Source organism: Megascapheus bottae, chromosome 1, assembly GCF_031878675.1.
Source record: "Megascapheus bottae isolate mThoBot1 chromosome 1, mThoBot2.hap1, whole genome shotgun sequence".
NCBI lineage: Eukaryota > Metazoa > Chordata > Mammalia > Rodentia > Geomyidae > Megascapheus > Megascapheus bottae.
In genome coordinates, this window is record NC_143509.1 from 72,373,443 (window position 1) to 72,517,621 (window position 144,179).

The 144,179-nt window shown below is 36.8% G+C and overlaps 1 pseudogene; it reads right to left on the reverse strand.

The window, feature by feature from the left end:
- Positions 1-143,124: 143,124 nt before the first annotated feature.
- Positions 143,125-144,179, reverse strand: part of LOC150069418 (vasculin pseudogene) — a 1,095-nt pseudogene continuing 40 nt past the window's right edge.

Genomic DNA, 144,179 nt, shown 5'->3' on the forward strand with positions numbered 1-144,179 from the left:
GAAGTAGAAGCCTAGGCTGCTCCCAGCACCACAGCAGCCGAATGCCAACCTCAACTCTGTGATATTGGGGAATTATTTTCTTCTAGCCACAGTGCCCTAATCTGGACTCTACTAAGTCAGTTAATACTCAAAATATTACCATATTCTCTTCACACCAATCAATAAGAGTTGTGCACAGTATAGTATCTCTAAAAATTAACACGTGTTAACTCATCAATATCACATGGTCTTTTCAGCTGAAATGCTGAGAAGTAAGATGCAACTCTGTTATTTGTTTCCAGATGTAGCAAACTAGTCTGCTTAGAAGACTCCTGTTCATTAACTCATTTGAGTTTTTTCCATTGGTAGCATCCCATGCAATTTAATTTTCAGTGAAATATGGATCTCTAATTGTCACTTAAACGTCTTCAACAAAATTACAGTGAGAGGATTATGAGACAGATTTCATACACAGAAGCCTACTGCATCAAGGTAATGCAATTAGAGGTAGAAGACATTTCCAGTGATGCAGAATAAATCATAAGACTCTTCAAGGCAGTGAAGCATATAGCATGGCTGATTCATGCATTGTGAAGGGATATCACCGGACTCCAGCGTCTGCTTGACAAATGCTTCCACTAGGTTTTCAAGAGAGGCTATTAAACTTCCAGCAACCTGTACACCAATTAAAGAAAGAAGACAACTATGAATGGACAAGTAGAAAAGGCAAACAAAACATCTACAAATGTCTAAATCTAAGCAACACATCAGCATGTATTATTAAAAAATACACATCAAGGTAAGTCTTAAAATTCCATTATGCTAAAGAATAACAGAAGAATCCATCATCAGACTCTGCCAAAGAAAGCTGGGCTTCAATTCTGATCTCAATTTCAAAAGAGATGAAAACATTTTTATTACACTGATCAATCTAAGCTATTTTCAGTTTGTTCATAAAACAAACATTTGTGTGCTATACCCATTTTCAGTGTTTCCTAAAGTGAGTTTGTGTCTTATATATAGGTTCAATCACCAACATGAGAAAGGGAGGTTGAGTACACAAAAGGAGGGAAGCAGGGAGGAAAAGAAGGAAGGAGAGAAGAGAGAGAAGAGTAAAAAATGGAAAAAGGAGGGAAGAAGAGAGAGGGAGAGAGGGAGGGAACAAAAAAAGGAAGGGAGGGAAGGAAGGATAGGAAAGAAAGAAGGAAGGAAGGAAGAATAGGAAGGATAGGAAAGGAGGGAAGGAGGAAGGAAGGATAGGAAAGGAGGGAAGGAGGAAGGAAGGATAAGAAAGGAGGGAGGGAGGAAAGGAGGGAAGGAAAGAGGAAGGAGGGAAGAGGAGGATGATAGGAAAGAGTGGGACGGAGTGGGCATAGATATATAAAGAGACATGTATCTATATGTACAGTGGAATATTACCTATGAGAACATCTATTCATGGCCTCTTCCTGATTCTAGACATTTGTGTTCCTTGTCTGGTAGTCTGTTTCTATATTCAGATCTTGCAATTACATATTCTGATCTCCGCTTCCATCAGTATACCTTTGCTGATTCTTCTGCCTAGCCTCTTTCTTCCCCTTTGAAAGGCTTGTGTGATTACATTGGGCCAACTGGAATATTCTGAGACAACCTTTCCTTTGCACAATCCTTAACATAATCATACCTGCAAAATATGTTTGTTAAGCACCACAGGCACAAACTGCAGATATGAGGAAATGAACATCTTTACAGATCTGTTATTCTGCTTACCTCAGGAGGAGTTTTGCCCACATCTTAAGCATCTTAAATCAATCTTAGACAGTGGCATGTCAAGAAAAGTTGTCATCTATTCCCTGAGACTCTCCATCCTCTCTCCCATTGGCGTAGCTATCATTTTCAATTCTCCAACTTAAATTTACATTCAGTGCCTAATGTCACAGCTCAGGATTTTGTACTTCTGTGCTTTGAATCTATCACAACTTTCCTTCATTTCAGTTATCCTTATTGAGAGGAATCCTTTGAAAAGGAGGATCCATCCTGGACGAAAAAAAAATCTTTCCTCAAATCAAAATTCATCCAGTTGGGTATATATTATTCCATCATCCCTTTTAATTTACCCTTGTAAAATTTAGAAATCCATGAATGCGTCAGAGAATCAATTCATTTTTTAATAAGGTAGCTCTGTAGTGAAGTACAAGGAGGAGCCTACCAAACTAATCAATAACTCAGAGTCTAGAGTAGTCACATGCTGAGCACGGTGGGACATGGTTCTGAGTAATTTTACAGGTGCAATTATTTTACGTGCAGGCTAAGGGTAACCCTTGTCAGTTAACAAATTCAGTGATCAATGGACAACTTTTTTTCATTTTTTTTCAGAAATAAAGGAAGGAAATGAAAATCTATATCAATGAAACTTTTAGTTTCCAATTTAAACATGAAGGCCAGGAAATGTAAGTATCTCAAGGGAACATTAACTGCTTCATATTTCATGGGTTTCATTTTCAGGTATAACACTTAACTGTGTAATTAGCAATAAAAATATTTTTATCTGTGTACTCTGTGCATTTGATGTTATTATGTGATCCTGGATTTTCGCATTTCCTGACTTCTGTGTTTAAATGTGTACTCTGAATGTTATATTATTGTTGTGTCTTACATTAGTTATTGATGGCTCGTGAATGAAATAGATGCCCTAGACTGCCTTTCCTACCTCAAACTTCCGTAGATAATTTCAGCAGACACACATTTTATGAACCAATATTACAGAAGCTCTATAAAAATCCTTAATGGAAAACAACACAATTCTTACTGAAATGTATGGGAGCTCTAAAAGGTTTTTCACTTTGTAACAATTACGTTGAAACTCTTTGAAAGGTTGTTACTTGTTTTGCTTCTTTATGTCATTACATCAATTTTACCTTGTACTGAAAACCTATTTCAAAAATTAAAACTTCATAGCAATTTCCAACTTATCAAAGATTTAAATGTATCCTTATCAAGCCTACAACCTGTTGTTTGTGCTAAAGAGCATCAAGACCTCAGGTATAGGACAGAATGAGTTACTACTTAAAAGTCATACTAATTGTCAAAGACTTTCTTGGTATTTATGATTTGCTATTGTTGAATTTCACTGCCAAATGGCAAAGTGATCATAGTTTAAGAGCCAACACATTTGTAATTGAAATTGTTACAAACCCAAATGTCTAGCTTTCAAAAGATAGGAGTGTTATCAAACATGGAACAAATCCACCAAATGGATGCAGTATCTGAGCATTTACCAGTCTCATCACAACTAAGGGATGATTCCTGCCACACTTGCTCCTCTAAAAGCCACAGCCCCCTCCACCTCCCCATCCACTGGGAAAGAGTAACCAGGATTCAAGATCCCAAACTCCTATCTAAAGCCAAAGCTTTCTTATTATTTATTCTGATGAATAATATCAATAAAACTTTTGATAGTAGCAATTATTGGATATGAAATTAGAGATAAGACAAACATAAGAGGAATATGTGCATCCTGGAAGGATAAGCTCGAGAGATGGATGTTTTCAAATAATCCTCTGATTCTACTGACCTAGCAAGCCCAAGAACAAAACATGACACGCTTCTGCACTGGTAGTTAACTTTGGGATGACAGCTTAAAATATTTTAATTTTACTTATTCATAGCACAATCTAACATCAATTCAGTTACCAAAGGGGGAAAGTACTAAATATTTTGGTGTTACATATTCACACTCTCTAGTTCTTTTTCAGTCTTAGAAACCTTTTAGTTTTCATAGATAATCATAATATACTGAATGTATATATAAACAGAGATAGAGACGTAACTGCAGAAAGAAAATTCTCCATAAATTCATGTTCTTTCATCCTCAGATAAGAAGTTATGCTGGGCACGGTGGCTCATGCCTGTAATCCTAGCTACTCAGGAGGCTGAGATCTGAGGATTAAAGTTCAAAGCCAGCCTGGGCACAAAAGAACCTGAGACTCTTATCTTTAATTAAATGGGAAAGTGGGGCTTGGCTCAAAGATGGGGTGGTAGCCTTGAGCTGAAGAGCTCAGGGACAGCTCCCAGGCCAAGTTCAAGCCACATGACCCACAAAAAAAGTTATAATGGTACCAGATATGTGTACAAAGAGGCAAAAGTTAATAGTCATACTCTCAAATCATACAGATGCTCCCTCCAGAATTAAATCCTGCAACTATTTATACTCCACAGACATAAAACACTCCAAATACATTTTCTTGAACTGTGACCTATTATAGCTTTAAAATAGGGAAATCAATGTGATCAAATTTGCAGATGACAGTACTCAATAAAAGTGTGTATTTGATTTTGACATTGAAATTGATTATAGAAGGACAGCTACCATTGAGAACCTTGGGAGAATTCTTTTTATTTATTACACATTTTCTTTACTCAAAAAAACAATTGAATTGTTAACAAGTCAGCAGGACAAATTGAATGATGCCCTAAAAAAGAAAGGCACTCTTAGCAACTTGTACTGCATACTCTGCTGCTTTTTGAACAAGTTATAGACTCTGGGAATTATGTAGTTTGTTTTTTCTGCGTTGTGATATGGAGATGTCAATCATTGGCAAATGGCTTTCAAAGTCCTATGTTCCTCTTAAGCAGCTCGGAGAAACAGATTGCTGGTCATGTTTAAAATGCCTGATGGTGAATCTCTGTTACTTCTGAAACCCCATTTCTTCCTCCCTGTGCATTATCACCTTTTGGTGATCTTCTCTCTCCTCTCTTTCTAGGTGATAGTGGCAGTGTCATACTCACTGTTTGAAGGTGAAGCAGTGGACCTGGAGACCAGTTATTGAACAGGTCATAATTCTGTGACCTTAATGATTGAGTCAGAGATGGGCATCTGACCCAGTAGGGGTCAGTGGCTTTCTCTACAGTCATTGAGTGGGAGTCTTGAAAAAGATGTAGCGCTTGTATCTGATGCCAGAAGCAGAGTGGTTACAGGTGATTCCCATCTTGCCAGAGAAGAGGACTCAGGTTCCCCTGAACTGAGACCCAAAGATTGCTCTTATTCCAGCCTAGGCAACATTGTGTCTGTTTGTGGTGGTTCTGGGCTCAGAGCATCCTGCTCACTATGTAAGTCTTCCTCCACTTAAGCTACACCCACAACCTTAGTTGATTTTTGGTATATGGATTTGTATTTTTTGCTAGCCTTGGACCATAATCATACTATGACCAAGATCAGCTTTCCCGATAGCTGAGATTACTAGAACATGCTAGCTTGAGTCTGTTATCTATCTATCCATCCATCCGTCCATCCATCCACCTGTCTATCACCTGTCTACTATTTTATCTACACACACACACACACACACACACACACACACACACACACACACACACACACACACAAACACAAGGGGAGAGAAAGAGGGTGAACAGTACTGAAATACATTGCATCTGTGAATGAAGATGGCAAAGTCAAACTCGCTGAAAGCCGTGGATTAGCTTTAAATCCTTGTGTGACTCAGTTTCTGTATCTATTTGCTGGTGTCTGTTGCCCATGTAGCAATTCTGAGGGCTAAAAGACATGTGAAGTGAAATGTCTTGTGCACAGGGCCCTTGGGAGAATTCTTCAGAGTATTCACTGTGCCTGAGCTTTTCTTCCAGTCCAGTACAGAATTGGTGGCACTAATTCATACCAAGTACCTATGAGAAGAGCAGCACACAGCAGGAATCAGAAAACATTGGTTGTAAAGTTTACCTGTTAACCCTATCTGTAAAGAGTCTGGCAGTAATACTTCCATTTTTTACAGGTCGCAAATAGTCATTTACATTTGCTTGCTTGGTATTTTTTGGACCCTTTATTTTCTATAACTCATTAGAAAAGCAAAATGTATTATATGTAAGAGTCCTGGAAGGCATCTCTCATGGCTGCATTAATTCATAGTTTGCTCATCCACGTCCACATCCCAGAAGAATGGAAGATGCTACCAACTTTAATTCTCACATAGCTAAGTCTGTTTCCCTAATACCATTAACCTCCGCAGCCTGACAAACATTCAAGACTCAAAGAGCAATCGTAAATTTTGCTCACAAATTCACAGGTGTATCACACAACATAGTAAACCAGACAACTTCATGTAGGGCTAAAAGAGCAGCTTCCAAATTGGCTGGATCACAAGACTGGTGATTGCCCTGGCAGTGGATTCCTTTCTGATGGTTCCATCATGAATTTCCTTAGGTATCTTGAGAGCTAGTCCTGAACATGGCTGTATTCTAAGAGTAGACAAAACAGAAATAGAGCCACATTTTTGCAGCTCATTCTCAGAAGCCAGACTGCATTTCTGTTGTAATCTCAGCCATCTTTGGATGCAAGGCAAGAGAATGCAGATACCCCATATTAGAGAAGCAGCATAAATGCAGGAAACATTTTAGTGGGACTGTTGGAGATAGAATCTGTTACACAAGAAAAAAATATTTCAAATGGAACATCTGGCCCTTGGCACCTGTAAATCGATTGTTTTCCCTGCACTTGGAGTGAGGAAGGTTTGCACAAGGCCAAGCAGATAAAAGAAACTTCCATAGTCTATCCTTAGAGAATTCTCTAGATTATTTCAACTTTCTGTTGGTCTAGTGTGTGTGTGTGTGTGTGTGTGTGTGCGCGCGCGCACGCACGCTCCTGCAGGATTTAAGTTTGGGAGCTAGACTCATCTTCTGGAACAACCAAAAAAAAAATACAAAACTTCAGCTCTTTAGATATATAGAATGAATTAAGGAAGGCAAGATACACCAGCTACCAAAAGAAAACTCATGATGAATATTTTGAAATGGTTTCCAATGATAACTAAAAATGTACTTAGTCTGTAACTTTAAAAGGACCTGGAATTTTGGGGGGACTTTTTTGCCTTTAGAGTCTAGTCTACCTCTGGGCTCACATATATCTTCTTTGAGGGGCTTTCTAACTTTAGCAGCTTAAACCCAACTTTTAATGGCATTAATTTGCAACATTCCAATCATCTCTTGCCTTTGGGGATATCACTCCAGACACAAGGCTAGAAATGGCCAGTTAAACTGTGCGGGTCAAGGCAGAGGCCGGCTGTGGTGGCCATCTCAGTGATCCGCACAACTTTTCCAGTGTGTAAAGATCTATATCCATCAAGAAATCCCACAGCAGCCAAGCGCACACTTCAAGTGTGCTGAGATCTCACTGCTTGGCTCTTCTGTTATTCAAGGAGGAGCTACACAGGCTAACAGAGGTCAACATGCCATATGAAATTTTTGAGGATAATACAAGCCTGAAAACTTACCCTTGGCTCAAAAGCCTTGGGGAATGGGGTCTTATTCCCCATCAGACTGGTACAGAATGGGTGAAAATTGTGATGACATGCTGTTTTCACATATTCCTTGATAATATGATAGTAATGTTTTTTATAAATATTTGACGGAACTAATAGGTAGACATCAACTGGGCAGGGGTGCAATAAAGCTGGGAAAGTGCTCCAGTGCTGCTTAGAGTAAAATGCTCTCTCTCATTCATTTGCTCACTCACTCCTCTTCTCTCTTCCTTTTTTGCTTTCTTCTTCCTCTCTCGTCTCTCCACTCCCTCCTCTGTTTCTTTTCCACTCATGTACACACACAAGCACACATTTTCTCTCTATTCATACACACACACACACACACACACACACACACACACACACACCACATTTGGGAACAATGGCAGTTTGAACTCAAAGCCTGGCACTTGAGGTACATGCTATAGCCCTGAATATTTTAGTTTACTTTACAGCAGAGTTTCATGCTTTGGCTGAAGTCATCCTTGATCATCACCATCCTCCTTCTGCCTCCCAAGTAGCTAGGATCACAATCATGAATCATCATGCCCAGTTGGATTTTTGAAATAAGATTTCACTAAACAAAAATTTTAAGTAATGTACCCACTGCCTGATGAATGTAACTGTAACCCTTCTATATGTTACCCCAATAATAAGAAAAAATTTAAACTTAATCTAGCTAGTCTGACCTCAGCCTCTCAAGTAGCTGAGATTAAAAGAAAATGCCAACACGCCAGTCCCCTATGATCTTTTACTTGCTGAGACCTAAGATTGCCTTTCTGTATAAGGCATATACTTTTAATGTAAATTGTATGTTTTTTTGGAGTACTTTGAGGAATACTGATGTACTTCCTGAGACCTAATTTCCCTGCCTCCATCAAATCTGACATTTCTCTTAACTCTGAAATCTGATAATCTTGCCAAAACCATGAGGACAACATGAAAAATTAAGTATTTTTGGCCTAGCTTGCAAAGTATACCTCCAGAGCCTTCACTCCTGCATACTTTTCAATATCAGGCTATCACTACATATACAAAGCAAATAACTCTCAGTAATTGCTCCTTCAATCAGCATCAGAAACTCATGACACCCAGAAACTTATCTGAGAACATAATCATTAAATCCACTGCAATATTTAATGGCTTGGCAAGAAAAATGGTATTCAACATGACCATCTAAGAATATGCTATTCATCTGAATGTTGGGTTATACATTATAACTCAAACTCATCTTTGTATGAAGTTATAGGACCAGAAAGCTATATAAATGGACCACATTAACCTAGCACCATACAGAATCACTTTCTCTGAGTTATGTCTCAATATTCAGCCTTAAATTTATGTTCTAGGGTTGAAGTAAGAGAGAAATGTGAAGCATGCTACCCTGGTACTATAAAATCTAGGTATGAATATTGTCTTTTAGATTTTAGAGCCTCCTATGTTACAGCTTTTTGGTTTCCATAGAAAGACAATTTCTTTTAGTGAAGTTGTTTGTGCATGGAAAGAACATGGCTTAACCTAAAACTTATACTTATTTCAGGTAACTTGAAGCAGCAAGTAATAAACAGCAAGTCATAAGACCTGAAGATCCTACAAAGAGATATATTTTGCTTTTTACCTCTCTTTGGGCATACTAGGGGCTGAACTCACAGCCTTGAGCTTAGTAAGTAGGCAAACTACTGCTTCATCCATGCCCCAGTCCCTTGTATCTTTGTTATTTTTTAAGAGTCTCACCTATGGCCAGCCTAGCCTGTAACTGCCTGTGTATAGGGTGATAAGAGTTATCAGGAGAGAGAGAGAGACAGAGACAGACAGAGAGAGACAGAGACAGAGAGAGAAAGCACAATTTTCTGGACCTTGGAAAAATGTCTGTTCATTTTTAATGTTTGTGATGGCTGTAACAATCATTTACAAACCTACTCTTGATCTAAAATGGAATCATCAAAAGCCTCGCTATGTACAGAACTCCTGCTGTACTTATATTGTTTTACTTTTTCATCTCTTTGTTTTTCTCTTTGATTTTCATTGCTATATAGTAGTTGTTTCTATCAAAGAGTTACAATATAATATTTCAATGCATATATTATAATGGCCAGGGACCTGAACAGGAAAATTATCATGTCTTCAAACATGTATGTTTATTTATGTTGGAAATTTTCAAGCTTCTCTAATTCTTTCTTTTTTTCAGTCATGGGGCTTGAATTCAGGGGCTGGGTGTTATCCCTGAGCTCTTTTGCTAGGGTTGCTGTCTTACTATTTTGAGAAACAACTCTACTTGTGGTTTTCTGGTGTTTAATTGGAGATAAGTCTCAGCCTTTCCTTCCCAGGCCGGCTTTAAACCTCAGTCCTCAGATCTCAGCTTCCTGAGTAGCTAGGAGTACAGGTAAGCCACCTGGATTATAATTCTTTTTAAAATAAATAAACTATTATAACTACAGTCACTCTACGGGGCCACAGATCCCTAGAATTTATTTCCCTCCCTAATTGTATGCTTGCACCAATTATGCAATTTTCTTTTATAACCTTTGGGTGGGGGCTTCTTATCTCTCACAACTGTTGTATACTGCCTCTTTTTCATACATAAATTGCACAGAATAATGGATTTTATAATATTTTAGTATTTCCATGTAAGATATTTGGACTATTTTCATCTACTATGCTCCACTTCTGAAATCAGCTTTTCAAGCATATTATCCACCTTTACAAATGAGGTTTCTCTTACTTTGGTATTTTATTTCAAGCAGGGATAAGTAGCAAGGAAAAAGAGACAGAGCAAAGCTACCACATAGAACAGAGATACTGCTGTCACACAGAAAAGTGTTATTCTCAGGGAAAGATATATAATTTATGTAGGAAAAGAAAATTTTAAAATGGTAGAGAGAACATCATCAGATGCAACAGATTGATGGTGATGATGATGATGATGATGATGATGATGATGATGACAGAGATAGCTAGATAGATAAACAGATAATAGGTACATAATAGGTACATACATATACACGGATACATAATAGACAGATAGATAGATAGACAGATAAAATAGAGAAATCAGAGAAAAGAGCCTGTCAAAGGCAAAAATACTTCTGTGAATTAAAGAAATTGATAGCTGAGGCTGGGTAAAGTGGCTCACACCTGTAATCCTAGCTATTTGGGAGGCTGAGACCTGAAGATTGCAGTTCAAAGATAGTCTGGGCAATACAAAGCTAAAAGACTCTTAATCTCCAATTAATTACTAGGAAATAGGAAATTAAGCTGTGGCTTAAGATAGGGTGAGAGCCTTGAGCTGAAGAGCTCAGGAACAGAGCCCAGACCAGAGTTCAAGCCCCATGACCCCTCCCCCTCAAAAAAGAGAAATTGAGAGCTGAAATAAAAAGTGAATAAAACCTTAAAGATCTAAATTAAATCACAACCAAAAAAGGAGCAAAAGTTATGTATAGAGTGTATAGATGGATCATCTCAAGGGCCCAGCTCTAACACGCTACAGCTGAGATCATCAAATGGTATCCACAAAGATCAGAAGGAAAACTGATATGAAATTTGTCAGAACTGACAAGACACTTGATTTTAAAGTGAGATGAAAGCAAGCCAGAAAGATTGCTGCAAGAATGGCCCCATTCTGAGAACAAAGGAGACATTCTTAGGAGAGGATCACAAGGACTCAATAGCTATGTGCACACAATGATATAAACACGATGCCTATCAAAACAAACTTCAAGAAATGGAAGAGGTTTTCTTATGCTGTTGGCAGTTCTTTCCACCACCCCCCCCCCACACACACATTTGGGTTTATTCCCTTCTGTCATGTTGGGTTTTTTTTTTTAATTTCTGCATTCTTGAATATAAGGTTATTTTATTTGGACAGGGAAACAGGAAAGTACACAAAGGATAAACAAAACCATTAGTGAAATCCACTAGACATTATGTTGAAAATAAATTTTAGACATATAAGGGGAAGGAAGTTGAGAGAGGAAAAACTGAGAATAAGGAGGATGACACTGTTGAAAAGGAAATGTACTCATTACTTGACTCATGTAACTGTAACTCCTCTTTACATCAATTTTACAATAAAAAATTTTAATTTTTCATTCTTTTTATTTATTAATTATCTTTAAGTTATTATACAAAAGGGTTCCAATTCCATATATCTGTCCATGAATGCAATGAATTTCAGAAGTCCGGGATGTAGATATTATTTCTATCAATTTTGCAGAAAAAAAACAGAACAGAAATTTAATTAATTTACTCAACGTCACACAAGAAATAGGATGAACACTTACATTAATTCAGACTCCCACAATATCATAATTCTTCTTCATAAATAATGGTAGCTTCTGTATTTAAATGTAATTGGTATGACATTTTCACTGTAGTAATATCATGATCTTGGGCTCCAAAAATATTGAAAGGCATAAAACTTTGTTCTAAACTTCTATGAATCCTTTAAAAAAAATTTAAAGAGAGGAGGGATGGCACTGAGACAATAGGGACTCAACCTAGCTCTCTCCCACATAAAGGGAATCCCAGAAATCAACTATCTTAAGAAACCCACAACTACAAATTCAAGAAGCAACAGAGAAGTACTCAAACCAGAAAAGAAATCCAGATAAAGCTTATATCCAACGTTCTCAAAGAATCCAAAATGCAAGGAACCCTCCCCCACTCCTCACCACTGGCTCCAAGCCACGAAAACTGGGAAGTCCTGAACTCCAGCTATGCCAACAATCAGTGGAATCCAGACTCAGGAACCCACACAGACTAGGCACAGACAGCATAGAAGGTGGCGGAGATCAGAGGGGAGGTGAACCACCATGAAGCAGCTACCATCAAACCCCAATGAGTAAGGAGAGTAGTCCAGCGGGTTCCCCCAATCCCATGGGGAAGGATAGCTGGTGGTGACCTACAGAACTTAACCCAGACACCTCCACCCCACCCAAGAAAGACTGGCAAGTTCAGGGGGCAAGGAATGTGTGTGAATCTGCGAACCAGCATCTGACTGATCAAACCTAAGTGGGGCACCTACCAGCTGGAGCCTCCAGCAAGACAACACCAAGGAGCCCCCACAGAATCACAAAAAGAGTCTCAGCCAAAGCAGCTGAAACACAGCAGGGAACTGAAGGGCAGACCAGCAGGGGCCAACCTCGCCCTCTGAGAGCCAGAAAGGCTCAGCTTCACCCTGGAGCCCATATCCTCCTCAGCTGGGCCCTGCCCCTGGGAATAGGATGAAATCCAATCTCCCAGAAACTCCCAAACCCCAGGCCCTCAACTGGGCCCTGCTCCTGAGACCAAAGTGTGTAACTCCATCCTATAGCCTACTGTGGGGCCACTAGTTGGGCTGAGAGCTAACTGTGCAGCAACACACAGCATCTGGGAATGGGATGAACACCTACAAAAGCTTCAAACTCTGACCTAGTCAGCTGCAGAAATAATTTGGCTGAGAACCACACGTATGCAGAGATTCCCAGAACCACCAGTGCCAAACCAAGTAAAGACAGCCAGCTCTGACCACAGAGTGAACCTACAACAATACCTCAATAGCTCAGAAACCACAACAACAAATTACAACAAATAAGAATAGCCTATAGTGAAATGCAAATCAAACCAACTTTGAGACTCCACCTCACTCCAGCTAGAATGGCCATGATCAAAACACCTAATAACAACAGATGCTGGAGGGGATGTGGCCAGGAGGAATCACTACCATACTGTTGGTGGGAGTGTAAACTTGTTCAACCACTATGGAAAGCAGTATGGAGGTTTCCCAAAGGACTAAACATAGAGCTCCCCTATGACTCAGCAATTCCACCACTTGGCATTTACCCAATGGTCCAGAAACAAGGACACACTAAAGCCACTATCACAATGATGTTCACTGCAGCCCTATTTACCATAACAAAGATATGGAACCAACCCAGATGCCCCTCAGTTGATGAGTGGATTAACAAGATGTGGTATTTACATACAATGGAATTCTACGCTTCCATCAGAAAGAGTGGATTAACAAGATGTGGTATTTACATACAATGGAATTCTACGCTTCCATCAGAAAGAACGACATCGCTCTATTTGTAAGAAAATGGAAAGATTTGGAAAAAATTTTATTAAATGAAGTAAGCCAGACCCAAAGGAACAAAGGCTCAATGGTTTCCCTCACTTGTAATAATTAGTGCAAACCTAGGACTCTCCTAGCAGAAGATTACAATAGCTCAAAACCTAGATACATACGGCCATATGGGATGAGGCCAAATTAATGGCTCTCCAGGATATGGAAGCAAGAGCTTAATTATGAGTGACTGTTGTTCTTAATGTACTGTGTTTTTTTATTTTCTCTTGTGTTGCCCTTTGGTTGATCTCATATTGTTACAGTATCTGACTTTTGTTACCTGGTATATTATATATATATATATATTATATATATGTTATTTGTTCATTTGAAATAGGAGGAGGGAAAAAGATGAGGGGAGAGGGTGGGGGGGAAATGGGGACAAAACCATGAGAAGGGGTATCAATGTGTGAGAAGGAATGCACCTTCTATCTGGCAAATATAACTGTAACCCCTCTATACATCAAAATAAAAAATAAATAAATTTAAAAAAATAATCAAAGTCTAACACAAAGCCCAAAAGGAAACAAGAGTGAAGGAATGAGAGAGATGTCACCATCCCAAGAAACGTCACCTGAAGAGACACGAAACATGGAGATGATTGTGGACATGACTAAAGAGATTAAAGCAGAATTCCAAAAACAGTTCCAGGAACATAAGCAGGAAATTACCAAGGAGCTCCTCAAAAGAGAAATTGAAGAAAAGATTAATACTCTCTCAGCAGACATGATCAGCTCAGTGTTCACAATGTAAACAAAAATGGAAGCATTAAGCAACAGATTGATTGAGATGGAGAATAGGACATCAGGAATGGAGGATAAAATGCAAGACCTGGAACAGAGAATCATCAGTCTGAAGAAAGCAGTTAGAATTCATCAGAGAACTCCAGGACCTGGCAGACGCAGCCAAGAAATCTAATCTTTGGATAATATGGATCAATGAAGGGACAGAGTTCATTAATAAAGGAATGCAACCCTTATTCACCAAAATCATAGCAGAGAATTTCCCCAACCTAAAAAGGGAAAATACTCACATTATTGAAGGCTTCAGAACTCCAAGCAGGCAAGATCCTAGAAGGAACTCATCTAGAAACATCATAGTAGAAACACTAGACCTGAATACCAAGGAATTGATCTTAAATGGTGCAAAAACAAAGAAAGAGCTATACTACAATGGGAAAAGAGAGAGAGAAAGAAACTCAGAAGTAAAAAAATAAATCATGACAAAGGATACAAACCACTTCTCCATAATTTCCCTAAATGTGAACAGGCTGAACAATCCAATCAAAAGACACTGAGCAGCAGACTGGATTAAGAAACAAGACCCATCCCTATGTTGCCTCCAAGAGACCCACCTCATTGCCGAAGACAGAAACAAACTCCAGGGGAAAGGATGGAAAAGAATTTTCCACTCCAAGGCACCAGACAAAAAAGCAAGAGTAGCAATCTTAATCTCTGACAAAATTAACTTCTCAGTAAAATCAGTACATAAAGATATAGACGGCCACTGCATATTAGTAAAGGGTACAATCCATACCCACAATATTACAGTTATAAACATTTACTCCCCAAACACCAGAGCACCCAAATTTGTCAAAAAAAAAAAAAACCTCTTAGAATTACAGAACAAGTTAGATTCAAACACAATCATAGTGGAAGACTTCAATATACCACTCTCACCAAATGACAGTTCAACTCAACAAAAGAAAAGCAAAGACACCATCGACTTAAATGACACCACAGCCTAGCTGGGCTTAACAGATATAAACAGAGTATTCCATCCAATGGTGAAACTATACATTTTTATCAGCAGCACATGAACATACTCCAAAATAGATCATATAATAGTTCATATAGAAAACTTAAGCAGATACAAGAGGACTGCTATAATCCCATGCATTCTATCTGATCACAGTTGAGTCAGATTAGTTCTGAAGAACATAGTAAAAATTAAAAAAACACTCAAACACTTGGAAGCTGAACAACACACTTCTGAATAACTCCTGGGTGACAGATCAGATCAAAGAAGAAATTCAAAACTTTCTTGAATGTAATGACAATCAAATCAAGAGACATCACAAAGGCACTTATGGGACACAGCAAAGGCTGTTCTAAGGGGCAAATTTATCACACTAAGAGCCCATATTAAAAAGACAGAAGAAAAGCATGTAAATAACCTAAAGAACAAATTAAACACCTGGAGAAGCAATAAAAAGTTAATTCTAAAACAACTAGAAGGACAGAAATAACAAAAATAAAATCAGAAATAGCAGAGATTGAAATAAGATTCACTATACACAAAATTAATAAATTAAAAAGTTGATTCTTTGAAAGAGTCAACAAAATTGACAGACCCCTGGCAAGATTAATCCAAAAAACGGAGAGAGGAGACTCAAATAAACAAGATTAGAGACACCATGGGAACAATCATGACCAATATCCAAGAAATTCAGTCCATTATGAATAAGTACTACCAGGGCCTATATTCAAAGACACAAGAAAATCTAGTAGAAATGGATGATTTCTTCAATAAATATAGGCTACCCACACAGAACAATGATGAGGTAAACAAATTGAGCAAGCCAATTTCATACAATTAAATAGTGGAAGCAATCAGGAAAATGCCAACCAAAAAGAACCCAGGTCCAGACAGTTTCACTAGGGAATTCTACAAGACGTTTAAAGATGAAGTAACACCTATACTCTTGAAACTCTTCCAAGAAATAGAAGCGGAAGGAGCAATACCAAACTCCTTTTATGAAGTTAATATTACACTCATCTCCAAACCAGGGAAGACCCAACCAAAAAAGAAAACTACAGACCTATCTCTTTAATGAACACAGACGCAAAACTCCTCAATAAAATAATAGCCAACAAGTGCCTCAAAAGGCTAAACATAGAACTCCCCTATGACCCAGCAATTCCACTACTTGGCATTTACCCAACCATCCAGAATCTAGGGCATACTAAATCCACTACCACAACAATGTTCATTGCAGCATTATTCACCATAGAAAAAATATGGAACCAACCTAGATGTCCCTAGTTGATGAGTGGATCAACAAATTGTGGTATTTGTACACAATGGAATTCTATGCTGCTGTCAGAAAGAATGACATCGCCCCATTTGTTAGGAAATGGAAAGACTTAGAAAAAATCATATTAAGTGAAGTAAGCCAGACTCAAAGGAACTTAGGCTCAATGGTTTTCCCCATTTGTCATAATCAGTAGAAACCTTGGGCTCTACTAGCAGAGATCTGCAATAGAGCAAAATCTTGATACATAAGGCCATATAATGTGAAGCTAATTGAAAGGACCTCCAGGATATTGAAACAAAAGCGATATAACGAATGATTGTTGTCCTTAATATACTATGTTATCCCTCATCTCCTTTGCTGTCCCTTGGGTATCTCATATTGTTACAGTATCTCACTTTGTTATCTGATATATTGAATTTATTTGTATTTGGTTATCTGAAACTTGATAGGGAAGTGGGGAAAACCAATACGGGAAGTGGGTGGTGGGTGGGGGGAGGGTAATGGGTACCAAGACATGTGAAAGGGTATCAATGTATGTGAATTAATGCACCTTCTATCTGGCAAATATCATGTAACCCTTTTATTAATTACAATAAAAATATATAAAAAATAATAGCCAACAGAATCCAGAAATAAATTTTAAAAATTATACACTGTGATCAAGTAGGCTTCATCCCACAGATGCAAGGCTGGTTTAACATTTGCAAATCAATTAATGTAATACATCACATCATATCAATAGAGCTAAGGATAAGAATTATATGACAATTTCTCTGGATGCGGAGAAGGCATTTGACAAAATACAACATCCATTCATGTTGAAAGCAGTAGAAAACATAGGAATAAGAGGTACATTCCTTAAAATAATCAAAGCCATATATGCCAAACTTACAGCCAGTATTATACTAAATAGAGAAAGCCTGGAACCATTTACCTTAAAATCAGGAACTAGAAAGGGATGCCCATTCTCTCCACTTCTCTTCAATATAGTGCCGGAACCCTTAGCCAGGGCAACAATGCAGGAGAAGGACATCAAAGTTATCCACATAGGGAAAGAAGAAATTAAACTATCCCTATTCACAGATGACATGATCCTCTACCTGAGTGACCCAATAAGCTCCACTCCCAAATTCCTAGAATTAATAAACCACCTTAGCAAAGTGGCAGGATACAAAATTAACTTGCAAAAGTCAGTAGCCTTCTTATACACAAACAATACACAAACAGAAGGCAAAATCAAGAAAATGATCCCATTCGCAATAGCCCACAAAAGAATAAAATAAATAGAAATTAACTAACAGTCAAAGATGTGAAGGAATTATTTAATGAAAACTATAAAAGCCTAATGAAAGAAATTAAAGAGGACAACAGGAAATGGAAAGACATCCCATGCTCATGGATAAGGAGAACCAATAGAGTGAAAATGGCTATACTACCAAAATTGATATACAAATTCAATGCAATCCCCATCAAAAATCCCAAAGACATTCTTTACTGAAATAGAAGATACAATCCAAAGCTTCATATGGAACAAGAAAAGACCTAGAATAGCCAAAACAATTCTAGGCAAAAAGAGCAATGCAGGTGGTATTACAATACCAGACTTCAAACTCTACCATAGAGCCATAATAACAAAAACAGCATGGTATTGGCTCAAAAATAGACCACAAGATCAATGGAGCAGAATAGAAGATCCAGAAATAGAACCACAAACCTATAGTCAACTTGTATTTGACAAAGGAGCCAAAGATATACAGTGGAACAAACACAGTCTATTCAATTATTGATGCTGGCAAAACTGGGCAGCCACATGCAGAAAATTAAAAATTGACCCTAGCCTTTTGCCATGCACAACTCAAAGTGGATCAAAGACCTCAATGTCAGACCAAAACCGTGAAACTGCTAGATGATAGAGTTGGAGAGACACTGGAACTCATAGGCACAGGCAAAAGATTCCTGAACAGAATCCCAGGGTCACAACAGATTGGAGAGAGACTCAATAAATGGGACTACCTAAAAATAAAAATTTCTGCACAGATAAAAGTATATCCACTGAGGTACAGAGATAGCCAACCAACTGGGAAAAGATATTTACCAATAATACATCAGACAAATACTTAATATCCAGTATTTACAGGGAACTCAAGAAACTAATCCCCCCCCAAACCCAACAAACCATTCCCTAAATGGGCTTGGGAATTAAAGAGAGACTTATCAAAGGAAAAGATTAAAATGGCAGAAAAGCATATGAGAAAATGTTCATCATCCATGGTCATAAAGGAAATGCAAATGAAAACAACCCTATGATACCACCTTACCCCAACAAGAATGGCCAAGATCTTGAACTCAGACAATGACAGATGCTGGTGGGATTGTGGAGAAAAAGGAACCCTAATGCACTGCTGGTTGGATTGTAAGCTAATTCAGCTACTCTGGAATGCAGTGTGGAGGTTTCTTAAAGAACTGAAAATTGACCTTCCCTACGATCCCATCATACCACTCCTGGGCATCTGTCCTGAATACCATAACCCAAGATATGATAAGGACACCTGCTCAGCTATGTCCATCTCTGCACAATAGCCAGGCAATGGAAACAATCCAGATGCCCTACTGCAGATGAATGGATACAGAAAATGTGATATATAGATATATATATATATGGAATTCTACATAGCCAACAGACAAGATAAAATCAAGGCATTTGCAGGGAAGTGGATGAATCTAGAGTGAATCATGTTGAGTGAGACAAGACCAAAGGAACAAAAGGCACAAGATATCCTTAATATGTGGCTATTAGATCCAAACAATACAAGAGTTAGGACTCAAAAGTTGCATACCCAATGCTATAGACATGGTACTGGAAATATAAATACAACTACATAGACATAAAAACTTATGACTCTATAGACATAATGTTTTATTACATATATTAATATGCATATATGACATACAAACCCTCAGCCTAAGTTTAATTGTGTTCTAAAATCTAAGTGCCAGTGATTATATATAGAGATTCCCTTCTTGAATACTTTTGAATACTTGTTTGTTAAATATGTCATTTGAAATATGATGTAAAAATCAATGTTAATAAATTCTTTAAAAATTTTTAAAGAGGGGCTGGGAGTTCGGCCTATTGGTTAAAGTGCTTGCCTAGCATGCATGAAGACCCGCATTCGATTCCTCGGTACCACATACATAGAAAAAAGCCGGAAGTGGTGCTGAGGTTCAAGTGGTAGAGCTCTAGCCTTGAGAAAGTCCAAGAGCAGTGCTCAGGCCCTGAGCTCAAGCCCAGGACTGACAAAAAAAAATTAAAGAAAAGAATGATGCTAACTTGAGTAAAATCATATTAAGTGAAGTAAGCCAGACCCAAGGGAACATAGGCTCCATGGTTTCCCTCATTTATAATAATTAGTACACATCTAGGATTCTCCTACCAGAGGATCACAATAGCTCAAAAGCTCTGCACATGTGGTTATACAGGATGATACTAAGTGAAATGAACTCCAGAATAGAGACACAAGAGGTTTATCTTTGAGATTGTTGTTCTTAAAGTACTATGTGAAGTTACTGACTTTCTCTTTTTTCCCTTTATGGTTTATCTCATGTTACTGTAGGGGGCTGGGAGTTTTGTCTAGTGGTAGAGTGCTTGTTTATCATGCACAAAGACCCAGGTTGGATTTCTTCTTACCACATACAGAGACAAAAGCTGGAAGAGGTACTGTGGCTCAAGTGGTTGAGCTCTAGTCTTGAGAAAGCCCAAGGACAGTGTGCAGACTCTGAGTTCATACACCAGGACTGGCAAAAAAAATGTTGTTACTGTAGCTGACTTTGTTATCTGGTATATTGTAGATACGTTTTTATTTGAAATTTTGAAGGGAAGAGGAAAAACAAGATGATTGGGGGGAGGGAAAGGGGAAGAAAATATGAGAAGGGGCATCAGTATTTGAGAAGTAATGTACCCATTACCTGACCAATGTAATTGTAGCCCTGGGAAGTGGATGAATGGATAACAGCTGCAAGAGATCACCCAGAGCAACACAGAATGTGAAAGCCATCCCCATTTATTGTCTCATGTATTTAGAGCTGGGGGACTGGGTTGGAGGTAACTTCACACATTTGCCTCCAATTTGGGGAATATGAGAAATGTTATCAAGATCATTCCTATAATGCTGTGAATATACCCAAAAAGGACAAAAAATGGAATATTTATCTCTCATTCTGTAGTGCCAAATCCAAATGGAATAATTAAATTCTGTGAGGGGGTAATTAAAACAAGTTGGATATGTAAAATTTAACTGTTAATAGGTAAATCAGTAATGTATGAGTGAGCAAACCTGAATCTTCAACTAATGAAATTTCTCCAGATTTCCAATGATTATGGTATCTTCCTAGGGATAGAAAAAGAAGACTCATTTGTATAGCTCCAATTATCCATCACATTACTAGAAAGCTCCTGTAAGGTAGATATTAGAGCAACTTGCTAACTGTGATAATGACACAATCAAAGCAAATGCTATTAAACAGAATGAAATGGTATAAGCTATTGTAATTAGAGAAGCACAATGTAAATTATCCATAAAACTTTTTAAATGGTAAAACTATTCTTAGAGGATTTACAGCTCCATTCACTTTCTCCCCTGACACCACTGGTAAATTCATCTAGTCATTTTATTTATTAAAACATTGCATTGAAGGAGCTGTTCCATCATCACATGGTATTAAAGCTAGTCCTGAGTAGAGCTCAACAGGAGTGTTTAATGCTGCTTCTGAATGTCCCTGCAGTTAGACAATCATGAAAATGAAATGACTCCAGCACCTGATTAAAGAGATTTTTATAATTAAATGGGTTTTACTTAAAATAGTAAAACTGACAGACAAAAGAATGTGTTCTTCTGCCGTGCTCAGTATTAGTAAGTCCCTTTTTTTTACCCTGGGTTTTATCATTTAGCTACATTGTGGGGAAGGGATTGTTTGTTTTTAGGGTGTTTTTTTTTTTCTTTTTAAAAACTACTTGTTTTTCCTGTCTCTAGAGCAGTTGTATATTTTTAAGGCACTCTATAAAACTCAATTAATCATTTCTATTGACTCCTCTGAAATGTGGGTAGAGATTATCATTTCATTTGCACATGAAGAAGAGAATGACTGAGTTAAGTAAATTGATCAAGGTCCAGTCATAAAAATCACAAGTACATGGATAAATTCTAGGATAATATCAAAAGAAATAATAAAATTCTGTGGAATAAAGTTACTTTATTATTCTTTGAATGAAAACGGTGAGCATGATATTCCAAACTCAAAACGTAGATGATCAAAAGGTATGAAACTATAAGGAATTAGAGTACTAATAACTAAATCAATCTCTGGCAAATACACAGGCCTTTATATATGGCCATGGTTTTGCTCAAGAGCTAAATATTGGCATGAACAACCTCTGTATCTGTAACATCTTTCCAATGTTCAACTTACAGAACACATTGTACCTAACTTAACTCCATGAGTGCGGCCAGCTTTGTCAACATACAATTGGAGATTGATTTTTTAATTATTCATGTTTCCAGGACTCATTAATTATGTTGCATAGGATAGGACAAAGAAAATGAGTTCTATATTTTTATTTCTTGATGATCTCCCATAAGGAAAACACTAGTTGATTCATCTCCCAGTCAGCCCCAATTCCTCTGTTAACAATTACAGCTGACAGAAAGTTGTATGAGCTATCAGTAAGGAGTACTTAACTACTCTAATCTGGATACTTTTATAACATATTAAAAAACAAGCACATGAGTAGAAAAGACAAGAAAAAAGAATAGAGGTCATTTTAAAAAGCAACTGAAGAGTTTTTAGAGCATTTGTTAAACTTTCATTCATGTCTCAAATATTCATTCTTTTGAAGTAGGGCTTACTAGTTGGATGAGAGATTGTTTTTAACCTCCTTTTGTTTTTTGAATGAAGAATAGACAACAGGATATAATGAAGGCAAATTTTAACCTGCTTCTTTGCCCTTTCTCACTAGTCTTATCAGATGCCCTATGGATGCTCTCAGTGTGACCTTGAAGAAGTCACTTAATTTCTGAGTTCCCTGTGTAAAAACAGGAAATGGTGACACCTACAAGTGTCTCATCCTTCCTCAAAGTGGAGGAAGTGCTGGCACCTATGTTAAAGGGTTGTTGTGAAGATTAAGTGAGTTAATCAATATAAAACACAATGGAGAACTCTGTGGAGCATAAAATAGGAGGTAATGTTACCAATCTACTCTTTTACAGAATTATCATTTTTATGACTATTTCTTTTATTTGTATCCTTAAGTGGTTAAATTAAGAATCACAAGATCTAGGAACATCCATGTTGTAAAGTCATAATAAGCAAAGAGAAAGTTCATTTGTGGCCCTGGATTTTGTCCCCAAAAGTACAAATAAAGAAAAAAGAGATATAATTATAAATGCAAATAATTATAATACAAAATTGAATTTGTGTGTATTAGTAGGTATAAAATTGTGCATTTAATATATTTCCAATATTATTAAAAATGTATATATATATACCCAGAAGAAAATAAGGGCATACAGAAAAACACTGGCAGTCAGTTTATAGGATTACAGCTGCTTTTTTCTTTTTCTTTCTTTATACTTATTTGTGCTTTCTTGAAGAAGCGTGTTATTTTAAATAAGGAAAATTTTTTCAGTTTTCATAGAGCAAGCTAAGAGAGTACACACACACACACACACACACACACACACACACACACATTTATAAAATGATGACCCTTAGTTCAGGATATGGGTTGTGTCTTACCCACCAAGTCTATTCTGGATAACTGTCTCATATAACAGCCAGGATCATTTGCCCAGGGGAGTGAAAAGGGCACTCAGATGTGAAAAGCATCTCAGCCATTAGGAAAGAAAGAAGTAGGGCCCAATCTTGGTGCAAGGGTTCCTGATCCAGATGAAGATGACAGAGAGGTGCTCAGCACTGAAAGGCTTTGTTCCAAGGATCCACTGATGTTCCTCTCAGTCCTCAGGCTCTTCTGCTAGTCCTACAATAAACTTACTAAAAGAAAGAGTAAATTTCCCGTGCTGTCTCTCTTGAGCTACCTGAGGAACTTGAAAGTGTCTGCACTATCAGAATCAGGAATTCCCTCTCAGATATGGGTGCAAGAGAGCCAGTACATGGATCAGTGTTAGACAGGGGGCTATGACAGATACCACAAGCTAATCAAGAGCATTAGTTCTCCAGAGCCATAACATACACAATATCTCTACCCACTTGAAAAACAAAATCAAGACATTTGGGTGGAGATTCTGAGCATTTCTGACTTTGTGAAGGTTTAGTCACAGAAATATCAATTAGTTGTTTTGACATCTGGTATATTGCTATGTTGGGTCTTGAGATCCAGCATGGCAATATGTTTTCTTCGAAAGGGGCCCCCATTCATGTACACTGGGGAAGAGGTTGGGATAACTTGAGCATTCCAGCATGGCCCTTAGCTCAATCAGATTGATGTGGGGTCTAGTTTTATCACAAACCCCCAAATGCATTGCTATTTGTCCAAGAATGTTCCTGGATTCAAGCCAACCTCGGTAGGATGGACACATTAGACCTAATCTGCTATTGACACGTGGAAAATGGATGGATGTGGTGCCCTGATGGTCAAAAAAGCAGGCATAGGAAAATTACCAACAGTAAACAGCTTTCCCTGACCCTGAAGGCCTATGCAAAATGAATCATTCCAGACATGGTGATTAATGTTTAATATTTGTCTACTTCACCCTCCAATTGAGTTAACCTACATCTAGTTATTTGTAAGACTGAGTTCTTATAACCTTCTCAAAGGCTGGTGTACTATTTATGAATGTGGTTAGCTGTTGTGCTTTCTGCATCTCTTTAATGGCCTTGATAAAGGTGAAGGTATTCAATGTTATTGCGTTTCTCCATTTAATGGACTTTAGCTGGACTCCCCTGGGTTGAGCTGGGCTGTACACTGACACAGTCTGAATCTTTGTATCCTTTGCTTTATTTTTTTCCAGTTCTTGGCAAAAGCTTTCTAGCAGTTGTTTATTAGCATGATGTCTCAGGGGAACCGTATTATGGTTGAGCTCCCTCTGTAGTGAAAAATTTAGGGTATTAATACAGTTGGGGATTCATACGTTTAGGATTATTAATACTACTTGGCTAGTCCAACTAGTGTCTGTGTAGCTTCCTACATTGTTGTTTCACTTACCTGATTTTGGTACTGAGTCATAAATCTTGCCTTTTGAGTATTTAACCAGGATTAAATCCCATTTGCATATTTCTCACATGAAATGGTGATGTCCAGATGGTAAATGTCCTAAATGTTAATGAGTTGTCTGTAAGCTTTGCTCCGTGGCTGTGTTTGATGTGTTTGCAGTTCACATGATGTAAAAAATACTAATAATATGAGAGTCAGGCAAAGTTCCAGGTCCCATCCCTTTTACAGAATCACCTGATCAGATTTTTAATCTGTCTTAAGTTCTTTATTTGAAAAATATTTGAACTAATTCTTTGCCTCATAAACAGTTACAAGAATTAAAACAGGTTTACAGAGTTATAGAATCAAAATACAAGGCAAACATTTGCATACTAGCCACCACTAAGTATTTCTAATTTTGAAATTCTGTATATTGGTTAAGTGGCAATATATATACAACAAACAAGTTTTGTAATTATAGACATTTTGTTGAATTAGTAAAACTCTGCAGCTTGAACTTAGTATATATATTATATTGCTATAGTATATATAATATACATAAATATTATAGTATATATATTATTTTATTGCCTAACAATTGCTTGACTAAAATGGACAAAACAAAGAGGTAATGCATCTTCTTGCATGTGTTCTCAGAAGCATTAGGTTTCAGTGATGAGGTTTTATAGGTTTTCTTGTTTTTTGATGTCTCTAATTTTAAAGTTTATATAATTCAATAAATCTTAATATTATATAATGTATACAAAAATATGCCACAATTAAAATTATATAATTATATTTAGAATAATACAATTATAATAACAGGCTAATTAGAACATATTGCAAACTTTTGTCAACCTAATAAATGCCTCCCAGGTAATTTTTATGAAGGCATTTTTCAAAATTATGAGAAGTAATGTTTCTTATAATGAAGCAGTCAGTGAGTTGATAGCTCAGTTCCCTCCACCACATAATCTCAGACCTTCCTGAATGACTGTTCTGCTGACAGCTGTGTCCTTCCAGAAAGGTGAATTTCTCTCCTCCAAATCTCTGTGGCTGAGAATCACAAATCATGTGCACTTGAACTTGAAAATGATGACATGGTAACTACACAGAGTGAGATGATGCTCAGGAAGACAGACAGTTGTCCTATTTCAAATGACTGCGTTCTATTAAGTTAAAAGTTCTTTCCAGGAAGACTACAAGCTTTTGTTCACCCAGGTGTGAAATGTCTCTGACTTTGGCAGAGATCATTCCCTCATACTCATACACCAGGCACTGTCAGAGGTGGGAGGCTCTGGGAAAGCAAGGTTGCCTACAATAAGAAGAGAAGGGCGACAAAGTAATGACTTAATGATTCAGTGTGCTAACCAAAACATGTTTTCATTGGCATATTATTGCTGCTTTGTCACTATAAGACATTCAAATCATAACTGGTGGTATTGGGGTACAGTCTTTCAGGAGTCTCAGCAAACAAAGAGTCATGGCAGAAGGATCATGGAGGAATGTGATTTCATGTGTAGTCTGGGAATCAAGAAGCACTGAATTTGGAAGGACTATGATATGTGCACAGTTAAGTGGAAAATAGTGATGGAAAAATATAGAGGATTGAACTACTATAAACCCAAATTAATTACAGCAAGAGTTGTACTAGGAGCTACTGGACATTTAGAGGTTACCTCTACCTCCATAGAAAGCACATTCCAGATCACATGATTTTAGGGATGATTAGTGCAGAGGATCAGTCCTGGGGACTGAGGTACATAGAATCCAGGTTGGAATAAGGAAATCAAGCACAACAGAACTATTCTTTAAGTTGAAGAAACTTGGAACAATGTGTTACAATTTGGTAATCAAAGAAAGAACTGCTGACTTCAGATGACTATGATAGGAAGGACTCTTTGATGACTCCCTTAGTCAGAACAGAAAGGAGAATGACTCATTACAAATACCCAGCCAACAGAAATGTGTGGATTGGTTGGTGCTCCTTATATATCCTGCTTATCTGACTTTCCATTATCACATACGTTTTTTTTCAAGGAACTAGAAAAATGGCCTACCAAGAAAGAACACAGGTATATGGAAACTGAAGAATCTGAGTCACAATAGAACATTAGACATGAAAATCACCAAGACCAGGCCAACAACAAGACCAAAGAGGCAAACAGAGGTAGCAGGATTGAGACAAGTCAACGTGGCTGGAGTGATTAATTCAATGTGACTACATGGAGACATTATAAGCAAATTCAGTGATGAATATGCTGTGTTACCTGGTATAAACTGGGGAAATAAAACCGAAAGAAAGCAGAATCCCTGGAAAAGAAAGAGAACTTCAGTGATTCTCATGTGGTGTTGGAGTTGGGGGAATGATGGCAATGGAGTTGGGCATTAGGGCCTCTTAGAGTTGCGAGGCATGTATAGAACCACTTGAGTCACACTCTCATCCCTTTTTGTTTTAGTTATTTGTCAGATAGCATTTCACAGTGTTTGCCGAAAACTGGTTTTAGATCATGATCACATATCTAAGCCTCCTGCATACTGAAATCACTAGCACATACACAGCTTATTTGTTTAGATGGATATTGCTACTTTTTCCCTGGACTGGCTTCCTCTACAGTCATGTGCTCGATCCCTTGCCTCATTAGTACCAGAGATTATAGTCATGCAACACCATTCCTGGCCCTCAGCGGTTCTTTACATCAGTTGGAATACACATGTTTTTCACATGGCATTAAATTGTCCTTAGACATTGGCTAGTGATATAGCATATGTTATGGTCCCCCTTCCCTTATAGGGAACTGGGCTGTTATCTTCCCAGACTCCAATTCTGGGTATTTCCAGAGTCTGGTAAGTTATAACACTGGGAGGGTAGAGGTGGGAGATAAAACTTAGAAAGCAAAGCAAAATGTGGATGAATTAGTCACATGTAGCATTTTGTCTTCTACAACTTTTGATGATACATTAAACCTCTTTGTGGAAGTAAGCTGTGTATTAATGATTGAATGTCAATATTAATGATCTGAGCAACAATCATACCTTAGGGTAGAGTCTAACAGATTGCCATAAGATCAAAGCAGACACCACGGAAACATGTTGGAAGGAAGAGAGCTTTGTTGCTTTTCACTGAAGTGCTTATCTTATTTGCCACTTATAATTAAAGCATTAAGAAAGGGCAGTTTTTTTTCATAAGCAATAATACCATGTTAATCATCACTTGGGGAGATGAGACAACATCTAAAATCCAATGTGAGCTGAAATGTGCTTCTTTTTCCAATGGCTTCTTTATTTTTATCCCCATTGATACTTATTTTGAATATTGTATAATTGTGCTGAAAAATACACACAAAATGACTATTATTTATCATGTTAACTATGTTTCCAAAATTATTTCAAGCCCATGTGCTTATGGAGATCACCTCCTAAATTACCCATCGCTTTCTAATTTATATATTACCAAACATATTTTATAATAAGACATTTATACAACTTTTTGCCAGTCCTGGGGATTGAACTCAGGGTCTGGTCACTGTGCTGGGACTATCTCAAGGCTAGCACTCCACCAAGTGAGACACAGCACCACTTCTGTGTATGTGGCACTGAGGAATCAAACCCAGTGCTCATGACTACGAGGCAAGCACTCTACCACTAGTCCACATTACCTGCCCTATCTAATTATTTTTTTAAAAAGACTCAAGAAAGTTTAGAAAAAGAAGACATTAATTATGATAAAATATGAAAAGAAGTGAAAACATTAATTTTATATTAACAAACTATTAAATTTCTCACTAAAATTCTTTAATTTAAAGCAGAAAAACATGACTTAGGAAGATCAAAATATGTAATGATATGATTTGGAAATGAACAAAAGCTAATACCATGCAATTTTTTGAAGAACTTACCAGAAATTTTTAAGTCAATACTAAGATCAGTATCTCCAAAGGAATGAATCACAGTAAAAACAAATGCAATAGAAAAAGTAAAAACTTAATCAGCATACAAGGCTAAGACAACAAATTAATGAGCAGAAATTAAAGGAATAAGTAAGGGAAGAGCCCTATTAAACACAAGAAAAAATTCTGTGTGAAGGCAAATACATCTACTTTGTATCTTTGCCCTGGGCAAGATGACAAAGACGAGGGCAATATATCAATTAATAGTCAACTAATTTGGAAATAATTGGATTTTTAGATGTAAATAAGTAGTTATTTCTGTCAATATATTTATTATTCATTGCCACCTTACCATAGACAAATGTAAATGCTTCTCTCATATGAAAGTATTGTATATATTTTTTCATATATTATATTGTAATTAATAAAATCAATATCGTGAAAATGACAATCTTGCCAAGGGCTATCTACAAATTCAATGCAATACCCATCAATATCCCAATGCCATTCTTTAAAGAAAAACAAGAGGCAATCCAAAATTTCATATGGAATAATAAAAGACCCCGTATAGCAAAAACACTTCTTAGCAGAAAGAACAGTACAGGAGGAATTTCAGTACCAAACTTTAGACTCTATTACAGAGCTATAATTATCAAAACAGCTTGGTACTGGCACAAGAACAGGCCTGAAGACCAATGGAATAGAACTGAAGACCCAGATATTAAACCACAGACCTATGGCCACCTAATCTTTGACAAGGGAGCCAAAAACATAGAATGGAAGAAAGATAGTCTCTTCAACAAGTGGTGCTGGCAGAACTGGTTAAGCACCTGCAGAAAACTAAAGTTGGATCCTTCTTTGTCACCCTTCACTAGAATTAACTCCAAATGAATCAAAGACCTGGAGGTAAAAGCTGACACACTGAAAACTTTACAAGAAGGAATAGGAGATACACTAGGCCTCCTTGGCACAGATTGAAACTTTCTTAATAAGGACCAAGAATCACAACAAATCAGAGAAAGGCTGGATAAGTGGGACTGCATTAAACTGCAGAGCTTTTGTATGGCAAAGGACATAGCTAGTAAACTAAGTAGGAAGCCTACAGAGTGGGAGAAAATCTTCACCAACCATACAACGGACAAAGGCCTCATATCTAAAATATATCAACAGCTCAAAAAATTGAATCACTCCAAAACTAATCTCCAAAGTAACAACCATCCCATTAAAAGATGGGCCGAAGACTTAAAGAGAGTCTTCTCTGAAGAAGAAACAAAAATGGCCTATAGACACATGAAGAAATGCTCAACATCTCTGGTCACAAAAGAAATGCAAATCAAAACAACTCTAAGATTCCACCTCACTCCAGTTAGAATGGCCAGGATCAAGAAAACTAATAACAACAGATGCAGGAGGGATCACTACTACACTGTTGGTGGGAGTGCAAACTCGTTCAACCACTATGGAAAGCAGTATGGCAGTTCCTCAAAAGACTAAACATAGAGCTCCCCTATGACCCAGCAATTCCACTACTTGGCATTTACCCCCAATTATCCAGAAACAAGGACATACTAAATCCACCAGCACAACAATGTTCATTGCAGCACTATTTACCATAGCAAAGATATGGAACCAACCCAGATGTCCCTCAGTTGATGAGTGGATCAACAAGATGTGGTATTTTTACACAATGGAATTCTATGCTGCTGTCAGAATGACATTGTCCCATTTGTTAGGAAATGGAAAGACTTAGAAAAATCATATTAAGTGAAGTAAGCCAGACTCAAAGGAACTTAGGCTCAATGGTTTCCCTCATTTGTCATAATCAGTAGAAACCTTGGGCTCTCCTAGCAGAGATTTGCAATAGAGCAAAACATTGATACAAAAGGCCATATAGTAGGACACTAAATGAAAGGATCTCTAGGATATAGAAACATAAGCCATATAATGAATGATTTTTGTTCTTAAGGTAGTATGTTATCTCTCATCTCTTTTGCTGTCCCTTGGTTATCTCATATTGTTATAGTATCTCACTTAGTTACCTGATATATCGGATATATTTGTATTTGGTTATTTGAAATTGGATAGGGTACAGGGGGAAAAAAGATGAGGAGTGGGAGTGGGGGGGAGGGTATCAGTATATGGGAATTAATGCACCATCTATCTGGCAAATATCATATAACCCTTCTATTAATTACAATAAATATATATATACATAAAAATAGAAGGATTACATTATATTCACCAGATAGAAGGTGAATTACTTCACAAACATTGATACCCTTTCTCATGTTTTGGTCCCCACTTTCCTCCCCCCATCCCCTCCCCTCATATTGTTTTCCCCCCTTCCCTGTCTGATTTCAAATAACCAAATACACATATATATAATATATCAGACAACCTGGTGAAATACTGTAACAATATGAGTTATCCAAGGGACAGCAAAAGAGATGAGAGATAACCTAGTACATTAAGGACAACAATCACTCATTATATGGCTTTTGTTTCTATATCCTGGAGGTCCTTTCATTTAGTGTCATACTATATGGCCCTGTGTATCTAGGTTTTGCTCTATTGTAAATCTCTGCTAGGAGAGCCCAAGGTGTCTATTGATTATGACAAATGAGGGAAACTATTGAGACAATATTTCTTTGAGTCTGGCTTACTTCACTTTATATGATTTTTCTTTCCATTTCCTTACAAATGGGGCGATGTCATCTTTTCTGATGGCAGCATAGAATTCATTTATGTATAAATATTACATCTTGTTGATCCAATTATCAACTGAGGGGCATCTGGGTTGGTTCCATATCTTTGCTATGGTAAATAGTGTTGCAATGAACATTGTTGTGCTGGTGGATTTAGTTTGTCCTGTTTTCTGGCTAGTGGGTAAATGCCAAGTACTGGAATTGCTGGGTCATAGGGGAGCTCTGTGTTTAGTCTTTTGAGGAACTGCCATACTGCTTTACATAGTGGTTGAACAAGTTTGCACTCCCACCAGCAATGTAGTAGTGATCCCTCCTGGGCACATCCCCTCCAGCATCTGTTGTTATTAGATTTCTTGATCCTGGCCATTCTAACTGGAGTGAGATGGAATCTCACAGTTGTTTTGATTTGCATTTCTTTTATGGTCAGTGATGTTGAGCATTTCTTCATATGTCTATTGGCCATTCTTATTTCCTCTCAGAAAAGTCTCTCATTACGTCTTTGGCTCATCTTTTAATGGGATGGCTGTTTCTTTGGAGATTAGTTTTGGAACGATTCAATTCTTTTAACTGTTGATGTATTTTAGATATGAGGCCTTTGTCTGTTGTATAGTTAATGATGGTCTTCTCCCACTCTGTAAGCTTTCTGCTTAGTTTGCTAGCTATGTCCTTTGCCATACAAAAGCTCTGCAGTTTAATGCAGTCCCACTTATCCAGAGTTTCTTTGATATGTTGTGTTTCTGGGTCTTTATTAAGAAAGTTTCGACCTGTGCCAAGGAGGCCTAGTGTATCTCCTATTCCTTCTTGTAAAGTTTTCAGTGTGTCAGCTTTTACCTCCAGGTCTTTGATCCATTTGGAGTTACTCCTGGTGCAGGGTGAGAAAGAAGGATCCAACTTGAATTTTCTGCAGGTGCTTAATCAGTTCTGCTAGCACCACTTGTTGAAGAGGTTATCTTTCATCTGTTCTATTTTTTTTTGCTCCCTTATCAAAGATTGGGTGGCCATAGATCTGTGGGTTCATATCTGTATATTGTGTATTTTTTAGTCAATATACATTCCTATAAACTAATAGGAACTCAAGCAGAAGTTATTGGACTACAGCTTGTATATAGAATTTGGAGATACAATATTCATAGTTGTAACTTTATCATTAATGGAAGTTTTTGATGTTTATGTATTTCCCAGGAGCATGAGGACAAACGACAAGATCATTATCAGAAAATAATAACATAAGTAATGGAAAATATGAATTATGAAAGTTTTAATCTTTTTCAAGACACGTGACAACAGCCTTGTTTGCTGTTCAAATTGACTAAGGAATTTGTAAGCTAATAAGCTGTTTAAACCCCCAACAAGTAGTTAGAATTACATGATATTTTGTAGTAGATCCCTCTCTTTGGCATATAGAAACAGCAAAGTCAAGATAGGTTTTATTTCTTTACTCTGAGGAATTTTTGGCCCTGAGCCTCTTTGCTATCGAATATTTTCATGGGATTTGCTAGTATTGGTGCACATATTATAACCTTTGCAAGTCTGAGTTGTATCTTATCTTCACTACCAGTCCAGAGGTAGCCACTCAGTTTGAAACAATCCAAGAAATCCACTATAATACTTATCAACATAGCAATGATATTCTATACAAGGATAGGAAAAAAATAAGCTTTACATTAAACCATAAAAATGAGAAAGAAAAATAACAAAAAGCTATCTTGATCTAAAATAACACAACACATTAATTCAAATACATAATACTAAAGCAGGACTAATCAAAACAGCATAGTATTGGCATAAACACAGATATAGACCAACAGAACAGAACAGAGAGCCTGGAAATAAACACATATACCTACAGTCAACTGATTTGCAAGAAAGATGAACATGCACTGAAAAAAACACAATCATTTCAATAAATAGTGCTAGGAAAATTGGATATTCATATACCAATACATTAATTTAGATTCTGTCTCTCACTTGCTACAATAAGACCAACAAAATAAACACCAGAAAATAGGTACTTGAAAAAAGTATGGCAGGGTCACAGGGAAGGGGAAGGACAAATGAAGTGAAGAAAAGGGGAAGAATGAAATAAAAAATTCAATAGTCTACAAAATTAAGAAAAATGAAGGAAGTGGTAGGAGAAATGGGTAAAACAGCTGAAGATGCATTGTATTCATTGACTGCTTTGTTGAATGGTAATTTCCTGGTACACTACTTAAAGATTATAAAAATATTATTAAACCAGTTAGTGAGACCTGACACTATGAAACTGCTTAAAGAAAACAGAGAAAATGCTTCAGAATGTTACAATGTGATTTTTTCCCCTCTTAACAAAAACCCAACAGCATGGAAAAATAAAAAAGGGAAAACCAAATCAATGGGGTTACATGCCTCGAAAAGCTCATATATAGGAATGGAAAATTGACTTCAGAGGCAATCTACAGAATGAGAAAAAATATTTCCAAAAGTATATATCTAACAAGAATTGTCATCAGAAAAAAATTGGCATCAGAATTTTATGTATTGGTTAAAAATAATTTGAACTACCATATTAAGTGAAGTAAGCCAGACTCAAAGGATCTTAGGCTCAATGGTTTCCCTCATTTGTCATAATCAGTGGAAACCTTGGGCTCTCCTAGCAGAGATTTGCAATAGATCAAAATCTTGATACAAAAGGCCATATAGTAGGACACTAAATGGAAGAATCTCTAAGATATAGAAACATAAGCCATATAATGAATGATTGTTGTTCTTAAGGTAGTATGTTATCTCGCCATATAATGAATGATTGTTGTTCTTAAGGTAGTATGTTATCTCTCATCTCTTTTGCTGTCCCTTGGTTATCTCATATTGTTACAGTATCTCACTTTGTTACCTGATATATCGGATATATTTGTATTTGGTTATTTGAAATTGGATAGGGAACAGGGGAAAATAAGATGAGGGGTGGGGGTGGGGGGGAGGGAAATGGGGACCAAGACATGTGAAAGGGTATCAATGTATGGGAATTAATGCACCATCTATCTGGCAAATATCATGTAACCCTTCTATTAATTACAATAAAAATATATGAAAAAAACAAAAAAGGAAAGTATAAAAAATAATAATTTGAACTGTAAAAAGATTCCTCTTTATATTTCCTTCTAGAAACATGATTAAGTGCTCAAACTACTGACTTGCTTGTTGTATATGATGCAACATAGGAGTTGCATATGGTATATGGATAATCCAATTTTCGCCACACTGTGGACTAAAGACATTGTTCTTGATGCACTGTGTATTCCTGGCATCTTGCTTTGATTACTGTGGCTTTGTAGTACCTTTGGAAATCAGAAAGTATGATGCCTGCAGCTTTGTTATGCCTTCTAAAGAATGTCTTAACTTCATATGTTTATGGTTTTATCTTAATCTATTTTTGCCAATTTCTAGGGTTAAAAAAAAGTTTATTTCAAGCTTTTGAATCTAGATAGGTTTTGGATAGTATGGACATTTGCATAGTATGAAGATATTCTGATGTATAGCATGTCTCTCTGTTTTAAGTTATCACTATTCATATACTTAGGAGGTTTTTTTGCCTCACTAGTTAAGATTATTCTGAGTATTGTGTTCTCTTTTATGCTATTACAAAGGAAATTGGTTTCTTCCTTACTTTCTCAGTCTTTTACTTAAGATATTGAAACAAGTTGCTTTTCAGGTAAATTTTGTATCTTGAAACTGCCTTAGTTTTCTTTTTGTTTAATGTTTACTTGTAAACTCTCTTCAAGATGCTCTATTTACATGACAATGTTATCTTCAGAGACAACTTGGCTTCTTTCCTTCTGATTTCCTTTTTCTTTTTTGTAAATCCAGAATGGACTTACGTTACTATGCTCTAATTTATCCTGCTCGTTGGCCTTTTTTAAATTAGGGTGCATTCACTAAACTGACAGTTTTATCATGAAAAGGTATTGGATTTTGTCAAAAAGATTTTTTTCTTTTTTTTTTTTTTTTGACAGCCCTGGCTTGAATTCAGGGCCTGAGTACTATCCTTGGGCTTTCTCAAGGCTAGAGCTCTACCACTCGAGCCACAGCACCACTTTTTCTATGTATGTATACCAAGGAATCGAACCCAGGTCTTCTTACATGGTAAGCAAGCACTCTACCAACTAGGCCAAACTCCCAGCCCAAAAAGTTTTTATCTAAATATGATTGGATGAGTTTTATCTATTTGTTAGTGTGGTAGATTACATTGATTGATTTGCATATTTTGAATCATCCTTGCAAACCAGGTATAAAGCCCACTTATTTGTCATGTATGATCATTTTATATTACCAAATAATCTGTTATCAAACACTTATTGAGAAACTTTGTCTCATATTTATTGTGGAAATTAGCCCACATTTTTCTTTTATGTGGTATCTTTGTCCAGCTTTGGTAAAAGAGTAATATTGGAGCTGAGCACAGTGGCTCACACATGCTATCCTAGCTACTCAGAAGGCTGAGATATGAGATCATGGTTCAAAGCCAGCCCCAGCACTAAAGTCCACTAGATTCTCATCTCAAATTAACCACAAGAAAACTGGAAGTGGCCCTGTGATTCAAGTGATAGAGTACTATCTTTGAGCTGAAGAGCTCAGGGACAGTGCCCAGGCCCAGAGTTCAAGCCTCATGCCTAAATTAAACAATCATAATAATCATCATTATGATAACAATAATAATAATAATAATAGTAATGGTCCCATAAAATGAGTTTGACATGTTTGAATTGAAACCATTTTGTACAACTACTGAAGATTAATAAATAGTTTCCTACCCTTCAGTTTTTTGAAAGTTTATAAAATGTTAATAAGTATATGGATCAGTACAAACTCAGCAACCTCTGCACAACAATGGAACCAACAAAATGGAAAATGAATTTACAAAATAAGAGGAGACATTTGCAAGCTTCCTTTCTGATATGGGCTTATTTCTTATCTAAGAAACTCTACAACTCAGTAGCAAAAAGACAAATAACTCAATCTACAAGTGAACGGAGGATTAAAACACATATTTTACTAACAAGAGTTACAAAGTGTTCAGCATGCACATGGTATCATTCCTGAAACACAAAACCATCAAGATTTGTAAATCAAAAGCACATAGCTACTAAGATGGCTGATAGGGCTACAGTCAAATGCTGTTGGGGCAGTGAATGTAAATTGTTGATGGGAACATAAATTGCTACCACTGCTAAGGAAAGCATTATAGATACTGCTTTATAAAGGTAAAATAGAGCTATCCTGCCCAGCAATTCCACTTCTGGATATGTCTCCTAAGAAATTGCATAAGTATCTGGAAGAGATACAAACACACCAGGGTTTACTGTAGCACCCTAAATGTCCATGAACCGATGAATACATAATGAATGTGTGTTAGATACATAGTGGGCTATTATTCATCCTTTAAAGAAAGGAAACAAGCCATTGTCTATAATAAGTATTAACCCTGAGGACATTATTCTAAATGAAATCTCTCGAATAAGGACAAATACTAGATGGTATCACTTATGAAACATCTGTAAAATGAAAAGTCATTGAAGCAACTAGTCAATGGTTGCTTCTTGGAGCTAGGCTTGGGGGAGTAGGAAATGGGAATTTGATCTGTTGTATAGTATTGTGCTCATAGCTATCAGCATGCTATTACACACTTAAAACTTAATAGAGTAGATGTCATATTAGATGTTCTCAAAACTGATGTATTACATTTTGAAGAGGTGGATAAAGAGCTGAGGCTGGGTTTAGCAGTAGAGTGCTTGCCTAATCATGTACAAGGCCCTGGTTTCTATCCCTAGCACTGCAAAGAAAAAGGCAGTTGCATGAAATACGTCAGGCATGTTTTTTTTGTCTTGTAATCTGCCTTGTTTAAAATAATGGCAATTGGCACCATGCTGAACGGATACCAAGTACTATACTAAATGTAATAGTTTGCATTAACTTTGTTAGCACTCAAACTCTGTTAAAAGAAAAAAAAACCTTTACCAACAAGTAAAATGTGAGCAGTGACCCATGTGGACAGATACTGAACTGTGAGTGCTAAAGAAGCATCTTAGATTACCTCTACTGAGCACACAGGCCCCTTCTGGATCCATCACTGTGGAGAATGAAGGGAAGAGGAGGCATTTCAAGGCTTGAGGCTGCAACTCATTACCAGCCAGTGCAGAACATTTCAGGAAACAGCACACAAGTACACAGCAGCAACCTGTCAGACCTTTGAATGTGATATTATGATTCCCATTCCATAGGGAAAGAAATAAAACCCAATAAAGTTGTGTGGATTGCTCTACCTCACACAACCATGAAGTAGATAGAAGAGGCCATATTTGAAACCAGGCAATCTCACTGGGGTTTCTATCTCATACCTGTTATGTCTGATCTCCACAAAGAAAATAAGAACATGAAGCTATGATCTAACAACTATATTAGAGGCACTGTGGAAGGCAGGACATAAAGAGATTAAGACATAAAATTTAGTAGAATTTAGGAGAGGACGATGCTTCTAATGAAAAGAGCTAGTATTCAGACTTTAAACTAGAGCTGGAGACTTTTCTTGTATGAAATGTAGTGTTTGACATATTATTTGAATAGTTGTTCTGATTTTTCCAATGTGTGTATCAGAAGACAGGCAGTTTAGAAATGAGAATTTGAGAAGTTTCCAGTACTCTTCCCAAGGATTCAGCCAAAGTAGTTCCAAGGGCTCCTTGGCCAAATCCCCTCTCATGTTGGAAGCAAATGATTAGCCATGATTGGTGACAATTGCTAATGACAGCAGGGAAACCTAGATCACTCGTGCCAGGAATTCTGTTAAACACATGATTGAAGAAAGCAGATACATCATTTTTACCACCCTTCCTCAGTATTAAGATCATTTCTCACTGTGATTCTTTCTGGTTCCTCTCCCTATATCTGGCCAGAGATTTGTGTTCAAGACTCCATAAGTAATGTTCCCCTAAACTCAGTCCTTATCACTGTTTAGAAATAAAATGTATCCAGCCTTATGACTGCAACATTCACCATTCCTTATGGTTTAAAATAAAAGCAGAGTAACCCCCTTTACATCATTTTTAAATTACAATAAACTTCAAAAGCTTTGAAATGTAGAAAAGTCAAAACAAAAAGAAAAACTTAAAACTCTACAGACATGATTATTTTTACTAGTTCCATGACATTTTAAACTAAATACCTAGATAACCAAAATGTCTAAAGGCTTATATAACCAATAACACAAAAATGAAGTGAATAGTCATTTCAATATGGTAAGTATTTTTGGTCAACGTTTAATAGACAGAAAAACAATACCAAGGAGAATTGACAAAATCAATTCCTCTAACACCTTCTTTCATGTCAAATGATCTCCAGGTGGCTGCTAGCCATTTGCCACATGAAAAAAAAAAAGCCTGACACTTGGAAAACAGACTCCATCCATTTAAGAAAAAAAAAAAAAGCTCGCTCAGTAGAGAATAGACAATGTTGTACTAAAAGGCAGTGTTATTTTGCCAAAAAAAAATTCAATCTGTGCGCAAAATACCTCTTCTCATGTCTTTTGATCTAATGTAGCACTTGTCCAAATGGATGGGCTCCCTAAAGGGAAAACCCATTTCAAACATTGAGGAGCTGAAACAAATGTGAAACACTCAACCTCGGGCTTAAATATCCCAAATGGTCTCTTGCTGGTAACAGGAGAACGGAACCAGTGTTTCACACAGCTTCCCTGGCTTTTATCTTCAGTTCCATTTGTGCATTGATAGGAAGATCAGAATCATCAACTTGAATGTGATTTAAAATCTCATACAAACAATGAGACATCATTAAACACTTTCTGGCTCTTTAAAATTTGTATTCAAATTCTTTTTTTATTCAGGATATAATTACAGTCCCCTCAGTATTCCAGGGGTTTGTGCACACAGACTGCCTCTGTCAAAACTGTAGCAAGTTAATGCATTCCACTATAGGCTGGTTGTACAAATTATTGCCTTCAAAAGAGGATGTACGTTGGTATTTTGACATATGTCATTTCATATGTAGTACGATCTCTCTCTTTTTTGCTTTTTTGGGGGGTTTGAATTAGTCATTTGAGGATTTAGAAAATGAAATTAAACTTTAAAAATAACAGAAACAAGCACATAAATAATAGTCTAACATCACAAAGACAGGATATTAGAAAGCAGAATCATTATCATACTATAGTCAGGCAAAGGAATGAAGACTCAAAGACTTTTTTGCGAGGCACAAAGACTTTTTTTGTCATTGACAAAGACTTTTGACTTTTCAAAGTGATAAATAGTGTTTCCAGCTTCTATTCATTCCCTGAGACTTAGCAATATGCATTGCTTTCTGTCATCACTTTACCAATTTTCTTCAAAGAAAATTACAATTTCAAGCTCCTCATAAATCCTATAACCTCTGTGAGCTTTGTTTCCTCATGGGTAAAATGGGAATAACAATGCCAGGCTGTGGAGTTGGTATGAGGGTTAGAAGTAATATATGAAAATCATCTAATAGTGCCTGGGACATAATGGAAGCCATCATTATTATTATTATTACCCAAAAGCTATATCTGGACATGTAAATTGGAATAAAACACTGAAGCAGTTTTCAGACTAATTCAAACATAGGAACACATTTTCTTGCAGATCCAAGGTAATTGAGGTAAATGTTAGAACATTTATTTGAATTATCAAGATACATAAATTGTTTCCATTTTCTACTCTCTGTGTCCAGATATGGCTTTTGTGCATAGCCCCAGAGTAACCCGCAGACTTTACAAACTTCATCCATTACTGAAAGCCTTCAGTATTAAGTTTCACCAAGCCTGAATTGTGGCTGCAAATACATTACAAGACAAGCTGCATTCATTAGTACAGTAGCTGCCTCCGATATCAGGAAACAGAGCTATCCAATAACTATCCCTCATATAATTAACAGCAGTAAATCTGAAATTTGCCAGAATGGAGAGTAATGGAACAATGAGCCAATTTCAGAAAATATCTTTATTCTAAGTCATTACAGTATAACCTCTTAAAACATCCTAAGATAGTTTAAGGAGGAGAAATAAAATCTGCAAGAAACTAATGGCACAAGTGACCTTGCCTACTTAAAATTGTTTTAATATTCAGAGTTATTATTCTTTTGGATGTTAATGTGCTCCAAGAAAGAGAAATTGTATCAGTCTTTACTCATAAAAGAAGAAATTGTTTTTCATTGATTGGTTGATTGATTGTTCGGATAGTGTCTTACTATGTAGCTTATGTTGACCTCAAACTCTACAACTTTATGTCATGTTTCAGCCTTCCATGCCTTTAGGCATGTGCCACCGCAGAAAGAAAGAAAGAAAGAAAGAAAGAAAGAAAGAAAGAAAGAGAGAGAGAGAGAGAGAGAGAGAGAGAGAGAGAGAGAGGGAGGGAGGGAGGGAGGGAGGGAGGGAGGGAGGGAGGGAGGGAGGGAGGGAGGAAGACAGGCAGGCAGGCTCAAGAATTCTCACAGTCTATCAAGAGACTAATTACCAAAGAAAGTCAATTGAGCTTAGTTCAAATGCAAGAGTACATCACTTATTTACAGTAGCCAATACATGTAATCAACAGAGATAGATGTATTTTATTAATGTGTTATATATTATATATGAGCATAAAAAGAATAAAAATCAGCTGTGTGCCGTGGTTCACCCCTGTAATCCTAGTTAATTGGGAGGCAAAAATCATAGTTAGAAGCTAGAGCATAAGAACAAAAAGTTCACAAGACCAAATTTCAACAAATAAAAATTGAGGTGAAGTAGCATTACTGTCAACCTAGATCTGAAAGCATGAATAAAAGTAAAACCTATTCAAAAACTAGCAAGGTCTGAGACCATAATTCAAGTGGAAGAGAATCTGCCTAGCAAGGCCAAAGCCCTGTGTACAAATCCTAGCATGGCAAAAAATTATTATACTCTATTTCCATCTTTTAGTTCCTGGATATTGATATATATATTACATCATATATGACAAGTTTACAAATTAACAAATGTCATCTCCCAACAAATTTCTAATATCTGTCTAACAGATAATTTCATTGGTCAGACAGGCTGTTTGAGTTTGGGGATGAAGGATATTTAATTAAACCAAAGACCTCACCGTCCTGGATTTAAACCCATCAGCAGAGAGTAGATTTTTTGTTACTCATAGAGGGTAGAAGAGAGATCACTAGAGGACAAAAAGAAGGTAAGAAGGTAAATACTGACCTAATCACTAGTGATTAGTAAAGGACAAAGAGAAAGGAGTAATATGTGAGAGTTTTAAACTCAACATGTTAGTCTGTGAATACAATGCAGCTAAATTCCCCAATATTATCATCCACATTTCTCCCCTCTTTAGACAACTAAATGCAAAGGATGAAGTAGAGACCTTCAAGTAAATCTCTCATTTCCTTTTCTGCTAATTTTTTTTTTGAGATCATGACACCTAAACTTCCCACAGTGAGCTATGAGTCATTGACTACTAATGCCATGAATTTGGCAGCAGCTCCGCCTCATAAGGTGGAAGAGGGTTTAGGACATAAGGCTAGCACATGCCTGGAAGCAGATTGAGGTTGACACTGCAGGTGACTTGTATGACAGACTTCCAGCCCACGTCTATCACCCTCCTATGGCTCTACTTTGGCTTTTTGGTTGATGGAAGAGAAAAAAAAATGCCTTTGTTTTTACCTACTTCAGCAAACTATGCTAATATCACTAAAGAGTCCACTATTCTAATACATTCGGGGCCTAGCGGTAGAACTAGCAGTTTGTTCTCCTGTTTAGATGAGAGGTAGTGTCTAGAGAGATTGTTGGACAATCAATTATTTGGTTAGACGGTGAGGAAAAATTGGACTCAGGTTGTGAATGCTCATCAGAAAAATGCCTGGTTGATTTGGCTTCTTGGTATCAAGTAGGCAAGATGACCCATTCCATAAATATCAGGCAGCCCCTTTCTATAGCCTTTCTGTGTTCATTATCACCAGGATAATAAACTCATGGACTATGTATTAGGAATTTTGAACTGATTAGTGCTTCAAAAGATGGGTTAACATTTACAAAGATTGAACTGAACCAGGCTCCGGTGGCTCATGCCTGTAATCCCCTAGCTACTCAGGAGGCTGAGATGTGAAGATCATGGTTAGAAGCCAGCCCAGGCAAGAACGTCTGTACCACATGCATAGAAAAAAGCTGGAAGTAGTGCTGAGGCTAAAGTGGTAGAGCTCTAGCCTTGAGAAAAGTCCAAGGACAGTGCTCAGCCTTGGAGTTCAAGAATGCAGTCAAAAATTCATTGTAATATATTACAAAGTTAAGAAAAATAAGGTAAGCAGTTCATATAAAGGGGGTGAAAATGTGGGAGGACACAGATAAAGATGCATTACATACATCAACTCCTTTGTTAAATAGCCTAGAAATTAATGCATATCCTAAAAACATAAGAAAAAGTAAGGGAAAGATTAGTCTAAGAGGGTGGGTGTGAATGTAGAAAGGGATGGCATTGTGAACTGTATTCATAAACTGTTCTGTTTTTAATTTCAATTCCTTTGTTCAATTACTTAAAGGTAACAAAAAAAAATTCAGAAAACAACAACAGAAGAAAACAGGATACTGGCTGAGTGCAGATGGCTCATTCCTATAACCATACCTATTAAAGAAGCTAAGATCCTGCGATATCAATTGAAGGCCATTTCGGACAAGAAAATTCATAAGACTCTTAAACCCAATAAATTACAAAAAGAAAAAAGGAAGAAAAAACTGGAAGAGGAACTATAACCCAAGTGGTAGAATTCTAGCCTTGAGTAGAAAAGCTCAGGGACAGCACGCAGACCCTGAGTTCAAGCTCCAAATTCAGCACCAAAAATAAATAAATAAATAATATATATACACACATACAAAATAATATATGTATACATACATAACATATATACATATACATATGTATACATATAAAACACAGATATATATAACATATATATGTAAATTCCTTTTGATCTATTTCATTTTTGCTGTGCCTTGTTTTTTTCCATATATTTTTATTGTAATTGATAGAAGGGTTACATTATATTCACCAGATAGAAGGTGTATTACTTCACATACATTGATACCCTCTTTCATGTCTTGGTCCCCATTTCCCTCCCCCCACCTCACCCCTCATCTTGTTTTCCCCCCATCCCTATCTGATTTCAAATAACCAAATATGCATATATACAATATATCAGACAACTAGGTGAAATACTGTAATAATATGAGATATCCAAGGGACAGCAAAAGAAATGAGAGATAAAATAATACATTAAGGACAACAATCACTCATTATATCCTGGAGGTCATTTCATTTAGCATCATTCTATATAGCCTTATGTATCTAGGTTTTGTTCTACTGTGAATCTCTGCTAGGAGAGCCCAAGGTTTCTACTGATTATGACAAATAAAGGAAACCATTGAGCCTATGGTCCTTTGAGTGTGCCTTATTTTTTGTATCTAATACAGCAGCATAAGCTTTCTCCATAGATTACTGCAAATGTTTGAGTTTGTATCTTCTTAATGATTACTAATACTCCAGTAACTTCATTTGAGAAGTCACTGACACAAAATGAGGAGTCAGTGACTATAACATGATTTTCATTTTTCATTATTTTAATGTATTGCTACATTAAATGCTTCTGTGATGGGATTTATTAGTTTGTTGGTTTTTTGGAAAAGGCACAGTTTAAAAATTTTACTTAGGATTTATTCATAGGAATCAAATTCATTGGTATTAATGTTTTGAGGTGTTGTTATATATTGCTAAATATAATGCAATCTTATAAATCTGATCCATAAAGAGATGTCCCTTCCTTTCCTATAAATGTAATATTCTCCATTAAAAAAAAAAAACAAGGCCGGGAGTTTGGCCTAGTGGTAGAGTGCTTGCCTAGCATGCACGAAGACCCAGGTTCGATTCCTCGGTACCACATACATAGAAAAAAGCTGGAAGTGGTGCTGAAGCTCAGTAGTAGAGCTCTAGCCTTGAGAAAGTCCAAGGACAGTGCTCAGGCCCTGAGCTCAAGCCCAGGACTGGACAAAAAAAAAAAAAAAACAAGTCCAATTAAAGATCCATATGCTCTGATGCCAAGATTTTTTATAGATCTGGGATTTATTTTTAATTACATAATCTGGTCCCATTAAAGTCTGTTATAATTTTTATAGATATGGCAATATTCTTGACAATATTCTTTAAAAGCAGCAAGTGTCCTCTTATCTGATCTTAGAGTATATCACGTTTTTTTTGAAACTTGGTTTTATTAGATGCAAAAGCCTGTCAATGGGCAAGAGATCAAAGCTGAATGTAAATAATACATTTTCTTAATTTCAGTTGCTCTACTCAAATGAAAAGATCCTTCTCTTCATTCTAAATGTAGCTAAAACAAATGTAATTTCATGATAGAAGCCCATGGATGTCCCAATTGAAGACAAAAAAAATTTTACATATACCTCCACAAATTGAAGAAATCATAACCACTGAAAATTCTCTTTTGCATTCAGCCATCCAAAGAGAGACTATGAAGAAAGCAGCACATGGAAGAAAAGAAAGTTGCTGACTAAACAAAATATGGAAACATCCAAACACAAACACCTAAACCAAAATCTCAAGACAACATCTCAAGAATTTGTTCTAATGTATTTGAATTTAGACCTAATAGCCGGGAGCATGGCAGAATGCTTGCCTAGCGGGCACACAGCCCTGGATTTGATTTCGTGGTACCACATACATAGAAAAAGCTGGAAATGGTGCTGTGGCTCAAGTGGCAGAGCACTAGCCATGAGAAAACCCAAGGTCAGTACCTAGGCCCTGAGTTCAAGGCATAGAATTGAACAAAAAAAAGAATTTTATACCTACATCTACAAATTGATGCAATGGAAAACATGCTTTAGTGGTCTTGTTTCTCAGGGTTTCATACCAGGCTTAGTGTCTGTACTTTAAAGAATCTGTATGAATTGCAGTAATTTTATATATCATATCTGATATAAGATAAAAATGTTCTGAGTCAAATCCTAATGTCTCATTGATGATCTTTCAGAACTGATATTAAATGTTAATGTCTGGACATGATTACAGATCAAATTATAACAAATTTTTACCATCTTGCCATTGATAAATAATAATGAAACACTTTAGGACCTTAAAAGCTAAAGCCCTGTTATGTTATATTTTAAGAATGACTTAGAAATATTGTTGATATTTATATAATAATATTATTATTAAAATACTATAAAAAGGATTTACTATCACATAAGTCTAGTAATATGTGCATTTTTTGGACAATGGTATGCCTTCCTTCACTTTCTCCAGTTGCCCACTTCCCTCTCATCACTGCCCACAAGCTACATAGCTCATTTCCACACAGTGCACACCGAATAAAATGAAGAGGTGAACATTGTTCAGCCTTCTCCCTCCTTTTCTGCACCCCTTCTTTGCTTCACCCAAACAAAACAAAACCATACCAACAACAATAACAACAAAAACATGTTCCCATTTACAGAAAGGAAATTTTCTATTATTTGATAAGTTATATTTTAAATGTTCAGAGAACCTACTTTTAGTAGGTTCCTTTAGTCTGACTGTTCATGCATGAATGCCTAGAGTACTGTATATGTTATCATTATATTTTAGACCTAGCTTCCTATGCAGCTCTTTAATTCAAGTGACAATGGATCCTCTGTTAGGAAAATATTCCCCATTGCACTGCATGGAGCAGAACTACAAAGCCAGAAGCAGTACAATTATATCTAATTCTGTTTTGCCCACCAATTTGCAGGAAATTGTCAGTTGTTTTTTGTTTTGTTTTGATTTGTTTTAGATTTATTCTAACAGACAAAACACATCCTAACCTAAGCACTTTGTTTGGAATGGGGATACAAAGATGGATAAAATATAATTTCTTTCCTTAACACATTTCTGTTCTGGCACAGTTTTAGAAAAGACTATAGAAGCTGCACTATGACCAATTGAATATTCTCATACATAATTGAGTTTAATATCAGATGAAAGATTTTGTGCAAGCAATTAATTCAAGTTGATCTTTACATATCAAATCTCAATTCAGAGTCACAGTAGCCATGTGTAGAGGGAAGGGGATTATTGTTGCCACTCCTCAGTGGGTGGATAAGCGAAGGTTCAGAGAGTCACATGGTAAGCATCACAAAGGACCAAAGTTCTAAGCAAACCTTCTTTGAGATAGCAATTCATATTATAGCTTTGCCCCCGAAGTATCCCTGTGACTGTGGAACCATTGAAGGTGGTTGTATGTTAGATCCAGTTGCAAGAACAGAGAAGCCACCACTTACAAGGCCAAATTTAGAGGCTTTATTGGAGTGCTAGTGGGTGACAAGGGGGCCCATCTCACAAAGCCCTGCCACTGTAAATACAACTAATAAATAGGTTATCTAGCTCCAAAACTATACAAAGTGTGGTTTAATCAAGGTGTGAAATCATCTTCACAAACTAGAAAGCAAACTAGATGTGAACACAAAAAAGTAAATCAAACACCAGTGAGCACTCAAATCTAACAAAAATATTAAATATAAATGAAAACAAATAAGACCCAGCTAAGCTCTCATTTAAAACTAAAGGAAAAATAAAAACCTTCCACAGCAAGGAAAAATTGAAACAGTATATATTGACCAAACCAGCATTACAGATAATTCACAAAGATGTTCTACACATTGAAAATGAACACAAACATGATATTGACAGAAAAATGGCACCTAAAAAGTATACAGGAATACATTTTTAAAATATTTAAAAAATGGAAACAAGGAGATTGGCTAAGATTTGCAATAGCAGTGACTGGCATGGAAAGAAGCTAATATCTGAATCAGTCTAAGACACTCACAATTTAAATATTGCTTTTATTTTAAAAAATTAGATAAATGATGGGCTTCTCATCAAATATCACCTCTACCACTTACCAGATAAGTGAGTTTGCATGGTATTCTTAAATAAATGCAATACTTTCTTTTGTTATTATTACCTGTGTTTGGGGACTGTGCAAAACAAATATACTGGCTATTTTTATTATAATAAAACATTTTAAAATCTAAAAAAATTATACCAGAAAATTACAGCAAGAATTGACATGTCACAGGCCCTAAAGAAATAGATAAAATGCCAGGAACTAGCAAATATTTTTCAACCTTAACCCTCAATAACAATGGACTGAACTCTCCAATTAAACAGCATAGACTGACTAGTTAGGTCAAAAAGCAAGAGTCTTCTTTCTGCTGTCTTCAAGAGACACATCTTTCCCAAGAAAAACAAACATATTCTGAGAGTGAGAGGCTGAAATAAAATCTATCAAGCTAAAAGTTCCCATAAACAGGCTGGAGTTGCCATCCTTACATCAGATAAAATAGACTTCAAACTAAAATAAGTGAGAGGAGACAAAGGTTATCACATACTACTAAAGGGATCTCTCCTTCACTAGGATATAACCATTCTAAATACCTACACACCAAATGCCAAGCACCCAACTTCATTGAACAAATTTTGCTTACACTAAAATCACACATAGATCTAAACACAGTGATTGTTGGTTACTTTAACACACCACTGTCACTTCTGGATACATCAACCAGGCAAACACTCAACAGAGAAACCTCAAAATTGAATAAATGCATAGACAAACTAGACCTAACAGACATCTGCAGATTATTTCACCCTGCAACACCAGAATATACATTTTTTTCAGCAGTACATGGAACATTTTCTAAAATAGGTCACATTTTAGGGCATAAAGCAAATCTGTGAAAACTCAGAAACACTGAAATTATTCCCTGCATTCTCTCAGACCACAATGGCATACAATTGGAACTCAATACCAAATGCCAATATAGAAAGTCATGTAATTCATTGGCTCAAAAAGATGTGGTTCTTATACACAATGGAATTCTATGCTGCCATCAGAAAAAATGACATCGCCCCATTTGTAAGGAAATGGAAAGGCTTGGAAAAAATCATGTTAAGTGAAGGAAGCCAGACCCAAAGGAACACAGACTCCATGGTTTCCTTTATTTGTAATAATTAGTACACATTTAGGGCTCTCCTAGCATAGAATTACAATAGCTCAAAAACCTAGATATATAAAGTCATATAGGATGAAACTAAATGAAAGGATCTCTAGAATATGGAAATAAGAGCTTTATCTTATGTGATTGTTGTTTTTATTGTATTATATTATTTCTCTTCTCTTTTTTGCTTTTGGTTAATCTCCTATTGTTACTGTATCTGACTTTGTTATTTGATATATTGCATATATGTTTGTTTATTTGAAATAAGAAAGGGAAAGAAGGAAAACAAGATTATTGGGAGGGGAGGGAAAAAATGGGGACAAAAACATGAGAAGGGGTATCAATGTGTAAGAAGTAATACACCTACTATCTGACTAATGTAACTGTAACCCCTCTATACATTACCCTAACAATAAAAAAATAAAATAAAAATAAAAATGAGCATGCAGGGCAAATAAAAAAATTTGTTTTTGAAATTTAAAAAAAAAGAAAGAAAAGAAAATCATGTAACTCATTGTTGAATCACCAGTGAGTCACTGAAGAGATCAGAACAGAAATTCATCAGTTTATGGTATTTAACAAAAAGGAGTGCACAAAATACCAGCTCCTTTAGGACACAGCAAAGACAGTACTCAGAGGAAAATTTATAGTTCTAAGTGCCTACACTAACAAATTGGAGAAATCTGAAAACAATAATTTAATGATGCACCTAAAGCTCCTGAAAAAAGAACAACAAACCAAACCCAAATCCAGTAGAAGGAAACAAATTCTTAAAATTAAATCAAAATTAAATGAATTAGAGTCCAAAAAAAAAAAACAAAGAAAGAATCAACAAAACAAAGAGTTGGTTCTTTGAAAAATTCAATAAAATGGATAGACCCTTATCAAAACTTACCAAAAAAAAATAGGGAGCACACCAAAATAAACAAAATCAGGGATAAGAATGGAAATATCATGACAAAAATTGCCAAGATCCAGAACATCATAAGAGAATACTTTTCAAACTTTTATGCCAACAAATTTGCAAATCTGGAAGAGATGGATGAATTTCTAACCAAAATTGATATACCCAAACTAAACCAAGAAGACCTAAACCAACTAAACAGACCCATTTCAAGTAATGAAATAGAAATGGTAACTAGAGACTTTGCATCCAAGAAAAGCCCAGGACCTGAGAGATTCACAGCTGAAATCTATAAGGCCTTCAAAGCAGAGCTGATACAAATACTCCTCAAACTCCTTAATGAAATTGAAAGCAAACGTTCTCTACCAAACTCATTCTATGAAGGGGAGCATTAACTGTGAAAATGGCAATCCTGCTGAGGGCTATCTACAAATTCAATGCCATACCTATCAATATCCCAATGTCATTCTTTAAGGAAATAGAGGAAACAATCCAAAACTTCATATGGAATAATAAAAGAAAAAGAATAGCAAAACAATCCTTAGCAGAAAGAACAGAGCTGGAGGAATATCAGTACCAAACTTCAGACTCTGTTACAGAGTGATAGTAATAAAAACAGCTTGGTACTGGCACAAAAACAGACCTGAGGACCAATGGAATAGACTGAAGACCCAGAAATGAAGTTACAGACCTATGACTACCTAGGGAGCCAAAAAAGAAAAAAATAGGATAGGAAAAAGGCAGCCACTTCAACAAATGGTGCTGGCAGAACTGGTTAAGCACCTGAAGAAAGTTGGATTCTTATATGTCACTCTGCACCAGAATCAACTTCAAATGGATCAAAGACCTTGAGGTAAAAGCAGACACCCTGCAAACTTTACGGGAAGGAATAGGAGATACACTATGGCTCCTTGGCACACAGAAACTTTCTTAATAAAGGCCCAGAAACACAACAAATCAAAGAAAATCTGGATAAGTGAGACTGCATTAAACTGCAGAGCTTCAGTATGGCAAAGGACATAGCTAGGAAGTTAAACAGAAAGCCCACAGACTGGGAGAAGATCTTCACAAGACCAGGGCCTCATACCTAAAATATACCTACAGCTCAAAAAATTTACTCTCTCAAAAGCAAATCCTCAACGACACAACCATCTCATTAAAAGGTGGGCTAAAGACTTAATGAGAGACTTCTATGAGAGGAAGTAAGAATGGCCAATAGACATATGAAGAAATTCTCAGCATCACTGACTATAAAAGAAATGCAAATCAAAACAGCTTTGAGATTTTACCTCACTCCAGTTAGAATGGCCAGGATCAAGAAATCTAATAATAACAGATGGAGGGGATGTGGGCAGGAGGGATCACTACTACACTGTTGGTGGGAGTGCAAACTTGTTCAACCACTATGGAAAGCAGTATGGCAGTTCCTCAAAAGACTAAACATAGAGCTCCCCTATGACCCAGCAATTCCACTCCTTGGCATTTACCAAAATGTCCAGAAATAAAAACATACTAAAGCCACTAGCATAACAATGTTCATTGCAGCATTATTTATCACAATTAAGATATGAAACCAACTCAGATGCCCCTCCCATAGATAAATGGATGAAGATGTGATATTTATACATAAATGAATTCTATGCTGCCATCAGAAAGAATGACATTGCCCCATTTGTAAGGGATTGAAAAGACTTGGAAAAAATCATATTGAATGAAGTAAGCCAGAACCAAAGGAACATAGGCTCCAGGGTTTCCCTCATTTGTAACAATTTATACACATCTAGGATTATCCTAGCAGAGCATCATAATAGCTCAAGAGCTATATGCATATTGTCATATAGGATGAGGCTAACAAAATGAACTCTAGGATATGGAAATAAGAGGTTTATGGTTCTGATTGTTTTTCTTCATGTACTATGTGAAGTTATTTCTTTTCTCTTTTTTTTCTTTTATGGTTAATCTCATGTTGTTACTGTATCTGACTTTGTTGCCTGGTATGTTGTATATATTTTGTTTGATTATTTAAAATAGGGAAGGGAAGGGGAAAAACAAGGTATTTGGGAGGGCATGGAAGGAGGGGAAGGGGGAGAAAAACATGAAAAGAGGTATCAATGTTCAAGAAATAATGTACCCACTACATGACAAATGTAACTGTGACCCCTCTATAAAATTACCCCACAATAAAAATCAGATATGAACACAATCAAGGAAAATCAAGGACCAATTGTCTAAGGAGAGTAAGACTTTTCTGGAACTTAGAAATTCAAAACACATTTGTATACTTAAGAATGTTGTTTATTATTAAGGCCTTTTGCTTAGACATAGGTTCCTTACTTCAAAGCTACCTTAATAAATAATGTAATTCAAAGCCTTCATTGTTGAGACTCACAAAGACCTCATCTCTTCAGAAATACTTAATTTATGCCCACACAATCTATCCCCCAATACCCACTATCACAGCTAAAGAATTTACTCATGGCCATCACCCTCCATTCTGGATCTGTGCGTCTCTCTTTCTCTATTACTTCCTTTCTTTGCCGTATTCACAGGAAAATTTGCTTTCTTCCTTCTGATTTCTTTCAACTGTATCTTATGTGGCTATTATTCCAGCCTCTCCTGTGCCTCTGCACTTTTCAAGAACCAGTGGATGCTTCTATGTCCTCACTGTATTGTCCTCAGCTGTGTTCAACCAGATTGTTTATACCTTTCTTTGCTTACTCTCCTTTCTCTCCTTTCAGAGTTTTCCTCAGGATCACTATATCCAAAGAAACTTCATCTGTTTTGAAGTCCTTACCAGCAATGTCAGTGTCTCAATTTCTTGTCCTAATTGTCTCAGCTACCTACTTACTCTAGGTAACCCAAACAATATCTGAATCTTTATACCATGTATCATCTTTATGCTGAGGAATCTCATAGTTATGTATCCTAAAGGCCTGTTATCTGAGCTCTACTGAGCTCCAGATATGTATAGCTAATTTTGTGTTTAACACCTCTACCTAGCATCTCATTTCACCTACATATTTCCCCAATATATGCTTCTCCTCTTATCTCTCCCATTTCAGAAAATTGCACCATAATCATATGCAGTTGCTATATAAAAATCTAGGGGGCAATTCTTATTTCCTCAAGAATCAAGAATTGGCACTTTTCCCACATCAACCCATCGTACAGTCCTGTCAATTAAGCCTCAAAAATAAAGTTTAAACTTCTCTTTGGGAAAAATAGAAAATTTTATTTGAATAACTTTTGTCTCAAATACTCTGTCCCATATCAATCCTTACTGGTAGATTTCTGTTTGATTTTTCTTCTCTATTAAATTATTCCCTTCACCCCCTATAATTTATAAACTTATTCAATGTTACTTACTAAAAGCCTGTTGTGCTAAAGGCTTTTCCATCTGTTGGCAAATGCAGAACCAACAAAATTCCTAATCATTATGAAGCTTCCACTTTAGTGAGAATCACAAACATTGAACAGTAAGTAAATAATATGTAGATGATGATCTGATGATCAAATGCTAAGAAGAAAAAAAATAAGCCAAAAAAGGGGGAGAAATTCCAAGCAATAGTGGGTTGTAATGTAAAAGAGTGGTTGACTCTGGGCACGGTGGCTCAAGCCTGTAATCCTAGGTACTCCGTAGGCTGAGATATAAGGATAGTGCTTCAAAGCCAGCCTGGGCACTAAAACTCTGTGAGACTCATCTCCAATTAACCACTAAAAAACCAGAAGTGACACTCTGGCTCATATGATATGTGGTAGCCTTGAGCTGAAGAGCTCAGGGACAACACCCCAGGCCCAGAGTTCAAGCCCCACAACCTATAGGGAAAAAAAAAGAGTAGTTGAATCTCTAACAACCTTTAAACTCCTGAAACTTTCTGTTTTTTTGCCAGTCCTGGGATTGAGCTCGGGGCCTGAGCACTGTCTTTGGACTTTCTCAAGGCTGGAATTCTACCACTTGAGCTTCAGCATCACTTGTGGCTTTTTTCTGTGTATGTGTTACCGAGGAATTGAACCTGGGTCTTCATGCATGCTAGGCAAGCACTTCTACCACTAGGCCAAACTCTGGACCCTGAATGTTTATTTTGGTTCAGAAGATTCTTATAATCTGACTCCTGCCTACCTTTTGAATCTCATCATTGGGCTCTCTCATTGGACTCAGGGCAACTCCATTCAGTTTATTACAACACTGAATGTTTCTGCCGCAAAGAATTTACATTACTTAACTGCCTGAAACTTTCCTTTAGAAGTACTTTTAGCAAGTTTCTTTTGTCTTCTTCTAGAATTCAGAAGATACCTTTCTTGAAACATCCCACCTCAAATGACATGACTTTCTACCATACCTTTCTTTCCTTACTTAATTTCTGTGGCACTTGCTGGATTCTACCTATTGTCCATGGCTTGAACAAATATTTATTATTTTTGTATTTTATCTTTTCCCACTAGAAAATATGCTTCTAAAAAGTGGCTCTTCAAACATGAGAAAGGGTATCAATGTATGTGAAGTAATGCACCTTTCATCTGGTGAACATGTAACCCTTCTACTAATTACAATAAAAAAATATATATGGGAAAAAAGTGGCCCTTCAAGTTCTGTCCTATTCCCTGCTTCTCCCTCTACTTGGCATTATACTAAGCACATAAATGCCTTCCATAAACACTTGTTCACTGATTTAATGAGTGAGTATCAATTTCAGTTATTTTCAGGAAAATTATTTACTATACACTGTGTTCCAGATAGAGGTACAATTCTTGACATTAAAATGTCCTGAAAAAAATCTCATCCCATTTTATGTACAATTACAGAACTATGAAATTGCAGTGATTAAAAAGAAAGACTTTTAAGATGATTTTGATACAAAATCTTTCTAGTAAGCTGAAGCTAAAAGCTGTTGAACAGTATGTTCAAACCACATAAGAAGAATGCAATAAAAACCACTCATCACAGCTGATGACATCTCACTCTGGAACATTGCCTCTTATGTGGTGGGAACATTTTAATGAGAATGTGTGGAGCAAAATGTTTCCGATTCCAGAATGCTGTTGTAAATTTACACAATGTCCACACAGGACAAGTTTTTATGTATGCTAAGTAAAATAGATAGACATAACCACTTCTTTTCTCTTAACGTCTCCTCTACTCCCAAGAAAAACATACACATAGACTTAAAATAAAGTTTACAAAGCATAGGTCCCCTCATAAGTAAACAACAGTCACAAGGAAGAAGATTCATTAATTTATTTACTAGATAAAATATACTAAATTGTGGAATATAAGATATAGCCTACTTAATCTAGGGTGGCTAAGTGGGTATTGAAGTGTCAAAAAAAGATAACTGTTTACTAGCTTTGTTTATTCAGATTTCTCATGCCTTCAAATTTCCATCCCTATTGATAAGAATGTTATTTTCTTATTGGTTGAGAAAATTCTATCTCCTACATTTATGAAAGAAGATTTATCTTATAGATACTTTTAAGTCTCTTTAATTCAAAATAGTCAATGTGCAAAGCAGCATATTTGAGAATGTCATGTTTTTAAGTCCATCATAAATTTCATTTGCTAGGTTTTGCTGTGCATTTCTGAGTAGAAATATTAAGGACTGTTATGATGATCAAGTAGAAAGCTGGACTAGATAGGTTGTTGATGCTCAAGGGCAAAGCTTCGAAATACCAAAAACTTCATGTTTAGAATTCAGATTGACCATCATTTCCTACTTTCTGTCTCATAATTCCATTAAAGCAAGGTATGATAGAATGATTGCAGTAACTTCTCAGGACAGGCGGACAGAGTGAGGAAGGACTGAGTAAAAGCACTGACTCGTCAGTACAAAGGGACACAGCAAAGAGGGTCTGAATGACAGCACTAGCTCCTCAGGAAAGGAGGACATGAGGAAGGACTAAGTGACATTAACTCCTTAAGACAGCGGAACTGCTGTCACTCAGCCCCTTCCTCTTTGTGCCCTCCATCACTGAGTGTGTGTGGGGGGGGGGGAAATATGGTTATAAGTACTAAAGAAAAGGATTTAAATCAGAGACAGCAGATCTTATATTCTCAAGAACCATCTATAGGGTAAGTTTCATAAGCTAATGGAGTAGGGGACAGGAATCCTAGCCAGGAACATTCACAGAATGACACACTGATAAAGAGTAAAAGCCCAAGAAAATGGGCTAAAAAATGGAAAGTACTTAGGAAGGAGGAGATAATAATAAAAACTGAAGACAGAGAGGTGTGATGAAATCAGTATATATAAAAAAAACCACTTGACTCTCAAATGTTAAAACCTTTTATCTAAACTACTTTTATACAATTAATCAAAACTTTTCTTCTTAAAGAAACTGAAAAGCTACAGAAACAGCTTCGCACCACAGAATCACACCAAGATATTGTTAGATCTCCACTTAGTCCTCTACAATATGTTACCAATTGAAATCTAGTCCCCATACAGTAGACAGGTATTCACTTGTGTAGTTTCAACTGCAAATAAGAACATACAATGAAAAGTTACCAAACTTTTGAGAAAACTGATAATATAAAGGAGATGTGATGAGACCAAAATACTAACAGGAAAAAGAATTACCCCTGAAGAAAAAGTCAGTGCTATTACAAGGAACAGAGAACAAAAATAAATAACAATATTTTTAAATACAAAGACAATAATAAAGTTGACAAACTCTGAATCAAAGAATAAGAAAATGAGACATAAAATGTGACAGTTTCTTTATTTGGGGAGGGGGGGTTGGCTAGTCTTGGGGCTTGAACTCAGGGCCTAGACACTGTCCTTGAGTATTTTCAAGGCTAGTGCTCTACCACTTGAGCCATAGCACTACTTTCAGCTTTTTCTGTATGTGTGGTACCAAAGAATCAAACCCAGGACTTCATGCATGCTAGGCAAGCATTCTACCTCTAGGCCACACTCCCATTCCACTATTTTAGTTTTTAACATTGCATTATTTCCTAGGCATATTTAGTCTTCTTCTTTTTTGCCAGTCATGAGACAAATTAACCTACTGAATCTGAAATTCAGGCATAAGGAAGCAGAAGCTATGGGATTCAAAAGAACAGACAAAGAACAAAGAAATGAGGATACTAGAAGATGCTAATTTGTGTGAACTCTGAGATCTTAGGAAATAGAGCCAGTTAAAGGAATTCATTCACTTTGGGTCTTTAAAAAAAACTTCTTATTAGAAAAATAAAATAAAATAAACAAATTTTTAAATCCTTCCCAGGTGATTTAGGTAAGACTTTCAGATGCTCTCTCTTGTTTACCTAAGTATCAGACACAGAATGTCCAGATTCCCATTATTTTCCTCACTGGTTAAGTCTATGTCTTTCTTTGGGCCACTGTTTTCTGATCAACCCTCAGCCTGAGCCAGTAGCACATAGACCTTTTTAATGGCCTCTCCTGAGAATATTCTAACCTCTGTGTAAAACATTTTCTCATCTACTATCTTTTCCCAACAATTCAATTATCTAATTTCCCATACCTGGGTCTTTCTAATCTTGTTTATTCCTCTTTCTAAAAGACAAGTCATCTTGAGTAACCTTGGAGATACTGATAAATCTTATGACCCAAGCATTCTCCCATAGTCTCCCTTCACCTGTAGCAAAAAAAAAAATTTTTCTTTAAGTCACTTGCAATTCTCTCCTTACTTAAGCCTGGATTTGCTTTTTGTTAGATACTAAGTAAAGATTCAAGGAGTAAAGAAAAACCATAGAAAGAAAGATAGTAAAGGGAAAAAAATCATTTAAAAAATAGTGACAGAAAGAAGACAGAATTCTTCACAGGAAGTAGAATCAGTATCACACTATTATGGAAGGCTGGAAGGGAAGCTTGCAAAGGCATTGAGATTTCAAACTGACTTCAGAGTGTCAAATATTCCTGGGCTCCCTGACACAATGTAAGGCTAGAGATAATGGCTGACTGAGGATAGTGAGGAGACAGGACAGTAGAATTGAAAGCCAAACACACCTAGATAGATCTGCAGTCTACAAATAAAAGATGACAGGCAGTTTCCTGAAGGTATGAGCTGAATGTTAAGGCAACAGCATTGCAAAGTCCCAAATCCAAGCTGTCAGCCCTTGTTATCAAAATAACTGTCAAATCTCCCCCTTCTAGGTTTGCATTACGATGGCAGCCTTAATGAGACTTTCCACGTGTGTGGAATCCAAAGTTGTACAGGAATCACAAAGAACAACTTTTAGGCTTCAATCTATCTGATCATTACTTCTCAGCAAAAGTGGTGAAGCCTTAGGCACAGAAAACTCAGCTTTCCTACTGCTTATTGAATATTGTTAGGGCAACTCTGCAAATTTTAGATCTTTTTGCCCTGAGGTAGGAATTCAAGAAAAATGGGAAAGAAAGTACTTACTTATCTTAAAAGTTTTCAAGGTAGTGCACTTGCAACAAAGTAAACTAATGATTTCTGTTATGGCTAACATTGATAGTATTTTAAAACATCACAGCTAAAGTTTGGTGAATCTACCCAAAGCTATAATTCTGGATCAGCAAATAGGGAGGTTCATTGGTCTTCAATTATGGGAAATACAACTGTCACAATGTAGCTAATAATTTACAAGAAAATATGTCTCGTAGTCTTTATTTCCATTATGTCCATTTATGTCCTTAAAGCTTATTATAAATGATTATTTTAAAAGTATATCTGTGCCAAGTACTAGGGACTCACACTTGTAAACCTAGCTACTCAGGAGGCTGAGAGTTAAGGACTACAGTTCAAAGCCATCCAGGTTGGAAAGTCCATAGGACTCTTATTCCAATTAACTTTCTAAAAGCCAGAAACTCAAGCACCAAAACTGGCACACACACATACACACACACACACACACACACACACACACACACACACACACACACTATTCATTTTAGACTAAATGTATGTTGAAAATGGTTAATTTATTAAAACTACATTGTCTCATGCCTATAATTTGAAACTCAAGAAGCTAATATCTGATGAGCTGACATTCTAGGCTAGTCTGGGAAGATAAGCCTATGAGACTCTAGCTCCAACATAACTAAGAAAAGGCTGGGCTGGAGATATGGCTGAAGAGGTAGAACATCAGCAGAGAAAGCAAGCCGAGTGAATTCAGGGCCTTGAGGTAAATCTCAAAAACAAAAACAATTGCAGTAGCTATAAATATATATGAACACAGAAAGATAGAAGCAGTTTGTTTAGAATATAAAAGCAAGTTTCCGGGCAGAATGAGACAGAGAAAACTATTCCCAAAAGAAAGATACAGCACCATTTATAGTGGCTCCCTTTAGGAAGCAAAATTATGGGGAAGAGAAAGATAAGAGCAGGACTTCGATTTTTGTATTCCATGTACTCTCATATTCCTTTTCTCCTACCATAAATGTATACTGCCTATATAATTCAGGAGGATCAATTTTGATTTAAAGAAAAAGAGTATCTATGAAACAGACAGAAGTTCCTCTTAGAAAAAGTGGCCAATTTGTTTCCAGCATGACAATTCTTTTGCTGTACGTAGGAAATAAGACTTTACAATTTGTAGAAAAGCTTTGCCACCAAAGTAGTGAAGACACTTAGCAAAGTAGGAAAGCTAACAGTGCCAGAATTTAAAAGTCACCTTGCCACTCTGCCTCAGCCTTTGGAAACAAAACCACTGGCTGTTGTGAATACTCTGTGAATACAGAATACTCTGCCACGTTTATCAAAGTGGTGTTTTTATTACTTCTCTGCTCATGCTCATGTTTCATAATTCCCTTGGACTTCACTTATCCTAATTTTAAAGATGAAGTTATGAAGAATTTCTAGGGGGCAGCAACAGCAAGAATTTCTAATCAACCATGAAACCTTTCTGAAAGCCACTATATTAAGAATGTACATATCCATTCAGCCAGGCTTGGGATCTTCCATGACAGATGCAAGAAGCTGCCATATCACCATATAAAAGAGTCTACTGACAGGGGGTGGGTGGTGGGTGGGGGGGAGGGTGATGGGTACCAAGACATGTGAAAGGGTATCAATGTATGTGAATTAATGCACTTTCTATCTGGCAAATATCATGTAACCCTTTTATTAATTACAATAAAAAAATTATAAAAAAAAAGAAAAAAAGAGTCTACTGAAACCTTGAATGTTGACATGTGTGTGAAATGAAGGAAAGAGGCTTGTAAAGTAGTCGGAACACTGCAACCACAAGGTTTTAAAGTTATCATACACTTAAATTGGTTGTTTGGCAATACAAGTTAGTTTGGTTTTTAATAAGCTCTTTCATTGAATAATGAGCTAAAAAGACCCAAATACCTGTGTACTTTTTCAAATAATACCAAAGTTTTATTTCTCAAGAAAACTGATGATATATATATATAACTTCCTGCATGTTCACTACAGCTCATCACCTGATGGGGTAGTAGTTTCATTGACTATGAAAAACTGACCGTCAGAATCTGCTGAAAAAAAACATCAGAGTACACCTCACAAGTTAATAGCTATTCCAAAACTGGTATACCTAAAAATAATAGGTGAACACCTAACTTTGAACAGCTCTGGATAATGTAACATTTCATTACAATCAAACAATCTAAGGAAATGCAAAATGATCCATTAACTATAAGATTTGGTATTAAATAATGACAATTATGTATTGTCATTATTACATGCTATAGGTAAAAAGTCAATCCATTCTAATAATGGCTAAATAATTTTATTAAAATTGTAGGATAAAAAGGAAGTTCGAGAGCTCTATCAAACACTTGATTTTTTTTTTCCAGTCCAGGAAGTTGATCTCAGGGCCTGGGCACTTTCTTGGGCTTTCTCAAGGCTACTTCTCTACCACTTGAGCCACTGCACCACTTCCAGATATTTCTGTGAAGGTGGTACCAAGGAATCTAACCCAGGGCTTTGTGCATGCTAGGCAAGCACTCAACCACTAGGCCATGCTCCTGTCCAAAACACGTGATTTTTAACAAATTGAGTGAAATATAATGCAAAGATGAAAAAGCTCCCATCCATCACATTTACAAGCTATTGATAAAGAATCTTGACAAATGTAGACACTACTAGCCCAACAAAAATATCAACTACTTTCATCACCATAAAACATTTGTAGCCAGCTCTTGGTAGTAAAGCCCTACTACCCAGGCAATCAATGACCGATTTTCTAGAACCACAAATTAATATTGTCTGTTCTAGAATTTAATGTAAGTAGAAATATATGGGTGATCATTTTGTGTTTGAATTATTTTATCTGGTGTGATATGAATTTAGGTGGCGTGTGTGTGTGTGTGTGTGTGTGTGTGTGTGTGTGTGTGTGATTGGTTTGTTATTTTGTTGACATGTACTATGCATATACCGTGACTTGTTTATAAGTTTCTCTGGGGAAACTGCACATGTTTATTTGGGGTTGTTATTTGTGATTAAAGTCATCGTTATAATTTTTGTGTGAATTTTTGTGTGGACATATGTTTTTCTTTCTTGTTAGTTAAATATCTAAGATTAGAAGTTCATGATCATAAGTTTCACTTGACAAGAATCTACCAATGTACTCCCCAAATTAATTATACTTTTCATATTTCCATTAACAGATGTTCCATATCTTTGCCAACATAAAGAAAAAGAAAATTTTTTATCAATTCAGGCGTATATAGCTACAGCTACCCCAGTGAATAATACATTCAATGTCTTTTCATGTGCTTGTTGCTCGCTTTTATATCTACTTTGTAAAGTGTATCTTCAACTATATTGACATTTTTGTTGAGAAGTTCATATATCTCTTGGTTATGTTGAAATGTAAGTTATATAATAATTTTCAAACAAAAGGCTAACATCTTCATGATTATGAAGTATATGAATATTTTCGCAACACACATACTCCCCCAAAATCACTAATAATAACAAACTACAATTAATAAATTGAATTGCATCATACTTTAAAACTTGCTTTCTCAGACATTATTAAGAAAATATGTGTGTATATGTAAGGCCTAAACTAGAAAAATTATTTGCAATACATCTATATGACAACAGATGTATCCAAACTATAAACAAATGATTTTAAGAAAAGTATTTTTTATTCAGGATGTATTGCACATTAAAGATATATTTGGATTTGATACTCTAGTATTTAAGAACTCATGCATCTATTAAATGAGAATTATTATCTTTTTTGTTTCTTGAAGTGTATTACTTCATTTTGATATTAAGTTACTTATCTACCCTTACATTGCAAAATGAGATGAGAATTTTTTTCTCTGCTTCTCCTTTCCAGGAAGGGTTAGTATAATTCTAGCATGGTTTCCGCCTTAAACTATTTTATATAACCCTCCAGAAGAATTAACCAGATGCAGAGTTTCCTTTGTGGAGAAATTCTGTTTATTAATTTTTATTCTTTTAAAAAATATGGCTATATGCAATGTTTGTGAAGTAATGCACCTTCTATCTGGTGAATATAATGTAATCCTATTAATTACAATAAAAATATCTGAAAAAATTTTAAAATATGGCTATTTATATCATCCTTGATTGATGTTTGGTAATTAATGTCATTCCAGAAATGGCATGGATTTCTCTGCTTGACATATATTTGCTTGTAATTATCACTTGACTATTAAATTTTTCCCAGTTAACTTACTGAACTCTGAGAAAAATCTTCAGCTTTTACTTATTTTACAATTGCCTGTGTTTAAGTCCTACTTGTAAGTTTGTAATGAAGCTTCAAACTTTTACACATTGTAGAAAGTTCTTTTAGTTCTTGCACTTGCTTGCTCCTTTCACTCCTTTTCCTTTCCAAACAAAAAACAAAAAGATGCAAAAAAGAAAAAAATGAAAAGCATGCTCATTACCATAGCACTGTTTACCATAGCCAAGATATGGAATCAGCAAAGATGCCCGCCTCAGTGGGTGAATGGATCAAGAATATCTGGTATATATATATACACAGAGGATAAGGAAATGGAAAGACGTTAAAAAGTTATATTAAAAGTGGCCGGGAGTTTGGCCTAGTGGTTAAAGTGCTTGCCTAGCATGCATGAAGACCCGGGTTCGATTCCTCGGTACCACATACATAGAAAAAAAGCCGGAAGTGGTGCTGAGGTTCAAGTGGTAGAGCTCTAGCCTTGAGAAAGTCCAAGGACAGTGCTCAGGCCCTGAGCTCAAGCCCAGAACTGGCAAAAAAAAAAGTTATATTAAATGAAGTAAGCAAGACCCAAAGAAACACAGATTGCATGGTTTCTTTCTTTCGTAGTAATTAGAATATGGCTATATATCTACAAGTAAACAAAATTGATAGTAATAGATAAAAAAATTACACTTGGACATGATAAGTTAAACAACACTCTAAACATTCACACAGTAAAACCAAAGGAGGTTATTCTAAAGAGGGGATCATAAAAGCACGATAACTATATGCATATCATCATATAAAATAATGCTTATCAAAATGAACTCCAAGCAATGGAAATAAGTGTTTTTTTATTTTACTTTTCTTGGGATTTTTCTTTTTTGTTTTTGCTCTCTTGTCACTGCTTTTTTAAAATTTCTATCATTTTGTTTTGTATGTAATTTATCTGATTTGGGGAGAGAAAGGGAAGCGCAGAAATGATGGGATAAATTCAAAAGTAATTCTCACCCACTAGACGCTATGTTGAAAATAAAATATATAACTTGTATGGAAGGGCAGTTAGGGGGGAATATCTGAGAAAATGAGGGGAGAGATTATTATTATTTCAAAAGACTTAATAATTATTAATTACCTACAATAATTGCAACCCCTCTGTACATCAGCTTTACAGTTAATTAATTTTTTTAAAAAATCAACTAATATGGGTCATATTGTCATTCATCACCATTTCACATTCATTCAGGAAAAAAAATCAATTCCTCCCTCTATTGGTAATCTTCTTTCTTCCTTTCTAAGTAGAAATCAATTATTAGCTTAAATGATACTGTAGTATGACATTTGTTAACAGTTTATTGTTTGCTTTCATTAATCTTTATTTTACTAAATAAATTTATTTAACTTGTCCATAAAAAGCATAAAATTATACAAAGTAATATGAGCTGTTATATATATATATATGCAATGTAATTATACACTTTTACAGGGTAACATTTGGTAACACATGTAGGCATTATACAGTGTTTATACCAAGTTAAGCATATATAACAATCCTCCAACATTATTTCATTATAGTAAAAACTTTCAGAAAAACCTTTGATGTAAGGGATGATTAGAGACTAGGAAAAATTTAGGATAGGGAGTAGAGGGGAAATGGGGCAGAAAGGGAAAAAAGAGAACGAATGTAATATATAATATATACATGTTAGAAATGTCACACTGAAATTTATTAATTTATATATTTTATGTGTGTTAGTAATCACAATAAAGATTCTTCTGGATTTTTAAAATGTATAGTACTTATTATTATCTGTAGACATCACACTATGAAGCACCATACCAGAATGTCTTACTTTTGTCTAACTTTAATTTAATACCAACTGATCAGCTTTCCCCCAGTCCTCTCTCTTCCCTGCATTTAGTTTTTTGAGACCCTCCCATGTTTTCATTTCTCTTTAAATCTTGCTGCATTATGTATGCTTCCAAAAGATTGTGTACTTTTCCCTAGTTGTAAACAAAGTACAATCATTTTTTAATAAAGAATTTATTAACATTGATTTTTACATCATATTTCAAATGACATGTTTAACAAACAAGTGTTCAAGAAGGGAATCTCTATATACAATCACTGGGACTTAGTTTTTAGAACATAATCAAAATTAGGCTAAGGGTTTGTATATCATAGATACATATTAATTTGTGAAATAAAACATTGTATCTATAGAGTCATAGGTTTTTATGTCTATGTAGTTGTGTTTATATTTCCAATATCATGTCCATAGGATTGGGTATGCAAATATTGAATCCTTGCGCTTGTACTGTTTGGATCTAATAGCCACATATTAAGGATACCACATACGCAGCAAAAATCCAGAAATGGTGTTGTGACTCAAGGGCTAGAGCTCCAGCTTTGAGAAAGCCCAAGGACAGTGCTCAGGCCCTGAACTCAAGGCCCCCGACTGGCAGAAGAGAGAGAGAGAGAGAGAGAGAGAGAGAGAGAGAGAGAGAGAGAGAGAGAGAGAGAGAGAGAGCGAGCCCAGCCATGGCCAGAATTGGAGCCCCAGGACAAGGGAAAAAAAGTACAATTTTTTTTTATAACAGCTACAAGGAGATGTCACTTTTATATGCTTTTCGTATATTGTTTAAAGTATATTTAAGGTACTGTCTTATTATGTTCATGGTGATGTACAGACATTAATTATTGCTAATTTTAGAAAATATTTGCCATTAATTATTGCTAATTTTAGAAAATATTTATCATTTTGGAGGAAGTTTGTACCAATTTAGCAGTCACTCTTCATCTTCCCTCCCTCAACACCTGTAGATTTGCCAATTCTAGTCATTTTCTATAAATGGAATCATAAAATAGGTGGCCATTTGTTGGGCTTCTTAGAATTAGCAAAGTATTTCAAAGTTTCGCCCATATTATAGAATATGTTGGCATTCTCAGCAGAAAGACAGACACATCAGCCAGTGTGTCTTGCTTCCTGCTCAACATGGCCTCCTTTCTAGGGATCAAGGCCTCTGTCTCCCCTCTCAGATTAATGCCTACTATGATATTGCCTAAATCCTTGCCCCTCACTTATTTTAAGGTTTAGGGAGGATATGTCGGAGACATTCTCCCCTTCCCTGAATTCTTAGGATAAAAATGTGCCTGCATAGTTCCTTGCCCTAAGGTCACTAAGCAACTCATGCCTGCTTGTATTGATATGTAAACATCCTACCACCTGACCTCGTACCCTGAGCAGTACCCCAACCCCTCTTGCCTCTCCTGAAGAGGCATATAAACCCCTGTGTGAAAATAAAATTCGCAGCTTGATCAGAAAAAACTAAAAAGAATATGTTGGCATTTAACTCATTTTATCACCGAATCATATTTTGTAGTAGTGAGTGCACAGTATTTTATTTATCCATTCATCATGAATAGATGCTAGATGCTTAAATAGTTATCATTTTTTGACATTATAGATCTTCTGTTACAAACAGTCAACATGTAAAGTTACATGTGGATATACATTTTCATTTCTTTTGAGTATATGCATAGGAATAAAATTGTTATGTGATATGGCAAGTTGAGGATCTGCCATACTGAAAGTGCTATTTCCAGTGTTCAGTCCCCAGCAGTAATTTGGGAGTTCAATCACTCTGCACTTAAGCCACCCTGATCTTTGAAATAGCCTCATAATGTAGTTTTGCATTTCCCCAACAACTAATGATACTGAACATATTTTCATAACATTGTTGACCAATGTATATCTTTGGAGAAATGCTTTTCCATATCTTTTAGCAATATTTAGTTGAGGTGCTTTTTTGTCTTTTTGTTGTAAATTTTCTTATATATCATAGACACAAAATTACCATCTAAATGGTTCACAAATATTTTATTCAGTCTGTGAACTGTCTTTTTCATCTTGTTGTACAAAATATTTTAATTTTAAGTTTTTTATTTCTATTGTTTGTGTCCCATCTAACAAACTACTGCCTAATCTATAGTAACAAAAGTTTACACTTACATTTTCATCCATAAGTAATATAATCTTGATTTTTCATTTGGGTGTTCAGTTTATTTTGAGTTAATTTTGTCTATGATGTGATCTAGAAGTTCAGTTGCACTCTTTGGCATCTGGATGTCCACCTGTTGCAGTGCGATTTGTTGAAAAGGCTATAATTGAACTACCTTGGTATTCTTGCCAAAAATCCTTCCAATGCTACATACAGTCCTTTGATCACTGTAGTTTCTCAGTAAGCTTGGCAATTAGGAAATTTTCTTTTCCCACTGAAAAAATATTTTCAATGTTGCTGTAGCTACTCTTGAACCCTTAAACTTCCATATAAGTTTAAGGAATAGTTTATCAAGGTCTATTTTAATAGAATGTATTGAATATGGAGACTGTTGCATTTATAATGTGATGGCTAATCTATCTTTCCATTTATTTATTTTCCCTCAAAAATTTTTATACATTTTAGTGTATAAATTTTGCCCTTCTCTTGTTAATTAATTGCAAATTATTTTGTTCTTTTGATGCTAGTGTAAATTGTTTTCTTATTTTGATATTGGGTTTACTCATTGCCACTCTACAGACAGGCAATTGATTTTTGAATGGTGTTCTGTCCTGTAACTGCGATGACTCATTAGTTCTAGCAGGTGTTTAGTTTACAGTATAACTGTAAACAAATTTGCACAATTTCCTCTTAGTAAAAACTGTTCATCAAAAGAAACATTTAAATTTGAAGAGAATAGTAGTCTTTTTTATTTTTTATTATTTTTATTTTTTATTTTAATTAATAGAAGGGTTACATTAATATTTGCCAGATAGAAGGTGCATTACTTCACAAACATTGGTACCCCTTCTCATGTTTTTGTTCCCATTTCCCTCAAGAATAGTATTCTGTATAGTTATTCTTATTGACATATTCTAGACCTTTACAATGAAGTGTCTCCAGATATTTACCAAAATGCATTAAAATATGCAATCATGCCAATGTATATATATATGTATATGTATGTATATGACACATATACTTCCTCAACATTTTTAAATATTGAATTTTAAATCTAGACATGTTGTTTCCCATACTTTTGATAAACAGAGTCTTTCAAGAAAATTCCCTTTGCTTCAAGTTACAAAACATATTAAAAAATATTTAATCTCACTAGCCTTCATGAAAGAGGAGTAATTTGATAGTGCTTCACTGAAGTCAGGTGATTCTCTTTCAGTATAAGCTAAATTAATAGTCAGTAGAGAAATAAATTTGAGTATAAATTGACTTCTTATAATTGATTTACAGTTTAATTCAGTAAAGTCATTTGTTATTTAGAAAAATCCTGTAATGGATCTATATTTAGAAGGAAAATTTATTATGAGAAATTAACTGACCATCCACAATTTATCTATGTCACAAGTTAATTTTATAAACGAACTCTTATTTAGTCCAAGGTATAACCTTCAATTACATTGTTAATTGAATACCGGTCACTAAGAAGTCTAAAAATTTTAGCCAGACACTGGCGGCTCACACCTGTTGTCCTATCTACTCAGGAGGCTGAGATCTGAGGATTGTGGTTCAAAGCCACCCTGGGCAGAAAAGTTTGTGAGCCTCTTATCTCCCATAAACTACTCAGCAAAAGCTGAAAATAGTGTTGTGGCTTAAGTGGTAGAGCGCTAGCCTTGAGCAAAAAGAGGCTCAAGCACAGTGCCCAGGCCCTGAGTTCAAGCCCAAAAAAGGATCAGCAAGGGGGAAAAAAGGGGGATTCTAAATATTTTATAAAAGTTTAGCAATGTTTTCATTTGTTCAACATCTATTTGTTCTTTAACACATATGTTAATAAATAGGACAAAAGGAGGTAAGTGCAACTTGTACATGTATAGCCTTATTTTTTTAATTTATTAATATTCATTTAGGACCACATTTCTATATGTGGTCTAAATTGGCCTCAAACTCTTGATGCTACTGCCTTACGCTCATGAGTGCAAAGATTACTCTCCCGAGCTTATACCCATACTCTTCTGAAAGCAATTATTAGCGGACACTTCAGAGGGTCACCCAGCAAAAGAGTGAACAAACCAGTCACTGGGAATGATTGAATACACCGACTTGCAGATTGTGTGTGTGTGTGTGTGTGTGTGTGTGTGTGTGTGTGTGTGTGTGTATGTATGTGTGTGTGGTGCACACTTGTGCACCAGTACTGGAGTTTGAACTTGGGTTTTATATTCTTTATATATATTTATATTTTTTACTCACTACCCGCCCTCTACCACTTGGTTCATGACTCTAGTTCAGCCATTTTTCTTGTTGAAGATAAGAATCTCACAGATTTTTTTTCTTTTTTTCTATAAGTCTTGGGGCTTGGACTCGGCCTAGGTGCTGTCCCTGAGCTCTTCAGCTCAAGGCTACTGCCCTACCTTTGAGCCAAGCTCTAGTTCCCATTTTCCAGAGGTTACTTGGAGATAAGAGTCTCAGGTTCTTTTGTGCCCGGGCTAGCTTTGAACCTTGATGCTCAGAACTCGGCCTCTTGAGTAGCTAAGATTACAGGCATGAGCCACCATGCCAGGAGAATATCAGATTTTTGTCTGCCAAAGATGGCTCCTAATCTTAATCCCCAGAGCTCATATACTCTTGAGTAGCAAGGATTATGGACATGAGCCACAGGCACCTAATACTCAATTCAAAATATAAGAGTTGCAGTCAAACCTGGGCATAGTGACTCTCACCTGTAATCCTAGCTACTCAGGCTCTTACCTGCTCAGGAGGCTGAGATCTGAGAATCAGGGTTCAAAGCCAGCCAGGGCACTAAAAGACCAAGAGACTCTTATGTCCAGTTAATCACTAGAAAACCAGAAGTGGCGCTGTGGCTCAAGGGGTAGGGCAGTAGCCTTAAGCTGAAGAGCTCAGGGACAGTGCCCAGGCCAAGTTCAACTCCATGACCAACACACACACACACACACACACACACACACACACACACACACACAAGGTTTGCAGTCAAGAAGAGTCTATTATTGTGTGGAGAAAATGAACAGATGATCTCTGAGATAATAAATATTAAAACTGAATAAAATTTTACTGTTCAATTATTTGTAGTCTGTTTTGCCCAATTTTAAGTCACCTATAAAATAAAATTACTTCTATGTCATATATTTACACATATCTATAAAGTGCAGGTACATGGCAAGGAAATTTTGCCTACTGGTATGGTTAGTTTACATATTTGTGTGATATATGTAAATATAACCATGTAGCCATATACAGACAGCATATACATAAATATACAACTTTTTTCTTTCATATTCCTATTCATAGTACAAAATGCACATTACTTACAAATAAAAGGTAATTCTGAGAGCCATCTAATGTGCTTTAAATTTAAATTGCTTACATGATATTTGCCAGATAGAAGGTGCATTAATTCCCATACATTGATACCCTTTCATATGTCTTGGTCCCCATTTCCCTCCCCTTTTATTAATTACAATAAAAAATATTAAAAAACAAAAAAAAAGAAAACAGAAATGAGCCTAAGATTAGAAGATGAGTCAGATAACTTGTTTTATTATCATCGACCCTTGATGGGAACCAGGGGTGTGAGTAACTGAAATGTCCATGCCTCAAGAAAATTTACTGGTTCCATTTCCAAATGTTCCCAATGCAGATATCTGTTTTAAAGTTGCAGATCATTTAGTTGATTTTTTTGTTTTGTACTGGCTAATAGTTATGGAATTATTGTTACAGAAGAATGATAATCATTTCTAAGCATATACTCTGGTGGCTAACGCCTGCAACCCTAATTATTGAGGAGATTGAGATCTGAAGATTGCAGTTTGAAACCAGCTGAGACACATACATGTGAGAGACTATAATCTCCAGTATGAGGACCCAAGTACTGCTCCTTAGCATCTTTCATTCAAGGCTAATGTACTACTGCTTGAACTACAACTCAACGTCAGGTATTTGTGGTGATTAATTATAAATAAGAGTCTCCTGGGCTTTCCTACCTAGGCTGGCTTTGAAGTGTGACATAACCAATATTTTCAGTTATGGAAACTATGACCCAAGTTGTCAGTGAGACTGACAGTGAGTCAGTCATTGATGATGGTTAAAACATTCCAAGAGTGAGGGGCTGTCAGACCACTGGCTGAATACAAGGCCTGCGAGATTATTTGGTACATGATGGAATAGATACATATGCTTATCTTGAGCTTGATGCTATCCATATCCAAATGGCCTTTGGTAGAAAAAAGTTTTCTCTGTCCTTTAGGTTACCCATATCTGCATATCTCCAGGGCTATGTCAACTACTGTTAAGACTACACGGATTCAAGAGATCTAAAGAGGGAGCTGAGGTCATCCTTCTAAGAGCACTGATATCATTCTGAATAACAGGGTCCACATAGCACTAGACTAAAAAGACAGAAGTAAGAATCCCCATCTTTCTATTTCATAGAAGATTTTGAGGAGGATTCCTGTAACTGCTTCTTTGATTCAGCTGTGAATCTGCCAAGACCTGGACTTCTTTCAACCAGAATTTTTTTATTGCCATTTGAAATTCATTGCTTTTCATAGATCTGTTTTTTTATGGTTTGTCTCCTCATAGCTCAAGTGTGGCACAGTGTTCATATCTAGAAATCCACTCATGTCTACCAGATTTTGCCTTTTTGGTGACAGGAAGGTTTGCCAAGTATTCCCTTGTAGTTTTGTGAATTTTGCTTGTATTTCCTGTGATAACCTTTTTTCCATCCCTAATTTTTATTTATTTGGGTTATTTTATCTTCTCTTGTTCCAGTTTGTAAAGGGCTCATCCATTATATTTGTCTTTTCAAAGAAAAAAAATTTAAATTGCTGCATTGTTTTCAAAGACATAGAAAACAACCATTTTCTTCGTGAAGACAGCAACATCTAGAAAAGAAGCACGTTTTAAAATAGAAATACTTGTCTAGTTAAAGTGCTGCATTACAAAAAAAAAAAGCAATATAAACAATTAAAGAAATTCACTCAAAGGGAAGTTCAATGGCTCCAGATCTTGAAGAGCAGAAATAGAAACTAGAGAGAAAGTGAGAGATGAGTACAGATGATATACTAAGAACTGTGAAAGAAATAGGAACATAACCTGGCCTTCCAGCTCCTGAACTCGCTGATTGCATTCTATGGAAATTTGCATCTGTTCCTCCCACAGCACAGAGTGGAAAGTCTTTATGAGGACATTCAAGGATCCCCAGGGCTCCCGAAGCTGGGCTGTTTAGCACAGACTGCAGCGCATGTGGCTGTTCAGTTGGCTCTGAGCACATGCACAGAGCTCGCTGCTAATGAGTATCTACACCATCTCTGAAGTGTGCCAACCTCAGCACACTTCCAAAGCTGTATGGCACTGAAGACAAATGGATACTTGGGCCTGTAATGCTGAGTTTTTTCAACTGCATTTCTTTCTTTTAGGTGGAAGCGTTGTATGACTACCTTTTGGAAAGAAATGAAAAAGAAAGAAATCTGTGGTGTTGGAGAGGCTGCTGAGGAACTGAGGATTGTTCAAAATGCTTGGCCAATACAGTTGCAGCAAGCCGCACATGGCTCATTTATTTTTTTATTTTTTATTGTTGGGGTAATGTATAGCGGGGTTACAGTTCCATTCACCAGGTAATAAGTGCACTAGTTCTCCCACATTGATACCCTTCTCATGTTTTTGTCCTCATTTCCCTCCCCCCATTCCCTCACAATCATCTTGGTTTTCCCCCCTTCCCTTTCCTATTTCAAATAATCAAATAAATGTATACACAATATACCACGTAACAAAGTCAGATACAGTAACAATATGAGATTAACCAAAGGTACACGTGGCTCTTTAAATTAAAAATTGTACAGAGACTTTTAAAAGTAAACCTAAACATTTGCATTTATATCCTCATCACCTCAATGAGTCACTGATCATTCAGCAATATATTCTTCCAGCTCCGTGACTCGAAGTGCTTTTGTCATTTGTTTTGCTGTTAAGTTCTACTTTTATTCAATTATGATCTGACAGGATACTGAGGGTTACTTCAATTTCTGTATCTTTGCTTAGATTTGCTTTATGATCTAGAGGATGTAGTAGGGAGGAATCTAACCCGGGTCATTGTGTATACTAGGCAAGCACTCTACCACTAGGCCAAACTCCCTGCCCTAGCCCACCTTTTAATGGGATGGTTGTTTCTTTGAAGATTTGCTTTGGACAGATTCAATTTTTCTAGCTGTGGATATATTTTAGATATGAGGCCTCTGTTTGTGAAGATCTTCTCCCACTTTGCAGGCTTTCTATTTAACCTGATAGCAATGTCCTTTGCCATACTGACCCAACTTTTTTATGTATCCAAAAGACCCTAAATGAAGGATCCGCCTCTTCCCTCTAGGCTCAATCATTTTTATGTATCTAAAGATGGAGTATGAAGGCTTGAGTCCTGTCTTAGTCTCCAAGGTCACACAAAGCACCAGAAGCATGCTCATGTGCTTGTCCACAGGCAACTGTGGTCCTCAGGGGGCCACACCCAAGGTAGAGCATTTCTTTTATGGCCAGTGATGTTGAGCATTTCTTCATGTATTTATAGACCATTCTTATTTCCTCTTCAGAAAGGTCTCTCTTTAAGTCTCTAGCCCACTATTTTTTTTTTGCCAGTCCTGGGCTTGAGCTCAGGATCTGAGCACTATCCTTGGATTTTCTCAAGGGTAAGCTCTACCACTTGAGCTGTAGTACCACTTCCGGCTTTTCTATATATGTGGTACCAAGGAATCAAATATCACGTTTTCAACAGTCTCACCCTTGAAACAAAAAGTAGAACAGATGAATAATAGGCCCACCCAGATACAAGAAGCTTTTAGAAACCCAAACAGACCTGACCAGAAAAGGACCTCCCACGCCACATTATAATCCGAACTGGATCAATAGAGACCAAAGAAATGATCCTAAAAGCAGTCACAATTACCTACAAAGGCAAACCAATCAGAATAACCCCAGATTTCTAGGCAGAGACCATGCAAGCAAGAGGAGATTGGAAGGATATATGTCATGCCCTTAAGTCAAATAACTACCAAGCAAGAATACTGTACCCAGCTAAGCTTTCATTCATAAATGAGGGAACAATAAAAACATTCCATTCCAGGGAAAATCTTCAACATTATGTAACAACCAAACCAACATTACAGAAAATTCTCAAAGTTGTTCTACACATAGAAAACAAACACAAATGTAATACAGAGAAAGAAATGGCACCTAAAACTCATATCATCTAAGTACCACAAGAACTGTCAAGGCAAAGGCCCTAATGAAAGCTGGTAAAAATGGCAGGAACTAATAAATAGTTCTCAATCCTGACTCTCAATACCAATGGACTTAACTCTCCAATTAAACGACATAGACTATCTAGTTGGATCAAAAGGCAAGATCCATCATTCTGCTGTCTTCAAGAGACACATCTTACCCAAAAAACAAACATTTTTTGAAAGTGAGAGGTTGCAATAAACTTTATCAAGCTAACAGCCCCCATAAACAGACTGGAGTTGCCATCCTCATATCAGATAAAATAGACTTCAAACTAAAATTAGTGAGAAAAGACAAAGAAGGTTACTACATACTACTAAAGGGATCTTTCCTCCAGGAAGACATAACAATCCTAAATATCTACACACTCAATTCTGGAGCACCAAACTTCATCAAGCAAACTTTACATTCACTGAAACCATACATAGATCGAAACACAGTGATTGTTGGTGACTTTAACACACTCTCACCTATGGACAGATCAACCAGGCAAAAACTCAACAGAGACACCTTAGAATTGAACAATTATATAGACCAACTAGATCTAACAGACATCTGCAGATTATTCCTCCCAGCAACAACACAATATACATTTTTCTCAGCAGCACATGGAACATTTTCCAAAATAGACCACATTTTAGGGCATAAAACAAATGTGGACAGATTCAGAAACACTGAAATTATTCCCTGCACTCTCTCAGAACACAAGGGCATCAAATTGGAACTAAACACCCATCTCCACCAACAAAAACACTGTAATTCATGGAGGTTGAAGAGCACATTGTTGAATCACCAATGGGTCACCGAAGAGATCAGAACAGAAATCCAACAGTTTATGAAATTCAACAAAAAGGAGCACACAAAATACCAGCTCATTTGGGACACGGCAAAGGCAGTACTGAGAGGAAAATTTATAGTTCTGAGTGCCTACAATAACAAATTGGAAAAATCACAAACCAACAATTTAATGTGTCACCTTAAGGTCCTGGAAAAAGAGCAAAAAACCAAGCCTAATCTCACGAGAGGGAAGCAAATGATTAAAATCAAATCAGAATTAAATGAATTGAACTCCAAAAAAACTATAGAAAGAATAAAAAACAAAGAGTTGGTTCTTTGAAAAAATTAACAAAATTGATAGACCCTTAGCAAATCTTCCCAAAAAAAAGAAGGGAGCATACCAAAATAAACAAAATCGCAGATGAAAATGGTAATATCATGACAGAAATTACCAAGACCCAGAGCATCATGAGGGAATACTTCTCAAAACTTTACACAAACAAATTTGAGAATCTGAAAGAAATCGATGAATTCCTAGGCAATATTAACATACCCACACTGAACCAAGAAGAACTAACTCAACTAACCAAGCCTATTTCAAGCACTGAAATAGAAATGGCAATAAGAGAACTTCCACCTAAGAAAAGCCCAGGGCCAGATGGATTCACAGCTGAATTCTATAAGGTCTTCAAAGCAGAGCTCACACCAATACTCCTCAAGCTCTTCAACGAAATTGAAAATGAAGAGTCTTTACCAAACACATTCTATGAAGCCAGTAGAGCCCTCATCCCCAAACCAGACAGAGATTCATCAAAGAAAGAGAACTATAGACCCATTTCTTTGATGAACATCGACGCAAAACTTCTCAACAAAATACTGGCCAACCGTCTACAACAACTCATCAAAAAAATTATACACTATGATCAAACTGGATTCATCACAGGGATGCAAAGCTGGTTCAACATATGCAAATCAATTAATATAATTCAACACATCAACAGGAGCAGGGACAAAAATCACATGATTGTCTCAAAAGATGCAGAAAAGGCATTTGACAAGATCCAATACCCCTCTATGTTAAAAGCTCTGGAGAAACTAGGAATCCATGGAACATTCCTCGATGTAATAAAGGCTGTGTATGACAAACCCTCAGCTAGTATTATACTTAATGGTGAAAAGCTAAAGCCATTCCCTCTAAAATCAGGAACTAGACAAGGATGCCCACTCTCACCACTCCTTTTTAACATAATATTAGAATTCCTAGCCAGTACAATAAGGCAAGAAGCAAGCATAAAGGGGATCCAAATAGGCAAAGAGGAAGTAAAACTTTCCCTCTTTGCAGATGACATGATTCTGTATTTAAAGAATCCTATAGACTCTACTCCCAAGCTCCTTGACCTGATTGAAAACTTTGGAAGGGTAGCAGACTATAAAATTAACCCTCAAAAATCAACTGCCTTCCTCTATTCCAACAGTGAGAGGAATGAGGCAACAATCAGGAAAGCAACTCCTTTTGCATTAGCCTCAAAGAAAATAAAGTATGTAGGAATTATCTTAACTAAGAATGTAAAGGACCTTTTTGATGAAAACTTTACAATCCTGAAAAAGAAAATTAAAGCAGAACTGAGGAAAAGGAAAAACCTCCCATGCTCCTGGACTGAAAGAATCAACATCGTGAAAATGGCAATCTTACCAAGGGCTATCTACAAATTCAACGCAATACCCATCAATATCCCAATGTCATTCTTTAAAGAAAGAGAAGAGGCAATCCAAAATTTCATATGGAATAATAAAATACCCCGTATAACAAAAATATTTCTTATCAGAAAGAACAGCACAGGAGGAATTTCAATACCAAACTTTAGACTCTATTACAGAGCTATAATTATCAAAACAGCTTGGTACTGGCACAAGAACAGGCCTGAAGACCAATGGAATAGAACTGAGGACCAAGATATTAAACCACATACCTATGGCCACCTAATATTTGACAAGGGAGCCAAAAAAATACAATGGAAGAAAGACAGCCTCTTCAACAAGTGGTGCTGGCAGAACTGGTTAAGCACATGCAGAAAACTAAAGTTGGATCCTTCTTTGTCACCCTGCACTAGAATTAACTCCACATGGATCAAAGGCCTAGAGGTAAAAGCTGACACACTGAAAACTTTACAGGAAGGTATAGGAGATACACTAGGCCTCCTTGGCACAGGTTGAAACTTTCTTAACAAGGACCAAGAATCTCAACAAATCAGAGAAAGGCTGGAAAAGTGGGACTGCGTTAAACTGCAGAGCTTTTGTATGGCAAAGGACATAGCTAGTAAATTAATTAGGAAGCGTACAGAATGGGAGAAGATCTTCACCAACCATACAACAGACAAAGGCCTCATATCTAAAATATATCAACAGCTCAAAAAATGGAATCACTCCAAAACTAATCTCCAAAGTAACAACCATCCCATTAAAAGATGGGCCAAAGACTTAAAGAGAGTCTTCTCTGAAGAAGAAACAAAAATGGCCTATAGACACATGAAGAAATGCTCTCCATCTCTGGCCATAAAAGAAATGCAAATCAACTCTAAGATTCCACCTCACTCTAGTTAGAATGGCCAGGATCAAGAAACCTAATAACAACAGATGCTGGAGGGGATGTGGCCAGGAGGGATCACTACTACACTGCTGGTGGGAGTTCAAACTCATTCAACCACTATGGAAAGCAGTATGGCAGTTCCTCAAAAGACTAAACATAGAGCTCCCCTATGACCCAGCAATTCCACTACTAGGCATTTGTCCAATAATCCGGAAACAAGGACATCCACTAGCAAAACGATGTTCATTACAGCTCTATTTACCATAGCAAAGATATGGAACCAACCCAGATGCTCCTCAGTTGATGAGTGGATCAACAAGATGTGGTATTTATATACAATGGAATTCTATAATGCTGTTAGAAAGAACGACATCACCCCATTTGTAAGGAAATGGAAAGACAGAAAAAATCATGTTAAGTGAAGTAAGCCAGACTCAAAGGAACATAGGCTCAATGGTTTCCCTCATTTGTCATAGTCAGTAGAAACCTTGGGCTCTCCTAGCAGAGATTTGCAATAGAGCAAAACCTAGATACATAAGGCCATACAGTATGATGCTAAATGAAAGGACCTCTAGGATATAGTAACAAAAGCCATATAACGAATGATTGTTATCCTTAATGTACTATGTTATCTCTCATCTCTTTTGCTGTCCCTTGGTTATCTTATATTGTTGCAGTATCTCACTTTGTTATCTGATATGTTGGATATATTTGTATTTGGTTATTTGAAATTGGATAGGGAAAGGGCGATAACAAGATGAGAGGTGGGCATGGGTGGGGAAATGGGGACCAAGATGTGAGAAAGGGTATCAATGTATGTGAATTAATGCACCTTCTATCTGGCGAATATAATGTAACCCTTTTATTAATTACAATAAAAAATATATGAAAAAAGGTATTCTCACTTGGAATACTGCTTTTCCATTACAGCAATTTTTCTAGCTTCTATTCCAAGTGGAAAATTTACTCCTATGTAACATAAGCTTTAAAGGAGGTGCTGTAAAGATGCTGTGATATGATGTATTTTTGAAGTTAACAAGAAAACAAGAAGTAGAACAAGTAAAGAAGTCTCTGATGTTTGTTAAATAAAGGGAATATAACTATCTGCTGGGCTTCTTCATTATCCACTGCTCACTAACATCAAGGGCATTATCTATGTGCCCACAATTATTTTAATACTAAAATATTAATCCATTGAATAAACAATTTCCTAGTTACAATCAAATAGATGAGCAATTGTTTTATTCATACCTCAGAGGCTCTATAGTCATAATGACCTACTTTGAAAAGACTCAACTCTTGTTTAAATAAAGCATATTTTCCAATATAATTTTAGATTCAAGCTTAGCAGAAATTCAATAGGAAGAATAAAAGAAAATTCCAGTAAGTTGTTCTTTCTGTCCTAACTTTGTAATGCTGATAATGATCTGACCATTTCTAACAAGTTGTCTGGATTTAAAAACAAAGTTCAAACTCACTATCAAAATCTTACTTTAATTCACATGTATTCATTTGTTCTCTACTGTAAAAAAAGCATGAATATATTTCTTGAGAATATTTTCTTCTTTTGTCATGTTGTCTGTTACTTCTGCTTCCGGTTTTTTGTTGTTTTGTTTTGTTTTTTGTCTTTTTACCAGTTCCTGGAGTTTAAACTCAGGGCATAAGCACTTTCTTTGGGCTTTCTCAAGGCTAGAGCCCTACCACTTGAGCCACAGCACCACCTTTGTCTCTTTCTTTCTTTCTTTCTTTCTTTCTTTCTTTCTTTCTTTCTTTCTTTCTTTTTTCCTTTCTTTACTTTATAATTGTATTTCATTATTATCAGGATAATGTACAGAAGTGTTACAGTTACCTTCATCTGGTAATGGGTACATGACTTCTCAAACCTTAATACCCCTTCTCATGTTTTTGTGCTCCTTTACTTCACCCAGTCCCCTCCCAATTATCTTGTTTCTATGTATGTGGTACCAAGGAATCAAACTCAGGTCTCCATGCATGTTAAGCAAGCACTCTACCACTAGGCCAAGCTCCAGGCCCATGCTTCTGACTTTTACCTTGTGACATTATTCTGCCTCCTAGGTAAGATCCATAAGTCTGTACAGTATTACTCAAAACAGAAAACCACTATTAGAAATTCAAATCTAAATGATTTCTTCTTTTAACTCTGACCTCTGTCCAATTCTGTGATTCTTATCAACAGCAGCAGCAAATCCTCTGAACTTACCTGTATCCCTCCTCTCTCCTGGAACTGTTGTTGGCAAATAACAGCATCACTCAGGCACGGACCATACTTAATCTAAAACACCAGTCACTAAAATACAAATAAAGCTGCAGAAGTAGTTTTAGGAAAGTATTTATGAAGTTCTACTGTGGTACACTGGTGTTTACTATCTATGCCCACAATTTTAACAGGTATAATCCTGTTCATTTTCCTTCAGAATAAACCATATATTAAATTTTTTATGCAGAAGACATAAATTATGGAGACACAGATGACCTTTTAGACTACATTCAGAATCAATGATCTGTTAAGTACATATTGACCTTGACATTATTTTAGAAGATTTTAACGAGTATCAATAAATGACTGATATCAGCTCCAGTCAATATCTTACCTCTAACAATTAGAACATAAATAAGTAAGCAAGACTTCAAGGGAAGAGTGTTGGCAGCATTTATTTTCTTATTATGAGACCTTCACTTTTTATTGTTAAAATGTTAAAGAAAGGTTAGTATGTTAGGACTGAATTGTTTTCCATAAAATGGGTGATTTCTTAAAGTTATGAAAAACATAGAGACATTCACTGAGTTCCCCAGACCAGAGTGGGTCTTCAGTTGCCCAGCAAGCAGGAAGTAGCAGCCCTTCTAGGGTAAGGCTGGCAGAGGCCATAAAGGAATGGGTGCCAAGATGCCAGTGCGGCACAAGCATGGAACACATGGAGTGACATTGGGAAGCCATCAGGAACAACCATCAGAGTGACCTTCCGAGTGACCCGGGCTGGTGGCCCAGGCTTCACTCTGCTGTCCAGAATTTCGATCTGTGTAGTATGTGTATGGCAAAGAGAGCGCTGAGGTGTTCACTAAGCCAAGGTTCAGACGGCAAGATTGCTGAGGGGAATATGCAGAGTGGAAACAGGCGTGGGATGTAGCTCCACTTCGTGTCCTCACAGTTCTGCATAGCTGACTCATCACAACATAAGCCAGAAAAACAACACATGGGATCCCTTGAGGCATGATGCCTTGAGCTAGTAATGGCCCACTAGCGCCCTCTAGTCACAAACCTTAGTGTCATGTTCATAGGAAAAGAGAAATGCACAATGAATTCAGTGTGTTATTGAGGAGCAGATACTGAAAGGTGAGGTTGAACCCTAAAGGTAAGGAAACTGCTAGTGAACACAGGTATATTTCAATCACCATCGTTCGCTCCTGTGCAAATTGACTGTGTCCCAATCATAATTTTCTTCCGGAATAATTGTATATCTGTTATGAATCATTTGTTAAGAATAATAACTTCAATAATCACTTCATATTATTTACACTTTCTTGTTCTGGTTTTGGGGGCTTGAACCCGAAATCTGGGCACTGTGCCTGAGCTTTTTTGATGAAGGCTAGTCCTGTACCACTTGAGCCACAGCTCCAGTTCCTGCTTTTGTTTTTTGTTGCATAACTTGAAATAAGATTCTCATAGACTTTCCTTCCCATGCTGGCTTTGAACTGTGGTCTTCTGATCTCAACCTCTTGAATAGCTAAGACTAAAGCATTAACCACTGGCACCCAATATATTCTTTCTTTCTTTCTCCCCTTCTTTCCTTCCTTCCTACCTTTCTTTCTTTCTTTCTTTCTTTCTTTCTTTCTTTCTTTCTTTCTTTCCTTCTTTCTCTTGTTGGTGTTGATCATGGGGCTTGGATTCTGGGCCTGGGTACTGTCCCTGAGCTCTTCAGTGTGACCCACTGCACCCAGCTCCAATATAAGCTTTCAAGACATAAAATTTCTAAATTTTATGTACATAAGTCTTCTATTAATCATTTCCTTTTATCTAATTTACTTTTGTCTAGATCTTCAAAATTTTCCTTCTAAAATCAGACAAATAAAATCACCTGCACTGATTCTGGTCTATGGTCTTCGTTGTTTTAAATTTTAACCTATAGGATTACCAGGTGTGGTGCCTCATACCTGTAACTTTAGCTTCTTGGAAGGAAGAGATTTGACAGATTATAGCTCAAGGGTAGCCTGAGGAAAACGTCAAAAACTCAGCCTGGAGGTTGTAGTACGCTAGTATTCCTACATATGTGGGAGGCATAAGTCAAAGACTAACACTGGGCAGAGAAACAAGACCTTAAATGATAGTGAGCCTGATTATCAAGCCCATAGTTCAAATTCCAATAATGAAGACATAAGAAAATGAAGAAAGAGAGAGAGGGAGGAAGGGAGGGAAGGAGGGAGGGAAGGAGCAGAGGCAGGAAAAGAGGAAGGGACAGAGGGAGGGAGGAAAAGAGGATTTTCTTAGTATATAAAGTGAATTCTATCATAACCTTTACCCAAGTATTTTCTAATTATCTCAAAAGCTGAAAGAACTGTTCTCTGTGATTTTCTTTATGTAGTGCCACTATCAAAATGTTCATATAAAAGAATAAAAAAATCATAGTACATACAAAACGTCACATATCATGTATATATGCAATAGATATTATTATGTATACGTGATAGATATTATCATGTTATAATATTGTTTAAATTTTTTGAAAAAAATAAATGATAAAGACCTATATAACAGCTAAGGGCTGGTGGCTCCCAAGAGTAATCCTAGTTACTCAGGATGCTGAGATCTGAGGATCACTAAAGGCACCCCGGTCAAGGAAATCCATCCATGAGACTCTCATCTCCAGTTAAGAACCAAAAAGTCAGTAGAAAATTGACTCAAGTGGTAGAGCACTAGCTTTGAGTGAAAAGCTGGTGCTCTTTGCTGGACAGGCCCTAAGTCTTAAGTCCAGCAAAAATAATTCTTTTCAATCCCTTGCTTTCCAAATGTAGCTAATATTCCAAAATTGGTGTGTATCTTTAGGTTATATCTTCAGTATCAATTCTGCAGACCAGGGAAAAATGATACAGCAGAGGAACATAAATTTGCAACTATTTTGGAGAGATAATTCATAAATAGCCTTTGGCCTAAGAAAACCACTCCAACAACTTAGAATGATAAGGTAGGAAAAGCACTCAAAGACATTATTGTTTGAGTGACTGATTGGTAAAATAAAGAAGTGACAGACATATTGCTACTTCTATTTGGTAAAGTGAGTCATATTGTATATATAAACCTAATCTATAATGTATAATACACTCATACATTTATGGATTTAGATTTATATCTGCTTCTTAGAGAAAGGTAGAGATATTTGGAGCACAGCCATGTAGTCTTTTGAAATGATGAAACAAATGATAAGTCTCCTCTGCTCTAAATACAATACCAGAAGTACATGGACCACAGCAATATTTCTTATTTTCTTACGTCAGTATATCACTTTGAATCAGAAACTTACCAGTGACTTAAAACCTTCTGTTAGCTCTATAATCTTTAATCTTTTATACTTATAATTTATACAGTACTGATTTTTTTTTAATTAGAGTACCATGCTGTTCATTTCTGTTGAAAGAGAACACTAGTTTGGGATGAGCTTTACAGTTTTATTCATGAGATCTATCCATCCTTACATCAATAGTAACTGCTCAATTATAATTAATCATCTTGGAGAACATGCTATTGCTTTTTATAAATCAGCTGCTGCTCCTAATTTTGCAAATGCATTTCAATGAATTCACATCTACCCTGTTGTCATATTTCCATTTTTTTAAATCTTCTTCTTACATCCTTAGGACTGAAAATAATCTTAGAGATACTTCAACTCAATTTTAATGATAGGAAAATTGTCACTCAGGAAAGCTGAGGAACTTGTTCAAGGTTTTATCTTTTATTAAAGTGTCAGACCTAGGGCAAAGAGCCAATCTCCAGGTTATTTTTCAAGTGCTCTTTCCAATACTTTAAAATTCCCTCTGAAATCCTTACATAGATTCAAAGAAAGCATGTCACCGTATTATTTTTTTACTAACTGAAAATAGGTTATATAGTTTTTGTCCAAGATCTTTTAACTTTTCTGTTTAGTTTCTGCATCCCCACCATCAACCTTCAGTGGCTGCAAAGCAGACAAGAATCCCAGTGCCAGGAAGGATCCAACAGGATAGATCCAGGATTCTGTGTTTACAGCATCCTATCCCCCAAAATTATTCTGACTGAAGGAGTTTTTCTTTGAATGAAAAATAATGCCATCCTTATGAGTATACTTCATAAACTAAATTACACCCAAATTTATTTTGCAGTTCTGACTAACCTTCTCACCTTTATCTTTCATAAACTGAGTTCTTTTTTTGGTTAGATAATCACATTTATTGCTATTATCAAGTCTGCAGAATTTATATTTTCTAAGAATTGATTTAGTACTAAGCCCTATATTTGGCACATGGTTGAATGAATATAACCCTATCAGGGTACTGACTTTCTTTTTAACTACAATCTTTCTATAATTCAGAGTTTTCTGATATGGTAAAGTTTCCTGGCAGTCTCCTTATTTGGTTTGATATTAGAGTAATGCTGGTTTTATAAGAAAAGTTTTAAATAGCTTCTTCATTTTCAGTTTTGAGAAAAGTTTGAGAGAAGTCAATGGGATGAGTCCTTTAAATGGTTAAAGTTCACCAGTGAAGCTAGCCAGTCCTGGGCTTTTCTATGTTTGGAGATTATAGACCTTAGATTGAATCTTATTACTCATTATTGAGTCAAAGTTCCTTTATTTTTCTAGTCCCCAAAATTGAACCCAGGGTTCTACTCATGGTAAGTATACTATCAATAAACAACACCTCCATCACAAACCATATTTATGACTCAGATGTGGTAGATTATACATTTCTAGGAGTTTACACATTTTTTTCTAAGTGATCCAAACAGATTGTGTTGTACACAATCTTTAGAATTCTTTGTATGTTTATGTATCTCTTTCATTGTTGTAGTCATTTGAGTCTTACTTCCTTGCATCCTGTCTTGCTAGAAGTTTGTCAGCTTTCATCTCTGGCCATAAAAAAAATGCAAATCAAAACAACTCTAAGATTCTACCTCACTCTAGTTAGAATGCCCAGGATCAAGAAATCTAATAACAACAGATGCTGGAGGGGATGTGGCCAGGAGGGATCACTACTACACTGTTGGTGGGAGTGCAAACTCTTTCAACCACTATGGAAAGCAGTATGGCAGTTCCTCAAAAGACTAAACATACAGCAATCCTATGACCCAGCAATTCCACTACTTGGCATTTACCCAATCATCCAGAAACAAGGACATACTAAATCCACCAACACAACGATGTTCATTACAGCTCTATTTACCATAGCAAAGATATGGAACCAACCCAGATGTCCCTCAGTTGATGAGTGGATCAACAAGATGTGGTATTTATATACAATAGAATTCTATGCTGCTGTCAGAAAGAATGACATCACCCCATTTGTAAGGAAATGAAAAGACAGAAAAAATCATATTAAGTGAAGTAAGCCAGACTCAGAGGAACATAGGCTCAGTGGTTTCCCTCATTTGTCATAATCCCTAGAAACCTTGGGCTCTTCTAGGAGAGATTTACAGTACAGCAAAACCTAGATAAATAAGGTCATATACAATGATGCTAAATGAAAGACCTCCAGGATACAGAAACAAATGCCATACAATGAGTGAATGATGCTAAATGTGCTGTTATCTCTCATCTCTTTTGCTGTCCTTGGTTATCTCATATTGTTACAGTATTTCACCTGGTTGTCTGATATATTGTATATATGTGTATTTGGTTATTTGAAGTCAGATAGGGAAGGGAGGAAAACAAGATGAGGGGCGGGGGTGCGGGGAGGGAAATGGGGACCAAATCATGAGAAACGGTATCAATGTATGTGAAGTAATGCACCTTCTATCTGATGAATATAATGTAACCCTTCTATTAACTACTATAAAAAATACATGAAAAAATCTTAAAGCACATTGTAACATTACCTAGAATATTGTTATTAACCTTCAAAAAAAAAGAAGTTTATCAGCTTTGTCTTTTCCAAAAGTCAGCCTTAAGTTCATTGATCTTTTCTATTACTTTTCTGTCTGTGTTTCTTTTGTTTCCACTTTGGTTTTTCCTATTGATTGTGAGGTATGGTTTATTCCAATAACTAGTATGTATTTTGTCATATTTTAATTTTTTAGTTATTTTAATTAGCTGTATAAAGGAGTTGCCCTTCAGCAAATCAGATTCTAAATACACTGCCTCTTAATCAAATCTTCACTTTTATCAATTTCCCCTGTCCCTCCCAACCCATCCCATTATACAATTTTCCTGCTTTTGTGTAATATGCATTGAATTTTATAACTGAATTCTATCCCCTTCTTCATTTCATTCTTCTGTCCTCCTTCCCTGGATCCCATCATTCAGCAAGTACCAGTTTCCTGGCACTTATTTTGTTGGACTGTCTTGGCTTTTCTAGGAATCATACAATTTGCGTTTTCCCTGGAACCTATCATTTTTCACTTACTACACTTAGAAATCACTCTGGAGTGTTAATTGATAAATGTGTATATCAATTCTAGTTTCTACATATGAAAGAAAGCATGCATCCTTTGTCTCTCTAGGCCTGATTTCACTTAACACAATTTTTTTCAGGTCTTTCTATTTCCTTTCAAATGATGCAGTATCATTATTTTTAATGCATTAGTGAAATTCTATTGTGCATATATACCAAATATAATGAACATTCTTGATCCATTCCTCCACTTAGTGGCAACTGGGATGATGCCATTATCTTGGCTATGATGCATAGTGCTGCAGTGAACATGGTAGTGCTGGTAACCTTATTGTATCCTAGTTTGTAATTCTTTAGATAAATACCTAAGTGTGGAATTGCTGTGTTTAATTTTTTGAGGACCCTCCTCACTCCTTTCCAGAGAGGATGAACAAGTTTACAAGGCCATAAACAGTGTATTAGGGTTCCCGTTTGGCCATATCTGTGCTAGAATATATTATTGTTTCTTTTCTTGATAATAGCCATCCTAACTGGGGTGAGGTGGGATCCCAGCATTATTTTGATTTGCATGTCCTTTATGGCCTGAGATGTTCAGCTTTTCTTCATGTGTGTATTGACCTTTTTACTTCCTCTGAAAAGAATTTCTTTAGCTCATTTGCTAATTTATTGACCAGATTGTTCATTCCTGAGTTAAAATTTCATGCTCTCTGGATATTCTACACATGAGACCATTGTCCCAAGCATGGCTGCCAAAGCCGTCATATTTTATAGGCTGTCTTTTTAGCTTTCTAATAGTATCCTTTATATTCAGAAACATTTGATGCAGTCCTACTTATCAAGTCTTTCTTTGATTTGCTATGTGTCTGGTTCTTTACACAGCAAGTTCCTACCTGTGCCAAGGAGTCCTAATGATTCTCCTACTCATTTCTGTATAGCATCATGGTTTCAGGTCTTACATTGAAGTCCTTAATCCATTTTGATTTGATACTGGTGCAAAGTTATAGACAGGAAACACTTTTTAAAACTACTCTTTAGCAGACACAACTAAATTTGCAGTCTTTTCCTGTTTGCCTATGTAAGAAGCCCTTCCTTCCTCTAAGGTTTATAAGAACCCATAATATTTCTCTAGCTTACAGCTTTAGTCCTTTTGCCAATCAGCTAGTAGAAGAAACTTGCATGGCCTAGCCTTCTAGTAATAGTTGTCTGTCACTGACACACAAGGGTTTTGCAACTATTCCTATACTTTGTCCATCAATGTAAGTTGTTTCTGCAGACTCAGGCCCCTCATAGTTTCACTGACGCCTTAGCTTTAAACTGCAAGATCACAGGTCATTTTTAGTTGACGTCAAGCTTAGTCATTATTTTTTTTATCATCAACAACCTTCCAAGGTGTCCAGTTCTATAATTATTTCTAATCTCTGCTGTAAATTAAACTTGACTTCAATTCTGAGACTGTTATTCCCACTCTAAATTCCACCTTCTCTCATGGTGAGGGTCTCTTTGAAAAATTTACTGTTCTCTGTATCACTAGATTTTCACATTCTTGGTTAGTTAGAGAAGTGTCAAGAATGGAACTTCAAAAGAAAAGATGTCAGACATTTGCAGGAAGCCCTTTCTCCCTGTGTGCCCTTCTTCTTCAATTACCACATCAGTATTTAAAACTCAGATTAAAGGCTGCTTCTGTCATCCAAGAAAGTTTATGCCACTTTTTATAAGGGTATTTACTAATCTTAATTTAAGGATTCCACCTTCATGACCTAGTCACATCCCCAAAACTCTTCCTCTTAATACCATCTCACTAGTGTTTAGAATCACTATATATATATGGATTTTAGGATACACAAACATGTAGCCCTTAACAACTGGATAAAGACTTGTTTTGTTGTTGTTGTTGTTGCTGTGTTTAGGGAGGTTGGTTTTTTGTTGGTGGGGGGGAGGTTATGGGGCTTGAACTCTGCCTGGGCATTGTTCCTGAGCTCTTCAACTTAAGGCTACCACCCTATTCCTGGGCCTGGGCTTTTTGCTTTTTCCCTGAGCTCTTCAGCTCAAGGCTACCACCCTACCCTTGAGCTAAGCCCCACTTCCCATTTTCTAGAGGTTAATTGGAGATAAGAGTCTCAGGTCCTTTTGTGCCCGAACTGGCTCTGAACCATGATCCTCAGATCTCAGCCTCCTGAGTAGCAAGGATTACAGGAGTGAGCTACCATGCCAGGCAAGACCTGCTTTAAAAAACAGAGATCCGGGAGTTTGGCCTAGTGGTAGAGTGCTTGCCTAGCATGCATGAAGACCCGGGTTCGATTCCTCGGTACCACATACATAGAAAAAAGTCGGAGGTGGTGCTGAGGCTCAAGTGGTAGAGCTCTAGCCTTGAAAAAGTCCAAGGACAGGGCTCATGCCCTGAGCTCAAGCCCAGGACTGGTAAAAAAAAAAAAAGAAAAACAGAAAGATCTTGGAATGGGAATATGGCTTAGTGGTAGAGTGCTCGACTAGCATTCATGAAGCCCTAGATTCGATTCCTCACTACTACATAAATAGAAAAAACTGGAAGTGCCTCATGGCTGAAGTGGTAGAGTGCGACACTTGAGCAAAAAAATGTTAGGGTCAGTGCCCAGGCACTCAGTTCAAGCCCCAGACTGACAAAAATAAGTAGAAAGATCTATTCCTGTTGACATCCAATATTACCCAGGATTCTACTCAACTTCTATTTCTTGTTCCAGTCCTCATATGTCCTTTACTATTGTCATTGATAGAATTCACCCTCCCTTTCATTAACAAGCAAGCTGCGCCAATTCTATTGAAGCCAAATGGAAATGCTTTTCAGGTGCTGAGAACATTCAATTTCATTATTTCTCCCATTAAATATTCCACAGATGACCTCAGATTGGATTCTGTTGCTTAGACACTTGAGTTTTTCCAGTGCTCTACACAAGAAATGAAATCAAATTCTTTCTTCCTCTTCTATTGTTACTTCTATTATTTGTATTAACTTTATTTATTGATTATAATTTGGACACTGTTACAATCCAATCTCCTCTCATTAACATCTTCCAATAATTTCTTCCTTTTGTTGGTATTTTCTATTGCTCCCTGAATGTTGTCCTAATTTTTCATTACGATGGATCTTTGAAGATTGAACAGTAAACATGTGTCTACTCAGTCTGAAAGCACTTAGCTTACCTCAAGCCTTGCTCTTTAATATTTTTCTTCATTCCCTTTCTCTTTTCCTATATTTACCTTATTACTTATATTTAGTTTCTCTTATCTTCTATTGAACTGCCTTTTAAGGAGTAAGATATTAAGAGAACTAGCATGGAGTTAAAGAACTCTTTTAAATCATGTTTTTTCTGCCATAACTGTACCATGTCTGGCACCAGTTGTAGCTCAGTAAGTAGTTGTGTGCAAATGAATGAATGAGGTAAATTACCACCACTTTCCCAATTTTCAGGTCTTGAATTTAGAGGCCTCTAAAATCAGTAGTAGCAGCCTACAGCTCCTCTTTGGCCTTACAAAACATTTATCATCACTGAACAGGAGGCACCAAAAGAAGAAAGGCAGCTCATATGTCAGTACTATAAGAATCATTTGATAGGGAAGGGGGGAAAACCAAGACGGGCAGGGGGTAGGGGGGAGGGTAATGGGTACCAAGACATGTGAAAGGGTATCAATGTATGTGAATTAATGCACCTTCTATCTGGAAAATATCATGTAACCCTTTTATTAATTACAATGAAAAGTATTTTTTAAAAAAAGAATAAAAACAATAAAAAAAGAATCATTTGGTTTTTTTTCCATTTTGCTTAGTTATTCTTCTTGGGAGAATAGAATTCTGAATTCTATTCTTGATTCTATTATTCTTTACATGTCAAAGAGAAAGTATAATTGTCGAAACTGTGTAGGGACCATACTCTGAGAACCCCTGGCTTAGTGAGATAATAGCCACCGAATACAGGAAAATTTTAGGCTACTAAATAACTTCAATAGAAATTTTAATTGATCATTATTTGTAACACTATTTTCCTTTAGCCAATGTTTTATGCATCAAAAACAAAGCCCTGGATGAGGAAACAGAGGTTTCATGGCATACATTATTGTGCCTAGTGCTGCTGTACCCTAAACCACATCCTTGAGCAGAGATGTTATGATGCTTTTAGCTACAAGTCTCAAAAAAACCTGACTCCAACTGGCATGAGCAATAAAAATGGTTTTATCAATAAGTTTTTATACCATAAGTGGAAGCTAGAAAACAATCGACTACTCAGAGGTGAATGCAACCAGAGACTGACATACACCATCAAAGACACAGGTTCTTCTAACTCTATTCTGCTATCATGTTACTCACTTTGACCTACAACTGGTATTCCTGTTTCTAGAAACTTGGTAGCAACAACCTTTAGTCCATGTTTCCTAATCTGTTTCCTTGGAGGCTATATGTAGCTTTATCCCCCAGAAACAGATTCCCCCTTTACTCTTAACAGAGACAATTTAGGTCATTTGCTCATCCCTGAACCAATCATTGGTGCAAAAAGTGATGGATTGACTGACTTAGTCCTAGATTCCTGAATAATCATTTTTCCAGACAAATGAGACACAGGCTCGTTTTTATCCAATCAGGATAAAAACTACAGATAGGAGAAAATGAACCATTAGGACTTAGAACTTTTGACATAACTTTGGTGTGTGCTGTGTTGAGTCTAATGCTGAAAATAAACAGAATGCTTGAAAATAATTTCAGTGTCTAGTATCTTTCGAAACTATAGTTGTACACATAGAAAATGCCATTGACACAATAAAAAAAAGAAATGCCACTGACACAGTAGCATAATGCCTACTGAAGATCTTCATGTCCTAAAGACATTCTTGTAAGGCATAAAAATCCCTTCTCGTCTCTGTTTATTGACTTCACAACTACTTAGCAGGAGAAACTTCCGATAAAATTCTAGTATTCTTTCCTCTTGGACTCCTTTAGAAAGTTATAGAGCATTCTTTTCCTTTTGTATTTCAGCAATTCTGTTAGTGAGGTTTTTTTTTTCTTTTCTAAGCTGATCATTACGGATAAACATAAAATCTGTAAATAGATTTTCCTAGTCAGTTAACCATATTCTTAAGGGAAAACATAAGGTAGGATCATTATTAAAAAGCATCCTCAGTAATATACACATCTTTATTATGTCAGTCCTTTGCCAAAAAAAAAGAATAATAAGATCGATAGTAAAATCTACCTCTTTTTTTTTTCTTCACAGAATCAAGCCATCTGCCTCAAAATACTCCACCAGCCTCTGTTAGATGAATTCACACATTTCAAAGCCCCGCAGTAACCATTTGAATGGAAATTGGACACTTCTTGTCATTTAGAAAGCTTTTTAAAACTAGAAAAGCTACTCGTTTGTTCAATTAAATGTGTGTGTATGCAATACACTTTATGAAATTTATCCCAAAACAGTGAGGACTGAAATAATATTTGAAGCAGATGGCACAGCTGCTGGATTAGAAAGCTTCCTGTGGACATGGATGGAGACATTGATGTACAAGTCAAACTATTATACAATCAAGACTCTCATCCACAGCCATTAAAAATGGAAAACGTTTTTGGTGCCAACCCTTTCCCTAATGGAGATGGGTGAGCAGGGGCTAAGATTTAGTCAAGTGGGAATTTGTTCTCTTGTCTGGATGAATGTGCCACATTTGTTGACCCTTAAAATTTGAAATGGATACACCTATAGCCTTTGAGGGTATTTTTTCTCTGTCTCTGTCTTAAATATTATTTGAAAATAATTCTGAAGATATCATTCCAAAAAGGCTGTTAGACGATGTGTGTTCAGCAAAGAAAAGAAAAATACAATCCTTAGAGCTAAAAGAAAGAGACTGGGAGCACAGAAGGTTATTTCTTGATTGCCATAATTTTGTAGTTGAGGAAATAAAGTCCAAAGAATGTTAAAAGGCATCATTTCCCTGTCATATCCATATCCCTGTTATGTCCCCATAGATTGGTCCCCAGAGATTCTCCAGAAATACTTCCACCATATGTACCATTCAATAACAAGAAAAGGTCGGGTGCTATGTGATTTTTTATTTCATACTATTTTATGTTATTTAATTTAGATAAGAGCTTCACATCTTTTTTAAAGTCACCATTTTTATAAGTAGTTTTAGAATGACAAAGTAGGGAAATAAATCATTATTTTTCTTAAAAGTGCTTTGAGAACCAGGACTAGTGGCTTACCCCTGTAATTGTAGCCACTTGAGAGGCTGAAATCTGAGGACTGCAATTCAAAGCCAGCCCAGGGAAGGAAAGCCAGTAAGATTCTTATCTCCAGTTAACCAGAAGACCAGAAGTGGAGCTGTGGCTCAAAGTGGTAGAGTGCTAGCAAAATTGCTTAGAGACAAGTGCACACAGCCCTGAGTTCAACCCTATGGACAACAATGAAAAAATTGCTTTGAAGTACAAATATTTTATCAAAGGAATAGAAGCAGCTATGCTTTAATTTCTGGGAATAATATATGGGTTAGCAAGGATATATGACTGGACATTTTCATTTTCAGTTAACTTCATAGACACAATTTGCAATGTGTCTTAAAACAACTAAAGACTCTAAATCTTAATCTAATCAAACAAGCCAAAATTCAAATACAAAATTATTCAACTCGACATTCTTGGGAGAAATACACCTGAATCAGTACAACACACACACACACACACACACACACACACACACACACACTCCAAACAGTGACCAGGGTGGGGGAAAATATTTCAAAGTTCTTAGCAACAATTCTTTTTAAATGTAGAGTGCCTGGAGTTTGAAGGTTCACACATTTTCTTCTCAGTTGTGGTTTTATAGACATGGATGTTGAAAGCAGATGCTATTAGTTTATTTGAGGGTGATCCCCGAGCAACTGAGAATGACAAATTTCAGCAATCATGTTCAGGCTTCTATATTTTTCCACACTGAAAAGAAGCAGATAAAAGCTTTAATAGGAAAAGCTGCAAATAACTAAGTTTATCCATCATCTCTGCAGCAAAAGCTAATGAAACAGAAATCAAACCACAGCCATCTTCAAAGGAACATTTCCTCTATTGCCAATGACACTGTACTTCTATAGAGACTCCCTAGAGAGGGCAAATTGATTTTCTAAAGCATACTTGGTTATTTCAGGGGCAGAATAATGCCACCACCTAACCCATTAACCTCCCATCACATTTCTGAGACCCCATCTGCACATCTGGAACAGAAGAATTAGGGCAACTGTAAGTCACCTAAACAGAAAGTCTATCTGAATCTGAACTACTCCAACAACTGGTTCATTTACTGTCTTTACCTCACCCATTACTTCACTTGTATGTGCTTGACGTCTCCCAGATTTTGTTTCTGTAGTTCCTCAAAAGCTGCACATAAGTGACAGGAAACCCTGATTTCTTCCCAACAAGTGTCCTCCAGAATAAGATTCTTCTTTCTTGGACATTTGGCAGAGGAGGGGAGAGAAGAAATTCTTTCCGTACCCTGAGAAAGCTCAGCTTGCTTCCATTGCATAATCTTCTTGACACATTTTTATAAACGGATTTTAAACTCAGAATAGCTCAAATCCATTGATCTTAGAATTTCTTTTAAGTTACTGACATTTCCTTTCTCACATAATGAAGCTAGTCAACAGTTAAAGTGTGTTTTCCTCCTTTGATGTGCTCTTGTGTACAAAAGAAGTAAAATCTCACTGAAATTCATTGCTATAAAGATTTACATCAGGATATGGGAGTCACTCACACAAACATACACCCATTAATGGGGAAGGAGGGAAAAAAGAATTCCATTTTTAAAAGATCAGTACAGTGAAATTGTTCCTCAATCACTTTTATGATTTCCTTTGTCTACTCTGGGGCTACCTGACAAGATAATCCACCCCACCTTTATCCATGAAAGTACTTACATGAAGTGCAAAGAATTCATCCTAAGGTATGCATTCTAAGGAGCACCAGGTACCCCATTCCATTTAAGCTCATTTGCTGCAGAAGATGCTTTGGATACTAAATTGTACTGCTCAAGTTGTCTGAAACATACACCTCTAAGAGATACACCTTTGGAGAAAATGAATGAAAGGAGCTAATTAAAGGAATTGGGTGGTGCTGTTGAATTCAGTGCAAAGCTAAGCGATGATGATCTCACTTAGTTTTTTCACTCAAGGCAGACACTCTACCACTTCAGGCATTTTGCTGGTTAATTGGAGATAAGAATCCCTCAGACTTTTGTGCCGAGGCTGGCTTCACACCACAGCCCTCAGATTCCAGCCTCCTGAGTAGCTAGGTGTAAGCCACTGGCCACACAGTAATAAAAGAGTTTCTATACAAAGAACTCTACAAACAATGAAGGATGACATTCTCTTAGTATACTTTAAAGACAAAACTGCAAGTGCTTACCCCTAACCTGTTTAGTGAGGAAGACCAAGGGAGATAGAGCGACAAATGTCAACAAAATTAATGATAATTTCTCAAAGACCTGTGACGTTCACAGGGACCAGAGGGAAAATCCAAGGTAGTTAGTAATGGCCACAACCAGAGAACAGAGATTGTAAGCTTCTACAAAACATGCAGAGTCATCTACTACGCATTTGTGAGTCATCCATCAGTTCTGGTTCTGGAAAGCACACAATTTGTTTCCCAGATGAAGACCTTCTCTCACTTCTTCCAGAGCCCTTATTCCCTTTCCAAATCAATCTTCCATCCCATACCATAGCTTTAAAGATAGGTAGATTTGGGGCCAGGAGCCTTACCTGGTGGTAGAGTGCTTGCCTAGCATGCACGAAGACCCAGGTTAGATTCCTTGGTACCACATACATTACAGAACCCATAAGTGGTGTTCTGGCACGAGAGCCTTGAAGAAGCCCAAGAACAGTACTCAGACCCTTAATTCAAGCCCCTAGACTGGCAAAAAAAAAGATAGGTGGACTTCCCTAGATGTATGCTCTATCTCAATAAAGTAAAAATATACCAAAACTGACAAGCAAATCAGAGTTTACTTTTCCATATTCTCTCCTCTCCCCTCCCCCGCCTTTTTTGTCCCCCTCTCTCCCTCTCTCTCCTTCCCCTAAAAATCTGACATAATGATCCTATAGTCCTAGCCCTCTTTAAGATTCCATCTACCCTATTCTTCAATGATATGAATTATTATGCCTAATAACATTGCCATTACTACATTAATAGACTAATCTACATCAAATAACTTACTTCCTACAGGTTACTTCCAAAGTCCTTATTCAAATATAAAAGACAACTTATCTTAAACAAAATCACGTTGAGTTTTATTTCATAACTAGAAAATACTACATTAAGTTTTGTAGATTCTAAGTCTGAATCTTGATTTCAGGATTTCATTTGGAGCGTAATGTCACTTAAAAAATGATTAACCTGTGCATCAATGCACCCAGTCTATTGTAGTATTGTATTCAGAGTTCATTGGTAATTATTATTGACTACTTTTGAGCATAAAACTCTGAGAAGAAAAATTAATTCATTATTCCTTAACTTAGAGTGATGGTCATTGATAAAACAACACCAAGGGTCCACATCCTTAAGATTTCTGGACTACTTAGAAAAATCAAATCCTAGTTTCAAAGATGTTTGCTTTGCCATTGTACAAGCTGCCCAGTAGATCTGATGGAAGAAGGGAGTTCTGTTAAGCCATGAGGGAAGGGAATCTGGAACAGTGAATGAAAAGATGTGGAGACCTAATTGTCTTCCTTTTCCACAGGGTGCATTACAACACCGAAGCAAACAAAGCAGATTTTTTATTTATGAGGCTTTCATCTCCTGTCAGCAGGAAGAGCGGAGAGTGCTCAGATCAACATGCTAATCTAATTCCAAGAAAGCTGATGCATTTTATCAAAGTTCCATGAGAAAGATGGCTTATGAATATGGCCAGATGGAGAGAGCCACATAACTTTGCAGGGGAGACTTCCCAAGAGAATTACAATGAGAGGGGGGACCCCTACAAAGCTCCAGTTTCCAAAAGCTCCCAGCATAAATTTTCCTAAATTAAAAGCTTTTCACATGGGCATCGCTGAGCTAGCCAGTATTAGGAAGAAATACATCAAAGCAAAAGCTATTTGGAAGCATTGAAGCATTCCCAAGGCATTGCATTATGGGTGCTGATCAATTTTTTTCATGCACTAAAATAATACCTTCATTAATATTCATCCCCATGAAGTTAGATGGGAGGACTTGTATTTTCTCTGTGCTTTTCCTCTCTGGGTTAACTTGGAGAGGCTTTTCTATGATGGGAAGGATGCATATATAGTTAAGACACGTAGCTCCGTCTGGGCATTTTTCATTCTAATGGTAAAGTAGCAGCACAAAGAGTAAATATCATGGACTTACAATAGAGATCTCAATGAGCCTTTCTTCCCACTAGCACAATCTCTATACCACTCCAAATATATACTGCTTTGTTGTCAGAGAGCTCACTGCCTTAAACTGATTTAAAGGTGAATCAAATTTAGGTGAAAGAGACCACTACAAAATAAGTTTGCCAAATCCTCCTATCCCAAGGCAGTGAGAAAAGCAGCAAGAAGAACTGTAGCTTACACTTGCTAAATGGCAAGGAGAAGATGCTTCTTTGAATCAAATAAGACTTTCTGCCAATAGGGGAAAGGAAGTGTGTGGAAACAATGAGCAGAAGAATCTGTCTATGACAGTTTGTCCATTTTCTGTTACCAAAACAAGATATTCAAGGAGGGTACTTTATAAGGAAAGTGATTATCTCAAAGTGTCAGAGATTGGAATTATAATATCATGAAACTTAAGGAGATGAGTGGGGTTAGGCCAGATAAGGGAGAATCATGGAAGAAGTGACATTGTTCAAGACACATTGCATCACATAAACAAAGGACATGTGAAACCTTAAATTTCAAATGAAACAGGTATTACAATGTGTAAACAATATGCTAAGAGAGTATTTGCAAACCATGAGAGAATTTGCCTAATTTTTACCAACTTTAACTATAAAGGGACTTCATTGTAGTGTTTACAACATCAAGTTATACACATAATATATATATAATCTACATTGATCTTGTATGATTGTGATTCTTAATGTACTATGTCATTCTCTTCTCTTTTTTTGCCTTTATGGTTAATCTTATGTTGTTACTGTGTTTGACTTTGTTATCTGGTATATTGTATACACATTTATTTGTTTATTTGAAATAGAGAAGGGAAGGGAGGAAAACAAGATGATTGGGGTTGGGGGAGGGAAATGGGGACAAAAACATGAGAAGGGGTATCAATGTGGGAGAAGTAATGCACCTACTACCTGGTGGATGTAACTGTAGCCCCTCTATACATTATCCAGACAAGGAAAAAAATCAATAAGCAAAAAATAATAATGATATACATTGATCAAATTCACCCTTAATATACTGCTCTTTCCTATTGTCTTCCTTTCTACATTTCCTTTCACTGAGTTTCCTTATGCTATGTTCATATGTTGTATACAGAGTGTACACCTATCATATTCACTGCTCTTTCCCTGCATTTCCCTGCTCTACCTCCTCAATGTATCTCCCTTCTAACTTATTATTGGACAAAAGATTAATGACTAGAATGTATAATGGCTCAAAAAAATTAAAACCATGAAAATAAGTAATCCGGTTCATAAATAAACATTAGTTGTTGTCAAAAGAAGTACAAATTACAAAAACACAGAAAGAAACATTCAATATCTTAAAAAACAGCACTGAAATTCTGTCTCACCTAGTGTAAATGGCTATCATCAAGAAACAAATAATAAATATTGAGATCTTGTTAACTTTTTGTCTAGGTTGGACTTTAACTGAATTCCTCCCAATCTAAGCCTTTCATGTGGCTAAAAGTACAGGCATGAGCCCCTGCACTAAACCTTCCACAATACTCTGTATACCACATACTTGCCTGCATACAGATGCACACAGCAGAGATACAAGTAATAGTTTATTAATAGAGTACCAAGTAAATAATTGAAATGAAACACAAGATAGAATACTGTACCACTTATTTACCATAGCAAAGATATGGAACCAACCCAGATGCCCCTCAGTTGATGAGTGTATTTATACACAATGGAATTCTATGCTGCTGTCAGAAAGAATGACATTGCCCCATTTGTAAGGAAATGGAAAGACTTAGAAAAAAATCATATTATGTGAAGTAAGCCAGACTCAAAGGAACATAGACTCAATGGTTTCCCTCATTTGTCATAATCAGTAGAAACCTTGGGCTCTCCTAGCAGAGATTTATAATAGAGCAAAACCTAGATACATAAAGCTATATAGTATGACCTCCAGGATATAGAAACAAAAGCCATAGAATGAGTGATGATTGTCCTTAATGTACTATGTTATCTCTCATCTCTTTTGCTGTCCTTGATTATCTCATATTGTTACAGTATTTCACCTGGTTATCTGATATATTGTATATATGTGTATTTGGTTATTTGAAGTCGTATAGGGAAGGGAGGAAAACAAGATGAGGGGTGGGGATGGGGGGAGGGAAATGGGAACCAAGACATGAGAAAGGGTATCAATGTATGTGAAATAATGCACCATCTATCTGCTGAATATAATGTAACCCTTGTTTTAATTACAATAAAGAATATATGAAAAAGGAATATTTTGTCACATTTAATAAGGGGTAGATCTCAAGGCATAGATTAGAAAACATAAAATAAAATAAATTATATTATCAGGGAAATATGAATTTGCATACAGTTTTCTTATCCTTCATTAAAGGCACACAAAAATTTCCAAAGGCATACAGAGGAAAGTCTGTAGTTGGCATTTGAGGGTGAAAATAGGAGTCAGGAAAAGGGTATATTTGCTTTATATTTTATATTAATTACAAACTGCTCAAATTTTTATTAAGTGTACTATTTCCTTTTTATAGTTTCAAAAACTACTTAAACAGTAAAAGTCATTTTAATTAACCCCAATTCCAAGAGTTATCCTCAAAGCTTAAAAAATATTTCATTGTCATAATCATTAGGATTCATTTCCTTTTCCTTCCATGTAATTTGATATTAAAATACAATTGATATACTGCAAGGACAGAAAGACCAGCAGGACTACTGTTTAAATGTTTTGTGAATTCTCAGTTGACACAAGAAAAATTCCAAGAATGACATTTGACAATAAAAGAATCCCAATGAAACAAAACATGTGGATTGGAATCCGAACCTTAGCTTCAACTTTTACATCCATCAGTAAAATTTTAGTGATTTTTCTTCTCTTTATAACATTTACATTATATCCTTGAGTCACACTTATACTTTGTCTGACATACAATCAGCATGTATCAACTCTTCAAGGCTTTATTAATGCTTCTTTGCTCTTTGATAGGTTTCTTGGGGTGTTCCTCTACCAACAGCCCTGGCTCCCTTCTTCCTGAGTTCTAATGGTGAAGATTTTATGTAGCCAAACTCCTACTGATTCTAATCAGTCCAGTCTTTGGTTTTAGTAGCATGTTGCTGATCATATTTCTCAGACATAGCTTTGCTCCTTATGAAGCCATTTCATTCATTTCCTACTAGTAATACTAAATTATGCCCCTGAGATATGTTTCTAATAATGTCCCATTCTTTCTTCCAAAGTATCTATAACACTTGCAATGCAATAGCAATTTTCACACAATAAAAAGTAAATAGGAGGAATTCAACTCTTTCTTGGTTTGCAGAGAACTCAGTTGAATGGGTGTTATTGCGAAATGTATTCCCTCCAGGAAACAGCTTCAGTTTATAGCTAACATTCTCCTATAACCATGTATTGCTTTAACACTAAAGTTGCACAAGAAACCCAATGATGAAACAGAACCATCTTTTCATCACTTTAAGATACACGTTTCATTTCATTAGGAACTTATGTCTCTAAATTGTTAAGATGCACTAATAAATCCCAATATATGAACTGCTTTATTACTCTGATAGAACTATTTGTCTCTTGTGAGAATTTGCCCCTAATCTGATTTTCATATTTTCTTTGAGAAGTTTTTTTTTTAATCTCATTGATTCCAAGAGCAGCCTCTTTATAGAACATATGTGTGTGGATCTGTGGGAATTAGCAGGCATTTTGAGGCCTATACTCGAGCATAATTTCTTCAAGGAAATAATACAAATAAATATCTATATTCCAGGAAACTATTTCCCACAAATGAATTGTTGTAACTGACTGGATGGAAATACTGTGATCCATTGGTGAAACATGAATGAAGGAATTGTCTAGAACAAAGAGAAACAATCACCATATCCTTACCCCTTTAAGTAATTTAGGGGGAAAAACGTTGATGGAAACAGATTTGAAGAGTGAAGCTCCAAGGTGAGCTCCTGGGATTACTTTGCAGGTTGAGAAAGAAATCTGAACCCCTTGCATCTCTACCAGGCTTTGAGTTTATGATTTACTTACACTATTGGTGTTTTAGGATGCTCATATTGAACAGGAATAGGAAGGAGGACCCGAGTGGCCCTTGTAATGGATTTAATACTAGTAGTGAGGAATTGCTCCAGATTGAGCTAGCAGTTAAAGGGGATAAGGAGGCATGGAAGAGAACCATTCCAAATGAAACATGACCCACTAAAACAGGCTCTATTCACTCCCATCTAATACACACTTCACAAGAACTCTGAGTTGATTTTCTCACAGCAAACCTGTGTGAACTTAGAATAAAAATAATGTGCTTTAGGCCAACAAGAAATCCAAGATTTAAAAAAGCTGATATGCCACAAGCATTGGACCTGTACTTGGAATGGAGACTGGATGGATTTAAACAAAATTAAACATACTTCCTAGTTTTTTACAGTTATATCCTATAATCATATCCTATACTCTACATTCACCATGAATAAAAAAAATTACCAGGAGCCCATCAGGTACGTAGGGAGTATAAGGAAAGGAGGAAGGAAGGAAGGGAGGGAGGGAGGGAGGGAGGAAGGGAGGGAGGGAGGGAGGGAGGGAGGAAGGAAGGAAGGAAGGAAGGAAGGAAGGAAGGAAGGAAGGAAGGAAGGAAGGTCTCCTATCACAGAGACATTGCTAGGAAATAATAGCAGTCAAAATATGTCAACAACTGAGCATATAGATGATTAACTGTCTTAAAGACTGCAGAAGAAAGGACATCAATGTTTGTGAAGTAATGCACCTTCTGTCTGGTGAATATAATGTAACCCTCCTATTAATTACAATAAAAATTATATGAAAAAAAGACTGCAGAGAAAAAATAAGCAAACAAATATAATAGTTATAGTTTTCTTCATATTGTCATATCTTATCATTTAAACATTCTTTTCCCACTAATATTTTTCATGATAAGCATTTTTATATCTGTAATAAAAAGAAACAGCAATTTTTAACTATGTGTTCACAAAATCTCACTCTGAACAACAAAATAGATTTGTCTCAAAAGTAAGCATGAGGATGGTTTCTTTAAGCCAGGGCCCCACCTTGAAGTAGACAGAAGGTTTGAAAATGAGTCATCTTTCTTTTTTTCCAAATTTTTAAAAAATGTAAGGTGACCACTAAATATTTTAATACTATGCATAAATAAATCTAACAGCTGGCAACAAGACACTGAGCTTTCATCTGATTATCCAGGAAGTATATTCAAGGAATAATTAAAAACATCAAAAGCTGAATTTTCAATAGTTTTTCAGTCTTATAAGGTTGTTCTTTAAAGGCTGACCAAGAGTAAAATTTTTATTTTTCCATCAGTGCGCCAGGTAAAGAAGCATCACTCCATAGGGGTTGCTTCCACAGTTAACCTACCCAAGCTTACCACTTTGCTGAATTAGTTCACCTGCCACTCTCAATCTGCTGGGGCTCTTCTAACTTTTTAAATGTGAACTGTAGGAATTCTGCAAACCAGTGTCTTGGGCAATCTGTCAAGAAATGACTGCCACTTCCCATTACATTTTGTCTTTCCTAATGGAGTTACTGGGAACTTGTTCAGGTTTTTAACATTTTTAATTGACGTGTTTATTAATTCTTATTTTCTTCATGTGAATTATATTATACTCTCCTTATGTGCTAGTATCCCATGTCAAAATGCTGTCCTGAAACTCACCACTGCAGTAGAGAGCTTTCTTAGGTTATTAGCAAATGTCACTAATGCAATTGAATAGCAAGTATTAAAATAAAAATGTCTGTCTTTAGACCTTCTTGATATTCTAAAATAGTAATTATATGCATTAGTGATACTCTCTGACAATGAAGGTCCTAATTTTTTTAAATCTGAAGTGACCTTTTCTACAATTTCTGAGCAAAAATGGAAAGAAGCTGCAATTAGACTATCTGGACCATGTTATCATCACTCATCTTCTTTCAATCCAAAGCAGTGGGAGATATAAAAGAGAAAGTTCCGAAGTTCTTTAATTGGAACTAATTCCTATCGACCTCTAGCAACTTTGCCAAAGCTCAAAATAACAGATAATAGGATGATTAATGCTTTAATCTTCCAACAAAAGAATGTTGAGCCTGTTGCTATTGCTCATTCCTTCCTCAAAATTTAACTTTGTTTTCCATCCTTTAGATGAAAGAATCTAATCCAACAATCTGTTGATTTTCACAGCAAGAGAAAATATGGCTCTGGAATAAAAAAGATAACATAAGGGTTTCATTAGAATATGAAAATTGCACATGGTTGATCAGAATGTAAATTGTTTAACCACTATGAAAAGTAGTTTGGAGATTTCTCAAAAATCTAAGCAAAGATATACTCTATGATCTAGTGATAACACTCTTTGGCACTTGTCCAAAAAATTATAAATCAGGCTATAGTAAAGCCACTTGTACAACCATGTTCCTTGCAGCACTATTCACCATAGCTTAAATATGGGAACAGTCCAATGTCTCTCAATGGACAAGTGGATCAAAAAATGTGATAGATACAAAATAAAATTTTATTCATGCATTAGAAAGAAGGAGATTACATCATTTACAAAGAAATGGATGGACTTGGAAAAAGTTATATTAAGTAAAGTTAAGCCCAGAAAGACAGAGGACACATAGGTGTCTTCTCTCACATGTGGGTGGTTGAACTAATTTATATGTGTACAAGTAAACATATACAGGGTTGCATGCAAGTGTACACAAATGTATTAACCTAAGTATTTTCAGGGTAAAATACAAATGGTGAATTTTCTTAGAAAAAGAGTCTCACAATCCAACAAAATGAATACCAAAAAACTGAATATGAAGATAGGGCAGGGTAGTGTAGGAATGGGAGACTGAAGAGACAAGAGGAGGAGAATGCAGTCCTAATATTCAATGTAAAACTGAAAGGAGGGGTTTGATTGCAAGGGCTGAAGAGAATGATGAAAAGGGTGACAGCAATCAAGATGCCTTGTACTTAGAAATTGATATGTTGATGGTAACTCTTGTATAACTACTTAAATATAGCAAAAATATAATTTTAAAATAATCAGGAAATTGCTTTCTTTAAGGTCTGTGGTGTTTTAACATTTTTAAAAGTTGACATATTTTTTTCATATATTTTTATTGTAATTAATAGAAGGGTTACATTATATTCACCAGATAGAAGGTGCATTAATTCCCATACATTGATACCCTTTCTCATGTGTTGGTCCCCATTTCCCTCCCCCCCATGCCCTATCCAATTTTCCCCTTCCCTATCCAATTTCAAATAACCAAATACAAACATATCCAATATATCAGGTAACAAAGTGAATTACTATAACAATATGCGATAACCAAGGGACAACAAAAGAGATGAGAGATAACATAGTACATTAAGGACAACAATCACTCATTATATGGCTTTTGTTTCTATATCCTAGAGGTCCTTTCATTTAGCGTCATACTGTATGGCCTTATGCATCTAGGTTTTGCTCTATTGGAAATCTCTGCTAGGAGAGCCCAAGGTTTCTACTGATTATGACAAATGAGGGAAACCATTGAGCCTATGTTCATTTAAGTCTGACTTAATTCACTTAATATGATTTTTTTCTAAGTCTTTCCATTTCCTAACAAATGGGGCAATGTCATTCTTTCTGACAGCAGCATAGAATTCCATTGTGTACAAATACCACATCTTGCTGATCCACTCATCAGCTGAGGGACATCTGGGTTGGTTCCATATCTTTGCTATGGTAAATAGTGCTGCAATGAACATCATTGTGCTAGTGGATTTAGTATATCCTTGTTTTGGGACAATTGGTTAAATGCCTAGTAGTGGAATTGCTGGGTCATAGGGGAGCTCTATGTTTAGTCTTTTGAGGAACTGCCATACTGCTTTCCATAGTGGTTGAATGAGTTTGCACTCCCACCAACAGTGTAGTAGTGATCCTTCCTGGCCACATCCCCTCCAGCATCTGTTGTTATTAGTTTTCTTGATCCTGGCCATTCTAATTGGAGTGAGGTGGAATCTTAGAGTTGTTTTGATTTGCATTTCTTTTGTGGCCAGAGATGGCGAGCATTTCTTCATGTGTCTATAGGCCATTTTTGCTTCTTCTTCAGAGAAGACTCTCTTTAAGTCTTTGGCCCATTTTTAATGGGATGGTTGTTACTTTGGAGATTAGTTCTGGAGTGATTCAATTTTTTGAGCTGTTGATATATTTTAGATATGAGGCCTTTGTCCATTGTATGGTTGGTAAAGATCTTCTCCCATTCTGTAGGCTTCATAATTAATTTACTACCTATGTCCTTTGCCATACAAAAGCTCTGCAGTTTAATGCAGTCCCACTTTTCCAGCCTTTCTCTGATTTGTTTTGATTCTTGGTCCTTATTAAGAAGAAAGACAGCCTCTTCAACAAGTGGTGCTGGCAGAACTGGCTAAGTACTTGCAGAAAACTAAAGTTGGAGCCTTATATGTCGTCCTGAACCAGAATTAACTCCAAACAGATCAAAGACCTTGAGGTAAAAGCCGACACACTGAAAACTTTACAAGAAGGAATAGGAGATACACTAGGCCTCCTTGGCACAGGTCGAAACTTTCTTAATAAGGACCAAGTTGACATAATTTAATGCAAGTCCTTTCAGAACTTTCTCTGTCTCTGCAACATTTAGCATCAAAGCCCATTTGTCTACAATGGACAGGTAATAATGAGCAATCTCAGATATCCTGCCCTTACAGAGTTGATACATTAAACTCCTTAACATGTACCTGTAAGAGATTAGGAAGTTAAACAGTTAAACAAGTTAAACAGGCTCCAGTGGTGTGGGGTAAAAGATTACTATGATAAGTTAACTTTATGAGACCCCTAAAGGACCAGAAGGTTCTTCAGGGCCCGCTGTTGAATAGAATATCCTTGAAAAATAGCTTCTGTTTGTATAACTGGAAAGAAATATGTATAGTAATTGTTTTAAGACTCATCACCCAACTCATTTTTGGATTAACTTATTTTCTAGAAATTTGAGCCTTTTTTGGTTAGCTTATTTGTTTTTATAAAGGAGACCTTAGTAAAGAAAGCAAATGGTGGAGAAAATCTTGCGGAAAATTCTTACCCTACTGCACTTCCTCCAAGATGTAGTTTGAGGGGCCATCACAGGTCACAAGAAATTTAAAAAAAGGATATATATTTGTATATATGTATATATCATATATATATGTATATGTAATATATTATGTATATTTATATAAAATATATATGTGCATATATATGTATTTCAGCAGATAATCCAAGGGAGATACTAGAGAAGAATTTCTGGGACCCATTCACAGGGTAAAGTACCCTATTTGTCTTGTTAATATTTAAATCTTTACAATCAGCTTGCTAAGTCTACAAACCCTGCTTTCCCACCCCATTTTTAAGGCAAGCACCAGCTAGTGTTAACATACCAGCCATCTGCACCGCCTCATTTATATGAGACAGACAGTCAAGCTAGCAGAGATTTACTAGCATGCATTACCAAGAAGGTTTTTCAGCAGGATCTCAGCAGCCAGAGGCTGAAAAAAAAGTTGAAAAATCTAAACTGCATACAATACTTAAAATTTTAAGCATATATCATCTTTTTTGTACCTTCATAGAAAATAATTCCTTTCCATATACTTTGGGTTCATTTTCATACGAAAAACCAAATGGTACTTCATGCTTTTGTTTCTCAAATGTAACCTAATACTGTGTAGAAGCATAAATTCATTTCTATCTTGATTTTAAAAAATAAAACTGTGATCCTTCTGATTCTGCATTCATTCAGTCAGTCTCTACAGTGATGATGATTTTCTGCAGGACTATTAGGATGTTATTAGGAATTATTAAGATGTTAAAGATCTTGAGTACTAATAGAACCAAGGAGAGCATTTGCTGGTTGGGAAAAGTTATTTTTGCTTTATCATCGCCTAAGTAACCAAACTAAAAAGAAGTCCACAAATTGTCATTGAAGTTAGACCCTCAATCAATGTCACCGCTGTATCTTACTGAATAATGTAAAAGCATGTTGACATGTAGTTCCTCTTCTCACAACTACCGGTATTTATCGGTGGAGACTAGAAAATACAGAGCGCATAGGATGTTCCCTCAACTTGGCTCCCTTCACTGAATGTGAGGTACTCAAGATTCTTATGATGGTCACTTATTTCTTGCTGCCCAGAGGAAGTTCCAAGGACACAGATGGCCATAGAAGCTTTACACAAGGAGCAAAAAGTGGCGAGGCACACACTCCTCACAGTAGATATCCTATATCAATGGCTGAGTCCCAGGGTCAAATTCAAGCTAAGAAAAACCATATAAGTAATACGCCATGTGACATCATGGTCTTCCTTCTAGGTCTCCTCCTATATCCCTCAGGATAAAGGAAATCATCTGAAATGCCAAGTCATGGCACAACTGATACAGGAAAATATCTTTTGATGTGTCCTTTTTTGCATCTCAGTGGTAAGGGAATTTGGGTGGCTTAAATCAGATATCTAGAATTTGTGGAGGTAAGAACACTAAAACTGAGAGCTATACACCTTCACATACCTTCATAAAAGGTCCAGGAATACAGTGAGAGAAATGTATTGATTTGCCCAAGGTCATCTAAGCATCAGAATATAAAAATTTTGTGTTTCATAGACTTCGTTCTTTTATTTGTGTTTGGAAAAATATTTCACAAAAGAAAGAATAAAAGAAGTAATTTTGTTATTAGGAATATGGAAAGTGACTTGAAATTATAAGATATTCATGATCATTTAACTACTTTCTCCTAACAACATCTTTGAAAGGATAATTAGTGCTTTCAACTTCACTTTTCAGAGATGTAATTGAGACACCGAAGTTTATAAATTGAACATGACAGGACAAAAAAAATGATCAATATGATGAGGGAAAGGATTTTTTAAAATACATAATAAGGAGAAGTCTATCTAACTTGAATTCATTTTTTTTGTTTTAAGTTTTGTCTTTGTGAAGATGTCATTTCTTAAATATAAGATTGAGATTTGATGAATAAGGAAGAAGAGGGGAACTACATGACCACAGACAAAAATTCTCCAACATAAAAATATCCTTTAATTGCACAAAAGTGAAGCACTTTGTCTTTCTCTGAATAAAAATAAAACTGCACTGAATAATTCTATTCTTTCTCCTTCATGTTTTTACTCATGTATCACCAAAATGATGGAAAATACTTTCATTTAAAAAAAAATTGAGCTGAATCAGTGACTAGTATGCTCATGAAAGAAGTTCAAAATATAATGTCTTCTTGTTGGCTCTAGCTTTTTTTTCTTTTTGTTAGTACTGGGGCTTGAATTCTGGGTCTGGACACAGTCCCAGAGCTCTTCAACTCAAGACTTCAGCCCTACCCTGGAGCCACAGCCCCATTTCCACTTTTTCCCACTAGTTGCCCAGCTGGCTTTGAACTGCTATCCTCAAATCTCAGCCTCCTGAATAGCTAGATTTACAGGCATGAGCCACCACGCCTGGCTTGGCTCTAGCTTTCCTTCTCCTCCTCCTCCTCCTCCTCCTCCTCCTCCTCCTCCTCCTCCTCCTCCTTCTTCTTCTTCTTCCTTTTCTTTTTGTGGGTCATGAGGCTTGAACTTGGCCTGGGCGAGGTTCCTGAGCTCTTCAGGTCAAAGCTACCACCCTACCCTTGAGCCAAGCCCCACTTCCAGTTTTCTAGAGTTTAATGGGAGATAATCAGGTCCATTTGTGTCGGGGCTGGCTTTGAACCTTGATCCTCAGAACTCAGCCTCCTGAATAGCTAGGATTACAGGCATGAGCCCCCATGCCTCTCTGGCTCTAGCTTTTAAGCTCCTAGTACCAAATTATTAAAAATTACTATTTTCAAATTCTCTCAAATAACACTTTTAGAATGGCATTGCCCCATTAGTAAGGAAATGGAAAGACTTGTGAAAAAATCATAAAATGAAGTAAGCCAGACCCAAGAGAACATAGGGTCAATGGTTTCTCTCATTTGTAATAATTAGTACACATCTAGGATTCTCCTAGCAGAGGATTACAATAGCACAAAACCTAGATACATAAGGCCATATAGGATGAGGCTAAATGAAAGGGTTTCTAGGATATGGAAACAAGAGCTTTATCTTGAGTGATTGTTGTTCTTAATGTACTATGTTATTTCTCTTCTCCTTTGTTGTCCTTTGGTTAATCTCATATTGTTACTGTATCTGACTTTGTTACCTGGTATATTGCATATACCTTTATTTGTTTATTTGAAATAGGAAAGGGAAGGGGGAAAACAAGATGATTGGGAGGGGGTGGGGGAAGGAAATGGGGACCAAAATATGAGGAGGAATATCAATGTGTGAGAAGTTATGCACCCACCATCTAGCAAATGTAACTGTAACCCCTCTATACATTACTTTGCAAATAAAAAATAAAGAAATAAATTTTAATTTTAATATAACTTTATTGAACATAATGACTATAATATCAAGTAATATTTCTCCTATATTCACCAGTATCCAGAATGTGGAAATCATAATAGCACAGCACTATTTTAGAATACAGGAGAAAATACAAAGTACCATCATAAGATTCTCTAAGGTAACCAAATTCCACTTCATCTCAGCCTTGCCCCAGTGGGTTCTGAAGCCATTCATCTTCTGTTGTCAACACTGTTTTATCTGCTTTTTACAGAGGATGGCAATCAGACTCAGAACAGTTGGTTCACCCACTAAGTCAGAATCTATCTGAAAAGAAGCCTTCATCTTCCAACTTGAGACAATCCAGTCCTCCACCAGTTTAACCACATTGCCCCCAGGATAATTATTAAAACACTTTTGTGGATTTGTATCATGAGAATTAATGCCACTACCAACTCCAAAAAGTTGGCAGAAGAATAAAGATGGTAGGAGGCTATGTCAAGGACCCACTGGTATGGGGAGGGGCGCATAGCAGTAGAGAAGAATAGCAGTAGAAAAGACAGAAAATAAGGAAAACCAACAAATAATAGTTGTGACATTTAAGGGCTGCCACATTCTAAGCCTGCCAGTTCCTAGCTGCATATTTTTAGACAAGTCATCTTTCTAACCTCCAGATCATTTATCTATGAGATATGGTGTTGAACAGAATGAATTTTCATGGGTTTTCTAGCTCCAACATTCTGATACCCTATTTAGTCCTAAAAAGTGATTATGCCAAAATTTGAGCTGTCACTTTCTGAGCCAGCATCAAACAACCTGGTAGCTGGGCATATGTGTATCACATTTATATCCTTCATACTGTGCTGTCATATAGGAAGCTCATGTCAACTCCCGACTAGCGGCTCAGTTGCCATACAAGTGTCTCCTTTACGTCTACTCCACATCCTCTCTGGTGCCCTACGCCCCTTGTCCCTTGTCTCTCAGTCAAGTCAAGAGTCTACAGGCTTATGAAAAATGGCACCACATTTCAGATTATAATCAATCCCTAACAAAAGAAGAAAAAAATACTCATTATTCAAAATGCCATCAGGCCTCAATTGAAGTTGAAGGAAAGTAACAAAAGAATCATAATTCTCTTTCAGAATGATTTGTAAGGAAGGATAATTACATGTCTAGAATGCATTGGGTATAGTTGGTTCTCTTTAAAGCAAGAATATAGACAGTAAGCTATTAATATCCTCCATAAATTCTGAATCTAGAATTGACATGCAAAAAACAATATGAAACCTGGTTTTGGAGATTGGATTATAGTAAGAATTAATTGTGAAGCCAGGTGGAATAATTCACTTATTCTTGCCACATTCAACAATCCCATCTGGGCAATGGAGAGATCGAATAGGCAAGAGAATTTTAAAGTCATTTACACATTTTAAAAATCCTTTTTAAATTTTATAGTCATTTTTTAAATCTATGACTTAAGTACCATTGATGATTTAACCTTGTTTCTAGAAATAAATTTAAATAAAAATCCAAATCCCAAGTTCTGACTGATTGTTTGCGTAACTTGTAAGTAGGAAAGAGATGCTAGACAGTAATGTTCAAGAACACCATGCACCATCTCAATGACTTGACTGTTAAGTTCACTGACTGTTTTATGTTTCATTCCAACCAGTTAGCTGACTTTTCACTGTGGCCTGAGGCAGAGGAGACTCTTCCATGACTTTCTGAGAAAGAAATTAGAGCCTTCCCCCCAAATCCCTCCACACCTTTGAGAGCTCTGCCCTGAAGATGAATAGAACCCAACAGTGATGAAATCCTACCTGAATGAACTATTAGAAAGTGAGGCCTTGATGTAAAAATCAATGTTAATAAATTCTTTAAGAAAAAAGAAAAAAGAAAGTGAGGCCTAACTAAAGGGATTGAGTGGATTTGGGGCCAGCATTTGAAGCACACATCTAGTTGTAAACCTTTCTTCTCTCTGGCTTCTGTCTGCCATGGAGATAAGCCACTTATTTCTACCACATCTCCCAGCTACGACGGTCGGCCTCAGCATGCAAGAGCCCAGTTTCCCCAGTGCCCAGTGATCATGGACAGTGACCACGAAAGCAGGAGCCAGCATAAATCTTTCCTCCCTTTTGTTGCCTCTAGTATTTTGTAACAGCAATGAAAAGCTAAGGAGGTGAGTCTATTCTCCATTTTCATACACAGAGACTCCATTGCAGAGATCTTTGAGACACAAAGGCTATCATGCCACACAACATCTAAGTACTCAGTAGTTTTAGGGGATTACTCTGATCTCACTATGGGAAAGACAGAATGAGTCCTGAGAAACACCATTCCTATAGAGGAAACTTTGAGTACCATGTCTGAAGTTTTTGAAAAAAATGAACTTAATACATGAGCATAAAGGGAAAAAATTTGAAAGAATTCCTTCCAGCTTTTGGCTAAGACAACTCATTAGTTAGTGATGCGGTAAGCCAGTGCTGCCCAAACAGCGAAATGACCAATAGAGCTAGTTAAATTCTGCACTGGCCTACTGGTTAAGTGCTCACTGGAACGATGCTGCAAGAGGCCACTGTGAACTTATGCAGAAAGCAGGTGAAGAAACATGCTTCCAAAAAAAAGCAATGAAAGTATTTTATAATAAAAAAAGACTAAGCAGTCTGAATTCCTTTAGGGAAGGAGCTGTGTTATCTTTGAAAAAAAGAAACTCTGTGTAAAAAACTAATCAAGCTTGGATTAATTAGCTTTGCATTATCTCAGAAATTTGTCAGAGAATGGTATTAGCTAGAATCTAATGAGTACTTCAAATACAGAGTATCTTGGGGTCAGTTGTAACAAATCTAACTGATGTAGAGACAAATAAAAAAAAACATTTGGCATAACTGATAAAAAAACAAAATTATAATTAATTAAAAATAAGTAACCAAAATAACCATGCTCTTTCATTTGACAATGAGGTAGGAAGAAAGCAAAATAATTTAGAGGAAAGAAGTTTTTGTAGGAATTAACTGAAATTTAATTTTTAATCTGAGATTAAATCTGAAATTTAAATCTGAATTGTTTATATTGATGTCTAGTTGATCATTTCTTTCTCATTAATTTTTATGTAAGCATCCAAAATAGTAGGCTGACTCAAATATGTACATTTATCTTTGTAAATGTATATCACTTTAATTTTTTATTTGAATGTTCCACTATTCAAGAAATAATAATGCAGGCACCAATGACTCATGTTACTTAGGAGGTTGAGATCTGAGACTTGTAGTTCAAAGCCAGCCTGATTAAACAAGTCCTCAAGACTACCTTTAGTTAAGCAGAAAAAGCAGAAGTAGAAGCATACCTCGAATGGTATGGCACCAGTCATAAGAGAAAGGCCTAACAAAAGTATAAAGCTCTAAATTGAAGCTTTAGTACTAACAAAAGACAAAGTTTTAATGAGACAGTCATGAAATTCTTAACAGGAAAGTTATAATTTAAGACCATAAATTGAAAAGATCCTATTGAGAGCAAAGAAAACACTGGGTAATTCAAAATGAGCCAGTCTCAAATGTTATGTAGGAATTGCTATGTAGATACAGAATATTCTGACCAGTGCATCAAATAAAGTGAGCTTTTTAGACAATCACAAGTGTTCAGAGGAGGGAGAGAAAGCAAGAGAGACATGTTGACACAGGAAATTAATGAAGTCATAGCAGGAAGAAACGATTGAACTTCTGGTGCTCATCTCAGATAGAAACAAGGAATCTGCAGTGGCTCTAATGCCCCTTTTGTCCAACTCATTTGTTCTCCTTTTTTTGCCACTCCTGGGGCTTGAACTCAGGGCCTAAACATTGTCCTTGGGTTGTCTTCAAGGCTAGCGCTCTACCACGTAAGCCACAGCACCACTTCTGGCTTTCTTTTCTATGTATGTGGTATGGAGGAATCGAACCCAGGGTTTCGTGCATGCCAGGCAAGCATTCTACTACGAGGCCACACTCCAGGCCCTCATTTGTTCTCTTAACTACTGATCATTGCACACCTACTTGTCCCTGGGATGTATCACAGAACATTTGTTCCTACCTTCATGCTCACTGTCATCAGGAGCCTGATAAGCACCCACCCACTCCCTGACATCACACCCAGGGTTCCTATTCCCAGGAAATCAACAGGAATTTAAGTAAATGGATCTATAAAATCCTAAAACACAAACCTAAGGGTTAGTATTACTATTTCTTTAGTTTTACTGAAACATGTTTGGCAAATCAAATGTGTATATCTAAGACAGAGAATATAGTGTTTCAGTAATACCTTGTGAAATGATTAACATAAGGAGAACTAGCATATCCTGTGCTTCACAATAATAATCTTTCCTGTGTGCGGTGAGAACATTGAAGCGCTCCTCTTACACAGTGCAGTACACAATGCAGCATTGTTAACTACCATAATTATGCCACAGCACATATCTCCAGGATGTGATGGAGTATTAGATGAATTGTATTTATCCTGCATATTTGGTACTTTACACCCTTTGACCAACACTTCCCCTCATTTTCTGGTTCCTGACAATTACTATTCTGCACTCTTTTCCAAAGACTTTGATTTATTTATTTATTTATTTATTTGTTTGTTTATTTATTTATTTATTTATTGGCAGTCCTGGGCTTCAAATCAGGGCTTTCTGTGTATGTGGTACCAAGGATTCAAACCCCAGGGTTGCTTAAACACTAGACAAGCACTCTACCACTAGTCCACACTCCCTGCCAGGGTTATCCACCAATGTATATTATCATTGCCACAGTGACCAAATTGCCTTCCTTTTAAGGCATATATCACATTTCCTTCATGCATTCATCCATCAATGGACATGTAAGTTGATTTCATATCTAAACAACTGTCAAAAATGCTGCTTTGAATGTGCATGTGCAAAAATTTCTATTACCATACTAATCTCATTCCTTAGTTTAACCCAGAGGTTGGATTTCTGAATCATCTAAGTAGTCCTATTTTTAATTTTTTTGACAAGCCTTCATACTGTTTTACAAAACAAATATACCAATTTATATTCCCAACTATACACACACAGCTCTCTTTTCTCTATATCCTCACAAATACCATGCTGCTTTTTAATAAGGCATTTCGAGAGGTGATATTTCTTTGTGAGATTGATATGCTTTTCCCTGATCATTAGTTAGATCAAGCATTTTTCATATACCTATTAGCCATTTGTGTATTTTCTCCATAGATAGATAGATAGATAGATAGATAGATAGATAGATAGATAGATAGATGGATAAAAAGTATAAGTCCTTTGCCCTTAAATTTGGGCTAATTGTTTTGATGCTGTTTTTAAAGATCCTTATGTATTTTAGATATTAGCCTCTTTTGGAATATATAATTTGCAAACAATTTATCTCTCTTGGTAATGTTATTCATTCTGTTGATTGAATCCTTTATTGCATAGAAGATTTGTTGTCTGCTATACTACTTTTGCTTTTGTTGTTTTTCTTTGGATTCAGAACAGTTCTTGTATTTTCATTACTGTACCTTTATAGTATGTTTGGAAGTATATGGTGCCTATAAGTTTCATCCATTCAAGTTCACTCTGAGTGTTGGAGTCATTTTCAGTACCACATAGGTTGATTTTTGTTATTTCTCTGAAAAAATGTCATTGGAAATTGAACAGAATAGCCTTAAATTGGTGGATAGCTAGAGTTGTATGGACATTTTAACAATATTACTTTTGCAAATCCATGAGCATGCCATGTCTCCCCATTTATTCATTTTCAACTCTTTCCTTCATCAATATTTCATAATTTTCAGGAATATAATTTTCATTTTCTTGGTTCAAATTTCTGGTGAATGTCAATGTAAATGACTTTTCTTACTTTTTAAAAATGATTTGCTGTTAGTGAGTAAAAATGGAACTGGTTTATGAATGTTCATTCTATATCCTGAAGCTTTGTCGAAATGACCAGTAGTCTTTTGGGTTATATATGTGCAACATTAGATCGGCCAACTTAAATTTTTTTTTCTTTCTTATTTGGTAGCCTTTATTTTTTTCTTGGTGTCTAATTTCTCTGGTTGGAATTTCTAGTACCATATTGAAAAAGATTGACGAAAGTAAGATCCTGTCTTGCCAGGCACTAGTGTCTCATGCCGAAAATCCTAGCTACTAAGGAGGCTGAGATCTGTGGCTTGACACCAGCCCACGCAGGAAAGTCTGTGCAACTCTTATCTCCAATAAACCACTGAGGACTTGGAAGGGACACCGTGATAGAGCACTAGCCTTGAGTAAAAGAAACTCAGGGACAGCACCTAGGCTCTGATTTTAAGCCCTAGGACCCACAACAACAAAATCTTTGTCTTGTTCTTGATCTTAGAGGAAAATACTCATACTTTTATTATTTACTATTACAGCACACACTAATATAACATGATAGTATGCTTCTCATGTATAGCTTTTATTGGATTGAGTACATTCCATGTCTAATTGACTGGGAGATTTTGGAAAAAAATTTTTTTGAATTTTCAAGTATTTTTTTCTCCATCATCACATCTATGAGTTAGATATGACAAGCACACCTAGAATCTCGGCGTCCAAGATGGAAGCAAGCTGGTTGTGAGGTTAAGATCAGGCTGGGCTACACAGGTGTTGTCTCAGAAACCAACAAGCAGGGCTGGTTATAGCTCAGTGGAACCACACTCACCTCGAGTCTTTGATCTCCAGTTCTGAAAAAAAGTGATTATTTGGTCCTTATCATTCATCATGTCAGTTTGTTATTTACATGTGTTACATTATGTACCAACCTCCAGAAAATTAATTCCACTTGATCCTAGACCATGGTTCTTCTATTATACTATTGGCTTAATTTCCCAGGGTTTTGTTGGAGATATTTACATCTCATCAGAGATACTGACATATAATTTTTCTTTTCTTATCTTCCTGTGACTTTGATGTCAAGTTAATTCTATCATTATAAAACTAGCTTGGAAGGATTCCCTTTTCTCCAGTTTCTGAAAGTTTGGAGAAATGACATTCTTTTTCCGTTAAATGTTTAATATAATCTACCAATGAAGCCATACACTTCTGGCTTTTTCTTTGTAGAGAAGTTTTTCATTACCGATTCAATCTCCTTACTCCTTTTGGAGTTATTTAAGTTTCTTGTTTCTGTGTAATGCAGTCTTGGTAGATGGCATGTTTCTAGAAATTTATCTATTTTTTTCTATAACACTGTTGGTTATAATTGTTTATCATACTCTGTTATGATTCTTAGTACTTATGATTCTTAGTACTTCTATGATGTCAGTAGCAATGTCATCCAACAATGCCACTGGGGCAAAAGTCTTTAGCAAACAGGTCTTTGAGGGCATTAAAAGATGCAAACGATAGTGTCCACACTGACTGGAGTAGGCCTGGTGGCTAGAGCTACTGAACCCGTCCCTACGGTCCTGCCAGGAAACAAAATTCTTGGTGGTGAGCCTAGTGTTGCTGTACAAGGCCAAGTCTGGTGTGGACATCTGTCTTCTCCATGCTCTTCTTCAGACGCATCAACTTCAGAATTAGAGTGAGTGTTTGGAAACTGTTTTTCCATCCCACTTTAATGCATCTTTTCTTATTTCTCCATTCAGGTATCATAAGCTCTGATCTGGATTCTTTAGCTGTCTTGAAGGTGTTCCGTTGATATTTCTGTGAGGGGACAAAGGCTGGGAAATCTCATTATGCCATTTTCCAGATGTCACTCTCCATGGAAGTTCTATTGTTTTTCAATGGCTCTATTTTTCCACAAAGTGCCTACTTCTGTTCTTACCGACATCTAACCCATCTTTCTGGTTGTTACCAGGTTGCCAGCACAGCCCATCATATACACTTTTGATAGCACAAAAATTAACATAAAGAATAAACTAGAAGCTCATACTTCAAATTCCAGCACTGGGTAAGAAGGTGCAGGATTATCATGAATGGTACCTTTCTTTTCTCTCTCTCTCTCTCTCTCTCCCTCCTCTCTCTCTCTCTCTCTCTCTCTCTCTCTCTCTCTCTCTCTCTCTCTCTCTCTCTCTCTCTCTCTCTCTCTCTCTCCCTCCCTCCCTCCCTCCCTCCCTCCCTCCCTCCCTCCCTCCCTCCCTCTCTCTCTCTCTCTCTCTCTCTCTCTCTCTCTCTCTCTCTCTCTCTCTCTCTCTCTCTCTCTCTCTCTCTCCCTCTCCCTCTCCCTCTCCCTCTCCCTCTCCCTCTCCCTCTCCCTCTCCCTCTCTCCCTCTCTCTCCTCTTCAAACACTTTGAAAAAAGAAGAAAAAAAGTTTTTCTTGTAGTATGGTTTATTTGAAACATGAACATTGGAGGTTCCAAGAAATTAAGGTGTTTCTTTACAGTAAATTGGCTATCCAAGGAGAAGTTAGGTTTAGAGCACAGCCTCTGTATTCCTGGCTTTCTTCAGTTTCTCTGACTAAATCATCAGGGGTGCTCAGGCATGATTTAATAAGTCCTCCCTTTGTCCATTTATGAGTATGCCAAACTTTCTCATTTCTCTGATCATGTAAACATATAGCCATCAACATCCTACTGAGATGCACTAAGAATTTATTTTGCTTCAGTGAAGTTTGAAGCAATGTTTCCATACCCTTTTAACTAAACTGACAGCACAGTGTCACAGTTGACAGAATTTAACATTAAATTTTATAGTAAGTGAGGAAGATTTTTCAATGCAAAACTAACCAAGATGAAATCTAATTTATATCCTTACATTTCACTATTCAAAATGAAGTTCAGGAACATTAGCATTTCTTCATCAGAGATATTAGAAATGCAGGATCTCAAGTCCACAGACCTACTGAATCAGAATACATAGAAGGTTTAGGAATGTTGCCACTTACTTACACAACAAGTCACCAGACCTTTCCAGCTGCAGGGTAATACGCGAATTCTATAGTTACACAAGGTAAGAGATTTCTTCCATCTTCAAATGATATAAAATCCAGAACACTGGCAGCCCCACTGGGCCAGTCTTCTCCAGCAATGTGCTTTCCTGTCCACCTATCCTAGATGCTGGACACAGGCTCGAAATTCCGGTGCATACTGTGCACATGAGAGAAGTTGGGTGCTGGTAGCTCTTGCCTGTAATCCTAGCTATTCAGGAAGCTGAGATACAAGGATCACAGTTTAGAGCCAGACGGGGCAGGAAAGTCCATAAGACTCTAATCTCCAATTAACCATCAGAAAACCAGATATGGTGCTGTGGATCAAAGTGGTAGTGCTCTAGCCTTGAATGAAAAAGCTCAGGGACAGTGTCCCTGGCCCTGAGTTCAAGCCCCATAACCAACAAAATCAAAAGGGGCTATGTATATTTCATGGACTATCTATACACAAAAAAATATCAGAAACCAACTGAACTTGAACGAGCCATGTTAGAAACATAAACATACTCTTGTAAAGTACTGTGATACCATGAAACATAACATAAAGATAGCAGGTTAGTTCAATGAAAGCATTAACAAAACACACCAGAATTCTGGAAGTAATATGTCTGTTTTAAGGACATGCTCCTTAGTTTTCCATAAGACAAGATTTTCCAAGGCAAGATCTAAAATAGATTGAAGCATCTCATTTTCTTCTGATGGGAAGGGAAAGCCACACTACTCAAGTAGAATCTGACAGTACATGCCAAGAATGAGAGGAAGCCTACTTTAAAAACAAGATCCTTAGATTTTTCTATCTGAAGAATATTGTATCTTACTTCAACATACTTGCTGAAATAGAATCACTAAAACTAAAAGTAAGTCAAATCCATTTATCAGATTCTTTGCCATGCTGGGCAGTACACAAGAAAATATTGTGAGCTTCTTCACTTCAGGAAGTATGTATCCTCCAACATTAATAAAATCTGATGCAAAACTCACCAGTCGTGTATAGCTACTTAAATTAAGTATAAAGATACTGTAATTTGAACATATATTTATTAAAATCCAGTAAAATTTTAAACATTAATTCTTACTTTGCATTTATTATGCTTCAAAAAGGTACTCAAATATTATAGAGGACTAATAGCTAACATGATAGAAAAACAGATAGCAAGTATTTTTATCCTCATGGAATGTTTTGTAAGGTACTACTCTATACTTTCTGAATTCACTATGTTCTCCCAAATTCCTACAGGAAAAGAACATGATTGTTACATAAGTAACATGTGCCCTACTAGTTGTCATACTTCCATTATTTACCATGAATGACTTAAAGCATAGTAAGACCAGATAAGCCAACTTTACATTCAAGAAGCCCCTCCCCTTTCCCCAGGCTTAGGAGTGAGTGAGACTCCTCTACAATTACAGAGTTCAGGAACCCAGGCAGGCTCCATTGAGACATTTTAGCAATATGCACATTTTCCCTGTAGAGTCTCAGAAGAATGCCCATTCCAATCCTATCCTACTCAAAATACTCCACCAGAACAGCCACCATCAAAAATTGTCTGCTAGATCATTAATTCAATTGTCACAAAAATGTTCCATTTATTAGGCCAGCCATTCTACAAGTATTTATAGCACATCAACGCTTCTCCAGGTACCATACTGGACTCAGAAGACAATATATACACAGCATTGCCCTCATGTTACTTACAAATTTATAGGAAACAGTGAACAAATGAGTGTACATACCAGAAGTACAACACAGGGGAAGTAGCAAATGATAAAACCAGTCAGGTAGGGCTTCCTGAGCCTGAGGTGAGATGTGAAGAAGGAAAAGATAAAAAAGGGGATTTCATTCCAACTTGGGAATGCCAGGGTCCAAGTTTTGAGGTTGACAAGAACAAAGCAGGAATTGGGAGACAATCAGCATGATTAGCTTACAGAGACGAAGCAGAGACTGACAGGGATTAAGATAAAGCCGCAAGTGTCACCCCTCTGATCTACATTATTAAAGGTCACTTCAACGACACAGAATATTCATGAAAAAAGTAAGAACATGTTCACAGGAATGGTTTCAGAGGTTGTATGTGGAATCATATTGGGATCAAGGTAGACTAAAAGTGGAAATGGTAGTGTAATACTTGGAGATAGAGAATGAACAGGCCTGTCATTAAAATGCTGTAATGGGGGGGAAAGAGAATTTCACAGGCCTTAATGGTTGAGCACTCATCTAGCACTCTCAAAGCTCAATCCTCAACATACACATTTAGATTTCTGATTGCTTTTTTAATATTTTCCCATGTTTTTCTCCCACTTTCCCTCCCCCCAATCATCTTGTTTTCCCCTTCCCTATTTTGAATAAACAAATAAACATATATACAATATACCAGGTAACAAAGTCAGATACAATAACAACATGAGATAAAATATAAGGGAAAAAAAAGAGAAAAGAAATAACTTCACCTAGTACATTAAGAACAACAATCACAAAGATAAACCTCTTGTTTCCATATCCCGGAGTTCATTTCATTTAGCTTCATACTGTATGGCCATATGTACATAGGTTTTGAGCTATTGTGATCCTCTGCTAGAAAAATCCTAGGTATGTACCAATTATTACAAAATGAAGGAAACCATAGAGCCTATGTTTCATTGGGTCTGGCTTACTTCACTTAAATATGATGTTTTCCAAGTCTTTCTATTTCTTTATAAATGGGGTGAAGTCATTCTTTCTGATAGCAGCATAGTATTCCATTGTGTATAAATACCACATCTTCTCGATCCATTCATCTACTCAGGGGCATCTCGGTTTCTAGTTGTGAGGATCCATTCATTGGATGATAAACTGCTAAACAATGGTAAAAGTGGGTCTCAGAGTACCAAGAAGTGATGTTTGAGACCCACTGGAATGAAAGGCATTTGTGAAACACTCTAGAAGGTGTGGGTTACCATCCAGGGTCTCACTGAAATTGAAGCCAGAGGGTCAATGAGATGACATCCAGGATAGACTAAAGAGGAGGAAGAAGACTGCCCACAGGGTAGCCGTGCACCTGCCTGGAAAAGGCTGTGCCCATATGCTAAAAAGGGCAACCCAACTCAAAGGAGATACCCACAATCCAATCAATTAATGTTTCATTCAACACCACCTAAGATTTAGTTTCAGCAATCAAATATTTGTGTTTGGCAAAAGTTATTTACTTTTTTCCCAATGTTTTCTGCAGATGTGAGCATTTTCAAATGTTCATCTTTGTTTTTCTGCCTTAGTGCAGAAATGGTGCTCACTCCTTTTCTGGTGGCTCTGAACCAAGAAGAGCCATCTTCCCTGCATTCCTGGAGAGGCACTGCCATCTGGTGACCAGAGGGCCAAAGACATCTCTACATTGGTTTTGAGATTCATGACCTCATCGGTTATCTCTTATGCAAACTAAGCTATATTTAGCATTTTCATGGTGTTTTTGAATTCAGAATGTAACTGGAAAGGGCAAGTGGCAATAAAAAAACAATGGCATTTCCCCCTCGTTTCTTCCAATAGTATTTTATGCAAATATCAAAACATGTAGGCATTAACAAAGCAAGAAATAGATTGTAGAAATGTTCATAGGTTGCTATAACTCCATAGACACATTTTTTATTAATTTGTGAAAGTCAGTGAACTTAAAGCCATGTTTTCCCCTACACCTAAACCAACTGCGTATGCCCCCCAAAATATATCTAAATGGTTAATAAAATAAATCAAAAATTATTTTGCTTCATGGTTTCACTATCAGAAACAACTTTCAAATATGTTTCCAATTTTAGAAGTAACTCACAGCACTGATCAAGATGCACTGTATTGCTAAGATGATATGTTGAATTGTAATCCCTTTGTATAGCTATTTAAGAATAATAAGTAAGTAAATAAAAAGAACTTAACTTACAGCATACTTTCCTTTTTGCACTTATCCTCTGGAAAATAATATTCATATTAATGGGAAAAATTTTGCACTTTCAACCATGGACTAGAGTATGAATAATATTATGAACTATAACCTTATCTAGTTAAACACAATTTAGGCTATAATTCTATCAAAGCAATAAATGGGTCAATAAAATGGGTCAAGACACTGACAGTATTTCTATCATTGAGTCAAGAAATCATAAATAAAATGGGACTGGGAGTTTGGCCTAGTGGTAGAATGCTTGCCTAGCATGCACAAAGACCGGGATTCAATTCCTCGGTATCACCTACATAGAAAAAAGCTGGAAGTGGTGCTTAGGTTCAAGTGATAGAGCTTTATCTAGCCTTGAGAAAGTACAAGGACAGTGCTCAGACCCTGAGCTCAAGCCCAGGACTGGCAAAAAAAATTTTTTTCAATGAAATTTTGAAAAAAGGAGCTAACAGTTACTTTTCTTTTTGTTTAGACTTCCTACTCATGTAGCATAGAAATCATTACAGGAGCTATATATTTTCCTGTAGTTTCTAATTGACAAAAAATCAGACATCATTCTGGTACTTGAGTCTTATGTATAATATTCTTCTGTTTAAAGGAGTGATGGAACCCAAACAAAACCAAGGCCCAAAACAAAATTCAACATGACAAAATCATGAAGCAAACAAAAGAACTGGTATAAAATCACATTTTCTTATTTATCCAGGTGTCCTGAAGTTTGATGCTTATACAAACATCTATCTGGATTATGGATGCTCTTGCATGTGCCACCCAGCATTTCTACTTCTCTATAACCTATGCCATCACTAAGTGAATCGTTGATCAAGAAATGTGGAAAATGTTAGGCTGTGCAGCATTAAAAGGTGATTTCAACGAAACAATCCCTGTCCTTACAGTAAGAGAAAAACCTAATGCAGCCAATGTATATTCAAAGCAATCTGAAGATGAGAAAGCACCCTGAAAACTGTATGACATACATGTATCTCATAATAAATGGTGCAAACAGCACTGTAAACCAGAGCCTCACCACAAACATACATGAATGTTGAGCATGAAGACATGAGGAGACACACAGTAACTATTAAAAACCCATGGACCTATGAATATAACTGTAACCCCTTTATGCATAACCTGAGTAATAAAAAAATCCTATGGCAGTTGTGACCCTAAAACTGAGCTTTGGTATTCCCACTAATTTGGGGTTTGAGAATTCACTGTGAGGCTTTAATGAAGCCTTTTATCCTTGCTTCTTTCTTTCCTTTTTTTTTTTTTACATCAGCATAATTCTCTGATTTTCTTTCTATCTTAATTCCCAGAATGATTATAGAGCAGCAAAAAAAGAAAAAACTGGCAACAGAAGGCCAGATTGCCAGCAGCACTGCTCTCAGTACTCACCTGGTGTACAGAGAGCAGAGATGCATGTCCAGTCAATGCAGCCAGTAAATTACGTGAAACCTCCATCCCCTAATGCCCCCTATTACTGTACAGGAGAGTGCACTGTGCAAATCGGAAGGATCTCTTTGCTTGGGAAGGTTTAAGCAAAGTTTGAACAGAATTTCTTCCCCAGTTGGTAACCCTAAATCAAACTCAGGATGCCACGGGCTTGATTCATGAGCCCATAAAACTCTACAAGTCCTGACACAGACAGACACATTCTTGTCTCCCTAGTAATTCTTTTACTTCTTTCTTGAACACATCAACTTCCCTGAGGTCATCTTCACAACCTAACCATCTGTAAATAAAGCAGGATGGCAAGAGAAATAATGACACCACTTTAATAGGGCATTCCTTTAAAAATACCTGAATGTTCCCTGCATGTTTATTGGAAGATAAACCTAATGTCAGCCTCTAGCCCTCAGACATGGGAACATTTTCTTACTGATATATTTCTGCCCCAAGAATTTTGAAATGACCCAGAAAACCAATCAACCTACAAAGACTGATATTTTCCTTTCATAGCTAATGACACCAAATTCAATCCAACGTTAGTGGGTTTGGGCCATAACAAAATGTCATAGCCTGGATGGCTTAAACACAAACACAGACATTCTCAGTTTCGTCCTCAAAGTTCAGAGCTCTGATCGAGTTCATCTGCAGTGTCACCTCTTCCCTTGCCTTGCATATAACACCTTCCTGATGTGTACTCAAATGCCATTCCCCTGTGGACACCCACTTGTGGCCTCTTCTCTTCTGGAAGGATGGGGCCCCAACCTGTATAACTTCTTTTGACCTTGATTGTTTCATTAAGGCCCTATCTCCAAATGCATTGGGAATTAAGACTTCAACATATAAATTTAGAAAACCCAATACAGATTATTAGAAGCTCATATTTACAGAGAACTTAATAAAAGAAAAATAGAACTGGACATGGGCGATATAAGAATACATAAGACATAACCTCAGTCTCAAAAAGTACACCTTAGTACACGGAGATTTCTATGTGTGCAATTATCTGGGGCACAATGTGGCTGTGAAAAAATGTGTGAATATTAGAATCTAGAAAGGGAGACGGACTTCTCTAAGACAAAGCCAATGGCCTGGGCTTAAGCCAAGGGTGTGATATTATAATGTGTTTTTTAGAATGGTCATTTTGGTTTTTTGGGGGTTTTTTTGCTTTATTTTTTTTATTGTAATTAGTAAAAGGGTTACATGATATTTGCCAGATAGAAGGTGCATTAATTCACATACATTGATACCCTTTCACATGTCTTGGTACCCGTTTCCCTCCCCCCCCACACCCCCCACCCGTCTTGGTTTTCCCCCTTCCCTATCAAATTTCAAATATTCAAATACAAATAAATTCAATATATCAGATAACAAAGTGAGATACTATACCAATATGAGATAACCAAGGGACAGCAAAGGAGATGAGAGACAACATAGTACATTAAGGACAACAATCATTCATTATATGGCTTTTGTTTCACTATCCTGGAGGTCCTTTCAATTAGCTTCACATAGAATGGTCATTTTGTTAGCAATGTGGAAGGAACAGAGTGGAGGAACAGGACAGGAAGTAGAAAGTTAATGTTTGGAGAACAAAGGGCTCAGCTGAAGTGAGGGGATATGGTTAAAGACAAGGAGGCAGATTTTAGAGATTTTCAATAAATAAAAGCAAGAGTTAGGGAAAACTGATTATTTCTGTCATGGAGGTCTTTGGGATGAACGTTCTTTTAAAAAAACTTACTTTACTGGTTTAATTATCATTTCTGTATCTCCTTTCTTTATAGCTTTATTAATATATGCAAAATATCTTTAATTCAATCCAATTTGCATCTTTCCACCTTTCTCAGGTTGACACAAAAATATACTTTAATTTTAGAAATTTGAATATGCAAGATAACATCAGTGGAAATTGAAATGAAGATCTATCAGTAAAACTGCACTAGCTCTAGCTGCCAATACATTCCTTATGTACATGTCAAAGTTAACCATAAACTCATTGTTAAAGCCAAAATTAGTTAGCCGTCCTTCATAGACATAAATCCACTCCGCTTGGAACTGATTCTTGTCATCATTATAAACTTTTCCTCTTCCTCTAACTCTTTACAAAGTAAATCTCAAAGATGAGGGACCTTTTGAGTTGTAAAGTTTATAATATTTATAGAAGTCACCCTGTTTATGTCCCGATTTGATTCTCCATACCAATAGATTTCTTCCAATCCAAGCTGCTGCCCGCAACAATGCCAAGCTCCATCAAAGGTAACAGTCTAGCAAGGCCCTATGATGTAGGAGAGCTTCTGGCTCCTCTCAGCAGAGTCTCTTCTCTTAGTCACTGCATCATAAACTTCCATTTACATATGTCTTTCTCTAACTAGACTATAAGATCTTTAAGGGCAAGAGCCATATCTTGTTCTGTCAAAAGGCCACACCACATACACACATTTGCCAAATTAACTGATTAAGAACGTCTGTGTGCCAAGAGAGTCTACACTGGTGACACAATAAACATAGAGCTGCATAAGGGATATTTCTCCTGTTCCTGTGGAAAGGAGATGAGTGCCAGAGCCCGTGTGGGGGCTTATCCCTGTAATTCTAGCCACGTGGCTGGTGGAAAGGAGGGGTTCTGAGCTCAGAGGACAGAGCTACTCTGGGCCATGAGAGTGTCTCTAAAAAAGAAGTTGATTACAGTGGTTGTACTTTTCATCTCAGCTACAGCAGGATCCAAATACATGGTCAGGGAGGAGGGGAGACCTTATCTCCCAACCAATCAGTGCAAAAAGGAGTGTTCACTTTAAAGAATTTATTTTAACCATTTCATTATCACTCCCATGTCACCTTGATTTATGTCTCTATTAATATAAACAAAATACCTTTCATTCAAAACTATCTTTAATTCAGAAAGAGGCTGGAGCTATGGCTAACAGCACTGGTGTTTACCCAGGACTTCAGGGGAAAAAAAATTAAGTGAGTTCCAAGTCAGGTTTTATGTCTGAGATCATTGCAAGCCTAGTAACTATTTACCTGTGCTAATGAAGGCAACACCTACTTACTATTTCACAACATAGAACCATTTCTACTTCCCTTATGTTAATAAGCTCCATCCAATGGTCCATTGAAGATGACCATTTCTCAGACCCACTTCCCAAAGCTTTGGAGGTAACCTGAAGAATTAACTAGATTCTGAACACTATTCTTCTTCCTGTTTTGTTGAGAGCAAAAGCTGAAAATGGGAATGTAGTCATTACAGGATCCGAAACAAAACTTTAAAACCAAGTTCAATAGCTCCAGCCAAGTATTTACTACTCTCCTGTCTTCTTTGAAATGCTGTCTTGTCCAGGCTCCTAAAAGCTTCTACCATCAGCTAACTGCCTAGTGCCAAGTCACCTGACCATTCACAGCCAGACAGTTAAGCTATGAAAGTAAAATATAAGCCCTGTCCTCAATGCACTCCCACTCCTTTTCTCTAAGCTGAGCGTGGTTTATTTATTTAGGTTGACTTGCTAGAGGAGGCACAAACCATAGGGAACAATATTATAGCAACTGTAATATTTTATAGGTTGACTTTGCATTGTGAGACCCCATATTTTAACCTGGCACTCTTGGAAATACTGTCTTAAGCTCACATGCAGCAAAATGGCACATATGGAAGGTTCCATGTAGTATCCAAATAGCTTGCTCATAACCACACAAAGAACTTTTACGTAAGTGTAACTCCCATATGTCAAGTATTATACTATTGTTTGGGCTTCCTATTCTTTTATGCACATTCTATCACTTAATACATTGGGCATTATTATTATTATTATTTATGTGGTCATAATTATTCCTATTCATGAGGGAGAAAAAACATGACACCAAGAGAGATCTAGTGTCATGCTGAGGTTGACAAGACTTGTGAACTGGAATAGCAGCTAAGATGCATCCAGTTCCTTCTGATCTCTCTCACTCAAGATTAACTGGGAATTTTGAAGGGGTGACACTGATCAAGATGCACTGTATTCATAAACTGCTTACTAAATGGCATCTCCTTTGTACAACTAATTAAAGATAATTTTAAAAAATTAAAAATATATTAACTGTTAAGTTCAAATATGACATCTAATCATTTGTGTGGCCAGGAAGATTTAATGCCACAGCAGAAATGTGTCACATCTTTCTGGAACAAATCAGCTCACATGAATGGGCTGGAGGCATGGTTCAAGTGACAGAATTCTGCCTAGCAAGTATGAGGCCTTGAGTCAAACCCTAGAATCCATTAAAAAAAAAAAAAGCCCAGGTATGACTAGACAATGGCTCGCATTGCATTCATTTCAGGGGCAGAGGCTGATAGACAAGACAAGGCAGCAGTCAGTTTATTTGGGTGAATGGTTCGTGTTCATGAAGCTATCTCCTACATGACAGATATGGAGGATTAAGTTCTAGGGCTTCCAGCATCCAGTGGTTCTCCAGACAAGGACTGCATAGAAATAGCCTAGGTCACAGAAAAGCAGCTTTGGCCCCAACACTAAAGGACACCAAGAAGTTATCCTTCATGTTCCAGAGGAGTAAGGAAGTGATTTGGAAAGAGACACAGGGAGGAGAGGAAGAGGAGGAGGAAGGGAGAAAGAAAAGAAAGTTCTGATTCTACAGAGTGTTCAATATCTTTCTTTCCAGTTATGGATGACCCCTGAAGTAGGTCCAGGTCAGTATTCCAGTATCATTTTTAATGATTCCTAAACCATCATTTATCCCCATTTCCTGTTTGAGTAATTCTTTATGAATGTTGGTAAGAGACAAACATCAGTCCCATCTGAGAAACTGGACGTGCCAGACCCTACATCTGACCTCAAGACTGCTGATCAAGCACACCTGCACAGAGGCAACTTCCATCCACCCCGCTCTGTCAGGACTACCTGACCACTTCAGGCTGGCCTGGGCTGAAGGTACAGCCTATCACCAGATACACCTGAGAAAACAAACACAAACCCTGTATGCAACTAAATCAGGCAAAGGCGTAAGACTGCTGTGATACTGGAGAAAGACTTTTTGATTAAATCAGTCTTAGAAATGGCCTTATGCCCCAAGCTAAAGTTTTCCACTAAGGGTTGAAGGTATGAAATCCATAAATCCTACCTGTGGATCTTATGACAGATCAGCTTAGCTTCTGTGCAGTAAACCTGATGAACAGTTCGATAGCATTTTTTTTCTGTGTTGCTCTACCTCCATCTAGTGGATAGCGACACAGCCGCAACCCTATCTTTCTGGAAACTAACCAGTACAGGCATTTCTTGCAGGTCTTTTCAGACTTTTGTACCTTGAAAATACTATCCCTCCTGTGCCAAAATATCTATGTAGCTATGAAAAATTAACAACTTGGAGAACTAGGGCCAAAATTTCACATTTTGAATAGGTTCATTTAGTGATGACTGGTAAACTGTTATTTGCTTGTTTAATTGTAAAGGTGATATGCAGAGGGGTTACAGTTGCATAAGTTAGGTAATGAGTACATATCTTTTTAAAGAGTAGCACCCCCTCCATCATTTTCTCCCAGTTTTTTCCCTTCCTGCCCCCCAAAATAAGTTGTATCATTCATTTCCAACACAGTATCTAGTGAGTATTACTGCTATGTTGCTTCATCCTTTTTCCCACCACTTCTGTGCTTCCTCTTCCCCTCCCCAAATGAGATAAACATACATAAGACAAAGGGTACACGAATCAAAAACAATCACAAAAAAGAAAGAGAAAAAGGGAAAGAGAGCTACAAACAGTACAAAAAAAACTCTTGCTTCCATTTCTTTGAGTTTATTTTGATAAACATCATATTCTATGATCATATGCATATAGCTGTTGCATCCTTGTGATTCTCTCCTAAGAATATCTTCGTTTGGCTTTACTATGTGAATGTTTAAAGTCCTTTTTAATCATGTCCAAGCGTAATCGTTTATCATTTACTATCCATTGGGTTTACTAATAGATTCATAGGTACATTCTCGTTATTACAAATGAGAGGCACCATGCAGCTTGTTTCTTTAGGTCTGGCTTACTTCACTTAATATCATTTTTTCCAAGTCTTTCCATTTCCTTATGAATGGGGCAATGTCATTCTTTCTGATGGAAGAATTCCATTGTGTATGTATATATACTTATAACTTTTAGATATGTATATATATACTTATAACTTTTATCCATTGATAAAAGTGACATTTTCTGTCAGTTGTGGTGGCAAACATCTATAATTCCAACTACTCTGGTGGCAGAGATAATAGGATCATGAGTTCAAGGCCAGCCCAGGTAAACTTACTGAGATTCCACCCCCAAAACAAAATACAAACAAAAAGGTTTAGGAATATGATTCAAGTGCTTGAATACTGGTTTAGGAAGTCTGAGACCTTGGGTTGTATCCCCACTACTACAAAAAATAAAACCTTCCTTTTCCAAGTTCAATATTATTATGAAAATGTAGAAACAAACATTTTAGGGGGGAAGCTTTTGCAAACCCTTTTGCACCTCTTCCTTTATAAGGTTGGAAGTGTTTTGACAATTTTCCCATAACCCACACAAAACCAATTAGTCACCAAGTCGCTAGAAGATAGCTCCATGCAAATGTGCAACATGATAAAAAAAATAGAAGAGTCATAATAAGGCAAAAGCTGTTGTCAGTAGCAATGTCTTACAGCATGTCAGTATGTTTCAAGAGGAAAATCTTCTTAAACAAAAATAGATAGCTGCCTTTCTTTTTTCACTTTTTTTTGTCATAAAGAAAAGCCATCAGAGCCAGGCACCAGTGGCTCATGCCTCTAATCCTAGCTATTCAGGAGGCTAAGATCTGGGGGTTGTGGTTCAAAGCCAGCCCGGGCACAAAAGTCTATGAGACTCTTATCTCCTATTGACCACCAGAAGACCAGAAGTGGCCCTGTGGCTCAAATGGTAGAGTGCTAGCCTTGAGCTGAAGAGCTCAGGGACAGTGCCCAGGCCCAGAGTTCAAGTCCCATGATGAAAGGAAAAAGAAAGAAAGAAAGAAAGAAAGAAAGAAAGAAAGAAAGAAAGAAAGAAAGAAAGAAAGAAAGAAAGGAAGGAAGGAAGGGAAGGAAGGAAGGAGAAGGAAGGAAGGAGAAGGAAAGGGAAGAAAGGAAGGAAGGAAGGAAGGAAGGAAGGAAGGAAGGAAGGAAGGAAGGAAGGAAGGAAGGAAGGGGAAGGGAAGGGAAGGGAAGGGAAGAAGGAAGGAAGGAAGGAAGGAAGGAAGGAAGGAAGGAAGGAAGGAAGGAAGGAGGGACGGAAGGAAGGAAGGAAGGGAGGAGGGAAGGAAGGGGAAGGGAAGGGAAGAAGGAAGGAAGGAAGGAAGGAAGGAAGGAAGGAAGGAAGGAAGGAAGGAAAGAAGGAAGGAAGGGGAAGGGAAGAAGGAAGGAAGGAAGGGGAAGGGAAGAAGGAAGGAAGGAAGGAAGGAAGGAAGGAAGGAAGGAAGGAAGGAAAGAAAGAAAGGCCATTGGGAAACCAGTAGGTCAGAGTTTGTGCAATTATTGGTAATTATTACCACTAAGGAAAAACTACAAGTTCTGTACATATCTGAAGCAAAATGAATTAAAATATGAGTGAGAATCTAAAACCTTGTGACGCCCACGCAGACTCCTGAAGACCATGTTCAGAAGCACACACCCAGGCTGGAATTCCTAGTTAGAGAACAAGGCCTCTGGAGTGACTCAAATCATCGCCCTGCAAATTGGTGGACATCTCTATGAAAAACCAAGGATTATTGAATTCTACCAAACATGTCTTCTAGCAATGCTGTGCAGAGAAATGACTTTTAAATAAAGAAGATCAAAGAAAAACATAGAGGACTAAATGCAGCAATTGTATTTAAGCATTTCCCTCAAGTAGGCTAAGACTACGGTAGAGTAGAAACTTTAAACCAGGTAAAGTTAGTCTAGTTCATGATCCATTGTTTTTACATTCACATTTTATGTGCTAGCTGTAGATTTATGTAATTGATTGCCAAAGGACATAATTATTTTTCAAAGCCATGAAGTTAATCTGACTTTCCAAATCAAGATTCAAGGTGTGAGCTATTCAGGGGGAATCTTATCTCCTGGGAAAAACTGGACAAGAAAGATTACAGTTCTGGAAGCTCCAGTGGTGTAATCTGTTAGCACACAGTACTTATAAGATTGCAGTTCTGGCATTTATGAGCTCTATCTCATTGGCCAGATGACAGTCCTTGTCTCAGAAACCAGATCCCGGATTAGGATGAATATAAATCTCCTTCCTTTTATGTAAAATCTGCTCTTAGAGATTCTACCTACTTTTCATCCAAAGGAAAGCAAGGATACGTTGTTGAATACATACTGCATGTCAAGTAATTTGAGAGCTATCCTGCTTTCTTTGATTTGAAACTATAACCACGTCTGTAAGGGAGGATAAGATGATTCAACTAAGGCCATACAGCTAACAGAATACTGTTCAGGCTAAGACCCAAAGGAACAGAGGCTCAGCGGTTTCCCTCATTTGTAATAATTAGTACACATCTAGGACTCTCCTAGCAGAGGATTACAATAGCTCAAAACCTAGGTATACAAGATCATATAGGATGAGAATAAATGAAATGAACTCTAGAATATGAAAACAAGAGGTTTATCTTGTGTGGTGCTTAATGTACTATGTTATTTCTCCTCTCTTTTTCTGCCCTTATAGTTAATCTCATGTTCTTACTATATCTGACTTTGTTATCTGGTATATTGTTTGTTTATCTGAAATAGGAAAGGGAAGGGGGGAAAACAAGATGATTGGGAGGAGTGGTGCAAAAAGTTATGCATCTACTACCTGGTGGATGTAACTGTAACCTCTCTATACATTATCTGAACAATTTAAAAAAAAAAGAATACTGTTCAGGCTAGTCAAGGAACCACCACAATGTGACCATATCCTAACCCTAGAATCTGTGAGTGTGACCTTGTATGGTAAAAGGTTCGTTGTCAATGTGTTTAAATTTAGTTCCTGAAGAAGCAGCATTTACCTTACCTATCTAGATGTCCTCTAAATGTGATTGCTACAGATGAGAAGAAAGGGATATGATCACAGACACAGAGACAGAGCTAACAGCCAGGACACAATGAGTGGCAGAGACCTCCAGAAGTGATTCAGGAAATGGAGTTTTCCCCCAAAGTCTCCAAGAGGAGTCACTGTTCCCCTTTAAATGAGACTATTCCACCATGCTGTCATCTGATGATACCAGATGGATGTCTTACCTACAAGAATGGAAGACAAGACCAGTATGTTGCTTTCAACCACAGGGTCCATGGTGTTTTTTTTTATTACAACAGTGGGTGTGAAGTTACACAGCATGGAAGCCAAAACCAAAGACACAAAGATCCATACCTTATCCCAACCTGAACATGCACCCTCACACTTCAGACTGGGAAGAGAGCATCTAATTAAATGATGGATTTGTTGGCCTAATCAGTCATCAGAATCATCCCACTTACTGATTACGATGGTAGATATTTTTCCCTGGCAAAAACTTTAGTGGATGTCCAGTGTGCACATGAATTCAGGGTGCCACTAGAGGTCAGATGTCATATGATGATTCTATTTCATTTGGAGTGTTCAAGAGATCAAAAGAAAATCTCTTCCTACAGTTATCACATGCCTTGCCTAGCAGGCCTGTAGTTACCTTCTTCTGAGCCGATGAATGTTAATCCTAGTGTTCTAGAATAAGGAAAAATCTCAGAAATCACAAATTGCATTCATTAATCTGTAACTTGTAATTACTTTGTACCAGAATGCTTATCTTTCTTTGCTTTCCTGAATGTTGATAATTGAACATGCCACCCAAAGCTCTGGTGCTTCATGTTTTCTCATGTTACTGTGCTAATCAATCAGTTGCACAGAATTGAAAATTGCAAGAAACTAAAAATATCACCTGAAAAGCCTTTGTGCACCTAAGTGCGACAGTATTAAAACATGTGATCGCATAAATCGCACTTGACTCGCAGCACAAACTCACAGTGAAGTGTAAAAGAACAAATGAATGGCACATGCATGAGAGGAAGTACACATCTGATTCAGAGGCTTCCAATGTCAAGCTCCAAATCAGAGCTACCGAAGGCATAAGCATAGTCTTCAGAATTAAATTTTATGGTCACCCTCTGCCTTTCTCCAGGACTTCCTCTCATCTCCATATTCTTCAATAAATCCTGCTATGGAAAAAGAAATCATATTAGAATCCAATATTTTTCAAGGAAAAATCCAGTGAGCCTGACTTGGGGGCACACACCTGGGATTCCAGCCCGAGGGAGGCCCAGGCAGCAGAACCTCAAGTCCTGCATAGCAACAACACAGCCTGCTACTGTTCTCGCTTGCATTGTGTTAGAGAATGAAGCATATGGAAAAAGCAGAACTCTAAAAATTATAGTCATGCATAGATCTGGCATAATTTGGGGGTAGAAAACCATTTGCAAGTCACCCTAATTAATGCTATAAACCAACCACCACCACTGGCCTGGCCTTTCACTATTGCACACAGCACACACAGCTAGTCGTCCCAATCCTGCCTTTCATGAACGAGCATTTGTTCAGCAGCCACTGCATAAGTTTCCCAAATCTGCAGGGTTGTTGCAGGATAACCCAGAAGTTTCTTCCAGAATGACACGCTAACAGGGTGGGTAGAAGCTACCTGGAGCCTCAACACCACGAGCATGTCAAGGACCTGGGGATAGGACTCTGTTCATCTTTATTGCATAGTCTATCCACAGGATGGATCCAAATGTGCTATGTTCTTTGGCAGAATGGGAATTCTGGAAGTGGTGTTGATAGATAGGATGGACATATAGGATCTTTATCTGACTACTAACCTCAGAATCTACCATCTACAGAGTCATATGCAATGAGGACAAGGCAAACTTTTCGAATGGCTGACATAGAAGCCCACACAGTACAGTGTGCTGCAATGCCTTGGAGGGCTGAGATGCTAATGGTCTCCCCTCAGAGATATTTTTTTAGAGTTAATAGAAGATTATCTACTCCACCCTTATCTCCACATTTCCATTTTCCATTGCCAGATGCAATGCCTGGCATTTCCCTACACAGCCCTCCCACCCCCAACACCCACCACTTCCTTTTGTAAGCACCTCCATTTGACAGATAATGCAACTGAGGCAAAAATGTATTATGTGATTCACTCAAAAACAGAAATTGTGAGAATGGAGAAGTAGAGTCTCAAACTACTAATATATAACTACCTGTAGAATTCATCCTGTACACAGTTTTTAAATAAACCAATAAATACAAACTATGTGGCTTCAAGTTAATGCTTTATTTGTTATCATTTACCTATTTTTATAATAGCCCTCCTAAGGTATAAAATGAGATACTGTAATTTTTATTTGCATTTCCCTGATGTTAAGGACATTATCATGCATTTATTAGCCAGTTGTTTGTCTTCTCTAGGGAACTGGCTATTCAAAACTTTTGGCAGATTTCACTGAATTGTTTCCATGTCACTGCATTGTAGTTACTCTTGATATTTTTTGACATTGACTCTAATTGGATATATGTTTTGCAGTCTTTCTTCAGCTCACAACTTGTCTTTCTATTTTGATGATTGTTTCTTTTTCAGTGTAGATTATTTTAAGTTTAGTGTGATCTCATATATTTTTCTTTTGCTGTTTGTGCTTCTGATGTCCCACCCAAGAAAGCATTATGTATGCTCATATCTTGAAGCTTTTCTTATATGGTTTATTCTAGGAGTTTTACAGAATTCATAAATAACAAATGTTCTGGTGATTGTGGGGGAAAATAGAACCCTTGAATATCTTGGTGGGAGTACAAAATGACGCAGCTGCTATGGAAAACAATATGATTATTCATTCTAAAATTAAAAATAGAATTACCCTCTATTCCAGCAATCAATTAGAATCAAAACCAAGATATCAAAGAGGCACTAGCACTCCATGCTTATTGCAAAACAGTCATAGCAGAGAGGATGCCAAATGTCCTTCCAAAGGTAAACAGGTTATAAAAAACTGTAACATCTACTTACAGTGAAATTTTAAAAGATGTGTGTTCTGTCACTTGAGGTAATAGCAGGAAACCTTTAGAACATCACACTATGTTAAATTAGCTAGTCACAGAAGAACAAATTTCATTTACATAAAATTTGCAATGATACAATGTATGTAATAAAGTCAGGTTTGGGGAAACAATAGAATGACAGTTGCCAATGTCTAGAGAAGTAGGACTATGGGGAGTTACTGTCAGGACAAAGATGACATAATGATATATAGACAGGTTTGGAGATAAAGATGAATGAATTCCACAGATAAGTTATTCATGTTGTACCCATGGCTAAGAGTACAATACTGTGCGCTTAAAATGGGTTAGAATGGTAGATCTCAATTCAAGTATTCTTATCACAGTTTTTTAAACGATGCTTCAGTGGTAAGTGCTAAAATAGCCAATTTTTCCAAGGAAACTATAGAGGAAAGCTTCTGAGAATGAATTGTGACAAGCGCTTTCATTATGGGCTTGTATTGCTATAAATAATGTGCATCTCTTATAAAAACCTTTTTTGTATCTGAACACTTAAAATACATGGGAACAATTGTTTTTTGCAGTTATTGTTGTTTTTCTGTTATCTTTAAGTTGTTGTACAAAGCAATTTCAATTTAATAAACCAGTTTATAAATACGATGCATCCTGATCAATATAGCTCCCTTTCAACATTCTCACCTCATCCCTCCCCTCACCACTACTTCCCTCAGTCTTCATAATTTTATACGATATACATTGGATTCTTCACTGCATTGTCTCCTCTTCTCTTCATTCATCTAACCCCTACCCCATATAAATGTTCCAAGTGCAGTATTTTAGTACGCACTGATTCCATTTTGATTACCTTTAAAACTACCATAATGGAAGATCTGCACTACAAAGTAAAATTCAACAAGATTTTATTGGGATTAGTGTACAACATGTTAAAATGATAATCACATAAAGCAATAACAGTTAATGGCATACCTCTTCATTTGGGTCTGTATTATCTATATGCTATGTCCTTTTCTCTTTTTTCATTTTGCCATTAAAACCAAGCTTGTACTCAAGGTCTGGGTACTGTCCCTGAGCTCTTTTGCTCAAGGCTAGCACTCTATTACTTTGAGTCACAGCATTACTTCTGATTTTCTGGTCATAAATTGGAGATTGGAGACTCATGGATTTCCTGTTCATGTTGGCTTGGAACTGTGATCTGAGGTGACAGAGAAGAAAGGAAAGGTTGTCATGGGAAAGCACAGAGCCAGCAGTCAGAGGATGGGTGGGCTCATTCCTGCCTCTGTCTTGCAGTTGACTTTGGAAATCAAGGGAATGTCAGTATCTTACCTTTAAATTTAGTTATTATAGATATCCTGTAAAGACCAGCCACCTTCAACATTGTGATTCTAAGGCACTCCAGAGAACAGGAGATAAGAACACAAGTCAGAATAGAAAAAGAGGATTCATGAATGGGGAGCCCCACAATAAGGAAAGGGTCTTAGATGATTGAGACAGATTAGTGAGCTCTCCTATAATGTTTTTTTAAAATGTAAATGTTATGGCTGAGAATTTTTACATAATTTTTCTTTAAAATGAAGACAAGGAAAAAAGTCCATCAAGGGCTGGGAGTTTGGCCTAGTGGTAGAATGCTTGCCTTGCATCCATGAAGACCCGGGTTCAATTCCTCGGTACCACCTATAGAAAAAGCTGGAAGTGGTGCTGAGGCTCAAGTGGTAGAGCACTAACCTTGAAAAAGCCCAAGGACAGTGCTCAGGCCCTGAGTTCTAACCCCAGGACTGACAAAAAAAAAAGCCCATCAAGCCAATTAGACAATCCATCAAACAAAGTCAGGGACTAAGTAAATGATAGATGATACCAAATATGCATTTATAGGCAGGTCAAATAAAACTTTCCTGGGGGGATGGGGAATCTGTGAACTGTGGTCTTAGGATACCAGAGCTGTTTAACTGAAGAGCTTCATGGGATGGTGTGAGAGTTGGATGTTCAAGAAACTAATTAAGAGTCCCAGACATGTTGCAGGCCAAATTGGGAAAGAAGTCTCCCCTTGTGGGTCAGAATCCAAATTCAAACATGCTTTCAGTTGCCAACATAGCTCCTATCACTTTGCCATCTTATTCCAAGTCAGTTTTTCCTCTGAAATGATTGGCCATGAAATTGTGGGCTGAAAAATCAACCATGGAATGAATTAAATTCTCTTAATTATTTTTTAAATCCATCCGTCTGGAAAAAAGTTTGAAATGAGCTGTCCTGAAAAACTGGGAGTCTAGCACATGTCCTAGATACCCTTTACTGCCCAGGAACCCTAACTTCCTCCTTCTGGGAACAGGGGAAACTGGAAGACGCTGGAAAGACTTTGAATGTCTCAGAGGACAAGAATTTTCTGTGAAAACTGTGGCCCTTGATTGCACATAAATTATACCAATTCCCTTTACTTTCATCTCTTACTGAAAATAATCTCATTGGGCACTAAGTTAAATCTAGGAGTCATGGACCTTGGGAGTTCTCTTATGAACTCCCAAGCTTATTTCAAGTATAAGGTTCTGGCTACTGTCTCTTCTCTTCCATTGTGTTTTCATGCTTGAGGCCCCCAGTATAATAATAATAAGCATTGATCTGTCTCACATATTTGAGAAGTAGAAATGTTCCAGCTTAAAGAGGATATTCTTTAAGATATCTGAAGATCTTTCTTTTCTTTCAGTTACTAGACATCTTGCCTACAATGTGTGTCAGTGGTTAACATTTTCCTTCTTGGTGTCTTTTGTCTATACTTTCTCACATGCCAAGTTACAGGATCTTTTTTAAAGCCTACAGCAGATGCTTCTTGTGGCTTGTTTCTTATTTGGGGGTTTTCTCTACTGTCCCTTGATGGGAGCCTTGGGGTTTGCTGTGCCCCTTGCACATTCCATAGCAAGCTAGAAAGCAGCCAGAAAATAAGATAAATGTCCTCATGAAATGAGCCATGTGCCCTGAACAGAAACTAAGGCTCCAGAAGATTCTGTAAAGTTATAACCAATAAGAAACTGAGGTATCTGGCACTGACACAATAGATCCATGGTCTGCTGGAGCAGATGTTCTGGATTTTATTCCTGATCCACTTATTGCACCATTGGTTCAAGTCATTTACCTCCTTTGTGTCTGTTTTCTCACCTACACATGGAATTGACAGTGGTATTCATTACATAAGAGGCCATTGAGAGGAATGTGTGACACACAAATAAGAATCTATACAATCCTTGCTGGATAGAGAAACCACAGAGAGATACTACCTATTTATTATAGTTTAAATCCATGTCTTTTAAGACCAGGAGTCAGTAAGAATTATAAACTTTTCCAAGACAAATCTACTAGCCCGCCTTAGAGAGAAAGAGAGGAAATGTTGCTTCTGCCTTGCATCATATTCCTTTCTCCTCCTAAATTTTTCATCATCTGTATAGATCTGAAAGAAAGGAAAATGTGACGCTTGTCATAGTCTCTCTAATAGCTGGGATAAGAAGCATGCGATATCAGAGATTGAGGATCTCACATTTTTAAGGCCAATCCAGGCAGTAAAATGTACACAGGACCCCATAGATGCTACAGATGGTGGCACATGCTTGTCATCATCCTAGCCATGGGAAGCAAAATAAAATTGTAGTTCAGGTGTGCCTCTTACAAGGAAGAAAATCCTATTCCAGAAAAAAACTGATGCAGCTGAGTACCAGTGGCTCATGCCTGTGATCCTAGCTACTCAGAAAGTTGAAATCTGAACATCACAATTGAAAGACAGACAAAGCAAATAAATCTCCTCCACATATCCAGCAAAAATCCTGAAGTAGAGATGTGGTTCAAGTGGTCAAGTTGAGCTATGGAGAAAAAGTGGCAAAGTCTAGTCACAATAGTCAATCAGTGTCCATGTGTGAAAATGGAGCTAGGTAACCTGAGGGGATGGCTGTGGTTTGGGGGAGAACAATGAACAGGATGGCATTGATCAAGATGCATTGCCCTCATAAATAGCTGATAGGATGAATTGAAACCTGTTTGTATAACAACTTAAAGGTAATTAATAAAAAAATAAAAATTAAAAAGCCAAATGAGAGCAGGGAAGCCTGAGTTCAGGCCCCAGTGCCAGGGGTAAAAAAAGCAATGATTAATGCAAAGTATATGAGCGATGGATTGGATAATTATTGTGCATATGGTACAGGACTGGCCTATTCTAGATATGTTAAGATCTCAGCCACATAAGCTTACTGATAGGTTGAATATTGAGTATGTAAGACCAGAAACAAGAAGAATTTAAATGGAGGAAGTGCAAATAAGGACAAACACAGTCGCAAATTCATAAATACATATCTAGAAATGGAAAAACAAGTAATTTGAAGAAATGGGTCAGGAACCAAGTTTGGAAAGAAAAATGGGTGGAGTGAGATTGATCAAGATGCATTATACTCATCCACTGACATATTGAATTGTAACCCCTTTGTGCAATTACTTAAAGATGATAAAAAATAAAAAATTAATTTAGAAAAACAAACCACATGATGGTTGTAGCAAAAGAAATAAAGTAACAAAACATTCACAGGAAGAAAATCAGAAGTATAAATATAAAGTACAGTATTAAAAAATCGAGCCCCAGTCCTGCTGGCACTAGAGATTAAGAGAAGAGGGGAGGGAGGGAGGAAAGGAGTGAGGGGGGAGGGAGAGGGAAAGGAGAAAAGGAGAGTTTGATGGAAAAAATAGAAGATAAATATGTGTGCAAGGAGAGGAAGCAGTGAAATCAAGAGATTTTTTTTAATCAGAATTATAGGGTACAGGAGAGACTGATGATTGGAAAAGGGAGACCTAGATGACAGAATTTTACTAGAAAAGTCTCCAGTTAATCGCTGGGCACTAGTGGCTCACATGTGTAATCCTTGCTACTTAGGAGGCTGAGATCCAAGAATCGTAGTTCAAATTCAGACCTGACAGGAAAGTCTGTGAGACTCTGACTGCCAATAAAACTACTCAGAAAAAGCTAGAAACGGCATGGTGGCTCAGGGATAGAGCACTAGCCTTGAGCAGAAGAAGCTCAAGGACAGTGCCCAGGACCTGAGTTCAAGCCCTGGAACTGGCAAAAAAAAAAAAGTTTCCAATTAAGTTGGGCTGGGATCTGGTTGCCTACTAGCAATAAAATGTGTATGTGATTTAAAGTAATAAGTGAAAAGACAGATAGAAGTGCTGGTTCATGGTCTGAAAAAAATAAAAGCAAGGTGGTACAAGTTTGTGGTAATTCTATTCTGCTAACTTCAGTTTTCTTTCTAATAAAGAAACAAAGTCCAACCTAAAGGAGGTTATATAACATTTAAGTCTTCTGATCTTCCAAGAAGCAAATGTCAATAGATGTGAAAGTGATACTAGGGAAACACTTGTGAACAATAGGAGAAGAGAAAGGAAGAGGCAGTAGGGACTGTAAAATACCAAGTATGAAAGAAGGAAACATTGGATAGAAAAAGCCTAAGAATGCCATACAATTCTGAGAATATCTCTACCAGACAAATGAAATATGCCCAAGTCAAGAGTGCCATGAAAGATGAATGGCCCAGCACTAGTATCCCCCCAGTGCTGACTAGAAGTCATCCTGGGAGAAGGACCATGGTATGAAAACTATCCTGAACCCAATGTATAGCTGCATGATATGCAGGTTATCCACCAGGTACCATCCTTGCAAGTCATCTCAACTGGAAATTTAAATGGCACATTTCTACGACTGCTACCAGATAGGAAGAAAAAGGAGAAGATAGAAAATAATCATCTGGAATTCTGGAATACAGGCAATGAATGGCAGTGAATCAGTCAGCATCAAGTGCCTCTTCAGTCATGTTCCTGATTCAAGTGGCTGTGTTTTTGCCCAGGTGTGTGCAGGTGCTCAGATTTAGGTGCAAAGCAGACAGAAAATTGATTTTAATCAGTGTGGAGGCTTTGACAAGTGGATATTATGAAGCAAGAGAGGATCTTGAAGTACTTCAGGCTGCAGGCACTGGAATGAATAGCAATTGGCATGGAAGGAAAAAAACAGGCATAAATAGGGAATTAAAGAAAGAATGGGAATTAAAGATCAGTAACAAAACCTATGCTGTGTAGATGCAGTTCGGTACTGAAGAATGAGCTAGAAATACAGGGTGCTTGAAGAAGTGATTAGAGGAGGGAATATGTAAAATAGAGCATAAAAAGAAGTTGCAGCTATTAGAGAAAAGAAAGCCTTAGGAAATCACCAAGGAAATGAGTGGTTAAGATGGAGTGGAGAGTGGTATCATAAACAGGAAGGCGGTTCAGAAACAGAAAGCTCACAGACTTGGGAGAATCATTCATTTATACTGAAATTACTAAAACTCAAAACATGCATACTAGAAGAGAAGCTACTAAAAACAGGAATCTAAAAACCATGCAGAAGTGAATGATCTAAAGAGAACAGATAGAAGAGAAAATGATGTTCCAGAGAAAATGAGATTCAAATTTTAAAAACTTAGGATGAATGGAAGAACACTTAGAAAATGGTAACAAAAAAAATACCCACAGGTCTTATCTAACTTATGTGCCATGTATAGTTCTAGTGGTACTTAAGCTTTGGTTTATTTATTTGTTTTTAAAGGAAAAAGACAAATGGAAAGAGAAATAAGTCAGGAGAAATTTTGGTCAGGAAAGAAAAGTGAACAAACTGCATCATTCAAGGTCCAATCAGAAGAGAACCTACACCAGGGAGTTCATGTTATTCAAAGAGCTGGCAACAGACATCGTGTCATGTGGGAGCAAGCTGAGTTATCTAAATAAGTGCTATGAAGGAGCCCAGAGATTTGAAGTAGAAAACTGTATCATAGATTTGGATGGAAAGCCAGGAGAAGAAAGTAATGATACCAGAGTACAAAACTAAACCACCTGGGCAAGAACTAGAACTAAGCAGAAGCCAGGGGCAAGCTCAGTGACATAGCTACACTGCAGAGAAAGTAGGGAAAGCATACTCTGGCTTTCCCTTTCTCTCTACCTTTTCATATCCCACCAGTGCTTTCTATTGGCTCTACCATGATAGACAGTTAACAAGGGGGTTTGGTGGAAATCGGCCACCTGTACTAGAAGAAGAAAAGTGAGGGATGGATCTGAAAAAAAAACTAGTAAATGGTAAGCACAGAAATCTAAATAGCTGATGTTATAAAGATTTTGCCATGACACTCAATGAGTCTGAGGTCCGATGGAAGGATGTCAGGAGTTCTGAAGAAATCAGGCATGTTCCCACATCAAAAATGTGTAAAATGATGTAAGAAATGTGGAAGATAATACAAGATTATTTGGGGAAGATTAAGGAAAAGGACAAGAGAGCATGATGGGTATGAACAGAATCAAAATACACTGTATACATGGTTACAGATGCCATAATGAAAGCCATTATTTAGTAATTTTTTGAAAGTCTGAAGTAGCTGGATCAGACATTAGCTTTGACAGAACATAATCCAATATATGATGTTCAAACTATACTGTGTTCTTCACTGAGCCAAACAAAAGATTATGGTCAGTAAGTTATAACACAGTGAAAAATACGTAAGAAAAATTTGAAGAGATTCTAAAGAGAATTAATCATACTCTTCAAAGTGCTTTTACAGTAATGAAATCAGAAAAATGAATTTGGCAGAACAGATTCTCCTAAGACATGTTATTATGCAGCAGTTCCCTTATGTCAGTGTAAATATTTAACTTGGAAGGCAAATGAGAACACAAAAAATATTCTGTTCTGCTATTTTTCATTTTTCAAATTTGCACCCAAATTAAATCATTTGGAAGTAACACCAAACACCCCCAACTGGCTTAAGAAAAGATTACCCCCTTGGTACAACTACTTAAAGATAATTTTAACAAGGGTGATTTTTAAGAGACTAGATAAAAAAGGAAGAAGCAATGTCAAAAGAATAATTTTTAAAGTTATTAAAGAAATGACTCCAGATAGAGGAAACCCATATCATCACCAATGAAATGAAAATGACCTACAAAAAGGCACATTAATATTTTGCTCCATCTTCTTCTTTAGATAGTGAGAAGTAAAGTGACATTTGTTCTTTGATATAATGAGAGATTACTCTTACATTTGTGAAGATAATTTCCTTCTCTTAATTTCTTTTTTTCTCACTTTTTTATTGTAATTAGTAAAAGGGTTACATGATATTTGCCAGATAGAAGGTGCATTAATTCACATACATTGATACCCTTTCACATGTCTTGGTACCCATTTCCCTCCCCCCCACACAGCCCCCACCCGTCTTGGTTTTCCCCCCTTCCCTATCAAATTTCAAATATCCAAATACAAATAAATTCTATATATCAGATAACAAAGTGACCTTCTCTTAATTTCTAATGTCCTGAAATTTGATTGAAACATTGGATTAATTAAAAATATTAATTTTAAAAAGGAATGGAGGAGAGAAAAGAGGACTGGAGCTGGTTGAGATGATTTCATGATTGGATCTCAGCACTCAGAAGGCTGATACAAGAGTATCTCGAGTTCAAGATCAAGCTGGGCTACTATATAAGACCTTATCTCAAAACAAACATGAAAAGTTGTTAGGAGGGAGCATGGAGAGTCTTATGGCAAAAATAAAATTAATATTGGTCCTAGTGAGCTCCAGACAGGGTCAATGCAAGATAGATGCCAAAATTCCACTGTATTTTCAGCATGATGTAAGAACATTCCTGAGTATATGCAAGTGCCAAGGGAAAAGAGGCTAAGGAGTATGATAAAAAAAAACTAGGAAGAAAAGAAAAAGCAGAAAGAGAAGTAGAGGACACAAAGAAGAAGAGCAACAGGGACAGAAGTAAAAGAGAAAGGGAGAGCAGTTTTTCACTGACTGCACTCCCATTATTATTAATTCCTACCTGCTGGAACATGTGTAATGAAATCCATTTGACTATAATGTTTCCAAGTAAAATGAATTCATGACAAAAAAAGAGATAGGGAAAAATAATAAACATAGTCATGATTTTATTCTTGACTTTCTTTCATTTCCACCCCATATTTAAATGACAGAATATGTTGAACATAATATATTTTTTAACATTACACAATTTTTTATTATAAATGAGAAAAATATCATTTGTTAGATAGTCACATTGCTAGTCAGAGAAATGCTGCAGTGATGAAGAAAGTCAATGTTGGATCAACCAAAGTCCTCATTTCTACAACATTCATTTACAAAGAAATAATGTTCAGCATAGCCCAACACAACATTCTTGGTTTTCTTCATAATGAAGTCCCCCCAAAAATCATCTTCTAATGGGGCATTTCACTACATAAATTATAGTTCTTCATTTTTACAGTTCACCCCAAACTGCATGAGATATGTACCACGCTAAAATTTCTAAAGCTGTGAGCAGTCCTTCACACATCGTCATCATCTGACGTGTCACTGCTACTGGCCTCTGTGTCATCATTCTCAATTGTAGGTTTGAAAGTGCTGTTTTTCCAGGGTCCAAACTTGAAGGCACAGATCAGGCCATTTTTCAAAACACCATTTTTTCTCAGACCATTTTTCTGTAACTGCTCACTAATAACTTGGAATTCTCTCATTTCATCCTAGTTAGAGGAGCAAAGTTTCATCCTTTTCACTGTCTCCCTGCCAGCCCATCTCTTTCAACAATCTGTGTTCCGCCTCAAGTGAACTGGAAAGAACATCAGTTTGTGGGTAGGTTGAAGACCAAATGATTTGCTAGGAAATAACTGAGGCATTGCCATTCTCTTGTGGAATTTCATTTTCATCAGAGTTTCTTTTTATATCTCTTTCTTGGTGAGTACTATTGCTGTTATGCAAATTAAAGGAGTCTTCATCCTTTTCTGAGCCAGCATGGCTTTCATCTTCATGTTCCTCTTCCACTTGGTCTCTTTTCAATGCTTTCAAAAATTCATTCTTCTTATCAGTGCGCATTCTTGTCAGTTTGGTTAAACGAGGGTGCTGATTAAGTTTGTCAACAGGTGAAGAGGAATTTGAGCGATTACACTCTTTCACTGAATTTGTCGATGGACTAAAATTCTTTGCATTAAAGTTGCCAACACCATATGTCGATTCATGAGGAAAAGAAGCTCCAACTTTATTTTCTTTAGTTTGGCTTTTCCATTGTGTAGGTTTTGTAGGTGGAGCAGCAAGTTTGGGGACTAAGCCTTTATAAA